Source organism: Dermacentor variabilis, chromosome 3 (genome assembly GCF_050947875.1).
Source record: "Dermacentor variabilis isolate Ectoservices chromosome 3, ASM5094787v1, whole genome shotgun sequence".
NCBI classification, from domain to species: Eukaryota; Metazoa; Arthropoda; class Arachnida; order Ixodida; family Ixodidae; genus Dermacentor; species Dermacentor variabilis.
In genome coordinates this window covers 17,374,469-17,511,662 of record NC_134570.1, presented here as the reverse complement: position 1 = coordinate 17,511,662, position 137,194 = coordinate 17,374,469, and the positions used below count along the sequence as shown (strand labels likewise).

At 46.3% G+C, this 137,194-nt stretch overlaps 1 protein-coding gene and 1 long non-coding RNA gene across 2 annotated transcripts in view; both read right to left on the bottom strand.

The window, feature by feature from the left end:
- Positions 1-2,360, bottom strand: part of LOC142573909 (uncharacterized) — a 3,454-nt gene extending 1,094 nt beyond the window's left edge. The window contains exons 1-3 of the long non-coding RNA XR_012826367.1: positions 738-2,360; positions 464-655; positions 1-386 (exon numbers count right to left, since the gene is read on the bottom strand). The exon at positions 1-386 is cut by the window's left edge and continues 1,094 nt beyond it. This is a non-coding gene — a long non-coding RNA (uncharacterized LOC142573909). The remainder of the gene's footprint in view (positions 387-463; positions 656-737) is intronic.
- A 16,422-nt stretch (positions 2,361-18,782) lies between these two features.
- Positions 18,783-93,046, bottom strand: LOC142575204 (scoloptoxin SSD14-like). The gene is made up of 11 exons (XM_075684340.1): positions 92,671-93,046; positions 61,478-61,699; positions 56,572-56,694; positions 45,691-45,788; positions 40,941-41,133; positions 38,455-38,621; positions 37,183-37,454; positions 36,207-36,361; positions 32,756-32,984; positions 29,270-29,383; positions 18,783-27,500 (listed from the first exon to the last, which is right to left on the bottom strand). Exons 1-11 carry the CDS (start codon positions 92,841-92,843, stop codon positions 27,372-27,374), a joined length of 1,875 nt encoding a protein of 624 aa, XP_075540455.1. The 5' UTR covers positions 92,844-93,046; the 3' UTR covers positions 18,783-27,371.
- Between the last annotated feature and the right edge of the window lie 44,148 nt (positions 93,047-137,194).

The following is a 137,194-nucleotide window of genomic DNA, read 5'->3' as shown; positions in this document are numbered from 1 at the left end:
ACGTCTTCTTCGTTTTCGCCCAATCTCAGCCACCCATTAGACGGAGTACGTTACTTCCCCAGTCGTCGTTGTCTTCTGCATAGAATACACGCGTCAATATCGTCTTTGTCGAACGGCCATGATACAGCTACCGGGCGGAAAGAACTCCCACAGGAATGTCGTGATCGGTGTTCGCGTCACGACTCCGTAGTTGTGCAGCGTCATCGAGGCAGCACGGAGCCGGCGGAGGGACTTTTCCTGCAGCTTAGAGTCAGCGGGCGTAGCAATGTGACGAACTGTCTCGTGAGCAAGGCTTGCCGCAATATGGTGAGCACTGGACGCCATGGCCTACTGCGCAGGCGGAACAAATCTTGAGGGGCGGCATATGTCAAGACAAGGGTTGCAGACTGAAACGACAAAAAAAGCATGTTAATCAGCCGTCAGCACACCGTCGCAGCACGGGCCAGAACTCGGATTTACTTACGCGCAGTCGACGTACTGCAGGGTGGGTCGTGCAGGTTTCTCCATTGGCCAGGAAACCATGGTAGCTGCGTGGCTGGAGGACAAGTTCACAGACGGTCAGCCGAGGGACAACAGGCGATGAACGTCATCCGTCTGGTACACGGCAGGGCGCGGGAAAATCCGTCGCACGTGACGGATGGCAAAAGCTGAGGAACTGAAACGACAAGGAGGCGTCGTGTTAAGCACTTGGCAGCACAACGCCACTGCACGGGCCAGAAGAACTCGGATTTACTTACGCGCAGTCGACGTACTGCAGGGCGGGTCGTGCACGCTTCTTTATTGGCCAGGGAACCTGTAGCTGTGTGCTTGGTGCACAGACGGTCAGCCGCGGGACGACAGGCGATGAACGTCATCTGTCTGGGGCACGGCAGGGCGCAGGCGCGTTGCTGGAGTGCTCTGGAAGCGGAGGCCTAGGGTGCGCACCTGAATATAAAAGGGCAGCTTTTCAAATTGGGAATACAACCAGAAAGTAGTTACTCACCATGACAAGTGTCATCGCACGAACCGTGGGAGATGAACACGTGAAACATGGTCCGCTGGTCGAACGACGAAAACACAATGTGGCACAAGGAATGGAAAGAAAGAAAGTGGCCGCGTATGTACTTCGGCCACAACGCGCCGCGTTGTGCAAGGCAACGTCCGTGTTTCAGCGTAGCTAGATGAACTGGAAGTAATACGCCACTGGTTAGCCTGACACTAATTCCGGATGCCACCGACTTCCGCGATGCCACATTTCGCGCCCTTTCGCGTGCGTGGACGCGAAATTGCGGCCGGGAAGCGATAGCACTCGGAATGGGTCGATGGCCGTGTTGCAAATGAGAGAAGACCCCTGCCAGCTGTGGCCTGCGCAGTGTCAGCTACCTGCCTAGTGTTAGCTGAGCCTGAAGCTAGAATCGCCTCACCCTGTCCTCTCCGCTTCCGTCACGGCAACGACCCGATGTGGCTGCGGCCACATCGGGTCACGAATTTGTGCCTCCCGATTACTCCGCCATTCGAAAAGACAGACAGACACGTGGTGGTGGCGTGACACTGCTAATAAAGAAATCCCTCCCATATGAACCGTTGCCAAATTTGAGGGATGCTGAGGCCGTGTTCTGCAGAGTTACCTGCAACAACACTGCCATAATTGTAGGCTGCGTTTACCGAAGTCCTGACTCGGACGAAAGCTTCATAAAGAACATACATGAGTTTCTGCAGTGCCACGCTCACAGCCTAAGAATTATCATCATGGGGGACTTTAACCTTCCAGAAATTAACTGGAAGAAAATGCAATACTCATCACGTACTTCAGAAGCACTAATTGATTTGATGCTCAACTTCAACCTACAACAAGTAGTTGATCAACCAACACGCTCACATGGTACTGCAAGTAATATACTCGATCTAATACTACTCTCTGATCACTTCTTTGTAAACAAAATACACACTAGTATTGTTGAAGGTTTATCCGACCACGATATACCAATATGTCACCTACCTCTGTCGTTTAGCGTACAAAAAAGGTCTTTAGAAAGCACCGTTATCGTCTTTGCGAAGTCGGACGACGCCAATGTTTTGACGTACATGGCACATGAATTCACGGATTTTGCGGAAATGGCTTGTAATCCTTCGGCAGACACGAATTCCCTCGGGACTAAGTTTAAGACAGTAATACATGACTGCATTGAACAATTTATACCGTTAAAAACAAGAAAATCGCGCAAATACAACCCATGGGTAACGCGTGAGGTAATTAATGCCAAACGAAAAGTGAAAAGGTTACGTCGGTCTTTGAAGAAGACTAGAAATCAATCACTTCAGACATCAAAATTGATTACCGCCAAGGCAGAACTTAAAGTCAAACTAAGCCACTCCAGAAAATAATATTTTAATACTACCCTGCTTAACTTCGTAAAAAGTAATCCACACAGATTTTGGAATCACTTCCGTGCACGCAAAGTAATCACGCCAGAACGACCCCACAATGAAAAAGTTTCTCAAGCTAATGCATACAAGTACTTCCAATCGGTATTTACTGCAGATAACGGATTTGTCCCCCCAATAATTCCTACAGGTTTCACCATCGACTCACTAAACATAACTGACTCAGGAATCTTTAACTTCCTACTCGGATTAGACACGAAAAAATCTAGTGGCCCTGACGACGTCCCGAACGAATTCTTAAAGCGATACGCAGAATGGTGCAGCAGATATCTTGGCATTATCTATCGCATATCACTTTCAACCGGACGTATGCGAGATGACTGGAAAAAAGCAAAAGATAATACCAATCCATAAATCAGGTGACACAAACTCTCCTTCCAACTACACACCGATATCACTAACTAGTACATCGTGCAAGATACTAGAGAATATAATTTTAAAACACCTAACAACATATTTTGAAGAGAATGGCATACTAACAGCCAATCAGCATGGATTTCATCACGGGATGTCAACAGTAACACAATTTAATGAAGTTATACATGACCTAGCACAGACTATTGACAACCGCGGTCAAACAGATATAATATTTCTAGGTTTTAGCAAAGCATTCGACTGTGTGTGTCACAACAAGCTAATTGCAAAATTGGAGTCAATTATTGGAAACGGAAGCATTACAGCCTGGACTAGGGATTTTTTATCACAACGTTCACAGTTCGTTTTCCATGATGAAGCATCATCTGATACAGTTCCTGTCACATCTGGCGTTCCCCAGGGCTCGGTCTGGGGCCCTTACTATTTTTAATTTACATCAATGACATCGTCAATAACATAGCATGCAGCATAAAGCTTCTTGCAGATGATTGCATTATATATAAAGAAATAAGAAGTTATGAAGATCACCTTACTTTGAACAGATGCCTTAACGATATAAATGCCTGGTGTGAACAATGACAGATGTCTATAAACATCAAGAAATCAGTGACAATGGTAGTAACAACAAAGAAGATTAAGTCAGGATTCACCTACCTTCTCAATGGTACACCCCTAACTAATGTTCAGCAACACAAGTATCTGGGACTGACTCTAGCATCAGACTTGAAGTGGAACAAGCACATTGCCAACATCACTTCAGCAGCCACCCGTAAGCTTTTCTTCCTTAAAAGGTCCCTGAAATCTGCTCCCAGTCATATCAAACTGCTATGCTATAAAACCTTTGTTCGGCCAGTACTAGAATACGCCAACACGGTTTGGTTTCCTCACACAAAGACAAACATAGCCGAAGTAGAAAAAGTTCAAAGGAAAGCAATACGGTTTATTCACAACAAGTACAAAACCACTGACTCGCCCACAGAACTCCTGGCTTCATCCGGAATGGACACACTGGGAAACAGAGCACAGCAAGCTCGGCTAAAATTCATACACAACCTGTTGCACAACCGCTTTAACATAAATTCTTCAAAATACGTTACTTTCTCTACGTCCCGTATTTCACGCCACAAGCATAATAAAATGTTAGTTGAGTACCCTTGTAAAACTGACACATTTAGATACTCTTTTTTCCCTACTGCTGTTAGGAAGTGGAACCACCTCGACTCCGCAATAGCTGATATAGACTCGCCTTCAATTTTTAGTAACATGATAGAAAAGAATAAGGAATAACTGCTAGAAATATTTTAGTCTTATGCAAATTTGTTTTTTACATTGCTTAGATCTATCTTTATGTTATGTTATGTTAGATTGTATTAAGTTATGCACTGCTAGGTTGTAAATGGTTGTCTTGCATTTATATTTCACGAGATTGTATTTAATGACAATTCATTGTATTTATAACATCTGTTTTATTGTTATAGCTGAGTTCACTAATTATATGCATGAAACGATGTCTTTTTTTTTGCATTTTGTATTTTTCCAGACTGTACTGTGTAGCTACATGTAGCGTATCTAGTTTATTGTACTTTGTATTCACATGTTCTAAGAATAATGTTGTATCAACGCTTACATTGTAACAATATGCCCACCTGCTATGGTCTCGATAAAGAGATTGGCAGTATTGAAAATAAATAAATAAATAAATAAATAAATAAATAAATAAATAAATAAATAAATAAAGGAGGACAAAAGAAGCATATACAGTGCTAAAATGTGGGCACATCCTGTGCTACAGGGCTTAGCGGAGAGACGAGAACTAGGAGTCGGATTTCTGATTAATAAGGATATAGCTGGTAACATACAGAAATACTATAGCATTAACGAGAGGGTGGCAGGTCTTGTTGTGAAACTTAATAAGAGGTACAAATTGAAGGTTGTACAGGTCTACGCCCCTACATCCAGTCATGATGACTAGGAAGTCGAAAGCTTCTATGAAGACGTGGAATCGGTGATGGGTAAAGTAAAAAGAAAATACACTATACTGATGGGCGACTTCATTACCAGGGTAGGCAAGAAGCAGGCTGGAGACAAGTCAGTGGGGCAATATGGCATAGGCTCTAGAAATAGCAGGGGAGAGTTATTAGTAGAGTTTGCAGAACAGAATAATATGCGGATAGCGAATACCTTCATGCGTAAGCGGGATAGCCGAAAGTAGACGTGGAGGAGCCCGAATGGCGAGACTAGAAATGAAATAGACCTTATGCTCTGCGCTAACCCTGGCATCATAAAAGATGTGGACGTGCTCGGCAATGTGCGCTGCAGTGACCAAAGGATGGTAAGAACTCGAATTCGCCTAGACTTGAGGAGGGAACGGAATAAATTGGTATATAAGAAGCCGATCAATGAGTTAGCGGTAAGAGGGAAAATATCGGAATTCCAGATCAAGCTACAGAGAACAGCTATTCGGCTTTAACTGAGGAAGAGGACCTTAATGTTGAAACAATGAACGACAATCTTATGGGCATCATTAAGAAGTGTGCAATAGAAGTCGGTGGTAATTCCGTTAAACGGGATATCGGAAGAGACAGAAGATCTGATCAAGAAACGCCAATGAATGAAAGCCTCTAAGCCTACAGCTAGAATAGAACTGGCAGAACTTTCCAAGTTAATCAACAAGCGTAAGACAGCTGACATAAGGAAGTATAGTATGGATAGAATTGAACATGCTCTCAGGAACGGAGGAAGCCTAAAAGGAGTGAAGAAGAAACTAGGAATAGGCAAGGATCAGATGTATGCGTTGAGAGACAAAGCCGTCAATATCATTACTAATATGGTTGAGATAGTTCAAGTGGCTGAGGTATTCTATAGAAATTTATACAGTACCAGTGGCACCCACGACGATAATGGAAGAGAGAATAGTATAGAGGAATTTGAAATCCCACATGTAACGCCGGAAGATGTAAAGAAAGCCTTGGGAGCTATGCAAAGGGGGAATGCAGCTGGGGAAGATCAGGTAACAGCGGATTTGTTGAAGAATGGTGGGCAGATTTTTTCTAGAAAAACAGGCCACCCTGTATGCGCAACGCCTCATGACCTCGAGCGTACCGGAATCTTGGAAGAACGCTAACATAATCCAAATCCATAGGAAAGGGGACGCCAAAGACTTTAAAAATTATAGACCGATCAGCTTACTGTCCATTGCCTACAAAGTATTTATTAATTTAATCGCAAATAAAATCAGGAAAACCTAAGTCTTCTGTCAACCAAAGGACCAGGCAGGATTTCGTAAAGGCTACTCAACAATAGACCATATTCACACTATCAATCAGGTGATAGAGAAATGTGCAGAATATAGCCAACCCTTATATATAGCTTTCATTGATTACGAGAAAGCGTTCGGTTCTGTCGAAACCTCAGCAGTCACGGAGGCATTACGGAATCGGGGGGTAGACGAGCCGTATGTAAAAATACTGTAAGATATCTGCAGCAGCTCCACATTCACCGTAGTCCTCCACAAAGAAAGCACCAAAATCCCAATAAAGAAAGGCGTCAGGCTGGGAGATACGATCTCTCCAATGCTATTCACAGCGTGTTTAAAGGAGGTATTCAGAGACCTGGATTGGAAAGAATTGGGGATAAGAGTTAATGGAGAATACCTTAGTAACTTGCGATTCGCTGGTGATATTGCCTTGCTTAGTAACTCAGAGGACACATAGCAATGCATGCTCACTGACCTGGAGAGGCAAAGCAGAAGGGTGGGTCTAAAAATAATCTGCAGAAAACTAATGTAATGTTTAACTGTCTCGGAAGAGAACAGCAGTATACTACAGGTAGCGAGGCACTGGAAGTGGTAAGGGAATACATCTACTTAGGGCAGGTAGTGACTGGGGATCCGGATCATGAGAGTCAAATAATCAGAAGAATAAGAACGGGCTGGGGTGCGTTTGGCAGGCATTCTCAGACCATGAACAGCAGGTTGCCATTATCCCTCAAGAGAAAAGTGTATAACAGCTGTGTCTTACCAGTACTCACGTACGGGGCAGAAACCTGGAGGCTTACGAAAAGGGTTCTACTTAAATTGAGGAAGACGCAACGAGCTATGGAAAGAAGAATGGTGGCTGTAACGTCAAGGGATAAGGAAAGAGCAGATTGGGTGAGCGAACAAACGCGAGTTTATGACATCTTAGTTGAAGTCAAGAAAAATGAAATGGGCATGGGCAGGACATGTAATGAGGAGGGAAGATAACCGATGGCCATTAAGGGTTACGGAGTGGATACCAAGGGAAGGGAGGCGTCGCAAGGGGTGAGATTAAGAAGTTTGCAGGGACAACATGGCCACAATTAGTACATAACCGGGGTAGTTGGAGAAGTATGGGAGAGGCCCTTGCCCTGCAGTGGGCGTAACCAGGCTGATGGTATGATATACACACACACTGTATATATATATATATATATATATATATATATATATATATATATATATATATATATATATATATATATATATATATATATATACATACATACACTCACTTCCGAACGTCCGTCTGTAATTTTAAGTCTTTTTTAACAAGTGTACATTTTTGCTTTTTGTCAACGCAACCGTTGAGCAAAATATGGCGAGTCGTCAGAGGCATTCGTAAAGAGCCGCAGAGCCGCAACATCTTCATCCTTTTATCGCCCTCTCACTACATGAGCGCACATCCTTGAAAGAGGTGGCAGAGCAGTACTGTGGGCTCCTTTCCAATACAACCTTCTCGGCAAATTGCAATCACCAGCCTAGTCCACCTCGATCGACTCTTCCTGACTTAGAATTACCATTTACAATTGAAGTACTCACAGCAGCAATCGGCGACGCAAATAAGTGATAATCACCTGGCCATGACAGTGTGAGTTATGAAGCACTTGCAAATCTATGCCACTCATCTCGCCTACGCCTCATGGAGTACTAAAACGCCTCATGGATAACTTTAGAGGTTCCCACGGAATGGAAGCTTGCCAAAGTTAATCCTATACTGAAGCCAGCCAGGGAAGCAGCCGACAAATTACGCCTCCTTCAGACTTATATCTCTGCTTAGCTGCGTAGGGAAGCTATTCAAAAAATGATTCACAAACGACTAAATTGGTTCCTTGAAACCACAAAAGTTTACCCGGATGAAATGAATGGCTTCCGGCAAAATAGGTCCGCAATTGATAATGTCATTGCCTTGGTCTCATGAATTGAAGAGGAATTGGTCTGTGCAAATACACCTACTGCATTATTTTTGGACATTAGGGCAGCGTATGATTCGGTCTATCATGAAGCAATACTTGACGCTTTGAAAACCCTTGATCTTGGAGGACGGCTTTATGCATGGATTGAAGACTATCTTCAAGGACGCCAACTTTTCATGTGTGCCCCGGATCGCGCCACGGCGCTTTATGCCGTCTAGAAGGGAGTGCCACAAGGAGTTATGTTAAGCCCGGTATTATTTAATTTAGTCCTCATTCATCTGAGAAGAAACCTGCCCCGTGGCGTCAAAATCACACTGTATGCGGACGACATCTGCATTTGGAGAGCGGCGCGTTCCCGCAGTACCACCCAACAACGTCTCCAGAGAGCGCTGGCAAATATATCGGCCTACCTAAATACAATAAATACCAAATAAAGTTCATCATACCATACCATACCTAAATACAAGGGGTCTGAAATTGTCCCTCGACAAAAGCGTTGCTATGGCTTTCACGCGGAGGTGTATGGAAAAATACCCACTAGTGTTGGGAGGTCGTTCCATTCCATACGTCAAGACGCAAATGTTTCTTGGAGTGATTATCGATAGGAACTTCACATGGTCACCTCAAGTGAAAAAACTGAGTGAGAAGATTTCCTCGGCGTCGCACGTATTCGATTTTTAGCCGGATCACAGTGGGGCAGCAACTGTCGATCAATGGTGCTCCTCCATAAGGCCTACTCGACGGAACACTACGGTATTACCTCCCGATCCTGCACAAAATGTCTCCCACGAGAAAGAGAGAACTTGAGGCAGCAATGAACAACTGCACAATGCGTTGGCGGGCTAGTTGGTGCGAATCCATGAATATTTTTGTCTGTTGTTTGTGTCTGTTGTTTTGCGCTAAACAAAATATTCAAGGAACAACTGCCTTCGCGTATGTCTAGGCCTTCCGAAGGGGTCGTCTCACTCAGGAACTGTAGCAGAAGCTGGATGCCTGCCTCTTGAAGTGCTATCTTCACAGCAGGCACTTCGATTTCAGCTCCGACACGCCATTTATACGAAGACCCACTATTTAAAGGATATTTCTAGAACCCGTGCTACATCTATATTGTTACGGGGAGTGACGTATGAAGAACACAGTAGCAATACTGTGAAAGACGAAACTAACTTTTATTGGGCGAGCCTGTGCCCACAAAAACAGGCTACACAACGGCGAACACAGTCGGCAAACGTCAAAATCTGATCAGCGGGTCGAGCGCGTCGGCTTTTATAGATCAGTCGTCGAATGTTACAATGTAACCGCTGGGACCCGCGTGCCTTCCACAAAGTTCTACACCATTCGCGTCGCGCATACATGCAATCAGATTACACAAGGTTCGGCGACAACACACAGCGGATAGAAGCATCGATAACATTCTAGAAGCTTCCGATACATGTAGACGCGTCCTGCGCTGAGCGATAACATTTCTTAGACGTTAAAAGTGCTCACCCGTAAAAGATAAACGAGTTCACGTGTCAATATAGCTTTGGACAGGCCGTCAGAAGCATGTCTATTTTGATTCTTGCTCAGGCGTCGCAAATTATGCCACGAAACATTTCACCATGGACACTGTCGCCACTAGAAATCGTGCCATATATCCCTGGAATCAGTGCTAAAAAGAAAATGTCTCATGCAGCGACTTATATGGAAGCTTTGGAATATATGTACAAAGACTACGCAGCCGCAACGCACAATTTCACAGATGGCTGTACAACTTCACATTGCTCATCGTGCGGACTTTTTGTTCCCTCTACAGGGCAACGATTCTCGTTTCGTCTTGAGCGAGTGTCATCATCTACTTCAGCGAAGCTATACGGCATTAAGGAGGCCCTTGCGTATGAACTTCGACAGCAGCCGCCAACGACATCGATGATTTTCACGGATTCAAAAGCAGCCCTACAAAGTATGTGGAACAGGCATAAGCGTTGTAATAATCAACCTGCAGCATTTGACATTGCTTATCTTCACCGCAAGGCTAAGATTGCTGGGCATTGCATCAAGTTCCGGTGGATGCCTAGCCATGCCGGTATTTTGGGAAATGAAAAAGCGGATGAAGCTGCCCGAAATGGACTCCAATACTGCAATTTCTAAAAGAATATTTTTTTTTTACAAAAGCCGACGCTTCGATCATGGCGAAAAAATATACCTATCAAGAAAAAGACCGCATCTGGAATCTGCCGTTTCACCAAGATAACTTCCTGCTGTACATTGACCCAAAAATGAGACCAAAAAATCTACGACCACTTCTTCGACACTTAGATACATTGTACCATCGTCTTCGACTGAACGTGGAATACACGAACAATTATCTGTACCGCATAGGGTTTACTACTAACCTCTACTGTGATAACTGTGGCAACTTAGAGGCAATGGAGCACATATTACTAGAATGCCCCGCGTACCGCGACGAGATAATTTTTTGAGCAACAAATGGACATGATTTGCCACTATCCTTTAACATTACTCAGCATCCTAGGTCCAACGCCTGGCCCTTCAAAACAGCGGCTGGGTTTTGGATTTATTGTTCAAATACCTGTCAGAAATTGGTCTAATAGGAAAGCTTTAAAGATTCTACATTTCATATAGAAAAGCCTAAGCTTACCCGCCATGTCACCTGTAACTATCAGTATCAGGTCCACTTGCACATTTCATATTTATTTTTATTCTCTATTTCTCCCGCTTTCTTCTGAAATCTTTTAATCCCATTCCCCATCTCTATACAGAGTAGCATACCAGCGGTTGTATGCGCGCCGGCAAAATTCGCTGTTTTTCTAATAAAGAGTCTCTCTCTCACATACACACACCTTATATATATATATATATATATATATATATATATATATATATATATATATATATATATATATATATATATATATATATGTTATATGCATGTTACGAATATAACTCGATCTGCTGTCAAAAAAGATAAACGCATGCATCGCAGGGCTTTATTCATCGTTACTGTGAACTATTATTGTTACTGTACTGAGAAAGGACGCAATGGCCGCTGCGTACGTATTCCGGGAGCTCCAATGGGCCGTGCGAGAATTCCGGAGCAAAAGAGTCCCGTAACCGCACTTGCAGAAGTCCAGGCCGTAAGCGGTGCAGTCGCGACTTAAAGCTTCGAAGCACGCCATACAGCAGAAGCCAGCGCCGGAACCCGTGGCTGTTTCGGGGTCGGTGATGTGGTCGACAATCGCTGCCAGAGCATGTACTGTACGATGCAGAGGTTCAGCTGACACGGTCGGCTGCGACGTGAAACGCAAAATGAAGGGCGGGTCTCTCGGCGGTCGCTTCTTAAAGCAAAATTTAAGCACAATTCTCAACTGTGAGCGCATGCGCTGCTGTGACCAGGCGTCTTTCCTTCGTGCGCCGCACGTCATCGCTCGTCGCCGCCGCAACAGCCGTTATCGCCGAGATCAACAAGTCGGTGCAGCCGCTCGTCTGCAAGAAAAAAAAAGCACGAGGAAACTGAAGTTTGAAAATGATCGTTGCCATAATCTGGCCTTCCATTCTCCGCCGGCTTCGGAATGTTCCAGTAGTGTCTACTTAATTCAACTGCGGCTGCGTGCCGCACTCAGGATTACGGTACCGCCCGCAGCCGCACTGTCTGTCGGTGGACTGCACGAATTGCATTCCATGGGCGCATATACTACGTAACTTGTCGGAACCCCTTTCGAGTTTCATTATCGATTTCATTTTGTATTCGCGACGTCTCGTTACGGACTGCTAGCGACGATGGTTCGCCGTTCATTTAATGTGACCCCGCGTTGCAGATGTTTCGATTTAATATCATGCGCGCTTATATTGTGACACCGACTTCGTGGATATGCTAGCAGCGCCCTATACCGCGGTCTATGGTTAAAAAAAGATCTCAGTGCCCTTCCACTCTGTGAAGAAGGATGACCAGCGAAAGCTGTGCATGTGGGCCCCTTATGGCGAACTGCATCTCCGCCGCGGGTCGGCCCGGCATTGCACTATCTTCGGGATCGGCCTACGTAAAGCTCGAACCACCCCCCCCCCCCCCAGCAACAGCATCGAGTAGTCACAGAGCGAGGGCGATGAGCCCTCCGAAGGTTAGCACAGGAACTCAACAGGAATACGATTCAGGATGTGGCAATGGAATTGAAGGGGTTTCCTTCCTAAGAGGGCTCCCTTGCAACTATATATTCGCTCACACGCAGAGAAGCCACATGTTATACAAGGAACACTAACCTCTAACGTCACGCTGTCCGGCTACAGGCCCATAACGAAGTACGAGAAAGGATGGGGGGTTGGCGTGCTGATTAGCACTAAGCTGATTCACATCACTCACGACATCAAGATGACCGCAAGTAAAGCCGAATACATAATGACAGAAATTATCCCCAGCCCAGCGAACCGCGAAAGTATATTCATCCTAAATGTCTACAGCAGGCCCAAAGACCTAAGACAACACTTCAAAGCCCTAATCACCAAGGCCACGCAACTAGCGCGCGACCCCCTTTAATCATAGCTGCTCAGTTCAACGACCCGTACCATACCTGGGGCTACCCATATAAAACTCACAAGGGGGATGACCCCTGGCACGAGGCTATGAACCTAAACTTGATGCTAGTCACGGACCCGGCAATGCCCACCAGATGCGGGATATCGTCGAGCCGTGACAAGACACCGGATCCCACCTTTGTGAGGAGCATCGCAGCTGTCAAGTGGACGAACCTCGGGGTAGACTTTGGTAGCGTCCATTATGTTTTGGCCACGCAACTCCAGGTCGCGCAGAAGAGATAACGCATGTTCCAGTACACAGACTGGGACATGTTTGGCAAGATTAGGGAAGAGCGAACGGGGAGTTCGCTCTTCCCAAGCCCAGCCTCGAACAAGCCCAGTCTCGAACAATGGGTGGAAAAGGTTGGATACGGCATCAAAGCTACCACCAAAGAGGTTTGTACTGACATCCCGGCGTAAAAGATGGACAGTCCTCTGGCTCACCTGTTGGAGGCTAAGCGGTCCCTCCTCGCCAGGTGGAAGGGACAATGCCTCAACCGCAGGCTCACAAAAATGATCTCGGAAATCAACGGAACTATAGAGGAACACTGCAGAGCCCTCTCTAAACAGCAATGGGATGAGGTGTGTAGCTCGAACGATGGGCAAATGCGCAACGGGGGAACCTGGAATCTCCTAAAACATCTCCTCGAGGAGACGAACACTAAATCCAACCGACGCAACACACTGGCGCGCACCCTACACGCAGCCAAGCGTGAATCTTCTGACGAGGAACTTTTATCCACACTCGTGAAGTATCTATTGGTCGCATCGGGACCTACACCACCTTCACCTGAATACGAAGGCTCCGGGAACCCTGAGCTCGGGATTCGGGATTGAGGAGATCAGGCAGGCGCTCCGCAACCTCAATGGCAGATCGGCTCCTGGTCCGGACAAGATCACAAACAAAGCCTTACGGAAACTGAACGATAAGGCCATGGAATACCTGACGGATATCATTAACCAAGCATGGAGCAGTGGTAAAGTACCAGAAATGTGGAAATCGGCCTACACCATTATTGACCATAATACGCGGGACACGAGAGCTATACGGGGTCTAGACCTGGAAAAGGCTTTTGAAAACATTTTTCACTCCTTCGTTTTAGACATGATCTCGAGCCTTAATCTGGGGAAGCACTTTCATTCATACACGTGATCGTTCCTGTCAGACAGAGAAGGCACCCTTAAGGTCAGGGACCTGACTTAAGACATGATCAAGCTCGGGTCTAGGTGGACGCTACAAGGGGAAGTCATATTTTCTGCCCTCTTTAACCTCGCCATGGCTGGTCTATTCAGGAGACTCTCTGATATCGACGGTATCAGTCACACCATATACGCCGACGATGTCACCACCTGGTGTACGGGAGGTAGCCACGGACAGGTATAGACGGCCCTGCAAGAGGCGATTGATGCGACCGAGAGGTACCGAGAGCCCACAGGCCTCCGGTACTCACCGCACAATTCCGAACTGCTACTACATCGTCCCAAGCGCAGAGGCCCCAAACCAAAGGGATGGAAGCCATTCGCCGAATGCGACATCAAACTGCGCACAAACGACGGAGGACATAGCGAGGCCGGATACAATCCGGATTCTCGCCATGATGATTGAATCGAGTGGCTCTAAAAACCAGACAATGCTGAGACTCACCAAGAAGACGGAAATGCCATCAGACTAATAAGAAGAGTGGCCAACCGGCAGCAGGGCCTCGGAGAAGATAACCTCGTGAGATTGGTACGTGCGTTCGTATTGTGCCATTTGACTTACGTCGCGGCCATGCACAACTGGCAAAGATCGGAGCGGGATAAGCTCAACGCATTAATCAGGAAGGCAATCAAGAGAGCTCTCGGCCTCCCCATATACACCCACACGGAACACTTACTTCAATGCGGCATGTATAATTCGCTAGAGGAAATCGCGGAAGCACAGGATAGGGCCCAGTTCGTGAGGCTATCTACCACACAAACTGGAACTGGAAGGCGCATCCAACAGGAGCTGAGAATTCCCCTCACAATAGTCAAGAAACAGTTCTGCAGTATCCCTCGAGAGCAGCGGGACCGCATCACTTTCGCCCCGATCCCACGAAACGTCCGTCCGGAACACAACGTGGGAAGATGTCGGGCGCGCGCGAAGGCCCTCCTGAAGAATTCTCGTGAACGGGCTTCGGAGAACAGTTTCGTAGACGTAGCGCGATACGCTGACGGACGGGCCTTGGCTACGGTTAGCGTAGACCATGAAGGTCAAGGGACGAACTCAATCTCGATTCGGACGACGTCCTCTGTGATCGCAGAGCAGGCTGCAATAGCGATGGCCTTATTAGACGACAACAATCTACAGTGACTCGATATCAGCCATTCAGGCATTTGGCAAAGGAACCATATCCGAGCTGGCCCCAGGGATACTAAGAAGCAACGAGATCAAGCCACACACAGTCATCTGGTTTCCAACCTACGTAGGATAGATTGAGGGTGCCCCACCCAACCTCAATGAGTTGGCACGCAATGCTGCGCGAAGGATCATAGACAGCGTAGCTACCGGGCAGCGTGATGTTGGGGGCACAGACAATCGGGACTGTTTCCTCGCACAACGAACTTACTAAGCATTTTTACTTGGCTCGGAGGATCTACCCTCTCCTACATTGGAAACTCAATAGACCTCAGGCTCTAACACTAAGGCTTCTACAGACCGGGGCATACCCAAACTCCCTACTTCTTCACAAGATTTACCCTGAAATTCAGACAACAAATGCATGTGCACTATGCAATGACTTAGCGAACTTAGATCACATGCTCTGGCGGTGTCCCGCATTAGGCGGCGATGAAAGCAACACTTCTTCACGCTGGCACGCAGTTCTACGCAGCCCCAACCTCGAATAACAGTTGTGGGCTCTCCAATGGGCCCGCGACGCGGCGGAGAGGCTCGGCCTCTTTGTCTCAACGTGGGAGCGGCCCGCTGCGCACTAACGCGCGCCCTAAAGGACCACAACAAAGTCCATCCATCCATCCGTCCGTCCGTCCGTCCGATCGTCAGTCCGTCAGTGCATCCATCCAGGCACGTACCCAGAGGGGGGGGAGCGCCCCCCCCAAAAAAAAATTTTAAGCGGCATACCCCCCTCCGCCCCTCCCCCTATCCGCCCACGCCAATCTAATCAATCTAATCGGCGGTAAACATTTTGCTGCCTTTTACAGGGAAAACAGTATTGACTAACGTAGTTTTTTTGGTGTCCGTCAATAGAAAAACTATCATGTGGGCTGCTCCTGGTGAAAAGGTCCAAGAGCAATGGCACATACCCCTGAGGACTCGGGAACCTATAGTGCGCCCTTCGGTATCTTGGGAATGGGCGCTTAACGGGGAGCGCTTAACGCCTGCTTCACCTCCTCTGCGGGTGAGCCCGGTATTGCACTAACTTCGGGAGCGGCCCACGTATGGGCGGTGCTTAACGCCTGCTTCACCTCCGCCACAGGTCGGCCCGATGTTGTACTATCTTCAGGCCGACTCGCGGCGGAGGTGAAACACTTTGATTTTCGTTTGAGAGCTTTGGCTGTCGTCAGCTTTCGCTACCATTCCATCTTCATAGAGTGGAATGGTTGTCAATTGTTTCACCCCTTTTGGATGGCGGTAGTTATCGGTGTCTTCTGGGGTGTCGAGGCCAGTTTTCTCATCGATTCGGTGCCCGCGCGATTAACTCAATATAATTTCACTTGTCACCATGTATTGCAGCAGGCAGGGCGTAGTTTATTTCTTTAATTATAATATTTCATTTTATTTATAATGCCCAATACAATTTTTATACCACCATCTATTCAACGATCACGCGCATCGCCGTTGCTTCTTTAGTTCAACCTTCTTTGTTTAGACTGATCCAGGGGCTAGAAAAGGGATTCGGTTCATAATCAGCTGGTCTGTATGCTCGTGGAACGAGAAAAAACGCCACTTGCGTTTAACATTTCCTTTTGCTTCATTATTTCCTCGAGTGACAGCTCGCCGCGACGCTGGCAGATCCTCGGAAACATATACCCGCGATATCGGTTAGATAAGGTGTAGAATAAGATAATGCGAAACAGCGTCCATCATCAGACCCTGCAATAGCCTTTAAACTCATAAGCAATCTGACTGTCACCCGTTACCTCGTGTAGCTTTTCCTTAATTGTACAGCCCTTTTCGCGCAATATTGAAAACTGGAAAGAAGGGTCGCAAGGAGTTGAGAAATTAAGCGACCTACTGAGGGAGAGAGCCAAGGCAACATTCAAACAGGAAGGAAAAGCGAAAATTGTTCGTGAGAATATTTATGGATCAACATCCTTTTATTTAAACATGGAAGTAGAGAAAACTCCGCCGCAAATGAAGAATAATTCCGCGTGTTTTGAACGACGCTTCTACAGTTATCAATCGACTCGCCTGACGTAGCCACTTCTCTGCTGTGCTAATGTGAGCGTTTTTCTAACCTTCCGCGGTGGGCACAGTATGCCTAGAACCGCAGCGTCCTGCGCTCTACGTGGTTGTACAGGACTGGTGACCACCCATCGTTACGCAACTTCCCAAATAACAACACGAGTCGGTTTTGGCACTTGGTAGAGCAGTAAACGAGGGATCCAAAAGAACTGTTATTGTTCTACAAATATATGTTTCTCTATAGTTCTCCCAGAGCTGATTCAAAAAATTGGCAGTGGCTTAGCCCGGCTATGCCAGGATATACGTAGCGAGAGCTAAGGCATAGCATGGTTAGCCTTGGTTAATCTTGATTGCGATTCCAGGTTAGTCTCGTTGTCTAGCTATGTTGCGGCGTTTAGCCAGTCGTTCGTCTATTTCCTGGGCGATTCGTTTCCTCTTCATCTCGTTCCGATGTCGATTCCAGGCCTCCTCCTGCTTATCAGAATTGTCGCCGTCCATACTGCCGCCTCAACTGTGGTTGCGGCGCACGCAAGCTCTCCTTTTCAATCCTCCGACATGTTATAAGGCATGCGACGCAGCAGGCGAAGCGAGCGGATGCGAGCGCAACGACGAGGAAAGCGGTGTGACGTCATACGAAACGGCGGCGGCGGAAAGACGCGGCGCTGCGCAGTGGCGGAACACCTGTGGCTCGGTGCTACTAGTGGCGCATGTGCAGTAGTGACTAGGGAGCGAGAGAGAGAGCAATATCCGCGGCGAGGCGCACGTTGTGACGTCATGTGCCTCATCGGAGCACCGCCACGGCGAAATCGCAAGTTCGTTGCCAGTAAAACTTTCGCTTGAAAACGCTGCTAGAACTTTCGCTTGTTAACTTGTTCTTGGCAAGGTTCTTCCTGCGCATCTTTCATACGCGAGTCCATTTGGTGTGGTTCTTTGTTTGCCAAGTAAAGAAGAGGTGTATCTCACAGGCGTACCTGTGAGATACACGTTATTTCAATTCCCTTTTGCGGGTTTACGCGTCCTTATGGAGAATGGTGGGCATTATTCACATTTGTACTAGTAAAAGTACCCCCTCATTTGCCTAGAAAAGTTACATTGGTTACTCCCCCCCCCCCCCCCCCCGAAAAGTATATCCTGCGTACGTGGCTGCATCCATCCATCCATTCATCCGTCCGTCCAGCAATATTCATCCATCAGTCAACCGCTTCACGAAAGCTTCAATTCACATAGATTTCAAAATGTGTCTTGGATCTGCATGATTTCTTTTTAATATGGCACCAGCTAAAGAAGACTACGAAACAAATACACTCGATGTTCTAGAGCTAAGTTCAGCTTTCGGTTTAGAATCCGATAGCTGCGTTCACGCAACGTTGCGAGTCGGTCACCTGCTCGCGATAGGTGGCCGATGGTGACCAAATTGGCAAGACGCGTTTCGGGTCAAACAGAATTTTTCTTTCCATCTGCGTTGTAGCCTCCTAAGATGTCGAAAGGTCCATTGCATAGTTAGTGTCGACAAGGGGCACTGCTATGATTGGGATTGGTCTGACCAATGTTCACCTGATGCGTTCACCTATATGTGCTTATTTGGTCCCATGCCCCCCTTACTCAATGCCCCATGTAGGGGACTTGATTGTAAGGTATTTTACATATATGAAACCAAAATAGCATTGAGCGATCCGATGCCTGGCTCGACCAATTAATGATGATAATGGCATGGTGCTTTTTCCTCCTTTCTCAATCGTGCTCCACATGGATCGTAATTGACAGCCCGCTACTAGAGGGGCGTGAGACTGTGGATTAAACAAACAAAAAGCAAGAGTGGTCATATAACCATTTATTAATAACTTTGCGCAAATAAACAAGAATATGCAATACTTAGATAGTAAACTGAAAATCTGGTTACATATATGTTCCTAGCTGGCACAGTACACGTTCACATATAATTATCAGCAAATTCGGCAAACTAATACTCTCAGTACGTATTATACATTATTCCATTTTGATTTCATAAAAAGAGCACTTATATTCTAATCTATAGTTATTTAAGTGTACTTTAGGCTTAATTAATATCATGCACATGCTTCTACCAATCTAGGGCCATGATTTAATTTTTTTCTTATACTTTTTTGTTCGTTGGCTTGCACGGATCTCTCAGTCCACAATGTTCTAGATATGCTCTAGCAGGCGTTCTTAGGCGATAGCTGCCTTAGTTATTGTAATGTCCTTAAGTAGAGTAGTGTCACTGCTCCCAGGCGTACTTCAGTGTTTGCCTAAATGACATTCAGTGCGCTCTGGCATTAGGACGCTTTACCTTAGTGCAATGCGTAATTCACTGCTTCGTCGCGCTGATGCGCCGACTTCAGTAGCCATCCGCGCATGCGCCGTAGCGCTTGCTGGCATTTCGGAGCAACTCACATCATTGCAACGTTTCGTACATTACGCTACTCTAAATACAGCTCATGTATGTTAGATTAACTTTGTAAAAACAACACCCCTCCCACCCTCATGACGCCAGATGTACCAACAAATGTCATATTGATTACAACGCCGTTATACTAATGGTATGAAAGCGTGTACTACTGCGTCCGCCACTTTCAGACGGTAGCACCGATTTTGTTCTACCTTTCCTTCCCGAATGTGCTTTGACACAAACATGTGCGACACAGGCTCGTAACAACAGGAAAGCCGTTGTCAGCGTGGAACATGGTGCGCACAGTTCTTGTACGATATCTACTCGCAAATAAAGACGGCCTTTACCTCTAACAACGCCTCCCTCGAAGTGCCCAGCTTGCAACTTCTAAAGTAACTCCATATGTGCCTATTTGGATGGGCTAAACAGCGGGTAAGACGAGGACAAGTGAAAGAACGACAACACAAGCGCCGACTAACAACGTTGTCTTCATTGCAACAAGGCAACAAATCAGCGCTTGTGTTGTCGTTCTTTCACTTGTCGTCGTCTTACGCGTTGTTTAACCCGTTCAAATATGCAACACCAACTAGCCCGACGTCGATCCCTCATCCATATGTGCACTCACGTCACATATATTTCAGTATTGCGTTTGCAGCTTTGATTGGTTGGTTAATCGTACGTGTTATGGCGCAACCCTCTACGGGGGATTGGTCATGTATCGGACGGTTGTAGAAAGAAAATGAAATAATTTTCTAAAATAAAGAGAAAATATCAAATGGCGTGTTGTCTGATCCCGACTTTTCTTCCTCCTAATATTATTAGCAGCAGTATTGTAGCATTTGGGAAATTACTCTTTTTATCTCCCTGTCAGTTAAACAGAAGTACCATGATGATTTGTTGCGCATGTGAACATCGAGTCCAAGTCACCGCGTTGCAAGGTGGGAAATAACGCACGGTAATTTCACAACAATAAGATGGGACAAGAAAATTAGCGCTGTCATTGCGTGAATTGACCTTGTCGTCGCTCCATCCTGCAGCACAACGCCTACTTTATTAAGGAGAGGTGGAAATGTAGGTTGAAGTTAAGAAGTAAAGAGGACAGAAAGAACAATATGACATGTTTCAAAGACTAAAGTAAAGCAACGAAAATGAATGGAGTGTGTCAGTAGGAACAAAATGCCAAATCTCGTTCAGTGCACTCGTCGCTAGTGCCTTTGTATAGCTATTATATGTACTACAGACGCATTGTTATTATCTGTGAGCGGCAGGGGTCGCTTTTCTAGGACAGTGCGACGACTCATAATGCGCAACTTTAGGCTATTTAGTGCTTAGAATAAAAAAAAGTAAAACAGCGCACGCACGGCACTCATGTCTCCTGCTGACGCCTGTTTCCGCGTGGGGACGGTTCACGTGAACTAAGAAAACCGGAAACCGGGAAACCAGCAATCGACCACTGTTTGATGACAGAAGAAATTCATGATAAGTTGAGAGAAATGATCATTGACGAGGAAGGGTATAGCAGCATAGGGAGTGGCCATAAACGCATCATTTTGAAAATGGGATATGCGCTTGGGAAAGAGAGCAAGGAGCGCAAAATGGCCAGTCCAAATTTGAACACTGAACAAATAAGAAATATAGTCACAAGAGTTGAGGAAGAACTTGGCAAATGGCCAAGCAAAAAGTGGAAATATAGTGAGCTTCTAAGTGTAATAACGACAGAAATACGGAAAGAGAAGCAACGTGTTCTTTGGAAAGGAAAAAAGAAACCGAAAAGGTGGTGGAACAGGGAGATACGAGAAGCGATCGCCGAACGACAGAAACCATATCGAGAGCGCAGGCAGGCAAAAAAAAAAAATCGCAGTTACCACAGGATGAAGTAGCCAGAAAATGGGAAATATACCGGGAGAAAAAATATATGGTTTAAATAGTGGTGCAAGCAAAGGTAAAAGGGGAAAGTGAACGTTGTTTGTTTGAAATGCGTGAGAAAGAGAAGGCCGCACCTAGAATATTTTGGAACCACATAAAATTATTAGGTAGGAAGTATCGAACAATACAACATATCCTAGACGAAGACGGAAACAAACTGGAAGGGAACGCGGCATTAAATTACACCAGAAAAATAACAGTCAAAACTTTCCAAGGCAATGACGGGGTTGTATTGAGGAAAAAAAAATAGCATGAAAGAGAATCAGATGGAAAAGGAGCTGGTGCTGACAAGTTTCAACTGGAAGAAAGCCGAAGAGAAAATTCCGAAGCGCACAGCCACAGGACTAGATGAGGTTCCCGTTAGGCTGATTAATGAACTAGGTCTAAAAAGTAAGGAAGCTTTGTTGAAAGCAGTATAAAAGGTCCAAAAGATAGAGGAACACCAGAAAGTTGGCACCAAAATGGAATGAATTTAATTTATAAAGGTAAGAGGGAGAAAGATAGAATTCACTCGTATAGACCGTTGACCATTACATCGGTAATATACAGGTTAGCAATGCAGAAAGTTAAGTTAAAGCTGCATGAGCAGAGAATAAGGGCATTTTGGGAGAACTTCAGAATGGATTCAGAATAGGTAGGCGTTTAGATGATAACTTACTTGTCCTTACTCAGTGTATTCAAATATCAGGAGTAGAAAGGAGACCGTTATATGTGGCTTTTTTAGTCATTACAGGAGCTTTTTGTGGAATATTCGGGAAAGGGAAGGCTTAGGCGACGATTGTCTACAGCTTTTGAGAGAGGTTTACCTTGAAAGTAGCATTTGTGTTGAATGGAAAGGGATGAGGAGTGAGGAGAAAGTTGATATCAACAAGTGACTGAGGCAGGGGTTCCCTTTATCCCCACTGCTGTTTATGATATACATGGTGAGGATGGAAAGGGTGCTAGAAGGAGGTAATAGCGGGTTTAATCTCTCATACAAACAGCCGGGTATAGTAGCAGAGCAGCAGCTTCCAGATTTGTTTTTTGCGGACGACATTGTGTTGCTAGCTAACAAGCAAAGTGATATGCAACGTCTGACTTACTGTGGACAGTAAGGCGATGAGTTAGGTCTGAAATTTAGCGTTGTAAAATCAGGTGTTATGGTATTCAATGAAAACAGTAAACAGACAGGGTCAATTTAGGGCGAGGAAATACCCCACGTGAAAGAATATAAATACCTTGGTATATGGATAAGCGAAGGCAACATATATATGGAAACACAGGAAAATACAATACCAATAATTGGGAAGAGAAATGTGGCCACAATGAAACACAGAGCGCTATGGGAATACAATAGGTACGAGGTGCTCTGGTGTATGTGGGACGGTGTAATGGTTCCCGGACTTACATTTGGAAATGCGGTTGTTTGCTTGAAATAAAGGGTACAATCAGGACTCGATGGCAACCAAAGGTCAGTGGGTCGCCTCGCATTGGGCGCTCACAGGAAGACTACAAATAAAGCCGTGCAGGGTCATATGGGCTGGACAAGTTTTCAAGTGGGTGAAGCTCATAGTAAAATTAATTATGAAGAATGACTGAGGAATATGGAAGAAAGTAAATGGTCTGGGAGAGTGTTCAGGTATTTGTAGCGGAATATCATTGATTTACAGTGGAGGAAAAGAACTAGGAAGCTTACCAGCAAGTATTAGGCCTGTATGGTGAGCAACATAGCAACAAAGAACATCAAGCGGTAAGTCAGAGAGGCTGAGATAATTTCATGGGTGCCGGCAATGGAAAAAAAAAGAAATCCTGCCGTGAGTAACTACTTAAGAGGGAAAAACGAGATCAGTAGAGAAACAATTTATGATAACTCAAAGGGAAGCCCATTACTTTTCGAAGTGAGATCAGGATGCCTTAGAACACGCACTTATAAAGCGAGATGTAATAAGGAAGAAGCATGTGCTTGGCTGCGGTAAAGCTAGGGAAACGATTGAGCATGTTTTATTAGAATGTTAAGACATCTGCCCAGCGGTCGATTTAGGAATCATTGGCCTCTTTGAAGCCTTTGGGTACAGCGAGAGCAGGGGAAAGTAAACATGCCCGCAATAAAGATTAGTAAGCGGCGATTGGAAGATTGGTGGAAGTAGGGAAATGACAAACAACGGAGGCTTACAGAAACAAAGTTCACAATAGGGTTTCAGAAACTTTGGTTACGGGAATTCATCGCAGATTTTCTTCTTTATTTCTTTTTAACATAGGTAGGACATTAGGCAATAAAATAACAAGAGCTTGGTGGTGCAACCCACCCCCCGTTCCGAAGGGGACGCTCCATAGCATCCATCCATCTATCCATCCAAAACAAAGGCAAAGGAACTTGGCTATGGGTGTGCGAATCTTCGAAATTTCGAATACGAATTGAACAATAATTACTCTTCGATACGCATTCGATTGGACAGTTAACTATTCGAAGTTGTCGAATACTAGTTTCTTTTTTAATCCAGGGAGAACGGTGGGAAGTTCGCAGGAAGAGAAACCGATGCTTGGGGAAACTGTTCCAAATTATTATTCTGCAGGAATGCCGTTATTGTCGCGCGAAGGCTCCACTTGCTAATCAAATGCCTGAGGCAGATGATTTTAATTCCATAATTTCAAGTCGTTCAATAAGAATGCCTAATATTTGGCAGCATAATATGCCGATTTGTTGTTTCAATTTAGGCAAAACGATTCATTGTGTGGTGCACTGTCATCATGTTTGCATCCCTTTACGGCAACGTGCAGTGATTCTGCATGCAACCCACTATGCCTGCATCGGGTGACATGCCGTTTCCTTACTTCATTACTATCTTCATTACTGTTTCATGGAGCGTCAGGTAACTGAAAAAAATTACTTATCCATTGAAAACTCATCAGTTCACCGGGCTCCTAGTTGCGTATGCATTACATGCGTCAATCAAATAGTGCAAAAAGCTTTTTTTTATCGAACGGGCTCCACGCAAGCTTTATATTTCACTGGATTTAGAAATGAGGAAGTATTCGATATTCGTATTTAACTCGATTTCAGAGTTTCACTATTTGAACACCCCTATGAATATGACACTTCTTTGTTCTTGTCCTTGGCCAATCCCCCAGAGTAGGTATGTGCCACTGCCTCACAACGTTATTCCGCTGTAGTACCATCGTTCGTGGGAAAATGCTGTCATGTCATAGTGGCCACGCGATTGTGTTATCGCAAGAGCATGCATAAGGATGTTCAGTAACGTGCCAGTGTCGATTTTTAGGCGGGACAATTTTTAATTTGAAACACCAGCTAGGCGTGAAGGACTGGCCGTGTCGGATATGCGAACTTCACTAAATGAGAGGTTTCCGTCGAGACGCCAAAGTGGAAACAGCAAAGGCTACCGACAGCTTCAAGTCGGGAGCACTGGCCCATATAATCAAACTCGGAAGTGGCGTCAAGCACCTGCGACATGCACAGATGCGAGCAGCGAATACACGACGGACGTGTGCTTATTGCACGCCTCGTTTTCGTGGCAGCAATTTCGTGTCGGAAGGAAAGGCAAACAGTCAGCGACAGCACTCCGTCGGGGACGGAGCCAGTCGAAACAGTTCGCCCGTTGTGAAATGCAGTGCTCCACGCGCGTCTCCATTAGCATAAGTTCCCGTTTTTTGAAACGATAAAAAGAAATGTCGCCTAAACGACACTTACATTTAATCAGAGACATATCGGATGTTTTCTCTTTTTAACTTTCGTCCAAGCACCGTATAGTTTATCCATCGAACTTTCACTCACTGCTTACCGCACGACTAGGCTTTTCCGAAACGAAACTAGTGGTGCTCAAATGACCACATCGGCGAACGGATAAGGTATGCGACGTCAAATGGCCGTGTGAAGTGAGAGGTATAGTAACAGAGATTTCTCCCTATAGTGTGCCTACGTATACAGCAGGTCGACACGATAGCGCCATCATTGTATTTTGCAAAAGTAAGAAATTCGTATCACATATTTAAGGCGTGTGTTATTGCTGGGTGCAGCAGCAAATTATCAACGCCTACAGCGTTAATAAATGCGCAGTTACAACATGAGCTGGACAGCAAATGATGATTATATATGATAAGTACATGAATATATCAACACACCAATACTTCTTTACATTGCGTTCAGTGAACAAATTCACAAAGGAAGGACAATGTTGCATGGAAATGACAGTATATGCTACAATAAGACGGCCCAAGTTCACAAAGTACTCATAAGCATTTTTAACTGGTAATTTCAGCTTCGCTGCGCTTCCCCGTGGTAGGCTAAAGCTTGACTATCATACAGAGCCTGCATTTCAACTCTGTCGCAAAACATGAAAAAACACTAACGACGCCCAAAAACTTATTCACTGTGCACTCGCGCTATAGCCTGGAGCGCATAGCTTGGCCCTGCTCGTTACGTGCAACAGGGTGTAAGCACCTCCGACGCGTCAAGGCGCAGTACAGCCGTCATGCCCTCCTCCCTGTCCTCTTCCAAACGCCAAAGAAGTATGATATTGAAAGGCGGCCCAATTAACACCACGTGACCATGGTTGCTATTGTGGACGCTGGGTCAGTTTCCGTCTTGTTATCCAATTTCGCCATGTTTGTGCGTTGAGCAAAACAGGCAGGGCGTAGCCACATGGTGAACTTATCAGAGCCGAACAGATGGCGATTTACACAGCGTCTTGAATGGCACCCCGAGGTACGAATCACCGCTCGCGGCGTCCCAATTTCACCAAGGCGCAAGTGCCGGGTTGTTGCCTCTCTTCGGTCTTGGAATAGCTTGGTCGAAAGCTAACTACCACTCGAAAAAATGGAACATGCGTTGTCTGAAGCTGTTGCCCCCGGATCAACGAAACCTCTGCCGACAAATAAAATTAGTCCACTAGCGATGAGCATATCGCCAACCAACCAAGCTAATTCGAGAGCGGTTCGGCATTCCCGTTGTCGGCTTGTCTGCAGCACCGCGTGCGCTGCCACCGGCACAAGTCGTCACACATGCTGATCTTTCTAACTGGTGTTCGTGCATACGAAGAATACCAGCCTATAAGGAAGAGGCTTACGCTTTGCGATGAGAATACCGACGTTTTGTGCTGAGGTTTACCTCCAACAGCGGAACACTAACTTAAACGCACGCCCGACACAAGCTTTGTACCAACACGGTGACAGAAATTTGCGCAGGGTTGTGCATCGCTCAAGACACTCTCATGCTAACGTTGGGTTACAAAGGGGCTCTTCAATAGCCGCTCGCTGTGTACAGAGACGATCTAAAACAAGAGTGATATCGGGCCTGACTTATGGTTTTGCCCGTAATTTTCTATGACTGGGTAAACGTTACTTTCTTGATAATATCACTATCTCCCAACCCCTCCCCCAGAAAGAAAACTCTTACTGAAACAGTTTTTCTTTTCTTCTCAGGTATAAATTACCCCCAAAAGCGCATACTTAACGGCGCAATCATAAAGGCGTGGCGTCTGCAGGCCGTGCGCATTTGCTCATTCAACTCTGTTAGCTTGAGAAAGTTAAAAAGAGATTGGCTATACGCTCACCGATTTCCTTACGCGATAATGGCGACTGCGTATGTATCATGCAATGAACAAGGAAAGTGAGAAATCAACGGCATAAGCGATGAGTGGTGCATTCAGTGCGCCTTAAGTCCGAACGCTGAATGTACTATAGAGCTTGGCACCTTGCCTCCTTACTCCTTTCATCGTTCATTGTGTTACGCAGCGCCGTTTCTTACAGAAGTGAATAGGAACTAACGTGCTAATTGCAGATTTTTTTGGTAGTCATAGCAGCGCCGCCAAGCAGTCATTGTGTGAAAGGATACTTGCAGTCATAAAATGTATGCACAACCGCTAGGCGACATCGCAAAACCAAGAAAGGTATACAACGAATGCGAAGCATACAGAGAGAGAAAAAAAGAAACATGCCGAACACATTGAGCAGGAGGCTCGGATTCCTAGCACAGCGCGCGAGTCAATGAAGCCTCAATCCGAAAGCTATAGGCACTTCCAAACACTGCCTGCTGCAGCGCCAGCTTTCTCTCGAGCGAGCATCCGTGAAACTACGCGTTCAGAAGACTATTCTGTAGTCCTGATTGAGCAAATAAGTGCCATTGTCTCGCTGCACGCCCCTGATCGACGAGTTGGTGCGCAGCGTCTCCAGCTGGTAGCCCATGGTGTGCAGCTTCTGGAGGATCACCTGAAATTGACGAATGACAAATGGAAACCGAACGTCTAGCATTGCGGGACGCCATATAACACAGAGAAAACCAACACACGTGCTAGCGAACACGATTCATGTTTCAATCAAGGATGCAACCAAATTAACGCTAGAAATCGCTCCAGGAAGTGCGCGCCTTTCATGCTGCAGGAGAAATAGCCAATTTAACGCTTGAGCTGATGAGCGCGTATTACTGTCAAGCCAACGTGCAACAAGTTGCACTAAGCCACACTGGTGTATTTTGCTGAAAACGGCTTGTCATGCGCGTTTCTTAGGAGGGATACAAAATAGATATGATAAATTTGTTTAGATTGGTATATTATTGTTTCGCGACTCTATCTTTGTTCATTCAATTGAAAACGGTTAATCAGTACAAAGACATTGATTTCAGAAATGACGTTGGGAGCTTAATAATATTTGGGGTTTTACGTGCCAAAACCACTTTCTGATTATGAGGCACGCCGTAGTGGAGGACTCCGGAAATTTTGACCACCTGGGGTTCTTTAACGTGCACCTAAATCTAAGCACACGGGTGTTTTCGCATTTCGCCCCCATCGAAATGCGGCCGCCGTGGCCGGGATTCGATCCCGCGACCTCGTGCTCAGCAGCCCAACACCATAGCCACTGAGCAACCACGGCGGGTGTTGGGAGCTTCAAATAATGTTTTATTTTGCATTTCGGATGTCTAGGCTCACCAATAGTTCTCGACACTTGCTAGAATTATTATTTGTTTTTTTTTCTTCTCAGAATGTCGATGCAGTTCTTATTTATTGATAAACAATAACTAGACCCGAGTAGACTTAGTCAAAATCTGTGACGCCACTGAGAGCTGGTGCGGAAAATTCATGATGGCGCTGTGACTTTTTTTTTTCCGGTTCAAAACCGGATCGTAAAAATAACGGTTCAGTCTGGTTAGACCGGTTCATGTTCGTTTGGTGCCTAAGATTACTACAAATCTAAGCATAATTGCAGAAAGAGAGCATAAATTTGTCTTTTACAACAACACTACGCCACTCCTTAACTTAAAGGGAAGACTGAATGAAAAAAAAATAGTTATGCATGTTTTTTATTGTCGCAAGCAATTATCAAAAATCCCGCTGTGGAAACACTTAAGTACCTATTCAGATTTTGTTCTAGTGTGATCAAAGCGATCGCCTAGCGCTCCTTCATTTCAGCGATGGTATAGGTTTCCCACCACGGAGTAACTCCTTGACGTTCACCAAATTCAAACGCTCGCGAGGATATTGCTAACGTGCCTGCCTCCCGACGATCCATGTTGAAAACCGCAACAATGGCACTCTACATTCTAATATGACAAGTCTGCCTGCATTTACAAATGCTAGATCATAGTTGAGCTACAAGTACAGGCAATGCATGGATGAAAAGCCCCAGTGCTCCAGCGAAAGTGGTGAACCTGAACCGAAAACAGTTATATTTTCGTTTTCGCTTTTGTTCCGGAGTGAAAAAAAAAACGAAAAAAAAACATCAACGTTCCGGTTTATTTCCGGTTCGCGCAAAAATAAGTGTTTTCTTTTTGTTCGGTTTTCGATTCAGTTCCAGTTGGATACCCTGAATAATACGTCTCAGCATTTTTCTTTAGTGTCTTCTTCAGATCCTATACATGCGTCTAGCTACTAAGGGATTCAAGCCCAGGGACGGTTGCTTCATCACACATTGCCTTTTCTGAGCAGAGCGCTGAGCGCAGTCAGAAGTATGCAGCGCCGTGCGAATGTGGGGCTGACACGTACCCCTGGGAATTGGTACTCGGCGTACAGAACGTCCGGCACGAGAGGGTGGTGAAGCCTAGGGGCGTCGATTGCCTGCTTTAGGGTCACGTTGGTGTGCAGCGCCCGCCACAGGAACTGCACGCAGAGAATGAATGAATGAATCCTGCTTTTTCAACACAATTAATGTGCAGAATTTGATAATCCAGTAGTGTTAGCTAAGCAGAAAATTAATGCTTGCTATTGGGCACAACATTCTCAATTAGATCTTGCGAGGTTCAGTGTGCAATTGCATCATGTCGCCAAAAGTCTGCTGCTGGGCCTCAAGGCATTACGTACAATACGCTAAGAAACCTCGGGCCGACAGATACAAATGCGCTCTTAGACATCTATAATAATCTATGGATGGAAGAAACTGTACCTGATTCTTGGAAATTGGCTCGAATCATTTCAATTTTAAAACCGGATAAGACATCCTTATAGCTTGAACCCTTCCGCCCAGTTAGTTTGACAAGTTGTTTATGAAAAGTAATGGAGAAAATGAATGAAATGACGCGCGACTTCAATGGTGGTGTAATGAAATGGATGTGTTGTCGAACTACTTAGCAGGTTTCAGAAAACAGAGCTGCACAATTGATGCAATTCTGGATATAGTAACCTGTGCGAAACACGAACGTACATGTGGAAACTTGACGATAGCATATTCCTAGACATCAAGAGGGCATTTGACACTGTTAGTCACGTTCATGTTCTGCTAAGTATGACAGAAATCGGAATGTCAAGCAGGTAGTTGCGATGGATTTCTGAATTTATATCAGGTCGCAAAATATTTGTTCAGACGGGTGAGGGAAAGAGTGCTAAAGATGTCAAACAGGGAGTACCACAGGGAAGCGTACTGAGCCCTTTCCTTTTTAACTGCGTCATGGCTGATTTAACAAGACTGCCATCACTGATTAGATTCTCACTGTATGCAGATGATGTGTGCATTTGGACATCTGGGCCTAATATTCAATTACTTCAAATGCCATTGCAAGACGGCGTAAATGACATTAACCAATTTTTGATATATATATATATATATATATATATATATATATATATATATATATATATATATAGATAGATAGATAGATAGATAGATAGAGAAAGAGAGAGAGGAATGGTTCTATCACATGCAAAGGCAGCTGTATTGCCCTTCACTCGGAGGCAGTTATAGAGTTTCACTCTTAATCTAGAAGGACAGCTTCTAATGTTTGCCACACACCATCGATTTCTTGGTATAATACTTAATAGGCAGCTATCCCCATAAAAACTCGATAAGAAGGTTAATGCGATAGTGACTACTTCGCAGACTTGCAGGAACATCATGGGGCGGTTCAGTATCGTCCATTCTGACTGTTTCCAATGCATTAACACGACAAAAAAATTCTGCATTCCGCGCCCATCTTACACGGACTTTCCCACACGTCAGAAGAGCGACTTCAAAGACTTTTAGCTAGAGGACTACGCATATGTCCAGGAGTACCACGAGCGATTTCTAGCTGTCTTGTAATAGCTGAGGCTCGCCAATCACCGTTTCCGGTTATGAGAACTACAGAAACATGCAGACATTATTTTCGTCTTCAAACACAGTATAAAAGCCACCCATCGGTTCTAGACATAATGAAACGAGATAGAAGTTACGTTCATAAAGAAATTCGAGAAAATCTTCATATATTGCCAAGAAATGAATTTGGAACACCGACGTCGAATATTTTCCATGGCTGCTTACATTTCCAAAAATCGAATTGTCAGTAGAGAGGATAGTCAGAATAAGAGACATGTACATTCAAGCTGCTCAACAGCTTGCACTTTACCAGACATATATGTGGTGTTCAGGATACAGACACGTCTACTTGTATACAGATGGCTCCAGTGCAGCAACCTCTTCAACTTCAGCTTTCGTTCTACCACACCTCAATTACCTCTATAAACAAGAATCATTTAAGTTATCTCGTGCGACTTCGTCCACAACTGTTGAACTATTCGCAATCCTATGTGCAACAAAATTTCATCACTCTGCAGCACAAAAGGAAAAACAATCAGCGATATACAAAACACTTAAAGACCTTACAAAGGCAAGTCAAGCGAAGCATGAAATAGCATTCTAATGGATAGAAGGACATTGCAACATTCCTGGCAACACAGCAGCCGATGAAGCAGCACGACAAGCATGCCTCAAAAATGATGTGGTTCAGCTCCCAATATCAAAGAATGAATTACGCTGCATTATAAGGGCAACGTCTTTCAAAAGTGTACAAATACTAGGTTTGACCAGAATTTTAAGAGCTCTGATTTGTATCATATCGGCCCGTTTATCGAATTCAAATTTCCATTGTCATTAGACAGAAATATGGAAGCCTTTATTCATCAATTAGGGCTAGGCACTGCCTACACAAAACATTTCTTACATTCAATTGGCCGTGTGGGAACCACCGAATGTGCGAATGTGATTGTGGATTTGTAGATGAAGCTGCACATCACCTCCTTCTAGATTGCCCACATCACGACACACCAAGATGCTGATTTAAATCAACCCTAATTACATCAGATCGCAGACCTTTCAGTTTAAAGAAAATTTTGGGTCCTTGGCCGACAACGGCGCTGCGGAAGAGCGATTTGAAAGCATGAACTGATGACAGCGGCATTGTTGGCCGTTATTAACGTTTTTAATGTTCCTTTTATTTCAATGTTGTTGTATATAAGTATGTGTTTGTGTATTATGTTATGCTGACTGTACTGTTCTGACTATGTGATAATGCATTTACAGAATGCATGCACCGCCCACTGACTGGAGACTGCATTGTCAGGTGACAGCATTATTTGCACTCACACGATGTATGCACGACCCGCGGACTAGAGACTGTATCATTAGGTCACAGTAACATATGTATTTTTGAGACATTCTTCTAAAGTAGTGTGTAGCTATTTAATTGTATATTGCATGTACCCTGTATTTTGTACGTCATAGTGTTACTGTGAAAATGTCGCTTGACAAGTTCTGGTACTCGCATGAGAAGGTTGTTTGACATGTAACCTTCAAGCTTGTATGTTGTGGGTTAGACCCATTCAAGAGCTAAGTAGTAGCCGGCGCCTCAATTGTGCGTAAACATCTCCTTATATCATACCAATAAAAAACATGAATCCGCGATTATCCAAGTGACCAGGAAAAGGCATTTGGCCGTTGTCTGGCACACTGCTATGATGCTTTTAACAGTCAATGATGAATGACTGACAACATGACGTACACTGCGAAAAGCGATATAAGAACACAATGAAGAAGGCAGTAGTACTACCGGAGCAGGGCTCACAGGCTGCAGACATTCAAATAGCAAGTCACACTTTTAAAGTCAAATTATGTATAGGATGTCGTTATCTGTGCTATTACTACTACTGATGATGATGATGATTATGATGATGATGACGACGACGACGAATACGTGAAGGACGCGCGTATGATGTTCCACCGACCTGCATGGCGGCCGTGAGAGTCTGGTTGCCCGGCCCGTCAGCGGTGAAGAGCAGTCGGACGTCACCGGCGTCGTCGACAACCAGCGCGGGCGCCGCCGGACTGGGCACTCTCGCCCCTGGCCGGAACAGGGCGCTCTCCTCCTCGCCACCACTGGCCGTCGTGGGGAACTCCCTCAGGGCGCCGTTGAATATCACACCCGTCGAGTTGGACAGGAAGTGCGAGCCGAACCTGTTCGACGGCGGCAGTCGGCCGCCCATAAGCCGGCTCTGTCAGTAAACTACGTGCTGCCGAACAAACAGTAATAACCAGAAGCGCGAAACGAAAGCGACAACAGGGATTAAACGTCTGTGAGAATGCTTGTCTGCTTTAGTCGGTTCATGACTAATGAACTAGAATGGCGATGCGGGCGAGTTGGGCTAACCTCACGTTTGTCTTTCCGCACTTCGGTGCTCTGCGCTGCGGTTATCACACCATGATCATAGCTTGTTCTCGTTCCCTGGTAAAATGGCGCAACCCACTCTGGGGGATCGGCCATGAATCGGGCGGTGAAGGAACTGTTAGCATGTTTTGTTGAATAAATTAGCGTGAAATGAAATAATTATCTTGCAAATGGGATTTAGAGTGGCTACTGTTACAGGTATGAATAATCATTATCTAGATATTTCGTTAATTTTGTGAACATTATAAGTATTGAGAAGTATTCTAACATGCAATTCGTTTTGTCTCACACAGAAAAATGCAGAGGGCTTCACAAACGTTCCTGTAGCTGTAACCCAGTACGGTAGCCCCAAAGGAAAGAGTTAGAGGAAGAGTCAAATTCAAGCCAAGCTTTTGGATGGGTTGTTCTAGAAATCCTTTCCATTGAATAATAAAACCGCGGCATGTCAAAAAGAAGTGCTCCAGAGATTCACTATCATTGCATAAAGGGCACAAATGCGATATAGCCAGACCAGACCTGCGGAGGTAAAAGCTCAATGGGGAGACTCGGTACCGTAGTCTTGTAATCGTTACTTCAATTTTTCTAGAGGAGCACCATTTGTTTGTTGTTCCAAGGAAAACTGAGATGTGGAAAATCAGACTTTGGCAACGGTGATTGCACGCAGTTATTTGTAGTAGTATTTTTTCTTAATCGCGCCACTGTGATGAAAGCAGAGGTAAGTAAAATGGGGATCATACGACTATCGTGGGGTGCCACTGCGAGTGTATCTGCATATCCGTTTAAAGCTAGACCTCTGTGGACTGGCACACACACTAAACGAACGAGACGTAAGTGTCTTTGGAGAAGGGAATAGAAAGTTTCTAATGAATCTGCCAATTTGGGTGTGGATAATGAAGAGCAGACAGAGAGGCTGAATCAATTACGATTACGGCTGATGACAAAGATGACGGCATTTTCCGTAAAGCTAAGATTGTGATTCCGCCTGAAAGATAGACGTGAAGTCAGCTAGCCGAATCAAGAAAGACCAGTTTAGATGCAGTGATACAATGCCAACACCTGTATTTTCTTCACAGAAGGAAGCGTCAGTATCTATAACGTTCTTTGTATCCAGGTGTGCAAGGTGGTCTTCCAGAATACTATTGAGATATTGATAGGAAAGATGTTTAGCATAATTTGGAAAAAATAACATCAAATTGAATTTTAGCATCTGAAACCGAGTGAATTTAGAAAGACCACGTCGCATAGGTGAGCATTTAATGGGTCCAGTAGTTTTTGAGCGATAACAACTTGACGGCAACGTGAGCGATACCACTGATAGTTAAAAAATGAGGCCGCTTCATTAACGAAAACATATTGTGATCTCCTCTGTGGTGATGCATATATCTTTAGAAAAGTTTGTACTGTTAGGATATGAAATTGCATGAGAAGAGAAGGCAGGCGTTCTTCTTGATATAAGATATTGTTAGCGACAAATTTAGGAAGCCCAATACATAATCGTAATGCTTCTCTTTCCAATAGAATCAGAAGTCGTATTTTGCATGCAGGTACGCCAGAAAGCAAAGCGCAGCCAAACTCTATTATCGGACTAACATACACGCAATAGATCATCACGAGAACATGCCGACGCAACCCTGATCGATTGCTGCTGAGTCTACGCAGCATTCCTACTGCGCGTGCTCCCTTTGAAGTAATATGCTCTGTATGTGGACTCCAATTAAGCTTTTCGGTGTACATTACTCCAATTTCTTTAAGTGAATTCACCTAATGCTATGGATTCTTTGTGTTTCTACGCCGTCCGTTTTAAAAGGAATGTGAAAAAATAAAAAGTACCCTTTTTTGAAAACAATCAAATAACCTTATTTATTCCAATGTTCAGCATGGAAATGACTGCCAGAGCAAAAAGCCAGCGGGGAAACTTCAGTCACAGAAGGGAAGAGCTGAGCTGTGCGCAAGCCCCCCAAGTACCTGCAAAATAATTCACATAACAAATTCCCTTAGTGCGTGGGATCTGCACAACTTAAAGAAAAAAATTTTACTTCCCTCACCCCACTGTCGCATCCTCTTATTATCCACCATCAGTGTGGATGGGGAACAGTAAGCCCATACGGGGTGTCAAGGAACGCAGTCATTGTCCCGACGAAGACAAAGCTCCACGTCTAAACTCCAGAGACATCCATTGTTCGACCACTGCTCACCGCTTCAAGTCAACATCTATAGGGTGAAAAGGCAGACGAAACCGGGACACTGCGTCGACCAAAGCAAATTTAAAGGAAAAGAAGACGTTTCGGCTCCCCATGGGAGCCTTGTTCAAAGGTAAATGAAGCAAATGTGTTTGAGCCGTTCGCTTAAATAGGACTAACACATTGCTCGAACACATATGTTCCTTTTACCTATGAATAATGCTGCAGTGTGAGAGCCAAAACGTCTTCTTTTCTTTTACATTTACTTTGGTCGGCGTAGTGACCCGTGTTTTGTCTGCCTTTTCACCCTGTTTCATGCCGACCAGACGAGTTTCCGTCAAAAACTAAACTTCATCGTCATCTTTATTATATATACCTGTGTATCGCTATCGTGTTTGGATTTGTGAGCAGGTGCCTTAAGTTTGCTTTATAGCAGTTCCCTTATGGCAGCTCGCTTCATGGCAGCGCAGGCATTCGCATGTGGAGGTGCTGAGAGAGAGAGTAAACTTTGTAGAAAAGAGCACGCGTCGACACCAAACTGGACATTGTCCAACTAGCGTCTGCGGGACTAAAGAGCTCTTGACTGGTGGAAGTAGCACAGCAACAATGTCCTTGCGTAAGAGGAAGGAATTTGAGGGTCCTTCGCATCGCCTTACCCATGCTAAGAAAGCAGAAATTCGGCTGCGATGTAACACATGAGGGCAGACTAAAAGCGTTGCGCAGAAAATGTTCGCAAGTCGTCGAGCCTTCCCCGAGGGAGGCATCGAGTCTGAGTTTCGGGTCGGCTGTGATCAGTGGACAAGGCACGTAAGCAGCAGTTGCGGCACTTACACTCCGTGAAGTTCACTGGAGACTACGACGATGTCCCCCGCGTTGTCGACCACAGCCACTGCTTCTGGCACGCCAGGGTCGCCGAGTGCATGGCTGACGTCAACGGGCAGAGGTTGTAGCACCTCGCCATCGATTATGCTGCTCGCCACTCCACCCTTCAGAAACGCCCAGCAGCGTAGGACGCAAAAATATTAATCACACCTTCATTTTTCGTGCTGCTGTGTGTGCGTAACAAGTGATAACAAGTATAATAATAATTATTATTAAAAACATAATAATTACGTTTTTCCGAGGGCTAAATTCAATGTCTCAAGTATAAGGATCAAGTACCAGTGACACAGCGACACGACGACATAATACACCCTGACGGAGACAAAGCTGGCTGCTGCGAAGTGCAGGAGGTGCAGAGAAGAGCGCTCTGAGGCTTCAAGTGGTGAGAAATGACGCATTGAGTTTGTCTCCGCCATTAGGAGTTCAAAATTTGGAGGACGCTTAAGCTTCGCCTTTAAGAGTGGAACGCGATAGTATTCAAAGACCCCTGACTGCTTTTAATGCTTCCCGGAAACAGCTTATGCAATCGCAACGTTTGCCGGGAAACGCTGGCGGCGAACGGTATGCACGAAGGCAAGCTTTCTGATAGAAATGTGGCCTCTTGCGTGGGTCAATGTCCTGTTATTGTTTCGCACTTTTAATATTTCAGTCTGAGAGGACCTAACATAAAAAGATATGCGCTGTCGGGGTATTTTTTTTTAATTACATTTGACTGTGAGCTGCCGTTCTCAAAATTCCGAGGTATAACTTTGTCAAGAACGAAAGAGAACGCATGAGCAACTTAGGTGGTAGAAGAGTGGCTGGGTATGCGTGGCTAGGAATTAGGTTGAGTTGGGTTGGGTATCGCAGGCTGCGATAAACCTACGGTACGTGTCCGGCTGGACGAGCGGGCCCAGACTGCGCGCGTGCTGCAATTGACGCATACCTGGGCACCTTCGTAGTAGGCGACCGTGGCGTCCAGCCGGCGGCCCAGGCTCTGCTTGAACACCTCGACGAGCGTGCGGAACTGTGCGGGCAGCTCCTGTGCGCGCATCAGAGGGCCCAGGGTGCGCAGCAGGGATCCGGCCATGGCCAAGGCGGGCCCTCCGCTGGGCGCGGCCGAAGTGAGCAGCCACGAGCCGCTGCCGCACGACACGTTCGCGGCGCCGTACTCGTGAGCCTCGTACGAAGCCAGGTCGTCGGCGGTCAGCAAGCCTCCTGCGACCCCGCACAATTGTTACAGAGTGTTACAGCCGTTTTGGAAGCATGCTAGACATGGACATTGACTTTGGTTCTACGAGTAAATCAAAGTTCTGCAACAGCGAAACTCTCACTGGGACAGGAGGGTCGGTGTACCAGAACAGACGCAAAAATGAAAGACGGCTATACTGATACCATAGCTTTTGTTGAGCTAGTTGGTCAGGCATACTAGTATAAGTATTAAGGCGCGAAGGAACGGAGACGAAGAGACACACAAAAACAGGGCGAGCGCCAACTACGGTTTCTGTTGTGCCACTGGTGACGTCAGTGCGCATGTTGCTGTCTTCCTGAAAGAATAAAATATGTTGAGGATTGTCCTGCTTATGTGTGCCTTCGTCTACATTCTTTTCACGCCTTAAGACATACCGGTACTGACACTGCCTTTAAATTCGCACACCTTCTCGTTGTGACTTGATGGATTTTGGCAGCGTCCACTCATGTCTAGTTAATTCTATAGAAAGATAAAGAACGATTATAAAATGCATTCTAATGGAACCAAAAACTAAAACGAGCAAGTTTCGAGAACTTTTCCTGCTCCAGAATGGCCCGAATACAGTAAAATACTTTGAGGTCTTGGACCCCGCGGTAACGCTACATACCTTCTGCCTGGGCGAGGTCTCTATTTTGATAGTTTGCAAGTAGCGTCACCACACCGCAGCACTGTAGCACGATCTGGCGCAGTCCATTGTGCTCTCTATGCATCACATCGCAGAGTACTGCGGTCCTATTTGTTCCGTTTAAACGAAGTGCAAATAAGTATAACGAACCACTTGGTCTGCTTGTCACTTGAACTTTGTTCAGAAAGACGCGTTCTTAATTTTACTGTTTGCTGCGAGCTACGCCGGCAGCAGTTTAATAAATGCGCAAGGACGTAAGGAAATAAATGCGTTGTTTCCGGCAGCCTATATTTGACAGCTAACCACGTTTGCCGATAGACACATCCAAATGGAGACGGCACCTGCGGCTGCGATGTCCCGCAGCACAAGCTTGGAGATGACGCCTGCGTAGAACTCCTTGGCACCCAGTTTGGCCACGCGGCGCAGCGTCTCGGACAGCGAAGGTCGCTTCAGAGTCTCTCCTTCACGCAGCAGCTCGTCCTTACTTCCTGCGCGCACGAACTCCACCCTGGACACATTGCATTGATGACATTGCAGCCTCTTAATTTGGGCTAAATATGACCAAATGAATGATTAGGTAAACTAGAGTCAATGCGCACTTTCGTTACACAAGCGTGGCGAATAACAACAGCTATTGTTAAATTGTGAAATAAACAATACAAGTATTGCCCATATAACTAGATTGCGACGACTTTCTAGGAGATCACGACTTTCCCGAGAGCCCTTACTACGATTACCCAAGTCTGAAAATTTCTCGTTGGAAGGCCATGGAGTACGCCTATGCGATCGGTGATCCAATTCTACAACGCGCTTTTCCTGGTTTCGTACGCTACAGTCTGCCTGTGCTGGGTGAGACCTGCAGGACAAACATTCGCGCCCTCAAACTGAAAACCTGCCTACCCAGGCCTTCCCAGGTGTGCATCCAAGGCGGCAACTGTGGCTGCGACGCACGAGCACCCAATCTCAACGTATATTGCCTAATATCTCACTCAATTTACTGTGGATAAGCCACGTTGAGTGCTCAGTGGTATTACCATGCACCGTCCACCGTGCAGCTATATCGCCGAACATCATGCCTGCAACAAGACAACCATTACTTTTGTGCTACCTACATCCACTTCAAGCCTTCATCTCCCCCTTTTTCCCTTCATTAAATCTTCTTCTCTCTCTCTTCAATGCGCACCATTCTGGCATCAAAAAAGGATTGTCACTTTTAGTCCTCCAGCAGGCCACGCTGCTATTACTGCATGAAAAGCGCAGTGGACGACTTCATGTTCAATATAATACATATAAATATATTTATTAACTCTCTCAAGGTTACATCAGCAGCAAAGGAGAGAGGACGCAAGGCAAATAGCTGCGTTGTTGGAGCTTGAGAGCCATTCTGCGCCCTCTGCCGCGGTGTATAGCCCAGCAGCTGATCACAACAGTGGAAGAGCGCACTCACAAACACAAAATAAATACAGCCACAAAATATCTACATCTGACATTTGCATGAAGGTACGCCTCTACTATCACTGGACGTTATTTGACAGAAACCACTCCACATATTCTATGCACAGGAAACTAATTTACAATCAACCGAGATACAATGCAAGTAAAATGACACACAGTGTTGCTGTTAAGGGACGCCGGATTTGGGTAGGAGTTCGTGCATACAGCAAAAAATAAACGAACAAGTAGAAAGAGACACACCTTGCGGTGGCGCTAATATAATATAATAGTATCAAGATTGGTAATGGTGCAATTGCAAAAGTGGTAACAGGGAAATCTTTTGGAGAGCGGTTTTTTGTATAATTAATTTTTCCTTAAGCGGAAACAGTGCTCGTATATGTAAAAAAATAGAACATTTAATCTGTTTTCTATTTTCTTTGCTAAAGTATGCGAAGAGCCAGCTCTCTGCCGGTGTCACTTCAGCTTGGCACAGGATGCCTTGGACCGTGCTATGCATAATGTTCGCGTGTGCTCGAAGGTACGACTTAGGCCCCTTAATGAGCGGGCTCGAGTCCAGCCCGGGCGCGCCGAAAGACGCTTCAGGCGGCCTAGCTCAGACGGCTCCAGAGGCAGGTTGACGGATATATATTCGAAGCGTTTGGTACAAAAAAACGGGTGATAGGCATGCAAGCAGCCCGTCGCTTGATCTTAGCAAGAAACAGTGTTCCTATGTGGATAATAACCTGCGCATCGATCTGTTCCAATAGCTTCTGTGTTAAAGCGGGAGGAGGGGCAACAGAAACTAAGGTTGCTTCTCTGTTTCAGATTCTGTTTCGAGGTTCTGTACATGTTTTATCATTGAATCAGTTGAAGTTTGTCATGTAGGCTTCTTGTCCTCTTTCAGCGTCTTTTTAGCGCTAGTTAACAATGTCTCAATTCGGGATTATGCACCAAGTAGCCTAGCTTACTTTTCTAATTCTTTATAAGGGATTCTGGCTTCTGGTCAGAAAAGAAAAAGGCTCCTGACTTCAAAAGGATACTAATTTCTTTGGCTGCCTTTGATACGTCTTAATGATATACAAGCGTTTATTACACATTTTATTCTTAAATATTGGTACCAGTGATAGACAAATACACTTGAATTTATACACGCTTACTTTAAGATTGTATTTAACCTTCTGTTGTCTGCTGTGATCCGCAAATGTGTAAACTCGACTCAGTTAGGCCTTTAGCCGCGCCTCCGTGACTGTTGTATACATACCTGTAGCATGCGCTTCAAAATGCTTAATGAACGTTTTTTTTTTTTTTCACGCAGAGAGTCACTCTATACTTGCTCAGCCTTTCTATAGCTGTATCGGCCGAGGATCGTCAACGTGCTGCGGTCGTGCCCCACCTCAGGTCTGGGTGGTTCCAGAGGTCCCCGCTCTTTCCGGACAGGACGCGTCCCAGGGACTCGGTGACGTTGAAGCCCTGCTCGCAGAGGTCGGCCACCGGGTCCAGCTTGTAGTGCCAGGCAAGCCGCCCGAACCTCTTGTTGGCCAGCTCTAGTCCTGCCAGGGCTCCTGGCACTCCCAGCGTCTCCGCCTCTGCTCGCGACAAATACTGTCCCACTTATTTCTATCGCTTTTCTGCCTCGCAAGCGAGATTCGATATATCCGTCTCCAGATTGTTCCACGAAATTTACTGAAAAAGCTGAAACACGCTGTGCTTAGTCCAATTACATGTACATATAAGCGCTTAACTATGATACAGAATCGTAATTTTCAAGAGTCCCAAACGATTAAAATCAAGCTTTATCAAAATCAGTTATGTTAGAGAATCTCGCAACGTTAAGAACTAAACTGCAGAGGCCATAATCTAACCGTGGCTTTACACGTATACTCCAGACTGAAAACGACGTTGCGAAGGGCTCCTCAGACCCAGAGATAACATTACCTATCATTTTTGCACGATGCACGTAGTATATGGAGGACACCGTGCTGGTTCACGCAACTTGACTTCATCAGCGATGCGCTGCACGAAGCGTGAAACGCGTTGAAACGTAGCGGCAGCTGCTGTTGCAGCGTATATACCGCACCATCTGTCGTCCCACTTAGCCACCGTGCTTATACCGCGTGTTTCGCCGAGTACATTAAGTAATCTTTAAAAATCACATGTGCCGGATAGTACAATTCTAATCCTTGAGGTGTATTGCTCCAACAAGTGGACATTATCTTCACGAAAAATCGAGATGCATAATCGGCTAATTCATAAAAATTCGCTAATCAAGTTTTTATCTAACTACCTTACGGCACATACTGCAATTCACAAATTGTAGCCAAGGAGATCGCAAGGTGGTTTCAAGTGTAACCAATTCTCGGGATGAGGCCAGTTTGGAGATATTATATTCAGAACTTTGCGAAGTACATTTGCGGTCCGTTTACTTTCGTGCTTCAACGCATAAAGAGGGGTATTGTTTAAAAAATAGGTGACACGGCAGCGCATTCTTGCTGCAAGTTTCATGTATGTCTCATATTGTCAAAATGATGTCATTCACAGAATAATTTTCAAGTGGATATTTCTTTCAGGCTCACAAACTACAATTTGTGAATTGCAATACGTGCCGTGAGGTAACTAGTTGAAAATTTTAGTGACATATTCTTAAACAGTCTATTACATGCTGTTCGATTTCTCGTTCGAGTAATGCCCGCCTCTTCGAGCAGATCCGCTGAAGGACTAAAACTGTGCCATTTCCCACAGGCGATTTTCAAAAATTACGTAAAGCGTTCGCAGAAACACCTGGTATACGTTGCTGAGGAAGAGCGCTTGCGGTAGCGCCAGCGACAGGAGCAACGCACGCCAAGTGGAGCGCTCTTCCCCGTAGCTGTTGAACGAGCGCAGTTGAGGCTGGAGGGCCTTGATGCGCGCTCTCTTTCCCCGCGCCTTAGTGTCGGGTGTCATCACGTGATCTGCTGACGTTACGAGACGCGGCACAGTGAAATGGTAAAGGAAGCGGCAGCAAGGAACCGTTCGCATGCGAAAGGCGGCTGCGTGACGTCATACTGCCTCTAGTTCATCTAACGCCCCTCGTGTTAGCGAGAGAGAGAGAAAAACTTTTATTGACAAGCGATTTACGTGCAGTGGTCGGAGACCCTTTAGTCCAAGGCCCCGCTGGCCTCGGCCACCCGCTTGACCTGTCTTATGAAGGACTGTTGTCCCGCCAGGTCTGAGCTGGTTAGCTGTACCTCCCATTGCTCCATTGTGTGGTGTGTTTTATCAAACGGGTGTGATTCACAATCCCAAGTAATGTGTTGTAGTGTTGGTATGCATCCGCACCACGGGCAGTCGGGCCTGTAGCGAGTGGGGAACATGGCATTCTGTAATTTAAGGTGGGGGAATACCCCTGTCTGAATTTTGCGCCAGCTGGCGGCTTCCTCTCCACTCAGTTGTGGGTGAAAAGGAGGGTATTTTTTTCTAGTTGCACGCTGATGAGCGAGAATCTCCCGGGCATTCGTTGGATTGGGGTCATTACAGTGGCTACCTGGGACCATCCCAGTCGAGTCGGCCCGGTTAATAATACCTCGGGCTAGCGAATCGGCCAGTTCGTTCCCCTCAAGGCCTGTATGACCTGGACACCATAGGATGCGGTGATGATGGGCGAATTTGGTCGGTATTATTGAGTGACATGTTTCGGTCACGTGGCCCCTGAGAAAAAGGCGACATGCTCCTTGTGAGTCTGTTATTATGGTGACGCTCTTTTGCATGCGTTCCGCGTGAGCGAGGGCCATTGCCACGGCGAAAGTTTCGGCAGCCGCCGGAGTACCTGCCTGACGGATGCCGTAAATTGTTGCTGTGCTTTCGTGTCGACGATTACCATTGCGTACCTCCTGATGTTCTTTTGGGCATCACTGTATGTTCGAATACGCGGCTGCGTCCTTGTATATTGTGTTGTACGTGGGATTATTTTCATACATTGTTCTAATATGTTCTGCGCGTGCTTTTCGCCTTGCTTTATTGTATTCAGGGTGCATGCATATTTACTGCGACTCATACTGTTCATAAAACTAGCCTAATATTCTAACACCTCGCTATCACTGTCGGTGCTTCCCCATTCGGGCGAAGCTGCGAGTCTTGAGCCCGTGCCCGGCGCCCCGTAAAAAAAGGGGGCATCGCACGCGCCGGCGGCCGTGGAGGCAGCCGGCGCTGCTCCAGAAATAAGAAATACCCGCTATCTATTCAGTTATAGGATGCAGGCTTCGACGAAGCCGTGCACGGCGTGGCGCGCGTGATAGAGGTGCAGCGCTCCATGGCACCGAGGACACGTGTCCCTGTCAATCCCTGGTTCCTCGGAGCATCGTAAGTTCCACAGTGGCGTCAAATGCGCGGCGCTGCAACGTTTCAGGTGAAAGACGTTGAACGCTTGATGTTTTTATTGCGACAGCAATTATGTGGAGACTACAGCTGCATTTTACCGTAGGCGTCGCCGTCGCCGTGAAAAGAAATTATGGGGTTTTACGTGCCAAAACCACTTTCTGATTATGAGGCACGCCGTAGTGGAGGACTCCGGAAATTTTGACCACCTGGCTTTCTTTAACGTGCACCTAAGTCTAAGTACACGGGTGTTTTCGCATTTCGCCCCCATCGAAATGCCGCCGCCGTGAGGTTCTGTATCAGGGAAAGTGCGTGAGGGAAAGCCGGCGAACGCGGTTCAACCTCGCGTGCGCAAGCGAGGAACGCGGCCCGGACGCGAGCCCTCTCCTGTGGCGCTCGAGGCAGGGAGGTGAGGCGAGGAACGAGGGGCGTTCTTTCTCCGGTGGCTGCTACCATTGCTGCTACGGTGCCTGGATGTCCGCTTGTCCTCCGCACAGACTGCAGGCTAGTGGAGGCAACCGCGGCGTCTGAACGGCGTTGGCCACGCGAATCGCGGACGCCGCAGTAGACGCCTTGGGCGGACGCCGTACGGACGCGTTGCCAGCGCTCGTGTGTCTTGAAAGCAATCTGCGACGTGGCCAAAGTTGTGCGCCCGCGCGGGCCTCATCTTCAAAGTGATCTGCGATGTTTGCAGAGCGCGCATAGTGCCGGTAACTTCGTATGCACTGTGCTTTCCACGTTTCGTACGCGTTGAAGCGACAGATGCACGGCGGTCAGTTGGCTCACGGCTGCTGCCGCGATTCCTAGCTTCAGCGTTTTCACAGACAGTCTCCGCTGCGCTGTCATCGAGCGATATGTATTCATATTTACCTGTGCACGCGTGACAACGTGCTGGTTAATTTAGTTAAAACACGTTGACGAGCTAGTTGGGTTGAATACATGATAGAACGTGTATGCGCGACTGAACAAGGACGTAAAGAAACAGACACACAATGACAGCGCTGTCTCCATGTGTATGTTTCTTTCTACGTCCTCGTTGAGTTACACTTACATATTCTATCATTGTTAATTATGCTATTAAGCGAATATTTAGGAGTTTATACGGCCGCTAAATCTACTATCATTACTTCGTACAGCTATTTACTAATTTGCTATCGCAATCGGAGCTACGCCTTCCCGGCGGAACTGCGAATTTTTGTCAAGTGCTGGTGCATGCCCTCATCGCTTCATCTACAATGCAACTTTAGTAACAACACGGTGCTTTTTCCTTAAACTGAACCAAGAGTGTTCCCGAGGACTTCAGACAAGCAGCCTGTAGAGTAAATTTTCTCATGCAGAATTTTATTCCATTAAGCATTTCCATCAGTAAGATAATGAGTGCACAAACAACGAATACCTGCAGCTTTTTTTTCTTGTTTTGTTTTGATTCTTTGCTCTTTAATTTGTTTCTTCGTATCTTTGTCACATCGACGTCCTGATATTTCGTATCCCGTACGCAAATTTATGCAGTTCGTGTTTTGCCACTAAGTCGTTTCCTTTTTTGTGCCTGCCGCTGCGCTTACAGCTCCCCGTTATAGGCCGTGCGCAATGCATAGAAACTGAAGTCGCCATTCATCGGCTCCAGACTGTAATTGTGTGCGTCAACGCTGCTCGTTAAGCGGCGTTGTGAGCTCACCGCAAGAGCACGCGCGCAGCACATGTCCATTGCGCATTTTGGCCAGATCGAGTCAGCTCTGGCATGCGCTTGCGGCAGTTGGTACGTGGGACAAAGCACAGAAAGTGAAAGCCACAACCTTTCCAACCGCTGCTTTGCTTCTTCTGGAACTCTTCCGCAGAGAAGTTCTTGGGGGAGGAAGACAGCGCGTCGATCACGTGAGCCTGCCTGGTGGTCCTACAGGGAGAACAAAGTTCATTCGCTTTTCGGCAGATGGTTGCGAACCTCAAAAAAAAATAAACAAGTAATCCAAGAGGATGTCATAGGCAGATTAAGTATGTCTTATGAGCCTGCACACAACGAAATTCACTGGTTAGATAAACTAGAACTGACGTGCACACCGCACAATTATTATTTGATTGGTTGATTGATTGATTCATGTGGTTGGTTTATTCATGAGGTGAGTGCTGCGCGAACCTGTAACGGCCCCTTAAAACGACGCGAGACCACCACCCACCACTGCAGCTGTCAAGGACAATGCTCCAAGGTGAATCGGCCAATCCGGGAGTCAGTGCTCTACCAAGACGAACCGCAGCGCCGTTGCTTAATTACGAGGCATAGTGATGTTTTACGGTGTTGTTGATGAGCACAAACCACTTTCTGATGATTTAGATTGCGTATTGACAGTTTAGGCTTTCTTTCTGTCTCTCTTTTGTAAGGTGTACAGGTCAATCGCAGAGTCAGTGCAGTACCGGTATATGAACAAATAAACTGGATTCAATGCAATCGGTATTACACTTAGACATAGTACTCGTTATAGAACCCCAGATTTAAATTAAGCGCTCTCATTCCTCACACTGATAAATATATGAAGCCAAAAGACAGTGAAGCAAATGAAACCGAAGGAAAATTAATGTAATTATTGGAATTAGAAAAGACGGTCAAAATTTCCAATATGCTTCAAATCACGTTCTTTCTTTTAGCGTTGGGGATCCAACTACCGCTGCAGCAAAGTATCTCTTATTATGCTTTCATTTTTCTTTTACTTATTAAGAATGTGAAGGGAGTATAGTAGTAGTAGGAGGAAATAAAGAGAGAAGGCAGGGACGTTAACCAGAAATGCGTCTGGTTGGCTACCCTACTTTGGAGGATCGGAAAGAGGGAATAGAAATATAAGATAGAGAAAGGGAGGGGGAGGAAAGCCGCGGTGAGCTCGCGCATGCACGCGGAGGGCCTGAGCGACTCAAAGACGCTCACATAGGCATGTCGCCCTCAAGAAAGACAAAAGTGCCTTCATAGCTTTGTGGGCCGACGAACGACGGCCTTCAAGGAGCACCTTCACAGACAGCGGCCGATCATCCAGTCGTCGCAGTGCGATAGATAATGTTTGTCTTTCCAATTGAAATCGATGACAATGACACAATAAATGTTCGATGTTCTCTTCCACGCCGCAGACAATGTGAAGCTTATCGCTAAACTTATAGTCCTCACTGATAAGGAATTCTACATTTGAACTTAAAAAATCTTATTTTCTTTTGCTTTCCTTATAAGTAGTTCAACGGAACTTTATAAAACACGAGGCTGTACAATATGAATAGTATAGTACACATTGAGCAGAGCAGAAATCATACGACAAGTTTGTTGTGTGGTAAATAAATCGACCGAAGGGCGGATGGCACTCGATTAAGTAAAAATGTTGACAACGCGCAAGTCGCTGTGCTTTAACAAGAAGAAAGCAACAAACAGCTAAAAAAGTAGAAAGTTTAAGGCTTCTTGCTATTTTGGCGGATGAGGTTGAATACGACAGCCTTGCATGAATCACACGTTTATTTTTTTTTTATCGATATGATATAAGGAGATGTTCACGCACAATTTAAGGTGCCGGCTACTCCTTAGCTCTTGAATGTGTCTAGCCTATAACAAATAGGGTTCCAGATTACATATCAAATAACATTTTCGTAAAGCGCCAGAATTTTTTCAAGTAACGTTTTCACGTAAGAAATACACGGTACATACAATGTACAAGTTAAAGGACTCCACAGTTCTGTAGAAGAAAGTCTCAAAAATACAAATGATACTGTCACCTAATAATACAGTCTCTAGTCAGCGGGTGGTGCATACATCATGTAAATGCATTGTCACATATAGTCACGACAGAACAGTCAACATAACATTATCCACAAACACATAAATATATACAGAAACATTGAAATGAAAGGAACATTAAAAGCGTTAATAACGGTTTACAATGCTGCTGTATTCGAGAAAAGCTATTAATGTTTTTAAAGCGCTCTTCTGCAAGACTGTTGTTGGCCAAGGACCCGAAAATTTCTTTAAACAGAAAGGTCTGCCATCTAATGTAATTAGGGTCGATTTAAGTTGGCGTCTTCGTGTGTCGTGATGTGGGCAATCTAGAAGGAGGTGATGTATATTTTCATCTACAAATGTACAATCACATTTGGGGTTTCCGCACGGCCAGTTCTATGTAAGAAATGTTTTGTGTAGGCAGTGCCTAGCCTTAATCGATAAATAAGGGTTTCCATATTTCTATCTAATCACAATAGAAATTTGAATTCAATAAACGGATCAATATGATACAAATCCGCGCTCTTAGAATTTTGGTCAAACCACGTATTTCTATACATGTTGAAAGACGTGGCCCTTATAATGCAGAGTAATTCAATATTTGAGGTTGGGAGCGGAACCACGTCATGTTTGTGTTGTGCTTGTCGTGCTGCTTCATCGGCTGCTGCCTTGCCAGGAATGTTGCAATGCCGTGGTATCCACTAGTGGGAATGCTATTTTATGCTTGGGTTGCCTTTGTGAGGTTTTGAAGTGGTTCGTTTATTATACTATCACTTATTGTTTTTCCTTTTGTCCGGCAGAGTGATGTTAGAGCCGCCTGTGAATCGCTGAAGATTACCCATTATTGCGCATCTCTTACTGACGTTACAAATTTTATCGCACATAGGAGGGCTAATAGTTCAGCCGTTGTGGACGAAGCGACACGAGATAACATAAATGATTCTGGTTTATTGAGGAGCGGTGTAATGAATACTGAAGTTGAAGAGGTTGCTGTACTTGAGTCATCTACTGACAATTCAATTTCTGGAAGTGTAAGCATCCATGGAGGATATTCGACGTCTGAGTTCTAAAGCTTATTTTATTGGCAATATATAGAGATTTTCTCGAATTACTTTATAAACATAACTTCTATCTCGTTTCATTATGACTAGAACCAATGGGTGGCTTTTATGCTACGTTTGAAGACGGAAATAATGTCGGTGTGTTTATGTTCATGCTTTCTTAACGAGCGTCTCAGAACACCTGCAGAAGTAAGACAACATTTGCGCACTCGACGCTGTTCGCACTTCGTACAGGATAAAAGATCAGTGACCATGGTCCTAATGACCCATGTTCGCGCAGCCATAACGCGTGAATGGAAATGTTTTTTTTTCAGTGACGATGCGTTAATATGCAAGAATGTCGTTGCTTATCGTCTGTTATCAAAATATCGTTCTTCTTACGTTCTATGACTGAATTCTCGTTTTATATTGTGTATGGCGTGCATCGCTATGTGCACTGAAGGGGCTTCACCGTGTACGTGTGCGTTCCCAACCACGGTTCTCGCCGATGGAAGGTTGACGTATGTGAGTGGACCCAGTTTACGGTTATTATAGTCTTCACGAACCAACTGCTCTGCGGCACATATTTACATATTTATGGAAGTATAAACCGTTGTATTTGAATCTGTGACGTGAAGTTAATATTATTATTAGTAAGCCCCGTGGAATTACAAAAATGCAGCATATCTTGGAATCTCTATATAGCGAAGCTTTGTGTGAGTGCATAAAACGTCGGGACACGAGTTTGTCTTTATTGAATGTCCGCGCAAAGGGACACGTAAGGCTTTATTCAGGCACTGTAAAGATGCTATTGATGCAATGGCGCCGCCGCTGCCGCGGATGGGCGAAGGCCAGCTTTCTCGTTCTTTTTTTTCTTTCCCCCGCACGGCAGGGGCCGCCACTGCCATGCCGCGGATGCGCGGAGGCGAGCGCCATCTGGTGGTCACAGCGGAATACGCGCACGGCGCGCTTACTCCGCTGTGATTGGTTAGCCTATTTGGCAAAAGAACAGCCAGGCCGCAGCAACCACGATCATGAAACCGGGCGAGGTTCGCAAAGAAAAGCTTGGCTTTTGAAAGCTCCCATGACGTGCGTAACGCGAATGTTTGAGCGTTAGCTGCAGTGTGGGCTAGGCGTTTTCGCTCCCTACCTCGAGCTTGCCGTATAGCTCGGCGGTCTGAAGCCCCTCAGTGCTGTCTCAATGACAATTTAATGTAAAAGATTCAGTGTAAAGGCTCGCCGGCTTTTAAGCATATACACTGGCGCAGCTGGGTGCCACGCGGCCACCGACTCACAAAAGGAAAAGCAAGGCGTGGCCGCGCCACGGAACAACTTCTGCAATATACTGCAGCCTCGGTCAGTCGGTTCCGTCGCCCATGATGCGGGGCTTTGGTGATGTGCAAGGTCTCTAGATGAACAAGTTTTAAAATAGCGCCGTTCTTTTATCTAGCCGCCGTTCCCCTCTCATCCTGCAGGACCTGCTTCCGGCATTGCCCGTGCATGATTGGCTTAGTGCGGTCACGCGGCACTTTCACCAGCACATCCAAATATGTTGCAGGTTTTTTTTCACGCAGCGTGATTTACACCTCCATATGAATGAAGGAATATCTACTGCATAGAATACAGTTTCAGAGCGAGTATTGATGATAAGCACGACACTAACAACAACCTACTTTTTATAGCACCCGTGTTGAGAGGCTTGAAACCTTTGGGAACGCTAGATTAGATGACGAGGGGACAGGGAAAGAGAAATACCAGTAATACTAGCTCTTGCAGGGAATCGTGACCGAAATATCCTCTCTCAATAGTGGAAGCGCCTTCTGGCATGACATGAAACTGAGTAACGATCTAAGGAAGTATAATAACTATAATCGCAATCTATCACAAGCGTTACTGCGATACGGCGCGGCTTCCCGGTGGATACTATTAGGCTTTCCGCTCATGTGATCGATCATGAACATCAGGGCCTCGTGTAGAGCCTTCTCATAACGCTGCGGCAGTTATCATTTCACCATGTTTCTACCGAACACGTCGGCCGAAGACGCCGAGCGTAAAGAAGTGCACTCAAGCATGTCAACAAATGAGTTTGAAAAGAAGCGCCGGCGCCGCGCTGTCGCCGCGCCAAGTTGCGCTTATTGCACGAGACTTAGCGTTTCTGTGAGAGCGTTGAGGCTAATTGAGGAAGTTTTACGGGGCAGGAGCTACAAGTCCATAAAGCGCCAAAGCAATTAAAAACTAGTCACCGCAGGCTCCCAGCTCTCGACCTGACAGCTTTCCAGCAGCTTCGCATCTGCTCTGCGCAGTCGACTCTTCTCTCGTCTTCGCTCCTCGCGGCATGGTGCCCTCGTGCTTGCTCAGAGCTTTCAGCGGTGATTTGCAACAAAGCCGTCGTTATTCGTTTTGTTGGGCAATTGGGGACCAGTTGCCTGAGCTCTCCAAGTTGCGCAAGGTGTCTGTCCGACATCAAGCATGCGCTTAAGTGATTTCTTGTTTGCTCGTCTTGACCAAATTTCAGAAGATACAATCTCTCCGTTTGTCTACACATTTTCCCAGCCTTCCGGCGCAACGGGAAATGCTTTTGTGCTCTCTCAGTGTTATCATCTGTTAGAAAAGCTAGGCGTGCACACGCGAACACAAGAATAGGGAAACGGGCAACACAAACACAGGCGTTTTGTTGTCCGTTTCCCTCCCACTCGGTATCCACCCTTTAACATGAAACGCTACCAACTAGCTCAACTTTCTCTCGTTGTAAGTTATCATTTGTGATGGAAGTGCAGGGAAAGCACGGACACTGGCTGAAACTTGTTATTCCATTCCAAGAAGTTATATTTTCATTGAAACTCGCTTATTCGGGAGTAATCTTTTTTTTTGTACCGTGCAACCAGTCTTCGAAAAATGTGGGTAGCGAATGCACTTCCGAGCCACAATATAAGCAAATCAGTACACGCTGCTCTTTCTTCTGCAAGCTAGAAACCACAAGTGGGTATCTGAAATGACGCCGAAACGTCAGAAGCAGTGACTGGAGCGTGATCCACTTAAAACGTGCCATAGGACAATGCGGCAAACAGTTTAAAAATAGCAGGATTACGGTTATCTTTATGAATATGCTCCTAGTGTAGTATAATTATAGAACCTTATAACGTGACACGCTATGCTTTGCGGTTATTAGTAGCGAAGAGACATTCAGATCTTGGAATCAAGGCCCGTATCTAGGGCTTAGCAGCGAAGAGCTTGAACGATTCTTAAATACAGTATAGTGGTCGTTTACAGACATGTACCCTACCCAGAAGTCATTCTTTCGACGGCCCGGTGGTTGACATGAGAAAGCTTGCGGTAATCACTGATTATACATTAATCATCGAGATGATCGCTTTATTGCTAAAATCCACTAGCCATCATAGGTACCCGTTGTGATACTTAATATATTACCATACAATGACTGAAACTGGTCGCTGCTCAAGACATAACCACTTAGGAGGATCGCGGAGACAACAGCACAACTTTTCAAATACCTGCCGCAGCAATCGTGTGACGAAGTTCATTGGCATTCCCTTTGCTGTTTCTCATAAAGCATCCCTTATGCGCTGCACCACAAAACTATATGTTGAACAACCACAAGCATTTCACCGCTTATTTTGGGGACGGCTATCTCGGAAGCGGTCTCTGGATTACTATTTTAGATGGACGCGCTTTGTTTCTCTGACCAGCTTTATATGTATGAAATAGAACATATATTTTAATGAAAACAAATAATTTGAAAGGCTAATACTTAAACAGTTGATAAGTAGCTAGCCCATCAGTTATACAGAATACTTATTGGTATCCTAGAAGTCTCAGAAATATTTCTTGTTATTTGGTGCATCAACCGACATACTGCGTTCCTTTATCGCGCACCCATTATCGAAAAGATTTGAATACGAACTGGCCACCACACTAAATAAGCTAGAAAGGAATGATGTTAATGTTCTACCCGTTCGGTCAATTATTCCTGCCACGTCTCGTATCTGTAATTGTACATTGATCTTGTAACTGTTTTTGTAACTACCCAATGGTATTGCATGATTGGTTTTACAACTGTTAATTTGCTTGCACAATGGAACTATAATGCAAATCGTCGTGTCATTGCTGCTGCAGGGGTGGCTAGAGCTTAGTAAAACCATGCAGGCGCACATTTTTTCTCTGGCCGCCTATTTTCGTAGTAACGTCGTATTGTGTACAGCTTAAAAAAATCGATCGATTGATTGATTGATTGATTGATTGATTGATTGATTGATCGATCTAATTGATGTCCCAAAGATACAGAGTACAGTATACTGTCTACATGTGCTGTTGTTTCTGCTCAGAAGAATTCATTTTACGAGACCTCAAGTGCGAACTGTGTGTTTAATTAGTTCACAGAGAGTACAAAAGAATCAATCTCATATACACTTGATCCACATCTTGAGTACCAGCTAGACCCTCAAGATCCACGAAACATCGACACCCTCTTACACCGTATCTGCTTCGGAAGTGCTTACAAAAAGCACCTGTTATTTGGAATTAAGCGTGAGACTTCTACGTTATTTTCGTGCAGCCACGACGACGAGGATGCATACCACTTACTCCTCGACTGTACCCAGGCACACTGCGCTAGACAGTGCCTCAAACAAGAACTCCGTTTACTTCACTCATTTGAAAATGTTTTACTTGCCAAAATGTTAGGCCCATGGTTATCAAATGTACTGCATCGCAAAGCAATGAAATTGTTTCAACGGTTCTTTAAGGACGCTGTATTTTGTGACTGATGTTGAGTCCAGTGCATCATGTGTGCCTCATTCTTGCACCTGAAAATTGTGTGCCCCAGATATTTCCGGACTTTGTTACAACACGAACTTCTTGATATAGACTCTTACTCTTAGTGCTGCTACATAAATTCTTCGGTTTTATTAAAGCGAAGCTTTCTTTGCCTACTTTCCCCGGTTTCGCATGACTTTCTGGCTGCTTTGTGCAGTGTGCTGTCGGGTCGGTCGCTATCTCAGCGGATATATTTCTGGATATATATGCGAAGGTTATATGATATTAAAAGGGAAATGACTTATACCAACCTTGTCTGCGGGCCAAGCATGCAAATGATAATTATAGTAACTAAACCATAGTAACATAGTAACATAAAACCATTACATACAATGTCGACTCACAGGCATCTCTAAAGCGCACCGATATGTTAATTGAATGATGAATTATATTTAACAGATTCTTTAATTTACTTTATTTCTTTTGATTTAGCCACTAAGTATGTGCTTAAGACCGTTCTTGACCAATTCTCCAGAATGGACATGCCCTAACACGATTCCTACACAAGACCTGAACATTTCATGTCGCCTCAGAGATACAGCTAAAGCACATCGATTTGGGAATAGAGTGGTTAAATATATTCCAATTTTTTACTTTCTTTGATTTAGCCATTTAGACATTTGATTCGGCCATTTGATTAGACGACAACTGACGGATCAAGCTCACCAGTAATACGGATAAACGTCACCGACATTTTCTCCACAAGAAACGAAGGACGGCGGATGTGCAGGCAGACATCCCTTGGTAACAGTTGCCAGCTAGCTCTTTTCCTCTGTTGTCTTTGTGATCTTTGTTTATGCGTACAAATATAATGATAACGATAAAATGCGTTTTCCTCTACAAGTTGCTGTGGTGAAGAGTTCCAGATGAATTGCGATTACCCGTAGTTATTTAAATTCAATAAACGCTTTAAGAAAAATTAAAGTGTCTATGCATCCATATTTATTTGCTCCAGTTTTCTTGATTTTACGATATAGATTGTATTCGTGGCTGCAAATGAAAACTTCAGTCACGTAGTCTTGAGCTGCTCAGGTTTAACAATTCGATTCAAGAACGCAGAACTCACATCACGCTAATTTGTCAGAGTTTCACCGCGTAAAGGCTGCGGGTGCTTTGCATCCATTTCGACATCATGCTCTCTTCAAGTATCGGGCGTATTTGTCACGTATCTTCTTTTTCTGCATATATGCATGCGATCTTGTACAGACGTCCAAAGTATAGAGATTCATTGCGTAACGTCACAAAACTTCTGTCATGAGTCATTGAACAAACGAAACCAGCTGTCATTACAACCGGTGACTGTGGAGTGCTGTTGGACACTGCTTAATATCCAGCCGAACATTTCGTACCGAAGTATGGTCATTTTACCTTAAAATATAACTGTGACGTTTTCGCACAACTTGTACCGATGATGGGGCTTTCTTTACGCACACCTCTTTTATTAACGACCGATGAGGTACGCATAGCGTCACGTAAATGCAATTGCGACCGCTGTACCGATGAGGTGCGCATAGCGTCACGTAAATGCAATTGCGACCGCTGTCCGCAATGCGACCGCTGTCATGTATACGAAAGCCACTAGCGCATATATATTTTGCGTGTGCCCAGAATACACGCAGAAGCGACGTACTTTAGCCTATTTGGCTATCAACGCATTCTTGCATGATCTCTTTTTTTAATCAAACTATACTTACTCGAACTCTGTAAGTATAATGTCGGCTGATAGGTGTTGCTAAACCACACAGATGGATGGATGGATGAAAAAAACTTTATTGACGGTCCTGAGATACGAGATCATTGCTCAGTGGGCTGCTCCCACGTTCGGAAGTGCAGGCCGAGCCTGGCCGCCGCATCGTGGGCTCTCTGAACTGCCCAGATTTGGTCCCCGTAGTCGGGATTTCGCAGTGACATATACCATCTTGACTAGTATGTTTGATCTGTGCCTCGTAACGAGGGTCATCGCCAGAGGATATGTTCTAAGTTGGCTGAATCGCCGCACTGAAGGCAGGTAATGCTACGAGTAGTATACGTGTCTGGATAGATTGAGTGCAAGAAAAATGGGTTGGGGTATATCCCCGTCTGCAAAAGTCTGGGGGTGATTGCGCTTTGGTCAGCTCCTTGTGTGGGAGCGGATAGACCCTCCTACTAAGGTAAAGGTGTTGCGTGACCTCGTTGTACGTGGTGGGAGAATCTCTATTGTAGGGTGTCGTGGGCTGGGGGATTCTCCACACAGATCTCTCGGTGAAATGTGAAATAGCGCATGGTTTACAGCGGCTTCTTTGAATTTGTTGTACTTCCTATATTTCTCGTTCCGAATTCTTGGCCCACTGGGCGCGTACCACTGAATATGAACCAATACTTGGCCAGTCCCCAAAACGGATGTGTGACACTCTGAACCAAGGGGCATAGAAGCCTTACATGCATTTACTTGTGTGTAGTACTTTTCTGTGCATACACCTGCTCACACCATTCTTCCCATGACAAGCGTCAAGCATCGGATAGATATTATTTTTATATTCTATAATGCTCGCACTCCGCCTGTAACGCTGAGCTTGCAGGAATCCGCCCCGTGCCCTTTCTATACGTATACGTGTAACACAGCATACACTTTGTAATACGGCTGTAATACGACCGATGGCGGTCGATCCGAATAAGGCTTGTTCTTGTTCGGGATCCCTGTTTCACTCGCCAATGGTAGTAGCAAGACATATCCGCTCCAAGCTTTCTGCGCCATCTCGTCCCACTGCTTGCACTCTGGTCTGTATGTACTTACAGCCCAATTTTCTCATTTTTTTCCCGCCACTTGCACTAACACAAACATTTCGTAAGGTGGGGCGGCTACATGGTGTGTTCGCCGCCCCCCCCCCCCTTCCCCCTGGCTACACCTATATCACAGATTGACCGAAAATACTAGAAATGTAGCCAACCCTGCTTTCCCGAGTATCAGCTGCGGTGCAAAGAACACGTGCAGTGCTAACAATGGAACCATGTGCAAAATAAATGATTGCGCGACAGGGCTGAAGCCGTTCACTGTTGGTGAATATATGTGCTAGGCGCATTACCTGTTGTAGATGAGCATGACAAGTCCGCCGCCCAAGCTCCACGCCTGCGGCCTCAGCGCCACATTGCACACACTCAGCGCAATGGCGGCATCCATGGCGTTGCCCCCTGTGTCCAGTAGGTCTCTGCGGCCAACATAAGCATAGATACAATGTACTCGTTACAATGCAAGGAAGCACGCTGCACGCTCAATACTGCCAGCCGGCCTCCAACTTGGGATGAGGCCGGGCTTCCACCCCCCCACCCCCCGCTAGATCCGCTAGCACTTTCCATTTAGTTAAAATTAAAGCTGCAATAAAATTAAAACAGATCGGTACATTACCTAAAATTCATTAAAATTTTATGCGGCCGAGAAAGCTTTGATGAGTGGAGAACGTCGCAATATAAGGTTGAACATTCTTTTCACAATTTGCACCGAAGCAGTATACCCAGACAGCGATGACGTCGTTACCTGAGTCGTAGGTTTACTTACTATTACGATTACTAAATGCGATTATCGTTCTTAGGATACTTCACGCACTTTCCGATGTCTCTAAGCGTTTTCCTAACAACTTGGGTGACTGGGTAGTCCCCAGTGGTCTGACGGGTCGAGCATCGGGCTGCTGTGCTGTGCTCGGTTTCGAAACGAGCTGCCGGATCTACTTGGCTCGCTGGGTGTGCCACCGGGTATGTGCCGCTCTTCATGACAAGCAAATATCCTTGAAAGCTTCCCTGGTGCAGGGTGGAATCGAACCCGCGTCATATAATGTGCTACCCACAAGCTTAGGGAATTAGGTCGTAAAAAATAATCTGCTTACATTAACTTCTAATCTACACGGTTTGCTTCGAAGTAGTCACCTTGAGCATGTATTCTTCGATCCCAGCGTTTCTCTTACTATTTCATGCATGCGTGCATGGAAGCGTCCAGGTGCGAATGCATTGAGGAGCTCCTGCGATTCCTACTGGATCTCTTCAACTGTGCTATACCGACGCCCATTCAGCCTCAGTTTAATTTTCGAGAGCAAGAAAATGTCACAGGGTACAAGGTCAGGTGAACTGGGCAGGTGCGGAAGCACTGCGATGTGTTTGGAAGTCAGGAACTATAGAACAACGAGTGATGCGCGAGCGGACGTGTTGTCGTGGTGAAGAAGCTAGTGGTTCTTCTATTTCTCCGCACGTTTGCGTCAAATAATGCTCTCTTTTAAGCGTTTCAAACCTCACAGTAAAACTTGCTATTGATGGTTTGTCCAGGATGTACGAATTCCTTGTGGATAATTCCGTCAAGGTCAAAGAAAACAATCAGCATGGACTTCACATGACCACGATGTATTTTCTTTTTCGGCCGTGGTGAATTGGACGAGTTCAACTTTAAGACTCGTGTTCGGTTTCAGGAGCATCGCCGTAAAGCCATGTTTCATCGCTGGTTATGACATTTACCTGAGGTTGTCTTTGACTTGTTGCAGCAGTTACGTGCAGAGAGAAACACGGTGGAGCTGCTGTTTGTCGCTGAGCAGTCATGGCACAAATTTGGCAGAAATGCATCTCATGTTCAAAATGTCCTAGAAAATTCGTTGAACTGTGCTGTATGACTGTCCTACAATATCACAGACATCCTTTATAATACCGAAACCGACCAAGTTGTCCAGCGCTAGTTATTCTCCCCCTCCCAAAAGAAAAGGCAACGCCCCAGCTCATGCGCGAAGAAGTAGAAGAACAGGGACGATGATGATGGCTATGTACAAATGAAAACGACGAAGTACGTTAATAGTGCTTACACTATATAGTTAGCTTGTGATTTGCAAAGATATCCGCGCGAACTTCTGCTGTCGTTTCCGATGTCGTGGTTATTTCGGGCGCCTACGACGCTCATCGTCATTAACAGACATTTGGCCATCTTTGAAGCGTTTACACCTCATAAACGTCGTCTCTCGTCATGGCATCAACTCCAAAAGCTTCCTGTAATATACGATGGGCTTTCGCCGCAGTATTGTTAAAGTTTATAGAAAACTTGATGCAGGTTATTTGTTCCTTAAAGTCTGTCATATTCGCTTATAAGAAATACGCCGAATCAATAAAACACAGCGTTGCAAAACTACATTCAGCAAAACAACACTTCCTCTCAGCTGCCCGGCTGTCAGCATACTATTACACAAGAAATATTGCTCGCCACACTGTTAGGGTTGGCGTCTGGCACCACGTGCAGAAAAGAATTTCAACCGACCATCTCTCACCCTGCCTCGTCGAAATGAGGCGTGACTGCTCCTGCTACGGTTGGCGTCCCGCACCACGTGCAGAAAGAACTTTCTCTCACCCGACTTTCACACACCTTGCTTCGTCGAAATGAAGCGTGACTTCCTAATTCACCATGACCATTTCGAGTATCTGCCGGTCTGGCGGAAGCCCCGCAGTGTGCACGCCTCTTTTGTGTGCGTGTGTGCGACTTTAGAGGGACCCGTTCCTCGAACGGCCGAAAGAAGAACTTCTATGAACCAGCAACGCGCAAGGGAGACGGACAAGCGTCTACAATTCCAGGAGGTGGGACGGCCTCCTCCTTTCAGCAGGCTTTCAGTGCCGGTCACGTGACGTCGACGGAAGCAAGATCCCTCTCACGATTGTAGAGAGCCTATTTAAGGGGCTCCGAAATGTACTTTTGATCACTTCATGCTCTTCTAATTTTCCTTCACCAACTTTTGAATAAACCGCGCAAGTTTTGCACTACAAATCGTCTCGTCCTTGCTTGGTCGCCATGGTCTACCGGATGCCTGCAGCCCGCCGACAACGCCACGCTACCCAATAAGTAACGTCGGTCGAGCTTCGATAGGCAGGCGCCGCTATAACTCGGCAGCAGTACGATACGCTACCACATCTACGCAACCACATCTAGCATTGGAAAATTTATACCAGTTCTCAGGAGCCAAAGGAATTTCCCGAACTTTTGGGTAGCACTTCGTATATTCAGATAGTCTTGTCTGGATTTCGCACACGCGCCACGCGCGGACTTCGTGGTGGCGGCGCTAGGTGACGCTGCTAGTCCAGATAGAATCGCGAGAAAGCAGCCCGACAGCATGCATGCCACATACATGACACGTCTCTGCCGGCGGCCACGGCATCCACAACCGCATGGGCGATTTCATGTGCACTTCCGAGGGGGGTGGGGCAGGGTGGTGTGAGGTGAGGAGGGCCACGCTTGTCCGTGGCGTCAACTGCTGAGGTCTGTCCGCGGTACCAGCGTGTGTGACGGAGATCACTGGTCCTGCAAGGGGTGATGGCGAGCGGCTACGATTAAGGTTCGATGTGACGCTCCCTTGGGTGCTGTCACCGCTAACACTGGTGGCACGATTTCCCTACAACGAAGGGCCACTCTTGTTGTTGGTGGAACGAAAGCGTGAGAAGTGTCGCGAAAAACAGACGGTGGGGTGATGATATACGATATGTCGCCAGAGTATAGCGCGCGTCGTCTGTATAGAAAAAAAAATCACTGCATAAGCGGAGGTCTGTCTGCGACGACTGCTGTGAATTGCGCCCACGCGTCACCCACGCGCTGTGTGACGCGATCTCCCGATTAGCGAGGCAGCCGCGTCACACTTCGCTCCGTTTGCAATGTGGCACACGAAACGGATTGTCCGCGCCAGCTACGCTACTCACAGTGATCTCTTCCTAATATAAACCGTGTACCTATATAATGATAATACAAAATACTGACACGCGAAATGAAAACACGTATACAGCTGCGTTCAAATTTTGCATTAGAGAGCACAGTAATCTTCGGTGATTTATTAACTACTTCACATATACTTGAAAGGGAAATCTTGTCATCTACCAGAATGTAGCACAAAGCTACAAAGGAACTCCAAACGGGTTTCTCAGAAAGAGCGATTCGCAGTTGAGGAAAAGTTCGTCCTGGTCCGAGACACGAACCCCCACACCAACGCCTTTCCGCGGCGGTCGCTCTACCATCCTAGCTAACCAGGAGGCTAGTATGTCGCAGTCGCGAGGGCGAATTTATCGACAACTCGGAGCACAGGGACACAGAATATGGCGAATCACTTCTGCGGAATTCTGTTAGGTGGGTTAAATATCATAGAAACCCGTATGGGTTTCCTTTGTAGCTTCGTAATACATTCGTATTTCTTCAAAGCGAATATGACAGACTTTAAGGAACAAATAACCTGCATCAAGTTTTCTATCAACTTGAACAATACTGCGGCGGAAGCCCATCGTATATTACAGGAAGCCTTTGGAGTTGATGCCATGACGAGAGACGACGTTTATGAGGTGTGGATGACAATTTTTCCCTGTCATGATACTTCCTCCAGCTTGGGGGATTCCGCAGAAGTGATTTGCCATATGCGCAGGCACTACGAGCTGGCCGGCCCACGACAGCGCATCGCCCGCAGGGCACGACCTGTTCGAACAACCTCTGCAAACCGGGCACGGCCCCGAGGCACGCGCGTGCACTCGGTCCCCAGGCGGCGGACCGTAATTTTCTCTATGTTTTCATCTCGCAAGTACTGCTATTTATGAGTTCGCAACAGTGGTCGATGCAAAAACAACAGTGCCCGGGGCGACTGTACGTGCTGGGTTTCCGCCATAATCTGTCAGTCTAGCAAGACCATTGTAATGTAAGGATTCCTTTCGATCAATTCTATTCTATCGCTCACCTCTCACGGCCGGTGGATCCCGGTGAACACGTGGGAAGAGCACCACGCGGACAACTGAACAACCACGGCAAGTAGAATATAATCGTTACTAATAGCCGGCCCTGAGCGTGCTGGTAGTGAGGTGCGGCGCGTTCCTGCCGCTCCGCTCGAGTGTCAGAGGGAGCGCTGCGCGTGAAGGCCCGCTCGTTCGTGTGACTCGGCTTCCCTGCACAAGCTCCCCGGCGTTTGCCGTACGTGCACGCAGCCAGAGACGAAGCCGTATACGCACCGGGCGAGCTGTCTGCAGGGTGGGTCGTCCCACGCGAGCACCATGGGCGGCGCTTGGACGCGCACCAGCGGCGTGGGTCCCTCGGGGATGGTGGTGTTGTAGAAGGCGAGCCGCAGCTTCTCCGCCTGCGGAAGCATGCGGCTCAGAGCGAAGTACAGCCCGATTGCCGACACCGCCAGGTACACCAGGATGATGATGAGGTCGCTCCACCGGAACACGAACCTGCGTCGCACAGACTTCCTGGACACTGCAGCACTGGCCGAGACTGACGTTCGGTTCAAACTAGAACGCGTAAGAATGAAAAGTGCTCTTCATTTCTACACCTTTTCGCTTCACTATACAAAGGTCTGAAGCTGGGCTAGTCTGCCGCGCACCTTCATAATAAATAAATAATTAAGTATATATATATATATATATATATATATATATATATATACAGATAAAGAAGCAGTGCAAATTACATTACCAGGAAAAGAAATGTTGCCCTGAAGCCAAATAGCCCTATACTTATCACTCTTGTACAGGTACACAGTTCACCTACACTGGGCTCTTTCAGGCTACATTTGCAAATACGTGTCGGTGCTCCCAGATGTACGCATAAGCCTAGGCGTCCCCCTCACCCACGCTTGAAATAAACTGCCAGCTATGTGCAAAAAAAAAAAATACACCATCACTGTTAAAAAAATTATCAACGTATGCGCAAACGAAATAAGTTGAGAGAATTGTTTGCATGAACTGCTACTGAATCTATTCGCGGAAACACCACACAGATCCAACGAAGAACCAGCCACGGCATGCTTGTGGGACTCAATTGTTGAACACCTTATAGCTACATTTTCAAACAGTCCTATTGTGATCTTCTATGCCTTACACCTAAATATTCGCTGCTCCGACATGTCCCTTCTAATCGCCGTCGTATAGCCTCGCTCATCTATACGTACATACTATTTGTCAATGCAGCAAAATATTTAGGAACGAGTTATCTGTGCATATTTATTTATTTATTTATTTCATTTACCTCACAGGCTCCCGAAGGAGTATTGCGTGAGGGGAGGATACAGGGAATTAGCAAAAAAGAAAGGAGTACAAAGAAATTATACATTGTTAGTGAGTAAACATAAAAGAACAAATATCTAACAATATAAATAACGCGATAAATGAAACAAACGACTGTGTGAAGTAACAAAAAGGAGTACCAAGAAATTATACAAATGGTAGCAGGTGAAGGTGAAAGAACAAGTCTCTAATAATGTTAAAGCAATTCAAAACAAACATTCAAACAAAACAAAAAGAAAAACCTATACAACTTCGCCACAAGTATTTACTTAGGTGCGCAGTATGGTTTGGTTGTGACGAATTATGGAAATAATATGCATAAGCGTGCTTTGAAGGATACTGGATCAAGAATGTCAACTATGTCGTTTGGTAGGTTATTCCAATGTTGAATGGCACGTGGTGACGCGGAAGAATTGAAAGCATCGGTTCGGCCAAAGCTACGCTGGAAACTGAGATGATTATGCAAACGCCGAGATGTACGAGATGGATGAGTGAGCGGCAGAGTGGACGGGCGCGTGCTATGGATTAGCTTGTGAAATAGACAAAACTATCCTATGGTTCTTCGTGATTCAAAAGATGAGAGAGATAAAGATGATTTAATGCTAGTCACGCTAGAGTCGCGGTGATAATCTTTGAAAATGAAGCGGGCGGCGTGGGTTTGGAGCGATTCGAGAGTCTCGATTAGGTAAGCTTGGTGAGGTGACCAGATGTGGGCTGCGAAGTCCAGTTGTGGCCTTACGAACGTCTGATAAGCGATTTGTCTGGTGAGGACAGGAGCATCCCGCAGGTTGCGTTTAAGATAACCGAGCGTACGTGAAGCTTTAGCAGTTATTTTTTCGATGTGCGCAGACCATGACAGGTTAGGTGTAAGGAGAATGCCGAGGTACTTGTATGAGTTGATGCGTGTGACGGGGTTCTTATCAAGTGAGTAATCGGAAGCGGAAAATGTCTTTTTGCGGGTGAATGTTATTAGTTTGCATTTATCAGTGTTTAGAGTCATTTGCCAAGAAGAGCACCAGTTAGTAATACGGTCAAGATCTCAGAGCGACGTGATCGGAAGGTGAGCAGATTTCACAATAGGTCACACAATCGTGTGCGAACAAGCGAATGAATGACGTTATTTCGGATGGCAGGTCGTTAATATAGATCAGAAAAAGTAATGGTCCGAGTGCGCTTCCTTGTGGCACACCAGATGTTACATCGCTGATACTGGAAATAAAGTTATCGACGACGGTGCAAAAGCGGATGAGAACCCTGCAAAAGCGGATGAGAATTTTTCTGCTTTTGTGTATTCACTATACTCATTTTTTTAGATGTTGGCGAAAGGCCTACCATTCAGTTCGTAAATCTGCCGTACCACCTAGATTCATCATTGCGCAAAAACGATAGAGTGATCGTTTTCAATAGTTTTCACGCCCGTGTTGCACATTTAACATAAACCACTAGATTGTGGGAGGATAGCGTAATTATTGTATACCTGTATGATTTGAATGTCCAGTCATGTAAAATATGTTGGCAAAATTAAGCCATCAGTTTTTCTTTAGGACAGCGTTGTTACTTTTATAGCGCGCTCAATAACGACATTTCCGCAAACGTCACACGTGCACCGACATTTCGCACAGTATGCTGCTGTTCATGATTTTAGAGGGCAGGCGCACTCATATTATGAATTGACGTTTATCGATATGGTAGAAACGAAACGTATACGATCCGTATACGCTCAGGTGACCAGTGCTATAACAAAAGTGCTGAAATTGATAGGATAAGAAAGCAACTCAGTAAGAAGTTGATGGCCTTGCAACGAGCGATGAAACGAAAAGTGCTAGACGTAACTTTAAGAAACAGCAAGACGACAGCATGCATCTTAGCGGAAGTGGGTGCCGCTGATACTTTTGCTGAGATTAAAAGAATGAAGTGGCAGTCAGACATATGAGGCGCATAGGGCAGATAAATCGCGGTGATCGTTTATTAGGGTAACCGAACGAGGCGCCAAGGAAAGGAAATGCAGGTGATAACATGCAGATTGGACAGTGCAATGAGACGAGGAAATTTGCAGGTGAAGGATGGTGTTGGCTGCCGTGAGACAGGAGTAACTGAAACTCATTCGGACAAGCCTTAGCTCTGGAAGTGGACATAAAAACGTGATGATCGCAATGATGATGACGACCTGCCGCCGTAACTTAAGTGCGGTCGCGATGCAGAGCTCAAAGGGGTTGTTTCGATCCTTGTCACTGCGGCCACTTTCTATAGCGGCTAAAGGCAAGAACGTTCGTGCGCTTAGATTTAGGCGTAAATGAAAAAAAAAAAGAGAGAGTCAGTGGTGAATTACCGGTAAATGCGAGATAAATGTGTCAACATTACGTTCCATATCTTTCGGGTCCATTCTATAGGCCATTTTATTTTTCATGGGCGCCGCCATATTGCATATGCATTGATGCCATCAATGGGCAGTCGGCATGCTGGCTTGGGCGAGCGCTCCGTATTGTATGTTAAGTACGCTCGGCGGTAGTTTCTGCTGGTTGTTTTTGGCATCGCACGATCTATTTAGTATGTCATGGCGACATCTAAACGGGAAATGGTTCTACGAGATGTACTGGTGTGGCGTAAGTCGCCATGGCCGCAGTTTCTGCTGGCGTTCAGGTGGACGGCCGCACCGAGTGCGATGTGTGCGCGCGGATTTGAGCCTACAGTCAGCCTCGGAGATCAGCTGTGTACTTCAGAAAATTCATTTCACTAATGTGACCCTGCTGCAGCACTCTCACTGTAATCCGAAGCTGGGGTTTTGCTGAGATGAGCGGTTCCGGAACATAGTTTCGCGAGCCAAGATTCACGCAGCTCCTTGTCCAGCGGCTACGTGTGATTAAGGCTGACACCGGGCTCCGTTGCGTACGTCCGACACTGCGGCACCGAGCAGTAGCCTATAGCATGCTGCACACTTCCAAAGGTAGCCACTACCGTACCTATTATAGTACTTTCAAATGTTGTCAAGCAGACATCCAAGGCGGTAAAGCCTCACCCATTAATCAGAACCGCAGCGCAACTCAGACTTTAAACTTTCGTTTTCAGCTCGCTTCGGCGCGCTTGCGAAGCAGCCTACGCGGCCTCTGTGTCCACGTGGTCCCTCATCCCACGTCACGCCGACGGTGGCGCCAGCTTTTCCAGTGGTGGAGCTCACCGCCAATAGCAACCGTGTCCGTGTAAAGGCCGTAATATACGTGCACGTACGTATCGTCTAATGTGTGTTCGTCTATAGAGTGACGTCAGTGTCGCCTAGCGACCTTATCGGCAGTTGTTCTTCAGCAGTTCCATGGGGGGAACGCATATCGTGCGCACGGCAGAGGAGCAACGTGTCCTACAACGACGACGGGAGCGATCGTGCCTTCGTCGATGAGCCTTGCCGGTCGTGTTTGCCGGCCGACGAAGACCCGCAGCATGGCCGTCAAGAACGGCGGCGTCAGAAGAACCGGCAACGTCAGCGCCGGCGGCGGGGCGCCGCTAAATCAGTCGTAGATATAGACCATTTTTTCGTAGGCGCCGCCATATTGTGAACGCAGTGGCGCCGCCTATGAGCAGCGCCATACTGGCTTGGGTGAAAGCGGTGTTTTGCATGGCAGGTATACGCTCGGCGGTAGGTTCTGGCGTTTGTTTTCGCGGTCGTGCGGTCTGTTTAGAATGACGTGCGTTTTCTACTTGGTAAACGGTTCTCTGAGACGTGCTGAAGTGGTTTAAGGCGTCATGGCCGGAATTTCTACTGGCGTTGAGGTGGACGGAACACGCAGCGCGACGTGCGCGCGCATATTTGAGCATACAATCAGCCTCGGAGATAAATTGTGTATTTCGGAATGTTCCAATCACTAATGTGACCTTATTGCAGTATTATCCTCTATTCCTAAGGTGCGGTTTAGGAGTCATGAAACATACGCGACGATCGTAACAGCGTGGGTACCGTTCTGCTACAATAGGAGTTGTGCTGTTATACTTTGACAAGTGTTCAAATTGTTCGCTGCAGGTTACATTGCGTGACTACTTGGTTCGATGCATGAGGTTTCCGCCCCTGAATAAAATAGTTTTGGCAAGTAATAGTAGCATACCTTACAGTCTGAATTAAACTTGTCCAGCAAAGGGACTATTTACGAACTGCGCGAGCGTCCGAAGCAGTGGTAGGTGCTGGATTACATATATCTTTGTTCTATATACCGCATGGTCCCAGCATACGGCATCACCGGTTACATATTTATAAACGTTGTGCGGCGTGACTATGCGAGGTCCTACTGCGGCGTTAGCCCGTTTTATCTTGCTTTTTCGAGAAAGTGGATGACAACCGAAATTTTTTTTTCGGTTGTGTTCGTTCCGTTCTCTACGACGCACTCACACGTATTACAGAAATTTTGTCCTCAAAAGTAGGCATCGCATTCTTTTTATGCTATCCTTCTCATATATTATGGCTGTATGCAGGCCAAAAAGGCAATGCCGAAGCGCACAGCTTACATATGTATTGTGCTGGTCCACCAACCTGCAGTGATCGCTGTGTTGAGCAGCGCCATCGGCCTCATGCAGGAAGGCTAGCGTAGACATATGGTAATTCGAAGCCTGCTAGACTTGAAATGCGCGAGAACGATGCCGGTGCATCACAAATATTTGATAGCACCGGCCGCTTAGGTGTTTCGTGGTTGCCTAGCTAGGTTGGCCGTGCACGAGCATGCGCTCTTATGCTTTATGTTTTACTCCCTACGCCAAGCGATCAGATAGTGAGCAAATTTACCATTTCATGCTGCTAATACAGAGACACAGGTTTTCTTTGTTGAATTAAAACCGATATGAGAAAAATAGTTCACAACACATACACACACCGCGACTGATAATGTGCGTACACCGCGGCTGATAAAGCGCGTCACATTTTTGCGCCCCCAAGAGATATTTCCGCCTACTGTAGTTACCGATCCACCGAAAGGCTTCCCTGACGACCTTATATGAACGGACATGGCGTAAAATTTCACAAAGTACCATCTGAAACATCTCGAAATCGTTCCACAGCACGCGACAGCAATACTTTCAAGCAGCGACGCGGCGGATCGCCCAAGCCAGAGAGGAGGAAATGCTCTCCGCGCGCCCTATCCTCCTCGCCCGATGAAACTGTCTATATCCCCAGCACGATTCGCAGCGTGCCCGTGACGAGCGGGCACACGAACGGAACCGGGAACGTGAGCGCCGGCTGTCTCTTTGTCTTGATGCGCTAACTGCGCGCGCACACACACGCACATATATATGTAATTTCGTCAGTTTAGAAGAACACATAAATGCTTCGCTGGTCGTCCTTCTTCAACGAGTGAAAGGGCCGATGAATTTTTTGATGATGAATGAATTAGTCGGAGCTTGTTCAGTTTTGAAGATATTGTTACCAGTAGTATTTAATCGACAGTAGCTGGCTGATACTCGTCAAGCTACACAGCACGAAAACATAGGCTTCCGCCAAGCTCGAGCGTTCAGTCATGCCGTTATAGTTGTCGTCAATATCGCTCAACTGTGACAACATCTACGAACGCTTCCTGATAAACACAACTTGAAAGATTGTACATAAATATCAACGACGACAATAAATATCTTACCGTGGCGTACTTTGCGTTCGATGAATTCTGGGAAGCCCGAGTAAGTGGAATGCATTTGATACAATGGCTGGCTTTTCTGATGCACAATGACGCTCTCTCTACACCAGCTAGAAAGATTACTTTTGTACCTCGTGAAAATGTGAAAATAGTCGCGATTCGGGCGAGTTTATATTGGTTCATTTTATGATATATACGTCGACACGAGCTGGACAAATCGGATAAGCATAACAGGACGCGTGCGCAGCGTCCTCTCATTTTTCTTCGTCTTGTCCCTCATTCCATACACCTTTTCTGAAAGAAAGAAAATAGACACCGTCCTGCATTTTGAATACAAAGCACAGAAGAAAAGTTGTGCCAGAGAGGTGACTGGTGGTGCTCAGCGCACTTCGTAAGGCGATGTTCGCATTTCACAGCAATTTTATAACATCGCTCTATGCGGCAATTCAGACTATTTGATGCTAGCTTGATCCGGAATTCTTAAGACACGAGGTCTTCCGGAGGCAATAGCCTTTCATGTCTCGCCCATCATTTGTCTCCCATGAAAGGCAGACAGCGTCGCTCGAACAGCTGCGAAAGACACTGGCAAGCAGCTGTGCTGTAGACGGAGCCACAGCATCACAATAGGCCGGTGCTGTTTGGACAGCAGACTGTAAAGAAGGTCATACAGAATGACGTCTGAGATTCTTGACCTAAGCTCCAGTTGATCCACTCATCTTGTCGGGTCTATTGCCGCATTGTCGAGTAATCTTAGATGACGCATAACTCCTGGTACCTATACACCGCGGAACATCTGATAGTGTATAGAGGAACCACCGCACAAAATTTTACGCTTGAAATTCGAATGGTAGCGTCACGAAAATCTCGCAAAAATAGTCGCTTTTCATACCGTGACTGAAAAAAAAAAAACGTCGCCATTACCGCTCACCGGAAGTCACGCATGAGCTATACCACGTGGCTTCTCGCATGACCTCAGGCAGCACTCGCGGCTGCCCCCAACTCGTCGAAAAATCTCAGCGGCCGAAACTTACGTCATAGCCGGTAATCACGGGTGCATGAGTCGTCTGCTTCGGTGCTGTTAAGAGACTTCTAAAAAGAAAATTACGCATTTACGAGCCCTGTGCACCTTTGCCAAGGACGCTTCAGCGATATATATTTCTCATTTGTAACCAATTTACAAATGTAAAATTTATTTGCAGTTGGCCTTTAATATTGCAGCAGTTCGTTGCGGCCATTTCATGATGTTTGAATAATTGCCATATATATTACGTGATATTTAAAACGAAAGCTCAGTACATTGGTTTGTGTGGCCTCAAAACAGCGGTAATGAAACGAATATTTTGAACATTTGGTCATGAAGTTTCAACTGATCCTGGAAAAACGCAATATATATATATATATATATATATATATATATATATATATATATATATATATATATATATATATATATGTTCAGTGATGTTGCTGTAACGTGATCCGCGGATAAAGAAAACTACGAACACATTAAACACTGTACCCCGTTGCCACTTGTTGTCTTCTACTAATTTTAAATGAAGTATTTCAATACTTTCTCGCACATGGGTTCTTGAAACCCTGTGGCGAATTAAAGTAAACTGACAGCATCTAAAATTATATTCCACTCGACATTATTGAAACAGAAAGATCAAAACAGCGCGCATCCAAGGCATGTGTCGTAGTTTGAGCATAGCAGTCGCAGCTGAATTTCAGGCAACCTGACACAATCCTCTGACTATTTGCTGTTGTTGTCGCTTAAAAATCGTGAGACCCATAAATCCAAACTGAAGCAGGCGTTAAGCACTCCCCATACGTGGGCCGATTCCGAAGATAGTGCAATGCGGGCCGATCCGCGGCGGAGGTGAAGCAGGCGCTAAGCACTCCTCATACGTGGGCCGATCCCGTAGATAGTACAATGCCGAAGATAGTGCAATGCCGATCCGACCCGCGGCGGAGGTGAAGCAGGCGTTAAGCTCTCTTCATACGTGGGTCGATCCCGTAGATAGTGCAATGACGATCCGACCCGCGGCGGAGGTGAAGCAGGCGTTAAGCACTCTCCACACGTAGGCCGATTCCGAAGATAGTGCAATGCGGGCCGACCCGCGGCGGAGGTGAAGCAGGTGCTAAGCACTCCTCATACGTGGGCCGATCCCGTAGATAGTACAATGCCGAAGATAGTGCAATGCCGATTCGACCCGCGGCGGAGGTGAAGCAGGCGTTAAGCACTCCTCATACGTGGGCCGACCCCGCAGATAGTGCAATGACGATCCGACCCGCGGCGGAGGTGAAGCAGGCGCTAAGCACTCCTCATACGTGGGCCGATCTCGTAAATAGTACAATGCCGAAGATAGTGCAATGCCGATCCGACCCGCGGCGGAGGTGAAGCAGGCGTTAAGCACTCCTCATACGTGGGTCGATCCCGTAGATAGTAGAATGCCGGGCCTACCCGCGGCGGAGATCAAGCAGGCGTTGAGCACTCTCCATACGTGGCCCGATTCCGAGGATATTGCAATGCCGGGCCGACCCGCGGCCGAGGTCAAGCAGGCGTTAAGCACTCTCCATACGTGGCCCGATTCCGAAGATAGTGAGATGCCGGGCCGACCCGCGGTGGAGGTGCAGTTCGCCATTAAGGGGCCCACATATACTGCTTCGATGGTCATCCTTCTTTTTTTTAATTATGGGGTTTTATGTGCCAAAACCACTTTCTGATTATGAGGCACGCCGTAGTGGAGGACTCCGGAAATTTCGACCGCCTGGGGTTCTTTAACGTGCACCTAAATCTAAGTACACGGGTGTTCTTCGCATTTCGCCCCCATCGAAATGCGGCCGCCGTGGCCGGGATGCGATCCCGCGACCTCGTGCTCAGCAGCCTAACACCATAGCCAATGGGCAACCACGACGGGTGGTCATCCTTGTTCCCAGAGTGGAAGGGCACTGAGTTTTGTTACTCCTTGCATAATTTTCTTCGTCGGTCTCCTCTCGGCATGTTTTCGAGACTATCGACACGAAGTGTTTCTTTTGTGTTAGTTGTGGTTGGGAGTTGCCTTCATGAAAAGTTATTCAGCACTAATTGGAAAAGCTGACAGTCCAGCATGTGATGCCTACGGATGTGAGAACTATGACCACCTATTCCACCAATGTCCTCAGTTAGAAGCACATAGACAATCTATGTCCTACGCGTTGAGTAGACTTGATGATCGTCCACTGACTGAGCAGATAATACTGGAACACCATTCCCACCGATCACTAACCCAGAAGGTACTTTTGTAGCAGCGAAGGTACTTTTGTGCTTTTCTGAGAAAGATTGGCCTGTGCGAGTACATTTGACTGCGTGGCACTGACATGTAACACCGCCATTCCTTTTCTCTATCTCTGTCTCCTTTCTTTCTCTATCCTCTTTTTTTCCTTCCCGCAGTAGCCAACCAGACTCATGATTGGTTAACGTTTTTTGCCTTCTTTTTATCCCCCACTCACTCACACACTGCTCACAGATTAACGCCACATGGTATCGCTGCCTTTGTCTTAGCTTTTGTCTTATCTCAAGCAACGACCAGCGATATCAACAGGCGCTCGCTATTCGCTATTGTTGGCGAAATAGCTGCACACATGAAGTACATCACAGAAACTCTACATAGCTTGTATATATGCTCGTGCTTCGGTGTTAATCATTTAGGAAAGTAGAGCGCGATCACTATACAGGAAGCTCATTGCCTGCATATCCAAGGTATCGAACTGTAGTATTTGGATGGTGAAGGCTGCAACTGGAAATATTGTATAACAAGGGAAGGGGACGCTTCAATTCCATGCCATCGTTCCGGGCAGGATGCTTCTCGTAAAGTCACGTTCTCTAAACGAAACGTTGCCAGCGTAGTGAGGCGTTCCCATCCTTTGTTCTCCCAGATTTCCTGGTTCTGGGACTGTGGCGCGAAAGCTACTGCCGGATAGGGTGCCCTTTTGGATTCACAGCCCTGGTGAAATTGTCGAAGCCGACGGACTAACAACAAAAGTTGTTGAGGGCCAAATTAAAGCAAAGCCTTAAGATAACGAAGCTTTACTGCAGGAACGAAGCCGATTTACCTATTGTAAGGAAGATGACGAACGTGCGCACAGAGTCAGCAGCATCGGCAGCATCAAGCGCGCAGCAGAGGCTCGAGCTCGAAAACTGCTCGGTGCATCCTAGGACCGGCGGTCGCCACGAACCCCAATAAATCTCCTTTATAAGTGGTGGAGGTGCGGGATAACGTTCCATTCTACCATCCTGGAACTCCGTCCTCGGATGCTACCCTCCGCCATGCCAGACGCCGACCAGCAGACTCTTCCATCGCCACGCACCCCTTGCGCTGGCACCGTTCGCCAGCGGGAGCCTCCTATCTTCAGCGGAACCGACGACAACGACATTGAAGAGTGGGTGTCGTCCTGCGAACGGGTGAGCGTTCACAACAAATGGAATGACTCTGACAAACTGGCTTACGTATCATTCTACCTCGCGGTCGTGGCCAGTCTCTGGTTCAGAAATCATGAGAAGGATATCCGAACGTGGTCGGCGTTCAAGACGTCGATTATGGAAGTATTTGACTGACCCGCCGTCAGGAAACTACGAGCCGAGCAGCGTTTGCGTACACGCGCACAGGACACGCGTGAGACATTCACCAGCTATATGGAAGACGTGCTAGATTTGTGCAGGCGAGTGAACGCTGCCATGACGGAAGCGGAAAAGATCAAGCACGTCATGAAGGGAATCGATGACGACGCGTTCCAGATGCTTCTGGCCAAGAACCCGCGCACTGTTGGCGACGTCATCAGCTTGTGCCAGAGCTATGATGATGACGGCAGTAGAAGGCACTTCGTCGAGGATGGTGACAATTCGTGTTGAATCGACCAACTCGACGTAACCAAGGCATTCGCGGCGGAGTTCTGACAAGGCGACATCCCACACCAAATGCGGCGTCACTCTGCAGCCTGACCACCGGCCAAGAACAAGCCTCCCTGATAATCCAAATCAAGGACTTCGTCCGCGAAGAAGTCGCACGACAGCTATCTCTGGTGTCCGTCACTCAGGAGTCTGCCAGCACTTTACCATCTCATCTCTGTAAGGTGATCCATGAAGAGGTCGCGGAAGCGCTGCCGGCTGTTCACCAGCAGGATGTCGTGACTTCACCAGTCACGTATGCTGCAGTTGCTGCAATGGCCCCTCGTACTGTGCCCATGCGTTGCTTCCAGCAGCCTGTGCACCGCCCTCCCACTCCCAACCCCTGGACCACCGCTGCCATCGCTAACCCGTGGCGTACGCCGGACAATCGCCCTATCTGCTTCGCATGTAGGTGTCCCGGTCATGTCGCAAGGTTCTGCCGCCGCCGATCGCAGGCGTTCGATGACGATCGCCGAGCGCCCTATGTGCCGCCTGATTCAAATGCGCCTTACGGACCCTTCGACCCATCACCAGCTCGCTCCCAGACTGATCGCCGTCTTCGCTTCGAACGCTTCCGATCACCCTCTCAACGGCGCCGATCGCTTTCCCCTATGCGTCGACGGCCCGTCTCTAAGGAAGAGGGAAACTAGACGACGCAGTTCCTGAGGCAAGAACTGCGCAAGTGTCGACATGCCGAAGTCCTCCTCCTTTACCTGCCAATGTCATTGATGTGTTTTGAGGTTGAACTTTTCCACCTTGGTGACCTGGCCTCCGTCGATGCTTATCCTGCCGCTAAAATTCTCGTGAAAGAAGACACCTGTATTCCCCCGTGCTCTTCAGCATTCGTACCAGTCTTCTGTAGTACCATATCCGACGGGACGGTCTTCTTCATGCCCTCTTATCATTTTGTTATCAGAAAAGCGCTTCCTTTGCCCTTTGCAGCTCTTGACCTTGCCGCCGGTGTCAGCACGATGCCCATTTACAATCATCTTTCGTCGCCGCTATCACTACTCCGCCGCGAATGCCTTGGTTACGTCGAGTTGGTCGATTCAACACGAATTGTCACCATCCTCGACGAAGTGCCTTCTACTGCCGTCCATGAACTGAATACCCTCTCCGTACCCGACTCAACATGGACTGGTGTGTTCAGCCCATTCATCGCCGAAGATCTGACGCACTCCCAGCGATCTCAACTTCTCGCAGCCCTTCAGCACTTCCGCCGTTCTTTCGACGTTGCGCAAACATCTCTTGGCCGTTCATCGACGGTCGAGCATTACATCGACGCTGGCTCTCACTCACCGCTGCGACAAAGACCATATCGCGTGTCCGCTACGGAACGTCGCGTCATTGCAGACCAGGTCGATGACATGCTCCGTCGAGGCGTCATTCAACCTTCCCAAAGCCCATGGGCCTCTCCCATGGTCCTCGTCACAAAAAAAGACGGTTCCATCCGCTTCTGTGTTGATTTTCGACGGTTGAACAAGATCACGCTGAAGGACGTCTACCCATTACGATGCATCGATGATGCTCTGGACTGTCTGCAGGGAGCCGAGTTCTTTTCTTCGCTGGATTTGCGGTCAAGCTATTGGCAGGTTCCGATGGCAGAGGCCGATCGCCCAAAAACTGCCCTTGTTACACAAGACGGCTTGTATGAATTCACCGTCATGCCTTTCGGACTTTGCAGCGCACCTGCTACGTTCGAAAGAATGATGGATAATGTTATGCGTGGCCTCAAATGGAAAATCTGTCTTTGCTATCTCGACGACATTGTGGTGTTCGCCCCTGATTTCGCAACGCACCTGCTTCGCCTCCAGCACGTACTCACTTGCTTGACCAACGCCGGGTTGCAATTTAACCTGAAGAAGTGTCGATTTGCTGTTCGTCAGCTCACAATTTTAGGCCATGTCGTGTCAAAGGAGGACATTCGCCCGGATCCCGAGAAACTACGTGCTGTTACTGCGTTCCCAAAACCTACCACTATGAAAGAGCTACGCAGTTTTATCGGCCTCTGCTATTACTTCCGGCGATTCGTTCGAAATTTTGCGTCAATTATATCGCCTCTCACGCAGCTCCTTAGCAGCGCTAGAGATCTCATATCATGGTCTCCAGCGTGTGACGACGCCTTCAAAACCTTGCGCCGTCTTCTCACGACGCCATCCATTCTTCGCCATTTTGACCCTCAAGCGCCAACCGAAATCCATACCGATGCAAGCGGTGTAGGCCTTGGCGCTGTGTTGGCACAGCGTCAACCTGGCCACACAGAATACGTCGTCGCATACGCGAGTAGCACGTTAACCAAGGCGGAGACGAATTACAGCGTTACATAAAAGGAGTGTTCGTCCATTGTGTGGGCGCTTGGCAAGTTTCACCCATATTTATACGGCCGATCGTTTGACGTAGTGACCGACCACCACGCACTATGTTGGCTGTCGACGCTCAAAGATCCATCGGGCTGCCTTGCCCGCTGGGCATTGCAAATCCAAGAATATGACATCCGCGTGGTTTACCATTCCGGGCGAAAGCACTCCGATGCTGACGCGCTATCCCGATCGCCGCTTCCCCCGAAGGCCAGTGACGACTCCGCCTGCGAGTGTACATTATCCTCTCTGGACGTTGACACTATCGCTGCTGCACAGCGTAATGATCCCTGGACTGCATCTCTGCTAGACCTTCCCTCGGATGCGTCGAAAGTTCCGGCGTCACGTACGCTTCGGCGCCAAGTTCTTCATATTGCGATTCGTGACCAGCTACTATATCGACGCAACTATGCCCCAGAGGGACGCACCTGGTTACTCGTCATTCCGAGAATCTTGCGATCAGAGCTCTGCTCCTCGTTCCATGTCGACCCTCAGTGTAGCCACGCGGGAGTCTTCAAGACCTACGAAATACTTCGACACCGCTATTTCTACACAATTTCGTTCGGAAGTTCGTCCGCTCTTGTCATGAGTGCCAACGTCGCAAAGCGCCACCGCCCAACTCCGCCGGTAAACTCCAGCCTTTACAATGCCCATCCCGACCCTTTGATCGCGTGGGCATAGATCTCTACGGGCCACTTCCGTTGACTCCTACCGGCAACAGGTGGATAATCGTTGCGGTAGACCACTTAACCCGTTATGCGGAGACTGCTGCTCTACCAAATGCTACAGCGCAGGAGATCGCCAATTTCATACTTCGTCGTTTTCTCCTTCGTCACGGAGGTCCACGTGAACTCTTAAGCGACTGAAGCCGCGCCTTCTTATCTGAAGTCATCGAACGACTGCTTGCTGAATGCGCCATTGTTCATCGTAAATGCACTGCTTATCACCCATAGACTAACGGTACCACGGAACGCTTTAATCGAACTCTTGGTGACATGCTCGCCATGTATGTCTCACCTGATCACTCTAATTGGGACCTAGTTCTTCCGTTTGTCACTTACGCCTACAACACCGCGACTCAGGCCACTACCGGATTCTCACCCTTTTACCTTCTTTACGGCCGTCATCCTTCGCACACAACTGACACCATTCTGCCCTACTGGCCGGACCCATTTGAATGCCGGCCGATCTCGGAAGCCGCCAGACACGCCGAGGAATGTCGCCAGCTGGCCCGCCGATTCACCTCGGACGACCAGAACCGTCAAAAAGCTGTTCACGATGCCCAGAACTCGACTCCCACTTTTCTCCCGGGCGCTCTCGTTTGGTTGTTAGTGCCACACCGCACGCCTGGGCTCGCTTCAAAACTCCTTCCGAAGTACGACGGGCCATACCGCGTTCTCGAGAGAACATCACCCGTCAATTACCTGGTTGAGCCGCTAACACCGCCGTCCGACATGCGACGTCGTAACCGCGAAGTCGTTCACGTTCAGCGTCTCAAGCCGTATCACCATTCTACTGCCCTTCCAGAAAAATAAGTCGCCAGGATGGCTCATTTATTTCCGCGGGGCCATTGTAAGAAAGATGACGAACGTGCACACAGAGTCAGCAGCATCGGCAGCATCAAGCGCGCAGCAGAGGCTCGAGCTCGAAAACTGCTCGGTGCATCCTAGGACCGGCGGTCGCTACGAACCCCAATAAATCTCCTTTATACTATTTGTATACTTGTGAAATGCAGAAACGCTCTCATTAGGCTACTGCTGAATCGATCTTATTTATACGTGTTGAATTTAGTAGAAAACGATGAATCCTACTAAATGTAGAAAGCCTAATTGCGAAATATGCGGACTCATCAATTTTTTACAAGAATTTCCGGAAAGTGGCCAATTAAAAAAAATTAAATACGAAGTTCACAAATAGCAATTCTGCAAGAAAAAACGTCAATCAGCGCCTGTTAAAGCATACGAAGCAGAGAACTACATATGAGTTTACAGAATACTTGACATTGTTACGATGTTTACAAGAGTTTTGCAAAAGTCTTATTGACAATTTAGTGGTGTATTTCAAAGCAACGTACAATACTCTTTGTCTGCCTTGGATGTCTGACTATACTCGCCGACAACTTTCCGTGGCTATGAAGAGAAAGCTACGGAGACAAAGCGCGCACAAGTGAGAACGCCTACGGAAATAGTCCCGTGTTCTAATCCACGTTAGGTTAAGCTGGGGAAGAGAAAATATAGACATCTTATTAACAGCAATTAAATAAGACAAAACACGCCACTGAATATAAAGGTTTACTTATTTTGCGGCTTTTCCCTTCCGCTTCTCAGCAAAACGCGAAACCGTCGCCAGTGGGAGCTGCGTCGATTCAGCATCTGCTCCGAGCATTAAAAAACAGTGTCATAAGCTGGCGGACTACTTGGCGCGGTAACACGTGTGCAGACACTCCGGCCCCATAGCTTTCCCTGCATAGCCACCGAAAGTTGTCCGCGAGTATAGGTGCATATTCTGCCGACGCAAACGGATGATGATGATGACACCCGAGGCAATAGCGCATTTTAGAGAATGGTGACACGGCTACTGTTGCTGAGTTACAGAAATGTAACTTGATGCTTCAGTTATTTTCTTCTTTAATTCTGCTATTTTCTACTACATTTCGTTAAAAAAAGTTGGTGTCCTAAATGGAAATTCGGGTCCCTGCAGTCCGATAGATATTATTATCTTTTTTTAATGCATCAAACTTTATCATATTCGGTGCCGTGCATGCCGAGAGAAGCGGCTTCTTCGTTGCCAGGCAGTTAAATAGGAGCTCATGAGGCACAGTTTCTTCGAAATGCCATCAAAAACAGCACTATTGGTGGCCTTTACACAACGGCAATGATGGCGATACCGACATCGATGACGAACGACTCACTTTTATTCCTGTTTACAGAATGGAATATCTGGATTGACGTAAAGGGACAAAAAGAAATAAATGATTTACGTGTTAACTTTGATTTAAGGCGAAAGCCTTAAGTGGTTCATGGGTTGAAAAATCGGATGTCCGGCGTTATCGAAAAGTTGATCACCGGGCGTTATGGCACCAAAATTCAATGACACCTAAATTAATGGGAGTCGAACCTACGACCACTACTAGAAGTCGAACCCACGACCTTTGGTCAGAGTGAAACCATCGGCCTCTGGTTTTAGTTAGTTAAATTGGGTTTAATGGCGCAAAAGCGACTAAGGTTATGCTGCGCCCGACACAGGGTGATAACACTTCGTTAGTAAATGCAGCATACCCTGCACTTATTAAAGCTTACTTAAAAAAATACGTTTCGTCTAAAAAGCCGGTCAGACCAGTCAGAAATATAAATGCACCATCTATTTCCTAGCATCAACATCAGGTGCAATTGGGTGTGTTACTTGTACAATACACGGAAGTACATTTGTCTATGCGTTTCGAGATGTGGACATGTGATTAGAATGTGTATTACTGTTAACGGTTCATGGCATTTGTCAAATGTTGGTTGTTCCTCCTCTCTCAATAAGTAGTGATGTGTGATTCGTGTGTGGCCTATCCAAAGTCGACAAAGAATTACTTTGATGAAGCGTTCCTGATGGTAGCATGATGGCACTCCCCAAGGACAGGTTTAATGAGTTGAAGTTTATTATCTTTCGACTGCCATTCACGTTGCCAGTTAGACAGCAGTGCCTTGCAAGCAGCTTGAATCTCATTCCTAACAGGTATGTTAACTTTTGAAACATTTATATTTCTTGCCGTTGCTGCACATTCATCTCTTTTTTCATTTCTGGGGATCCCAGCGTGGCTTGGGACGCAGCAGAAACGAACGGCCTGGTCTTTATTTAGGTTTGTTAGCATATGTAGGATGTCGCCTATGATGGGTTCGTACTGTAATTGTCTATTCGGGCCCTTAAGTGCACTTAAAGAATCTGTATAAATTATAGATTTTTTTTGTGTCTGGCGGTTATAATCATTTGTACTGCCATCGCTTTCACTTAGCAGTGAAAACTGATACAAATTGTGGTAGTCTTACTGTGTGTTCCCGTGTACCTTCATCTACGCTGCTTCCGACATAAATGGGCATCTTCGAGCCATCGGTGTAAAATTCTGTGTAAGTGTCGTAAGTGCCTTCCACGGTTCAAAATTCCTGTAGTATGTCTTCCCGAAGCGTATCTTGTTTTTTCATATGTGTCAATGAAAAATCTAGAAATTTCGTGAAATTGTTCCAATGAGCTATTTTAGTTGGCCTTTGCATGACAGAAAGTGCTTCAGCAGGGACGTTCTGGTCACGGCATGTTTCTTCAAATCTAAGCATGAGTGGTCTTGTAGTATTTGGCTTGTTTGTGTAGTGTAGTCGTTTGTCGCAGTGCGTGATAACGTCATGACAAATATGTTCTCGTGATGAGCGAACTTTCATAAGGTATGTCAACATGAGTTACGCTCTTCTGTGATCTAAGGACGGCTCGTTACTCTTGGAATACAAACTGCGTATGGGCAAAGGTCCTATAGGCACCAGTTGCTAAGCGTAGTCCTTTATAATGCACGGGATCTAACCGCTGAAGGTACGATTATCTGGCTGAACCATATGATGTGCAGTCATAGTCCAGCATACTACGTGCCAAAGAACGATAAATATGTAGGAGGCATTTACGGTCAGAACCCCAGTGCTTCCACGACAAGACTTTTAGGATATTGAGTGCCTTATTTGTTTGAACCTTTAGGTTATTGACGTGTTAAAGAAAATTTAACTTTTTATTGAATATGACCCCTAAAAACGTGTGTTCTTGTTTAACTGGCAGTACCATTTCATTTAGTTTCAGGAAGGGTTCCGGTTGTAAGCCCCTCTTCTTAGAGAACATCACGGCAACAGTTTTTACCAAAGAAAAACGGAAGCTATTAGCCAATTGTGTCAATTTCTTTGGAGTAATTTGGATCTGCCGTTCGCATGTTGTTATGTTAGATGCGTGGAAAGCAATTTGGAGATCATCAACATAAATACATGAAGGTAGATGGTATGGCCTTGCTAACAGAGTTCATTTTAACCACACACAGTGTTGTACTTAAAATACAGCCCTGAGGTACACCGTTTTCTTGGGTGAATACACGTGACAGCACTCTGCCAAGAGGCACCTGGAATATTCGATCGGATATAAAGTCAGAGAGGCACCTCAGCATTTTGCCCCCAAATCCCGAAGTCTGCCAAATCTCTCAAAATGCCGAATCTCCATGTGGTTTCATATGTCTTATCCAAGTCGAAAAAGATAGCTAGGCAGAGTTGTTTGTGTAAAAAGGCATCGCGTATTTCATGTTCTAATCAGACCAGGCGATACGTTGTAGAACAACCCTTTTTGTAACCACATTTACGTATGTTTAAGAAATTTCCCGTTTCGAGGGTAAAAGTCTGGTGTTCACAACAGATTCGTACCACTTTGCCAAACAACTAGCGATGGGGCGGTAGCTGCTGGGTGATGTTGGGGGTTTTCCAGATTTTAGAAAAGCTATAATTAGGGCATTTTTCCATGTTCTTGGAATTTCACCAGTTTCCCAAACATTGTTAAATAATTTTAGTAATGCTTTTAATGAGGTTTCTGGCAGATGGCCAAGCATGATAGAGTGGATGCAGTCCATACCAACTACAGTGTTCTTTCCAGCCGAAAGTACATTCTTTAATTCTGGGAGTGTGAGGGGAGCATTGCACGGTAGATCGGGTGCACCTGTTGTTGGTAATCTTTGTTTTTCAACAGTTTTCACCCAATCATGTTCCTCAGTATACCTCAATAAAGTTCTTGTCAATTGTAAGCAAAGTTTTTGTATGTTAATGTGTCCATGTAGTTGGCTGAACGTGATACTGTGTATAAGTGTTCACCCAGAATGTTTGCTTGTTCTTCGAGTGTTGTTTGTGTACCAGGATATGAGAGTAAAGGAATTGTGTAGGGTGAGTAATCCCCTCTGAATTCCTTTAATTGTTCCCGCAAGCATTTGTAGGTGAATGAACTATTATTGAGGAGACGTATTTCTGCCAAGAGTCTTTTTCGGTTTGTCTACGAATGTATCGTGGATGGACTTTTTTTCTGTTTGAAGTCAAGAAAGTTGTTGCAAATGGGGTATCTGCCAAGATTGCCCCAGGCCTTATTCTGTTCTTTTATTTTGCTACGGTACATTCCTCTGTCCACAATGGGTTTAGTTTCTTTCGATGTTTTCCAGTAGATTGGGGTATAGCTCTTTCAGCTGCCCTGATTATACAATTAGTAAATGCTTGATTAATCTCATCGACACCTAGATGGGTTGAAAAACGTTCTTCAAGTATGGCTGTTTCTGTGAAAAGTGGCTAGTCTGCCAGTTTGATTTTCCCACGACGCGGCCTACAGGTGATGATGGGTAAAGTTGATGCCATTTTGATTATGGCAAGTAAGTGGTCACTGCTCTATGGATTGTCCAACACTTCCCCGTTAAAATCAATGAAAAGAGAAGCTGAACAGAGAGCTAAATCAAGACAGCTCAAGTTACGTGATGTAGGTGAAAAATAAGTAGGTGCTCCTGAATTTAAAAGACAGATGTAGTTAGACAAAATAAAATCTACTATGAGTTGTCCTCTTTCGCCTGTTTTCTCGCTTCCCTAAAGAGTACAATGGGCGTTAAAATCACCTACCAGCGTAAAAGGGTCCGGTAGCTGTTCAATCAGTTTTTCAAGTTCTTTCACATTTACACTTTCGTTAGGTGGTAAGTACAAAGAACATACTGCTATAGTTTTAAACGAGAGAATAGTTACGGCAACCGCTTCGAAACGAGTGTTCAGTTTAACTTTTCGGGTGGCCGTGCCACCTTTCACGACAACGGCAACTCCTCCAGACAGTCGTTTGGTGTTTTCCTAATCTTTTCGAAAGACGGAAAAACCTCTTAAAAATTCTGGTCTTGGGTGCCTAGATTTGTTTCATGCAAACAAAAGGCAACTGGGGAGAAGCTATTTATGATGTATTTTATGTCGCCTAAGTTATGGAGTAGACCTCTGCAGTTCCACTGTACAATAAAAGCCATGATGGAACAGAACCGAGAATCTTTAAATAGACATTGATCCTTAAATACAGGTTATAGGTGACATATATTTAAAACCGACTATGGATAAAAACGGTAACCGTTAGGTTACGTGTCGCTCTTTGGAGTGGTTGCTGGGAGTTTATCCCTCTTTGCGCGCTCGAGAGAGCGCTGGTACTTCGGTGTCACCCGTGTTTTGGTATCGACGTCCATTGCTCTGTCAGAAGCGCTCTGAGTTTAGGTAGGTGCGATAAACGTTTCCTGGCTTCATAGAATGATATCTTTTCCTTTACTGTGATTGTCATGATTTCCTTTTCCTTTTTCCAAACGGAACACGACCATGAGTAGGCAGGGTGATCATCTTTGTAGTTTGTGCAATGTGAGGGAGGATTACATTTTTTGGGAGTCATGATCGTTACTGCTGCACTTTGCTCGTGTTGCTTTGCCTCTGCACGAAGGAGAAGCATGGTCAAACCTTTGACACTTAAAAGATCGTCTCGGATTGGGAACATACTGCCTGACATTGACCTTGACATATCCAGCCTCAAGGGAACTGGGCAATGCGTTGGTGGCAAATGTAAGAATGACATGCTTTGTAGGAATTTCTTGATCGTTTCGTCGAAGGACGATTCTTTGGACTTTTATTACTCCTTGCTCCTGGAAACCCTCAAGGGGTCACTCATCACTCAAATTTATGAAGTCTTCCTCGGAGATCACGCCCCTGCTCGTGTTTAACGAGCATTGGGGTGAAATTGTCACTGCTATATTACCTAGACTAGTGACATCCGAAAGCTTCTCAACTTGCTATTTCTCTTTCAGTTGTAGGAGTAGATCTCCAATAGACATCTTTGAAGCCTTGTAGGCTGGTCCAAGTTTTTGCACGAGGCTCTTTGCCACAAAAAATTGGTAAAGCTTCCTTGCAGAAGTGATTCCTACGCTATGATGACGTGGTATTTCACGTAATTTGGGGCACTGCTTCGGAAAGTAAATTGAAACGTGCGCCTTCTTTTCTGAGGGCGATGTAGTAAGGGGGGAAAAGAATCTGCCCTAGAGTTTCTTGGATATTCGGTGGCTATGCCAGCCACAAACCACAGAGCCGAACAAGGGGACGCTACGAGGCCCGAAGGAAACGCAGACGCCAGCTGTACATGGCTACTATAACCTAATATAATAGACCCAAGGTTGGATAAACTACACCAGCAGGTTAACCCTTGCTGCCTCGAGAATTGGAAGTAAAACGGAGTGGAGAGAAGATAGGATAGATGGAAAGCGAGAGAGAAAGACAAAGGTTGGAGGACGAGAGAGAGAGAGACAGGAAAAGACAACTACCGATTTCTCCCGGGTGGGTCAGTCAGGGGGTGCCGTCTACGTGAAGCCGAGGCCAAAGGGTTTGTTGCCGCCACCGAGAGGCCTTACAGGTCCACGCCTCCGACATTGGCTCAACTCCCAGTATACCCTCTTCCCCGGACACGGCTAAACCGCGCACGGTGAGACGCGGGTGGGTCCAACCCTCGTGTGCTCGGGTACGTGGTGTCGCAACGCACCAAAACGCCTGTTGACGCAGACGCCCCTGCGGTTTTAAATTACCTCTGGTTTTACCTCTGGACCTCTGGTTTTAAATTAAAGCAAAGTTACTTAAGGTACAGTTAATTAAGATAGAGTTAATTAAGGCACTGGAACCCACGACCTTTAGTCAGAGTCGAACCCTCGACCTCCGTTTTTATATAAAACAAAGTTAACTAAGGCACAGTTTTATTAGGATAGAGTTCATTAATGTGCTCGAACCCACGACCTTTGGTAGCAATCAAACCCTCGACTTCTGGTGGGAGTCGAACCCAGGCCCTTTGCTGTTAATTAGGGCGAAATAAATGAAGGCACAGATAACTCAAATATATTTAATTAAGGCACTCGAACACAGTTGATTACGGTAGGATTAGTTAAGGCACTCGAACTCATGACCTTTGGTGGGAAAAAACAATCAACAGGAAGTAACAATGCATTCGAATGAGAATGTCAAGTAATTTAATGAATGTCTCGTGAGCGCCCGGGCTTTCGCCTTCATACTATTTAGCGTAGGCTAGATAGGATGAAGGCGAAAGCCTGCGTGACAATCAACTTTTTTTATTTTTCTCATTCTTATTTTTTGACATGGAGCCCGAAGATGCTACCAAGTGCCACACACACTTGGAAGTCTCTTGAATTACTTTCTGACTTCGTTAATGTGTTCGGTGTGGGTTCTTCGTAATGTTATTTAGTCCCACCGTCTGTTACTTTTCGTTGGTTAGTTCCTTACTTTATTTTACAGCGAAGCTGTATTTGGCTAGCGCATTTCCGTCGTCCGCGCACAGCCCGCGAACTAGCTCGTTGGCGCCCTTCGGCGCAAGTGTGCGAACGCGCCCGTCGTCGTCGTCTCCTTCCATAGTGGCTCCGTTGCCGCTCATTGCTTGGGGGCGTATGAGACAAAGCATCCATGGGTGGAAAGTTTTGATTGTTCCGGAGGGGGCTGGGGCCTGACCAGCTTTCCGAACCCCATGTATATATATATATATATATATATATATATATATATATATATATATATATATATATATATATATATATATATATATATATATATATATATATATATATATATTTCTTGGAGTTGAAGAAACTTCGTGTGACTCGGGTTGTGAAATTGAACTGTCTCCTACTATAAGGTCTTGTAAATTCTCATATAAGGCCGTCACATCAGTGAACAACTCGAGTCTGCTCCCACCAACAAGAATCTGGCGCCTCTCGGTGGACTAATCTTCCTTCGTGTAAATGTCGTATACTTCGCTATCACTAATACTGCTTCGCCTTTCCGGCGGAACTGCAGCTTCTCTCTGTCTTTCTTTTTTCTGAGTCCGAGCATAATCGCTCCTGTGCATGACTGCTGTTGATTATGATTTCGAGTGAATCCGGCTTGGCCTCATTTCGGTTACTGAGGGAATTATACAGGATGCTCCAACTATCATGCACCAAGACCTAAAAAGAAAGAGCAGTTGCGATCCTCGAAGAAAACCTAGTGCATATTGACGCGACAGCGTTAAGGAGCTCTTGTCGCAGAAAAGCCGGTGTCGTCGGCGTCAGCCATGAGCGAAAAATCCGGGAAGGCAATTCATAAATAAAGACAGCTTGCAAAGTAGGCTGGGTGGGAATCGAACCAGGGTCTCCTGAGTGTGATACGGATACGCTACCACTCAGCCATGAGCTCGTTGGTTCAAAGCGCGACAAAAACGCCTCTAGTTAATGCGGTGTTGCCTTAGAAACGTGCCGTAGAAAGTTATACTGCGGTGTATATTGGTAATTATGAGCACGTAAATTACAGAAGTCGCAGTTAAACGAGTAGCGAAGTACGTTTCCGCTACATTTCTTCTGCGCTTGGCGCACATGCAGAGCCATCTTGCAGCAAACACAGAAGACCCCCTCCTCACAATGTACGGCGCTGCCCCGACAGCCGGCGCGCCACTCGCCCGCTTCTCCCCTTCGTCTCGTTTGAGCGCATTGGGGCCGTGCGGGGACTGGTGCGAGGATGCTCCAAAGTTGTGCTGTGGACTTAGAAGTGCTGTATATGAAAACTATGTCTTTGTGTGACTCAAGAGCATGCCGAGCGAATGAGTGGGCGGTGCGAACGGGGTGCGATGACGCTATCGCGTTCCACTCTTATGAAGGCGCAGCTCAAGCGTCCTCCAATATTTTTTTCCCAGTACAGTGGAGTATCCACCAGTAATTCTTTTGTTCCTGAAATTTAATTCGACAATTGCAATGAATTATCTAATTCGATAAGTACTGTCCTAATTATCAAAGTGTCAATGAGGTATTTGTAGGCACTTCCAGGCACACCCAAATTACATCTCACTGCTGTGTTTTCAGCAACGTACTAATTGCGTGCAATTTTCACCGAATGGCAAACAAACCTCACGACATATGAAAAAAAACCACAAAAAAGGACTGCGCTCCTATTCGCATCATAAAGAGCGCCCTCAAATTAGCTGAGTGAAAGCAACTTCAGTGCCTGTCTCAAACCCGAAGAGACAGCGCATCACCTTGATAATGGTACGGAAGGAGCACCAACAGCAGGTTTCGCGGCTTTGCAGCTATTACTTCCTCTCTACGTCACACTTATTATCTGTCACTATCCGTTACTTACTATCACATTGATAACAAAAGCCCCTTGATAACGCGGCCGAAGCGCCGCTCTGACCAGGCACGAAACGCGAAAAGCAATGTAATAGGCATAGCATGTTTCAAAATCCCGGCTTTGCTCGCAAGTATGGACAGCTGGGCTAGTTGGTTATGATTAGCATTATGAAACATCGTTCCAGCGCACAATTGAACAAGGACGAGAAAAGAAAACCGGCGTTCGTGTTGTCTTTCTTTTCTCGTCCTTGTTCAATTGTGCGCTGGAATGGTGTTTGCTCGCAACGCATCGACAGAGTGCGCACGCAGCTATATTTCGCGCCAGAAACTTGCTTCGGCCCAAAACAAAATTAAAGCGATGGTTTTGTTTTTCATGAGAGTGTATACGTGCTCCAGAAACAGATTCATGGCATAAAATAAAAGCGAAATAAACAGACAGGGAAGCAACCCACGTGTTGAGGAAAGGCAAAACCGATGCGTGCAAGAAAATAAATAACCACTTCTAAATGAGCCGAATTGGCCATCGGGACGCCTGCATAAATAAACATTAAATTTCAATGTGCCCTTATTATCTATGAATTCGTAAGCGCCGTTGAACACCAGCTGCTGCCTAGAGGACGTGTTCGAATAGGTCTCCTTCTGCAGCTGCGCAGTACTGAGTCCGCTTTATCAGATCTTCAGTGGCTTTCTCGATTACCGACGCTCGAATTCTACGGCAGACGTCCGTTATCCTTGTCATGAGCTAATCTGACGTCCGTCTCGATCATGTAAGCACGGTTTTTCACATAATACCAAAGAAAAAAATCGAGTGAAGAGAGGTCAAGTAACCTAGCGGGCCAACTTACAGGCCCGTGCCTTTCATTCTATGGCGCATGAAAAGTCGCATCCAGTCAGTTTCGTGCTCGGCTGCTGCTGTGTGCTCGTGCTCCATCTTGCTGATACGACAGAAGTGGAAGACGTGACTTCGCTGAGAAACTCATCCACCACTCCTTCAAGGATTTCGTCCACGTATGGCTTTCCAGTCAGTGAGTGATCGAAGAAGATGGGACTGATTATATCACCGGCGTAAATTCCGCACCCCACATTGGACGACCACTGGTACCGGTGGCGATTGTGCTTTACACAGTATGCATTGTAGTCACTACAATAGTGTGCATTATAAAATTTGGCTGGGCATTCCTATGTAAATTGACTTCATCTGTGCCCATGATGTTGCTCAAAATGTCCGGTGACTCATCGGCTTTTGTGAAGACCCAGTTCGAGAAATCTAAACGATTCTACAGGTCCCTATCTTCCAAGCATTGGTGCTGGTTGTGGTGGCACGGGTGAAAGGCCGTCGTTTAGAATCCTCCAAACTGGTGGCTTGGAAACAGGTACCTGGGCGGCCACGTCCCGCACGCTAGCATGACGGTTTGACTACAGTTTCTCTCCGGCTCCGAAATGGGTAGGCCACGCTTCATACGTACTCCTGAGGATCAGGGAGCTTTCGATCAGCAAGGTCGTGAGCAGAACCGGGAGCGAGCTCGTCTACACCGTCCCGATGCTGCAGCCCGCGCACAAGAACTGGCTCGTGCAGCCGAGCGCAAGCAGCAGCGTGCCGAGGATCCGGCAGCTGCCGTCTTTTAACGCACCGTCTGGATTAACCCAGTGATAAAGGCAGGGGCCGCACGTTTCCGCTTCGGTGGTTAACCATCTGTACGGAGTGCTTGCTTTGGCGGTGACATTTTTATTTATTTCCTTCATTCAGTTCTGGCTAACTCAGAAGGAGCCTGCTCAATTAAGGGCGCTGCTTTATGATGCGGGTCGGAGCCATATTTAGCAAGGTTTATTTATCAGTAGGAAAAATTTTGTGCGCAATTAGTACGTTGCTGAAAATACCGCAGTTAGGTGTCCCTTGGTTGTGCCTCATTGACACTTTGATAATTATGATAGTACGTCTCGAGTTAGATAATCAATTACAATTGCCTTATCAAATATTAGTGACGAAAAAATTACTGGCGGCTACCCCACTGTACCGGAAACAATATGCACGAGGTTTTCTTCGAGTAACGCATTGCTATATTTTTTTTTTAAATCTTGGTGCGTGATAGTTAATTGGGACATCCTGTATATATTTATGACCTCTGCGTGCAAGTGACGATGTTTCCATCACTAATAAATGCTGCAAATAATTAGAAGTGTATTTTTTAATTATTCGTTAGCTCTGATTACTGGAGAGAGAAGCGATACTGAGACACATATCATTCGGGTGCATTTTCCACGCTGTTGATAAAAGATTGTCGAAGGGGTCACTAAAATCTGTAGGTTTTTTTCAGGGACAAAAAAGAACGCAAAGAATTTTGAAACGAGGTGAACATACAGCAACATAGTCATTCTCTAGGCATAAGCTATCCATACCTTTAGCAATAATTGTTAATTGGCTATCTCCTTCTGTTTAAGAATATAATAAACTTTGTCCTGTGTATATATTTGAATATGTTGTGTATGTGCACGGTGTTTACAGTGGAAACTTAAAACAATGTTGAAGTGAAAAAATACGGATGAGGCAGCCGCCGCTACTTCTAATGCGCTTGTTCTCCTTTCTTTAAGGATTGTAGAAATAAAGCAAAGTATGAATTAAAATGCGTGCATGTCCGCGCCAACAATGATGCAGCAAGCTATTAGCCACAATAAAATTTTAAGCGGAAAGGTCGAGGCAATTAAAAAGAAGCCTCAAATGACGTGGGCGACAAAACGCTGGCAGTGACACGTTAAGTGTGTGTGTGTGTGCGGGAGGGTAGGCTTCGGCATCGCCGGTAGGCGCCGGCCGAAGCCTGCAGGCCCAACCGCCGAATGTGGAGGCAGCGTTGCATCTGAGATGGCTTTTAGATATAACGTTCCCTTACAATTTTTTTAAATTCACTGTTTTTAGTCAACGTTTAAGCCGTCGGTGATGAGGCAGTTGCTGTGTTAAAGGCGCCTCGCTTTTCCGGCTCGTTGAGTCGTCTTGAAGGACACCGCTGGGGATTTTTGGTCACCGCTGAGATCTCCGCTTGGGACTGATGAGGCCAAAATTGCTTCTACAAGTGATGTCACGAAAGAAATTTCCTACGCTTTGTGCGCACTTTAACACTGCTACGAAGAAGGCGCCACGAACAATACATAGCCCACCAGCAAACATTGGAGCGATATGATGCAGTGCCATCTACGACATTTGAGCGATTTTTTTCTCCTGTTCATTTGCCGTGCTGACATACGGAGCAGTTGGCGATTGTGAATCGTATGATACACTAGGTAAAAACCGTGTCGTAGTGTCGTTGCGACGTCTTGCTGGCAATGACCAATCGATGGTGATACCCATACATTTGACGTTGTTTTCCACCAACTGCCGTATCCCATTGTGGGCATGTGTCATGTTTGAAGTCCGTCATCATCATTGTCATCTGCACCACTTTTCTGCCGCCGACGTTGCTTTTACGAACATGACGACGAAGAATTACACGCCAACACATCGCCATCTTCTCAAGAACAACTTCCGTGCGATGCACACAATGTCATCCTCGCCCGCTGCAGTATTGCTTGTTCTGGCCTCCGATATACGTGCACAGACACTGCCATTCTGACATTCTGTGTGGCGCGCAATACGTTTCACTATTTTCCCGTCACTGCTGTTGCGATTTAGCGCAGTGGCGAGTGCACCCGACTCCTAAATGCAAACCTCGTCAGAGACATGGGCTCGAAACCCAGTCGTGGCGGTGGCTGCGGGCAACGCCTTCTTTTTTTTCTCTGCCCAATAGCGATGCTGAATGTATGTTGACGACGCTGCCTAACGACGACAAAATAACGTAGATTATGATGAGGTAGTCGACAGAGTGGATCAGGCGTGATTTTTGCAGCGCGAAGTACTCGGGTGCGGAAAGAAAAGAAAAAAAAATAAGAATGATGTGTTAGCGAAAGAAGGACAAACATGAGCGTTGGATCCTGGTCGGTGCACCTCAAATACTGCAGGAGCGCGGTAATTGCTTTCAGCGCCATCGAAGTGGTTGTTGCAGTAGTAACAACTTTATTTATCTTTTAAAATGAAAAAGGGCAGCGGGGTAGAGAGGGGGAGGGGCCTAATCGAGCTAGTCCTCCGCCACCATCTCAGCCTACCCCAGGATGACCACCTTACGTTGACCCGTCGCGGTGGCTTGGCGGCTGTGGTGCTGCGCTGCTAAGACGAGGTCGCAGGATCAAAGCCCGGCAGCGGCGGCCGCGCATCGGTGGGGGCGAAATGCAATAAACGCCCGTGTCCCGTGCATTGGGGACACGTCAAAGGTCGCCTGGGCGTCGAAATTAATCCGGAGTCCCCCACTACGGCGTGTCTCAAGATCAAACCGTGTTTTTGGCACCTAAAACCCCAGCATTCGTTCTCCTGAAATTCGGGCCTGGAGCTGCGCAAGGTAGACCCCCACTTCTCCTCTCTAAAAGATCTGGCCACAGTCCAAAAATGTTCGTCTCAGAAAATGTTCTAAGTGCAGCCGGTTTAACACTGTCTGGAGAGAAAGGCAGTGGTCGCTATATTGAGAAGTGGTGTACAACGAGCGCTAGGATTCCTGACATCCATGACTGGAGCACGCTGATATGTCGGCCATCATAACCACTGCCTTTCCTCTCTTTGTTATCTCTCTATCTAAAGAATATGCGATTGTGAACGTCACTTGAAAAAAGACGGAAGAAGTAGGGTTGTATGGCTACAAATAATAGCACGAGAGAAACACAACAAAGAGAAAGCGAAACTTCAGGGCCAAATTTTGTTTCAGTATATAAGTCCCAGGTTACTGTAACATTTAAGCGAGCGCACCCGCACATGTACTGATGTACGTGGCATATAAGTGGAGTCAGGCAAAGCCTAACGCCTTTCTAGAACCGGTGCTGCAGAGGAAACGAAATGGTGAAACGAAGGAAATATACGCGAAAAGCTTCGTTCTTATTCTGGAGAAATATCCGCCATACTTATGTGTAAACCACCAAAGAAGCTATGTAATTATTTAAAAACGCTATAGACCAAGGGTAATAAACCTAACCCTCCTAAGGTGCGAGGGTATACCTGCATACACATTGGATTAGGTGGCGGGCAGCATGGCGAACAATGCGGACGACGGGACAAGAGATGTGCGCACAGCGCAGGTGCGCTGCATGTCGGTATCACGCCCGCTGTCCCATGGTATGCGCCGTTCGCCGTGCTGGACGTAAACCAACTAATTCAGCTTCTAACTCTCACGTATGTAGGCAAGCTTGTTTGCAAAAGACTATGCAACATATTATGCCGTACATGTTTAAATATATGCTGTTCGGTTTTAGCTTTATACGAGTGGGAAGAGTTGACCTCTTGTGACGCAGCTCGGTTACTTTATTTCCGTTCGTTCTGCAGTAAGAAAGAAAAGAAAAGCAATAAATGCCACAACGTGCCAAACACGCCTTTATTTTAGGTTAGGCGTGTTTGAAACTTTCCCAACAATGTATGACACTGACCATCTAAGGGAGAAATATTGTAAATATAATTCTTTTTACAAAGCACGCGGCTAGTTAATCCGTCCATTCAAAACGGAGACCTTAATAAATGCTTTAGTGGTTCTTCTTTTTTTTTTTTTTTAGCTGGTGGTAACAGAAATGAGGCTTGTGCGAATTGGCCGCAGTGAAAATCCTCCATGAAGTACAGTTAGAGACAGTGTGCAGATTTAACAAGAACTTTGGACGCTGTTTCGTTGAGCGGTTAACAGGAACAAATACCGACTGTACCACTTGGTAAGCCACGCGATGACCATTCTGCAGACGCCCATACAGACACATTAACCGCAGCATGGGCGAACATTTGGCGAAATTTGATAATAATCACATTAACCCCTTGAAAACAGCAGTATCTTTATACAGAACTAATACGGTCCTGCAAGTCGTCCCGCGAAGGCGCTTCCACTATAGAATGAAAAAAAAAAGAAATGCCCCTGTGAGATGACGTCAGTACACCTGGAGAGCCGTTACGTTGCGACTCACATCACTAGAGAGCAGTGGAATAGCATTACGGCAGAGCTGACCTTATGCGCGGCTTCTTATCCTTGTCGTTGTCCTCGTCTGCAGAGTCTGAGTCGCTGTCATCGTCCCAGACGCTCTTGAAGGCCCCCTTGCGCCGGTTCACCAGCGTGGACTCGACTGTTCCGTACGATACGCCCGTGGTGGCCGCGTCCTTGAGCTCCATGTTGTCGGACATGGTGTCTCGTCGGTGCCTTTTTTAATTTTTTTCGTTTGTCGACTGACCCACTCACACGCGCGAGCAGAAGACACAAGAACTGTACCGGAGTTGCTCGAAATTACAGGTTAATTCAAACCTCGATTCAGGAGAAATCAGATGGGCAAGGAAGCTGCGCAGGGACAACGACGGCGACTGAGGCGCATTGGCTCGCGTTTTCGGGGAACGGAAAAGTGGAAAGAGATTTATTTCCTCTCTCTTCCCTCTTAAAAGGTCGCTACGAGAGCACGTCGAAAGCCATGCCGCAGAGGCGGCGACGCAGCTGCGCGCTCGGCCCAAAGAGCGCAGCGGATGACGCCTGGCTGTGACGTGCGCGTCACATCCTGCCAGCTGTTCTGTGGCCAGGCCGAGCACACGCGCCACTCGTCCACATCAGGCGCCGACTGGGGACATCACACTGCTGTGCCGATCACGGCGCGCTTGCGACCTCCGCCAGTGCCTGAGCGCGCTTTGCGCGCAGCGAGCGTGCCGAGAGACTCAAGCACCCGTGGAGGGTCGAAAGGAGAACGGACCGCGAGTGCTACACAGAAACGAAGAGTATAGTCGACAATATTCTAGCAGAAATCGTTAATTTTAGAGCTGGGTTGCGGCAGGATATGCGAGATGAGCGGGACGGATGACCGGACAAGTGAAGGGATCTTTGGAGACTTTTGCGCGCACAATGACATGACGTCGAACGGAGAAGGGACACAACGTGCGCAAACAGTATGCTCAGGAAATTATCGGGCATGATGGGAGGAACAGCGGCATACTTTTTATGGTGCTTTGCGAGCCCTTCCAGGCTTTGCTGACCGTGACGGCTGCCGTTGCCGCCTTGACCAATCGTGCGCGTGATAGCCCCCTACGCGTAAAAGGTTAAGCACGCGCTGGTTCCCATTAGGCCAAGGACGCAGGAATGAAATTGGCGAATAATAGTCAACCTCACTGTCTCCCATGTCGCACATACACCTATTCTGCACCATTCTTCCCTCGACAAACATCACACATCATCTGCGTCCTCGTGACGTCACTACGCCATCATCTGACAGTGTGCATTCGCAGTCAGCATTTCCGCATAGTTCGTCAACGCCGTAAAGACATAAACATAAACATTGCGTGACATTCAAATTTCAACCAGTGCAGTGCATAAGCGTACATTGCATGAGATTACGCTTTGCATGGAATGAAAATAACGACAATTATACGCATCGCATTTAGTTCTATAGCATCTAATTAACCGGTTCACAACACAAAAGAAGGTCCCAGGTGTCCTTAGCTATCGCCTAAGAGACGCGAAGGCGGAAGCCTTGTAAACCCTACTGTATTCCACCTTGATGCAACTCAATCCTCCTTAATCCACCCCAATGCATCTTGATCCCCCTAATCCATCTTAATATTCCTCCATCCACCTTAGTCGACTTTAAGGACCTTAATCCACTATAGTTTACCTTAATTTACCTTACTCTTCCGTCATCCACATTAATCTATTCTAATTATAACCGCACCGCGAGTATGAACGTAATGAAAACTAACCTAGCACTTATTCCACTAGCTAACTGCCGCATAATCGCCCGTCTTTCACTATTTTATAAAATTCACAGCGAAGCTGTTAAGGGCTACTTTCCCTACTATTCTGTCCGCGTGTAGAAAAAAAAAAATGCCGAAGAAAGTGCAATGCCGGGCCGACCCACGTCGGAGGTGCAGTTCGCCATTGAGGAACCCACATACACAGCTGCGCTGGTCATCCTTCTTTACAGAGTGGAATGGCACTTAGTTTTCAAGCGAAGCTTGTACTTCCTCAGTCGTGTCGGCGTCGTTGTTGCCGTACGAAAAAGTCAAGCCGCGCGAAAATAAAAAAAATTGCTTGTCGGGCTGCGGATTAATCCAACACCGACCTCCTGGTTGCGAGACCACCACGCTAACCGCTTAAACCACTGTCGGGTTTATTTTTTCTTTATTGCAGACTTTGACATTTAAAGTCACGGGTTGCAGGCATAACACTTGTTGCCCACACTTTGGCTACAGCTGAGTTAAAAGTTTTTCAACGAGACCCAAATCATCAAGTACAGATGTCCACTCTGGTGGATCGGAGAGCGCACGATACACCTCTCTCAGACATATTGCACTTTCAATTAAGTGTTCGCGAACAGGATGAACAACTGCGTTTGCATGCACAAATCCCGTTCTCGTTTTGCACAAAGCGTGGGGACTCAGGACTATAATTAGATCGTACGGCCGGTATATCGTATCATTTATTTACTGGCAAGAATCGTATATATACGATTCTTGCCCATATGGTATACCATATAGGTCAAGGGGTAACTGCATCTTTATTGTGCACTAGAGTATATCCGAGTTAAACATCGGGTCCCAAGGTGGATTAAGGTGGATTTAGGTTGATGAAGCTGTATTGGAATGGATTCAGGTGTATTAAGGAGCATTATGGTGTACTAGGGTGGATTAAAGTGAATGAAGGAGGAATAGGGTGAATTAAGGAGCATTAAATTGCATCAAGGAGGATTAGGGTGGATTAAAGCCGATGAAGGTGAATTAGGGTGGATTATGGTGCATTAAGAAGGATTATCGTGGATTAGGGTAGAAATAAGTGAATGAAGGAGGATTAGGAGTTATTAAGGAGGGTTAAGGAGCATTAAGGAGGGTTACGGTGCATTAAGGCCGATGAAGGAGGATAGAGGTGGATTATGGTGAATTAAGAAGGATTACGGTGCATTAAGGAGGATTAAGACCGATTAAGGTGGATGGAGAATTAGTGTGGATTAAGGTTATAGTAGGCTTTACAACCTTAACCCTCGTTCATCTACCTTAATCCCCTCTAATCCTCATTAATCCTCACCTTAATCCTCCTTAATACACCACATTTCACCTGAATCAGTCCTAATCGGTCTTAACACTCCTTCATCAACCCCAATTCACCTCAATTCATCCTAATACACCTTAATTATCCTTCATCCACATTAATCCTCCTTCATCTACCTGAATCCTTATTCATGCACCTTAGTCCTGCTTAATACGCCCTAATCCACCTTAATACACCTCAATCCACCTCCATCAACCCTGATTCATCCTAATCGGTCTTAATCATCCTTTGTAAGGTGCATTAAGAAGGATTACGGTGGATTAAGGTCGAGTAAGGAGGATGAAGGTGGAACGCTAATTCACCGTATTCTACCTTAATCGACATCAATCCTCCTCCACCCACCTTTATCCACCATAATCCGTTTTAACCTCCTTCATCCGCCTTAATTCTCTTTGATACGCCTTAATCCTTATCCATGCACCTTAATCCTCCTTAATACAGTCTAATCACCTTAATCCTTCCTAATCCACCTTAATTCAATCACTAATGAATAATTCACTTGGCTAATCATTCTCTTATACAGGAGTGGACCTGCTTTGGGCCGCTTCTGGTCATTCTTGGGTCACGTGATATTTCCTGTTCACAACGTGACCTTGAATAAAGAACTAAAGGCTTCCGCCTTAAAACTTAAAAAAAGAAACGCAATGTGGACTAGCTAGCGCTCATCGCCTGCAATACCACGGGTATAGGAATACCCGTGGTATTGCAGGCACGGGTATACAATACACGGGTATACTTGCCACAAATCTTTTTTTCATGGCTTGCATTAATTGTATCTGACTGACGCACCAGATCGACGTAAGCTAGACATGATAGCTCCTATACAAGCCGCTGTTTCAATTTTCAGTAAAAGAGGCAACGGATCCTAACAATCGCGAAAAGTGCGATCAAGAGGCTGTATCTTCGCACATATTTGTCCACAGCGGAAAGCAGAATCTATAGTGCTGCGTTTACGACTGAATAATAACAGTTGGCGACGTGCGAGATGATGAAGCCACCGCAGACTATTAAGCATACTGAGGAAAACCGCATTTTTATGCAACGTACAAATTGTCGCAACAAAAACGCTGGTGAACAGGCCGGAAGAATGAAAAAAAAATGAAGCATTACGGGTTGCTTTGCTACGAGCAATAAGAAAGACGTCTCACCTCGCAAACAAAGCTGATCGGAACAAAGTTCTTTCGGCCAATGTTGTGCAGCCACTGCTTCCTGCGCAAGCCGTCACGCTTTCCCTGTGGTATCATAAAAACGGCATAACCATCTCCAGGCTTTTTTGCTGTAGTCATATGCGCAACAACACGGCATAGCGCTACCCCATAAGAGCAGGAAACAACATACAACGTTCGCTACGCCGTACTAAAGCGCCGAGGCAAACGAAGTGGGGAGAAAAATGGCGTGAACGAAAAAGAAAAACATAAGCAAAACGCGAGATCCGCGTGTTTCCAAGGGTAACGGCAGGGAGACCAATCGTCGTGCAGAAAAACATCGGCAAAACTGGCTGCCGCGGGGGGAGGGAGGACGCGCAAGGGGCGAGGAGGTCGTGCAGCGGTGGCAGAGTTCAACGTCTGGCGGTACTTTCAAATTATCAAGGGATTTTATCTGGGCCCCATTTCTCCGCTCCGCCGTACTTGCAACTATGTAGCCGGCGGGCGTCGCAAGCATCTCGATGTCTCTGAGGCTTGAGAAAGAGCTCTGCATCGTTGTACCGTACACCAGACAGGTCTTCAATCACACTGAATAGTTACCGTCACTTAAAACTGACTTTTCGCGCGGATTTACGCACGACTTCAGACGCATAGTTTATTCCTTGTTTATTTGATTGTTTTATTTCTTTATTTTGCGGGATACAGATTGGTTCTGAGAACTATGCGGTGACTAATGCGTCTTTGTCAAATGAGTCATGTTTGAAACGAATACCTTTTTGATGTGTTCACGATCAATAAGTACATCTGTTTCTTTTTCATTATTACAAAATTAATAATAATCAATAAAAATTTATCACCATGAACGATTATGCAGAAAGAGTATTTACTGTCTTCCCAAAAGTACTGTTGTCGTGTTAAGCAACATATGTATGGATATGTTCTGATCACAAGAAAACAATTATGTCTTATTTGCTGCACTACTACGTATCAATGAGAATGTGTCAGTATGCAAAAGAAAAAGAATCGAAAAGCGCAGGATAATACTAAATAAAAAACTAAGGAAGCTATCAAGACTGGTTCGAACTAGCGCTTCGCAACAAAAGGCGTAGGAGATTTCGCGTTCGTGTACTTTCCTTCGCTCAATTGTGCCGTCGTGGTGCATTTATTTAATTGTACTCTGCAACCTTGAAAAAGTATTCAGTGTCTAGCATAGCGTAATTGTATTCACAAGTAATAGCTCAGTACACGTCCCAGACTTTCAACATCGGATACGTGGCACACACGTCCAAGACCTCGTGGACATACGTCATGACTCCCCTTGCATCATTACATAGCCTCATTGCCCCCCCCCCTGTAGCATAGCGAGCAGGTGTAAAAAGAATAATTAACCTGGCAAGCCTACTGCTGATACAAACTTTTATTGTAGTGATTGTGATTGATTGATTCATTGATTGATTCATTGATTGATTCATTGACTGACTGACTGAGAGGCCAGGTGCGGACTACTCGGCAGTGCCACTAGATGGCGCAGCGTGGCCAGAAAGAAGCGCGAGAGAGGAGCCCGGTTGACGCAAGACGCGTTTCTCAGCGTTCGCACGCACCGGTGCGCCATGCATTTCGGAGGCCACGCGCAGGCTTGGCGGCAGCGACGCTAGATAGCGCCGAGTGTTAGGGACGCGTAGAGTTACTGTATCTTTGGTAGCATTTAGAGTAACTCTAGGGATGCGTAGTGTTCCTGTATATGCTCCAGCAGGGAGCAGAGTTGCGCATAACTTTTCTGTCGCCGCTCGCATCGCTATTCGCCGAGCGCTATCATGTGATGCAAATGACGTCAAATGTTCAACTGCGCTGCTGCTAAGTCAACTTTACGGGCTGTTGCCATTTTGACTTGTTGCCATTTGTGACTCAGAAAACAAAGCTTTGTGCACAGTGCTCACAATGAGGGTGAACATTCAAGAAACTCATATGGCTACATCCATTCAGGTGCGTTTATTGAGGTTGCCATTTCTGCAATACTGACTGTTTTACAGATTGCCGCAAGATGCGAGATAGCTCACCTGCCAAGACAGAGTTTGTTCAGTACAAAAACATGAGAATGCTACGAAGCATTGTTTTCTACTAGATTCCCATTTCAATTTTTTAACGAGTTTACGAATCTCATACTAGGGTATCAAATGGTGTGAGAATAATTTTGGATAGTCTATCTCGGATTCAGCTCAGTGGCTGTGGTGTTGGGCTGTTGAGCACGAGGTCGCGGGATCGAATCCCGGTCATGGCGGCCGCATTTCGATGGGAGCGAAATGCGAAAACACCCGTGTACTTAGATTTAGGTGCACGTTAAAGAACCCCAGGTGGTCGAAATTTCCGGAGTCCTCTACTACGGCGTGCCGCATAATCACAAAGTGGTTTTGGCACGTAAAACCCCATAGTTTAATTTAATTAATTAAATTACCCTGAGTAGTGTGAAGAGATAAAGGGAAAGATATTGTCATATTACAGTATGCAATGTGTGAATAATTACTTTGTAAGTTTGCCATCTTATGTCATTAGTTCAATAAAAATAACCTGTTGTTATGCTTAATAACTTGTTGCCTTTCCAGTGGCTTTGAATTTTGCCCCCCCCCCCCCCCAAGGCTCCAAGAACCAGCAGTCATCCCCTGATGCCACCAGCCATTGCTCATCCATTCTCCTGTGCGAAATAAATTTGATCTAGAAGCTCGTGAATCTTGAATCTTTTTCCACATGCTGATTTGCTGCTACGGAGCAGCTGTTAAGTTAGCAGTATGAATAGTAAAAATGAGCTTTGCATAAAATGTGCGCATGTGAACATTTGAAATGCGTTTAAACGTACGTGTTTGCACCGCATATATCGAAAACGTGCAGCTGATGTGAGCGACGGTTAGTGATGAATGACGGTCAGGGTTAACGGTCACTGACATAACTGCAGGCATGATAGTTCTCTTGGCGACGATCATTATTCGTCTAGTTTCGGCAGCCAAAACGTGGTTCCATAATTGTCCTCCACACGTGTGGCGAGCGTAGCCTGCAAGAAAAAGTAGCATCTTGCTGAGCGCTTGCGAACAATTGCCGCATGCAGCTCGCGACCAGAAGACAAAAAGTAAATGGAACAGAGCGTGGCATTTGCCTCCTGCGTGCGCGAGGAGTGGCTTCACTGCAGAGCTGGAATATAAAGCGCAACTCCGCTCCCTGCGGGATCATACGCGGGGACACTATAGGCATGCGCGAAAGAGGAGTCCCGCTGCAGTCCCTCATGCATAACTCGTTTCGACTTTTTCAGTGCATCGCGTGATTATATTGTTACGTGTAGAAAGATACAGACGGAAGAGGCTATTTACAAGCTACTTACACTGGACTGGAGCCAGAGCACCAGGCCGACATTTTCTCGCGCCAAGGGCACCGACCCGCTTCGTCGTCGTTCTCGCGGCGGCTCGTCTCTCGGGTATCTACCGATAATATCGTAATACTACCCCCCGGCGGCAAAAGCGCCGTCACGGTGCTTTTAAATATCCAAGGCACGTGGAGAGTTGTAGGGCTTGAGTCGGGTGACGTGGACAATGTCACTGGTTGTCACACTGGAGGACGTAGTGGGCGTGGCTAGAACAATTTCACAGGCGACATCGGTCACTTGGCGGAGCACGCGATATGGGCCGGTATTACAGGAAAGCAGTTTGTCACAAAGGCCAACTTTGCGCGATGGTGACCAAAGCAACACAAAGGTGCCGGGCGCAAAATGGACATCACGGTGACGGAGGTCGTAGCGTCGCTTCTGTTTGTCTTGAGAGACTTGTAGACGAACGCGCGCAAGTTGACGAGCATGGTCAGCACGGGCGATTGCATCACGGACATAAGCGCTAGTTGAAGCTGTGGTGGACGGAAGCACGGTGTCTAGTAGTGGCGTCGGTTCGCGGCCATACAAGAGGTAAAACGGGGAAAAGCCGGCAGTTTCGAGACGGGAAGAGTTGTATGCAAAGGTTATGTAGGGTAGAGCCAGGTGCCAGTCACGGTGGTCGTCTGAAACGTATTTGGATAGCATGTCTGTAAGGGTGCGGTTCAAACGCTCAGTGAGGCCATTCGTTTGAGGGTGGTAGGAGGTAGTAAATTTATGCTGAATGGAGCAGGCCCGCATGGTGTCGTCAATGACTTTCACCAAAAACGTAACGCCACGGTCTGTTAGCAATTGACGCGGAGCACCATGCATCAAAATGATATCATGTAGAAGGAAGTCCGCAACGTCAGTTGCGCAACTGGTCGGAAGAGCGCGGGTTGCGGCGTAGCGGGTCGCGTAGTCAGCCGCGAGTGCAACCCACTTGTTTGCTGATGTAGATTCCGGAAGTGGGCCGAGAAGGTCTAAGCCAACACGATGGAAGGGCTCGGCAGGGATGTCGAGCGGCTGCAGGTAACCAGCGGGGGGCTGGGAAGGCTTCTTGCGTCGTTGGCAAAGTTCACAAGCGGCTACGTAACGTCGTACGGAACGGGCACGGCCCGGCCAGAAAAAACGGCAACGTACACGGTCATAGGTTCGAGATACGCCGAGGTGTCCTGCCATTGGTGCGTCGTGGAGCTCTTCTAGAACGGTTGAGCGGAGGTGTTTAGGTACGACAAGTAGGAACTCAGAGCCGTCTGGATGAAGGTTACGACGGTACAGAGTACCGTCGCGGAGGACGGAGAGGCGTAGAGTGTCGTCGGCCGGAGAGTGTTCAAAACGGTCGATGAGTCCTCTGATGTTGGCGTCACGACGTTGCTCGTCGGCGAAATGAAGCAGCTGCGACACAGAGAATACACAAGCAGCACTGGTAATACGGAGGAGTCAGGATCGTCAACAGGGTAACGCGACAAGCTGTCAGCGTCCTGGTGCAGGCGGCCAGACTTGTAGACCACAGAATACGAAAATTCTTGTAGTCTCAAAGCCCATCGACCAAGCCGGCCTGTAGGATCTTTTAGGGATGAGATCCAGCAGAGAGCATGATGATCAGTGACTACGGAAAAAGGGCGACCGTAGAGGTAACGACGGAACTTCGCAACCGCCCAGACTGCAGCAAGGCATTCTCGTTCCGTAATGGAATAGTTGCGCTCCGATGGTGTGAGGAGGCGGCTTGCATAAGCAATAACGCGATCCTGGCCACGCTGACGCTGGGCTAAGACGGCACCTACGCCATGACCGCTGGCATCTGTACGCAATTCTGTAGGGGCATCAGGGTCGAAGCGGGCGAGAATGGGTGGTGAGGAGAGAAGAGTGACGAGACGAGAGAAGGCGGCGGATTCTGCAGTACCCCACGAAAATTGTACGCCTTTCTTCAAAATATTAGTGAGGGGTCTAGCAATTGCCTCAAAATCTTGAACAAAACGACGAAAGTGCGAGCATAGCCCGACAAAACTTCGAACGTCTGCGGCTGTCTTCGTAACCGGAAAGTCTCGGACAGCGCGAGTTTTGTCGGGATCAGGCTGTACTTCGGAAGCATCAACGAGGTGGCCCAGAACAGTAATTTGGCGGTGGCCGAAACGACATTTCGACGAGTTAAGTTGCAGCTTCGCCTTTCGAAATACATCAAGTATAGCTGTTAGACGCTCAAGGTGAGTGTCGAACGTGGGCGAGAAGACGATGACGTCGTCGAGGTAGCAGAGACATGTCGACCATTTGAAACCACGGAGCAAGGAGTCCATCATACGCTCAAAGGTGGCAGGGGCGTTGCATAATCCAAACGGCATTACTTTAAATTGGTATAGGCCATCAAGTGTGATGAACGCGGTTTTTTATTTTATTTTATTTATTTTATTTTTATTTTCAATACCCTAATGGCCCCGAGAGACATTACATAGGGGGGGATACAATTCACACGTGATATTGTAATAAAAATGTCTGAAGGCAACAATCAAGCACTAATTTCGGTAGAAGAAACACTTTGTAAAAGAAAAGATGAAAAAAGAAAAAAAACCGAAAAGTAATTGGGGTGAGAGTACATGGTACAATTCATATTTGCTGTACATGTCACTTTTCAACAAGGCACAAGTGGCAGGTGGGTGCGGGTAAATGGACATTTAGGAGTTATATATAACACAGGCCAGTCAAGAAGTGACAGCTGAACATTTTATACAATTAAAGATGTGCGCAGGGTTGACTGGAAGGCAGACGGGTCAGTGATTGTTACAATATCTTGAGGTAGGGCGTTCCATTCATTCACTGGTAACACCAAAGGAGAATTTTGGAATTTTTTGGTCCTAGCAAATATGGGAGACACTTTGCATACATGGTCATTGCGGGTGGACAGACAATGGGCGGGTAAGATGGGAGCAGATGAAAAAGATGAACCACAATAGTAAAGGGAGTGAAAAAAGACATACGGAAATATTTCCGTCATGTGTCAAGATCCGGAAGATTAAGGGTCTGCTTTAATGCCTACACACTTTGATATGGAGAGTAGGAGCGCAAAATAAAGCGGGCAGCCTTATTTTGAATTGATTCGATGCAATCAGAAAGGTTAGCTGTGTGAGGGTTCCAAATAATTGAAGCGTAATCCACGGTTGTTCTGATAAGGGAGATGTATTCACAAAGTCTTGTGTCACTGTTTGCAAGGTACAGACGGCGTTTTAAAAAGCCCAGTTTTTTTATTGCCTTGTTAGTAATATGCTCAACATGTATGGCCCAGCTTAAATCAGATGTAAGAATAACGCCCATATATTTAAAGGAAGAGGTTCGTTCGAGTATGCAATTGCGTAGAGTGTATACGTTAAAAGGAAAGGTTAGTTTGGAAGAAAATGTCATGACCTTAGTTTTATCTGCATTAATTTCCATCTTCCATACGTGACACCATTCAGCTAATGTGGTTAAATCTTTTTGTAATATGGCAACGTCATCAGGGGTGGTTATTTGTCTATGAATTACACAATCATCGGCAAACAGCCGTATTGTTGAAGTTATAATCGTAGCTATGTCATTATTATATATTAGGAATAATAATGGGCCTAACACTGACCCTTGAGGCACCCCTGACCTAACGCGGCAGAAAGTAGATTGGTTGTTATTAATAGTTACCGATCGAGAGCGACCAGATAAAAACTCGTTAATCCACTGGGTAGTTTTCTCATCTAACTTAAGGCTGTTTTTTTCATGATTAGCCGTTTATGGGGAACACGATCGAAGGCTTTCGAGAAGTCAATAAATATTGCGTCAGTATAAAGCAAATTGTGCAAAGAGTCATGTAGGTCAGTGGTTAGTTCGAACAACTGTGCTTGGCAAGACCGTTTGTATCTGAAGCCATGCTGATTTTTTGAATAACAGAGTATTTGCATTAAGATGACTCATAATGTGGGAGTAAACTATATGCTCAAGGAGTTTGCAACAAACGGATGTCAGTGAAATCGGGCGGTAATTGCTCGGACATGAGGGCTCACCCGATTTGAATATAGGCATGATATGGCCAGACTTCCAATCATCTGGAACACAGCCGGTATCCAGTGATTGTTGGAAAATTAAACACAGTAGAAATGACGATACGTGGGAAGTTAGTTTTAGTAGTTTAGAGCTGATGCCATCCGGTCCAGGTCTGGAGCTAAGCGGGAGCCTGTCAATAGCCCGTGACACACCTGCTGCAGTAACGGTGATGGGCTCGCTTGGAAGAGTTATCGTAGAAAGAGAGACGGTGCAAAACTGGTCGAGTGGCGGTTCGTCGGTAAAAGCTTGACTGAAAGTGTTGCTCAAGAGGTCACCACATGTTTCATTGGGCACCATGCAGCCATCTGCGTCCTATCGTCAACATCTGTCCATCTGTCCATATCGTCAACAGCAATCTGCCAGTATCCAGAACGAAGATCGATAGAAGAGAAATAGCTGGAACCGTGGAGGCAGTCAAGGGCGTCGTCTATACGTGGGAGCGGGTAGACGTCCTTCTTAGTAATGTTGTTCAGATGACGGTAGTCTACACAGAAGCGGCACGTGCCATCCTTCTTCTTGACCAACACAACAGGTGACGCCCAGGGACTCGAAGAAGGCTCAATGACGTTTTTGTCTAGCATTTTGTTGACTTCGCTTTGAATTACTTGGCGTTCCGACGCAGAAACTCGATACGGTCGTCGGTGAATAGGAGTAGCATCGCCAGTAAGAATCCGATGCTTGACCGCGAGCGTCTGGCCTAAAGGGCGATCGTCGAAGTCGAAAATATCTCTGTAAGACGATAATACTTGGTAAAGGTCTTCAGCCTGCGCAGAAGACAGGTCCGTCGCAACCATTTTCTGTATCTTGGGATCGGCGGCCGAGGCTGGCACGATGGGCCTGCTAAGCTCGCAAGAAGCATCGGTTGATAACGCTGCCACGTGATCGTCGCCGAGACAATCAACGTTGGCAAGGCAAATACCTTGCGGTAGAATTTGCTTTGCCAATCCAAAGTTAAAGATAGGTATGCGAGTACGGTTCGCAGTAATAGTAAGTATACTGTGAGGCACGGTAATGTCATACTGTAGGGAAATGTCGGGCAGAGGAGTAACGAGGTACTCGCCATCAGGGACTGGTGGGGAAGACAAGAGTTTAATATATGCTATTGATTTTGGCGGCAGGCGAATAAAGCCGGTGGGGCGTAGGCGGCACTGGGGTGCGTCAGAAGGTTCTGCGAGAATCGGCAACTCAAGGCGAAGGGTACTTGCAGAGCAGTCAATAAGAGCAGAATGCGCGGAGAGAAAGTCGAGGCTGAGGATTAGGTCGTGGGGGCAATGAGCAATCACGGTGAAGCGGACAGGGATGTGGCGGCCGGCAATGCTGACTCGTGCCGTACACATGCCGATAATAGGCACAGTACCGCCATCCGCAACGCGGACGACGCGTGCCGACGCTGGGGTGAGGAGATTTTTGAGTCGTCGTCGGAAGGCAGCACTCATAATAGAAAGATGTGCGCCTGTATCGATGAGTGCAGTGACAGGATAGCCGTCAACGTCAACGTCAAGAAGGTTTTGGTTCATTGGTAACGTGAGCAGAGGATTTGAGGTCAGAGTCGACAACGCAACTTCACCTCCAGAAGCTGCAGTGCCTAGTTTTCCGGCTGGGTCCGGGAGGCGATAGGCGGCGAAGAGAAGCGGCGGGGTTGGGGCGAACGAGACTGACGGCGTCGAGGTGAGGGCGAGCGGCTGTAGCGAAGGTTCGGAGCAGGGGCATCAGCAACAGTGGGTTTATGGCGGGTGGCATAGGGAACAGAAGGTCCAAAAGTGCGGGAATAAGTGGCGGCGTATGTCCGAGGAGGTGGTGGCCATCGGTTGCGGCAGTGACGAGCGACGTGGCCGATGCGACAGCAGTGGAAACAGATCGGCCTGTCATCAGGGGTACGCCATTCGGACGGGTTGCGGCGAGATATGGCAGAAAAGGACTGTCGGGGACGAGGAGGGCCGGTAGAGAACTGGGGAACGTTTGGTTGAGACGTTGTACACACTGTTAGATACGGGACCGTTTCCTGAGCCTACTTCGAGTTCACCAGACTACATTGAATCGCACCACAGCTAATGAAGGAGCGCAGAAGCACGGATACCACATTCCTGAGGCGCGGCACGTGCAAACAAATTGGCGGCCCCCAGTTCGTGTGCCGCAGGTGGAGCTATTCACTGCTTGACTCTTCCCGAAAGTGAAGCGAGAGCCTGGCACTGTTGCGGGTAAGGTGGGTCCCGAAGCTAGACGGTTGTAATGCGCCGTGAAAACCTGGCAACATCGCCCCATCCATCTATTGTGACGGCGCATTGCAAGTCAGCAAGGCAAGACCGCACGGAGAAGTAAGCCCTCGCCGATTGGCCGAAGATGGCGTCACCTGAGCGGGCTCTCCCATTGGCCGAACGTGACGTGTCTTCGAGACACCGAAGGGCTTAAAAAGACACAGACCGGGAGCAGCAGGAGAGCATTCCGAGAGCATTCCTTGATTCTTCTCTTTCGAGCTTCTTGCCGCGGGCCGCAGCGTCCGAGTTGCTGCCGGCCCGTAATGACTTCTATGAATGTTAATTTCTTGGCGGCTCAATGTAAATTATGTAAATAAACTTCCCAAGTTTTTCATCCCGACGTCCTCCTCAACTCTTACAACTGGTTGCCAGCGGTGGGATCGCCTCCAAATGCAACAACTGGTGGCAGCGCTACGGATCAATCTTCGTCGAGAGAAATCCTGAGGAATCAGGAACGGCGAAAAAGAGCCTTCGTCAAAAGGAGTCCCGAGGAGTTCCGAGGAACTTGGAACAGCGAAGAAAAAAGAGCCTTCGTCCAAAGGAATCGCGAGGAACCACGAAGAGCGAAGAAGAGAGAGCCTTCGTCGAAAGAGGTCCTAAGAAACTTGGAACAGCGAAGAAGAGAGAGAGCCTTCGTCCAAAGTAGTCCTGAGGAACTGGGAGTAGCGAAGAAGAGCGAGCCTTCGACCCAGGGAGTTCTGATGAACCGGGAACAGCGGACCAATGAACCAGATGGCAGGGTGCAGCAATCGTAAGTGAGCGCATGGTTTTTTTTCTTTTTGATTCGCCAGACTTCAAATGTTGTGTGTTCATTTTGATAGTTCTAGGAATCGGGAATTTGTTGCATTGTGTGTTTGTACAAATTAATTAAGGAAAACCGTTCTAACCACCAGTCGGGGCAGCTGCCATTGATCTTAGAAGGTTGACGAGGTTAGACTTGTTGGTGTGCGACGATTTGGGAGTTGAGGCGGACGAACAGATGAAAACGCCAGCTATCATAAAGGCGATTCAAGATAGTGGCAATGATGATGAAAGCATTAAGATTGCTTGGGAGGTGATACAAAAACCACGAGAGCGTGAGCGTCGTGAACGTAGGCGTGAGCGCCAGGAACTTAAGATTAGTGTGAGCGTCAAGAACGAGAGCGTGAGCAAAAGTACGAGAGAGAGAAGGCAGCATTGATAAAAGAGCTGCAATTTTTTGAGCAGTTAAAGGCACAGAGACAACGGCTGTCTGAGAATTCTGTGGGTAGTACAGAGCAAAAGAATGAGGAAGTATCTGGCGGGTTTTCACAAAAGCCGACGAGAAAAGTGGTGTCTTTGAGATTAGCGGCCCATTCATACGCGAACGGAAAGGGCTAGCTGCTAACGATGCCTTAGTGGCAACAGAGGCCGTTAAAGGCCAGAGTGAGAGCGACGAGGTGCTGTGCCAACAGAGGACTGTAGAGACAGCTAGGCCAGCTGCGAACAAATTGGCACCGTTACCGCGCGTGTGCGTCGCATCTCATGATATCGAGGTCGTTAGCGAGGTACAGGGTACTCTTGACCCGACAGACACGAGCACCCATGTCGAGTAACATCTGCGTGCCGAAGTGCCAGCTGGACGATGCAGTTGAGGGTAGTTCTCAGGATTGCGAGCTACGTAGCTCAAGAGAAGACAACCGCATTGTTCAGGGCTCGGTGCAGCTCTCCGCCAGTCCAGGTAGCCTAGATAGGGATGATTCAGTTATTAATCATTCGGACTGTGCGCGTGAGACAGCGATCGATACCGACGGGCTGTGTGCCGATGCACAGCGTGAGCTGGGCAATGCAGTAGAGGGCAGTTCGCAAGAGTGCGAGTTGCATAACTCGAGTAAAGCCTGCTGCATTGTTCCAGAGTCGGTTGAGCTGTCCGCCAGTCGAGGCAAAGTGAGAGTAGATTTAAATGTAAATCCCTCAGACTGTTCGGGTAAGAGACCGATCCGGGCCGACGAAATGTGTAACGGCCAGCACGAGGCGCCAGATGACGGCACAAAAGGGAATTCCAAGAAAAAGCGCCGCAGAAAGAAGCGCGCTAAAGATCGGAATGCGGTGGCTAATGTAGTTAAGCCAAAAACGGCGACGGGCGTGAAGAAAAGAAAGGTGCGGTCGTCGGTGACGATGTTGACGCACCCAACACGTTCGAGCCACCGGTCAAAGAGAGATCGAGAAGCATGTTCTGCACGGACGCGGACAAAGGGCACGGGGCAGTTAAATTCCTCGTCGTTCCGTCGTTCTTTTCGATGCTCAGCGTGTAGTACAAAGAAGCGCAAGGTGGCAAGACGAGACCAGGTGGGAAGTAGCGACGCGGTTAATCGAATTCGTGATGAAAGCGGGGCGCCAGGACGCAAATTGGCAGGGGACTGTAACGTCTTGGGGGAGCTGATAGTGAGTCAGCCCTTTTGTTGCTCCTCGGTAGCCAGAGTAGCTTTCGGACCGCGACCACGTCGGGTACGGCTCAAAGTATGAGTCAGACGTAAGCATTTGGAACGGGAAGCCAAGAGAGCTTCCGTGGAAGTAAAGCACGTTGTTTTGTTTTATTTTTGAGCACTCGGATAATTTTCGCGATTTAAGTTTCTTTCAATATGTAAGGTATGAGCTCTGTTTATGTTTTGTTTGAGAAGCTCGAGATTTGAAAGACGCGTTTCTTTGTAAACATGTAGTATCGCGAGGTGTTCATTAATAAGTAGATAGGCTCTTTTTTGTGTGTGTGTGAGTAACCGGTGAGAGGCCTATCGTAGCGCGCGTGTGTATTAGTTAACCTTCTTTCTTTATAAGCGTTTTTTTTATTTTCTATGGTTAACCGCGTAGGTTTTCAGTAAGTGCATCATTTGCACTGAGAAGCGTTCTTAGTTCCATTAGCGCGTGTCCTGTGTGGACGGAAGGAAGCAGATTTATGACTGTGTTGCTCGTGTGTGTTGAGGGCAGCCGTATTCTGACTTCTCTAATAAGCATGCGTGGAACGAGTTATTAGGAGACGCATCATTTTAAGGTTTCTGTGGAGTGCGTAAGCCCCGCAAGTTTAATTGCTCGCGTAAGTTACGTGTCCTGTAGGGACTAAAGGAAGAAACGTGAGTAAGCGCAATAAAAAGTTTGCCTACGACGCAAGTACGCGTTGTGATTAGTGACCACAAGGCTGGCGCGCTTGTGATTACGTACTTGTGAAGTTGACCAGACTGTTCAGTGGCACCAATACGTGCGATAAGTACGCCACTGGGATAGGTTGGAAACATGCTGTTCGTGTAGTTAGGCCACTTAAGTTATGTTCGGCTGTTTTCACTGTTTGTTTGCAGCGACAACGACCCTTTGTTTTGCTACAACAATAGCACTCTGGTCTTGTCGGCATTCGGGGAGAAATGGATAGCGGTTTGGAAAGGTGGTTGGAACTGCTTTGTCAAAATTGGGGAAATAAAAGATCAGGGTTCATTTTGACTCAGTAATAACCTGGCGAGTCAGGGGTGAAGAGCCTGCGCTTACACGTGGTGCAGCGCTGTGTTGTTTTGTTTGCTTGACGTACGTTCTCCGGGGCCCAGGATCCCGAAGTTCGTCAAACGAGGCTCGACACTAGTACCCTGCAGGTTCTTTCAGCGTTCCTCATGGCCAGCGAATTGAGTTCACCGGCCATTCCGAATTTCCGGGGCGAGGACGAGCTGTTAGATACGGGACCGTTTCCTGAGCCTACTTCAATTTCACCAGACCACGTAGAATCGCACCACAGCTAATTAAGGAGCGCAGAAGCACGGATACCACATTCCTGAGGCGCGGCACGTGCAAACAAGTTGGCGGCCCCCACTTCGTGTGCCGCCGGTAGAGCTATTCACTGCTTGACTCTTCCCGAAAGTGAAGCGAGGGCCTGGCACTGATGCGGGTAAAGTGGGTCCCAAAGCAAGACGGCTGTAATGAAAACCTGGCAGCGTCGCCCCCATCCATCTATTGTGACGGCGCATTGCAATTCAGCAAGGCAAGACCACAGGGAGAAGTAAGCCCTCGCCGATTGGCCGAAGATGGCGTCACCTGAGCGGGCTCTCCCATTGGCCGAACGTGACGTGCCTTCGAGACACCGAAGGGCTTAAAAAGACACAGACTGAGAGCAGCAAGAGAGCATTCCTAGAGCATTCCTTGATTCTTCTCTTTCGAGCTTCTTGCCGCGGGCCACAGCGTCCGAGTTGCTGCCGGCCCGTAATGATTATAAGACTGTTAATTGACTCTCACTCTAAATAATGTAAATAAACCTCCCAAGTTTTTCATCCCGACGTCCTCCTCAACTCTTACAACACCGAGTTCAGACCCATGTTCTCAAATTCCTGTGTGACTACGGCCTGAATCATCGCAATCGTGATTGCTGGCGGATCGGGAGGCGTCGCGGCGAAAGCTGGCGGACAGGCGGCCTCGAGCTCGCGGCGAACAATACGGGTGACGTCGTCATAGTTGGTGGCCTGACGTGGTCGACCCTCACATATCGACGTAGCAGCAGTGTTGGGTAGCCGCGTGATATGGTGTGTGATACGGCGGCTCTTAGCCTGTTCAAGGCGACGGCATTCTTTAATGATGGCGTCGATTGCCGAGACGTTGCCGAAAACAAGTAAATTGAAAGCGTCGTCGGCGATGCCTTTTAGGACATGTGACACTTTATCAGTTTCAAACATAGCGTCGACAGATTTTCGGCATAGAGCCAAGACGTCGAGGATGTATGAAACGTACGGCTCTGTAGATGTCTGAGCACGAGACGCAAGAGCCTTTCTCGCGGCAACCTTGCGGCCAATGGGGTCGTCGAACAGTTCCCTGTGCTTTCCTTTGAAATTGTCCCAACTGGTTATGTCGTCGTCATGCGTCTGGTGCCACACGCGTGGGGTGCCGCCGAGATAAAAGATGACATTGGCAAGCATGATCGTTGGGTCCCACCTGTTATTAGCACTGGCATGTTCATATAGCTTGATCCATTCGTCGACGTCCTGTCCCTCCAGGCCAGAGAACACACCAGGGTCGCGATGTTGGGCAACCGTGACGACGGGAGCAGTCGGACAAGCCGAAGCCGTTGCAGAGGTGGTCTCGTCACCGGGAGGCATGGTGACAAGCTCGATGTACCGACCACTCCGGAGTTCCGTGGTGAGGACGGGGATTGCTCACCTCCACCAGAATGTTACGTGTAGAAAGAAACAGACGGAAGAGGCTATTTACAAGCTACTTACACTGTACTGGAGCCAGAGCGCCAGGCCGACATGTCTTGTCTTGTGTCCCAGACAGTGGCGCGTATCCACTATGGGGGATTGGCCAAGAAGCAGGCGGTTTTTCGTATGCTTAGAAGTAAAGCCAAACTGACCTCTTCTCGGGCCAAGGGCACCGACCCACTTCGTCGTCGTTCTCGCGGCGGCTCGTCTATCAGGTATCTACCGATAATATCGTAATAATATATTGATCCAATGCTAACGCATTACCATCGACAGTCATCGTGAAATGAGTTATGTCACATTTCTTTCTTTGTACAATCGCTCGAAGCACGATGCGCATCGAAAATTAGCTATAAGAACGAAGCGGAGGCAGTGCACCCTGATAAGAATGAGCAATAAATGACGTTTTTCTCAGCAACGTGCAGTTTATGAATGTATTGCGGTGATACGGAGACATCTTTATGCGAGTATGAAAAATAGAGTTAATTAGTGAGAATACCTGTTGTCTTAATAGGACGGGTTCAATTTTCATGCCTTGATAGAAGCGTTGTCAGTTCATTTTTGTTCTGTTTCAAGTAATTACTACTAACTGGTGGTGAGCGAACTATTGCGTATGATAACCGCGCAAAATCACGTTGTATTACATAATTTAAAACTCCAAACTTCTGGGTTGTAGCCAAGAAAGAAGCCAGCAAACTACATTTTGTTCAGTTTTCAGGATTTTTTAACATAAAAGCAGGTGAGGACATTAATGCTTCTGAGCCATGAACAAAGACAGTTTGTGCTAAACGCGGCGACGATATTTCTTACGCAATTGTATGTGGCGCAGAGTCTTGCGTGGACTAAGCGCTGATAAAAAAAGTCCAAACCACGCATATTGCGCCCGGCAACTTATTTGCATAAATTGAAGATCGTTGTACTCTGCTTGGAGGCCCCAACTATACCACGCAAAAAAAAAGCACATTTCCCGTGCCACTTACAACATTTGTTACCGCGCACTGAGAAGGTGACGGTATTTATTAGCGACCGCAGTGTTATTATATGTTATCTTATAGGAGAAACCGTGCTGATGAACTATACTTGGTTTTCCCATTCTCGCTTCTCGAGGATGCCGTCTTTTTTTGTGTTCCGCGTGTCCGGACGTGTGCGTTTTGCGGTTCATGTAGTAATAGTCGCGAGCTTGCTTAATGGCCGAAGTGAGAGCTTTAACAGAAACTGCGATTATGCTGTGCACCCGGAGGTGGCGCCGTAGTTACCAGCGCGTGCCATCCAGTCTATCCCCATTACCACGCATAACTGGCGACTCGTAACGGTGTTCTCAAGGTGCGCCTACCGAAGGGTATTTCGAAGAATCATTTATGCATGAACACACGTTTTATGTGCTTGAACCGTTTCGTGCCGAACCGGTAACCGTTATTTTTTTCGGTACAGGTTCGGTTCATCAGGCACGTTCTATGAATATAGGTTCGGGTTCAGTTCCGGCTAGAATTCTGGTCCGGGTATGGGTTTCGGTTCAGGCTCGGTTCGACATGCAGATATCGCCCCTATCGAAATGCGGTCGCAGCAACTTGGAACCGAACACGCCACCTCATGCACAGCAGTAGAACGCCATAGCCACAGAGCCACCGCCGCGGGATGCGAAGATCAGAGAAGAGCTGGCACTGCACGATGTAGCTCGACTGAATGCGCATGCATGTCTACCTTCCGCAAATGTCGGGTGTTACATCCACATTGCCAGTGTCGCCAGTCCTGCTAACAGGGCGTCAGGCTCTCACTGTCCATTAACCTTGGCAAAATACACGTGCAGGTCACGGGCTGCAAGTCACCATCTCCAGCCATTAGGGCACACTCCCACACATATATACATCTCCGGCCAACGCTAACTATAGCTCTTTGAGGCAGGTGGCACAAGCGTCACATAGCCATCCAGAATAGGTGCGCGGAACGGCACTGGAGCGCGCCCGACAGTTTTTTGTTCACAAAGGCAGAAATAGAACGCGCGATTATATGGCCAACTTTCCGGCTCTTTTTCACGTGCGTCACATCGCATAGCAGCAAGCGTGCCAGTTTCTCCCAACCTTTCCTCGTGGCAGCCAGCGCTTTCGAACGCTATGTTACACTATAGACGGCGCCTTCGAAATAGGTCCACGTTCCCCAGTCCTTTCCTCGTGCTACTTAGCACGCTACGTAGCCAGAGTTCAAAAAGATGTTACGGGGAGTATTCACTCAACAGTAAACGGCTAGCACTTGGCTAGTCAAGGCTGCACAGGACACACAGGTTTTAGGAGCTTTTTCAGCCCGGCAGGCGAGACTCTGACCCAGCCCCACTACAACGTCTTTGTCTTCGCCACTATTCGTGACATCATTCCCGGCCGGTGAAACACCGTTCCAGTGCTGGTCGTGTTCGAAATGGGTTGTCACAGTTGTAACGCTTGAGGCGGGAAACATGTAAGATGTCACTTCGTGGTGTGACCGTCGTTGAAGCGGATGCCATGGGAGTTATCTCACAGGTGACAGGAGTCACCTGGCGCAGCATGCGGTAGGGCCCGACGTACTGCGACATTAACTTTTCACAGCTGCCGACTTGACGAAACGGGAGCCAGAGAAGGACGAGAGAGCCCGGTGGAAAATCGATATCCCGATGTCGACGATCGCAAATGAACTTTTGTGCGCTCTGCGACGACGAGAGCCGAGCGCGGGCTACTGTGCGCGCGACGAGCGCACGCGTGATGGCATCTTGCGCATAGGAAGTCGTGGACGTGGACGCCGGATCAGAAGGGAGCAAGGTGTCAAATGGTAATAAGGTATGGCGGCCAGAGAGACGATAGAGAAGAGTATGTACCTAGCTCCGTGCGCTATACACAGACAATCCTCAAACGAGGAAATAGAAGAACGCAAGAGACTGGACCGCAAATGCACAGAAAACTATTTATATAACCGCCCATTCAACAATGCTGAGCTTAGGCAGCATTGAACGCCTGCAAACGCTCTGCGCCGGGAACAGACAGGATCATGTGTGACATGACCAAGAACATGCATGCACACTGGCCCACAAATTACATTGCTCACACTTTTTAATAATATTTGAACAGTCGGACATCTTCCGGTGGCATGGAAAGAAGCTATCGTTGTCGCAGTCTTGAAACCGACGGTACCTTGTTACCCATCCTTGGTAACAAGCTACCATCCGATAGCGCTTACAAGCTGCCTGTGTAAACTTTTCGAAAGGTTGATAAATCGCCGTCTTTTGAATTTTCTAGAATCAAAGAACATGCTTGATTCAAAAATAACGTACAGCGCGAAGGACAAGGACTGCGAAGACGACATACACAGCGCTGACTTCCAACAACATTTAATTGCGTTGCCACATCGTGTGAATATATACAAGAAAGGGCATGCGCAGAAAATGAAAGGCAGTCACATGGGGTGTTCTAACAGCAAGTAACTGAAGTAGAGCATGGTCGCTTGATTCCTACTAATGTGGCTTTCGAGAAGGCGGATCCACAACCGATGCATCTTGTGCGCATTGAGGCAAACATTTGCGATGCATTTGCCCATAAACAGTATTTCCTGGCAATTTTTCTAGATATAGAAAAGGCCTATGACACCACATGGCGCTACGGCATTATCAGAGACAGATTGGAAATTGGTATCCGTGGCAACATGCTTATCATAATAGAAAGCTATCTCTCACACCGTATTTTCCGTGTTAGAATTGGTAATGCTCTGTCTAAGTCATTAATACAGGAAACTTATCTTAAACATCTTATCTTAAACTTATCTTAAACTTAAACAGGCGTACTTATCTATACCCTGCAACAGAACTGCTTGTTGGCCTAGTTGGTGCTTGCTAAAAGACATGTTTTTTGCCGCAATTGAACACTGACAAAAGGAAGACACATAAAGACAACACGACCCGTCAAACTGGGTCGACTCTGTTCGAAAACCACACGCGAGGAGACCGGTTCGCAAGGCTGTGGCAAGAAGCATAGCACGTCCTACGGGAGATGCGCTACAGGCGTGGTGTACGAAATTCCCCTTGAGTGCGGCAAGTCCTATATAGGACAGACTGGACGCTGCACAAATGAACGAGTCAGGGAACACGAGCTAAACCTAATGAAAGATGGCGTGGCACATTTGCCTGTGCACTGCAAGGCCTGCATGTGCAAACCACGGTTTTCTGAGATTAGGATTCTTGGCAGAAGTACATTTCAAACAGCACGTGAGCTGATGGAAGCCTACTATGTAAAAAAGAAAGGAACAAATTGCATTAGTGATACATCTATCGTGCTCCATAAATCAGAAACTAGATTGTTTGACCGCTGGGTAACGTAGATCTGTGTACAGCCAGCGCATGCGTGTATGTATATATATATTCTTGGGTCACAGCCCAATATAAATCAGTTGGAAGTGCCGCCCGTGTTGTCCTTATGTGTCTTCCTTTTGTGAGTGTTAAATTACGGCAAACAACATGTCTTTCATCTATACCCCTTTTACTGTTAAAATGAACTCTTTACGTTCGTGTATTCTGCAAAGTATGTTTTATTCAGCATATGCTGATGATGTACAGATTATATTTAAATCGTGTAACATGGCAGTCTGCGAGCGACACGTCCAGTTTAGGCTGAACAAGGTCTCAGCATGGGCAAATCAGATCGGCTTCAAGCTGAATCCTCGGAAAAGCTCCTGTGTCCTCTTTACAAGCAAGAGGGGGCTAGTCCCAGAGCCTAGTATCCAGCTCAATGCTGAGCGCTTAGCTTTCAACACGCTGCACAAATTTCTTGGTGTCATGCTTGACTTTAAACTGTCATTCATTCCATATCTAAAGTATCTGAAAGCGAAATGTTTGAAAACACTGAACATTATTAAAATTCTGGCTCACACCACATGGGGCAGTGACAGGGGCTGTTTAATAAACCTGTACAGGAGCCTTATAGGGTCACGTCTGTGCTATGGTTCCGTGATGTATCAAACTACCGCTCCAAGTGAATTAAAGATTTTGGGTCCCGTTCACCATTTAAGTATTCGCCTGGCCACAGGTGCCTTCACAACAAGTCCTATATAGTGTTTATACGTAGAATACAATGAGTGGTCACTCCACCTGCAAAGAAGATTTATAAGCTTCACATACTTCCTCAAAGTGCAATCTAATCCTGAACACCCCTGTTATAAAACCATTAATGTTTTAACGTCCGCCACACTATTTGAAAACCGACCTTCAATGAGGAAGCCTTTCTCACTACACGTGAGGAAGCTGAGCGATGAAATAAACGTCCCACTCCAACAGGGCTCCAACTGATGGCTCCAACAAGGCTGTTGCCACCGTGGCTGTCGTAACTGATAGAATGCGACACGTCCTTTGTCGAAGTTACAAAGCATGCTCCAGAGATGTACATCCGCATGCACTTTCTGCAAATCCAGTCGAAGTATTCCTCTCCAGACTTTTATAGTGACGCATCCAAGTCACCTAATGGCGTATCCTACGCGGTAGTCGGGCCATCCTTTTCGGAATGCAATATTCTGCACGCAGAAACGAGCATCTTTACGGCAGAAGCCTGTGCACTACTCTCGGCTGTAAAACACATAAAGGCATCAAAACTACAAGAAGCTGCCATATTTACACACTCTAAGCGTAGTAGGACCTTTTAGTGTCTTTACGGAAACATAATCCAGTAGTCAATGACCTTTACTCATGTCTGTGTACAATGTATGCATCTCAACGACATATCCTAGTATGTTGGTTGTCAGGACACATAGGCGTAGTGGTCAATATACTTGCAGACGAACTTGCTACATCCATAACGAGAGCCTGTAACACCACCATAGCTATCCCTCAAACAGACTTGAAGCCTTTCTTGCGCAGACGCTGGGAAACTTTTGGCATTCCATTTGGGGCAGTGAAACTTCTAATAAGCTTCATTTAATTAAGCCGCACGTACGAAAGTGACCTTCGGTAACAAAAGTGCAACAAACGGATGTCACGTTCTGTCGACTGAGAATAGGAGACGTATAGGCTACTCATTCTTACCTGCTGACTGTGGTAGGTGCGGTGAGAGGCTGACCGTTCTCCATGTCTTGGTGGAGTATCGGGAAGCAGAAGCTGAACGAAAAAAACGCTTTCCTGTAGCATACCGATGCCACATTTTCCTTCATCCGGTAATGTTTCTTGTAGCAGAACCAATTTTTTATCATAAATCAGTTTTGAATTTTTTTACAAGATGTCGATTTACAGCGCGTTATAAGCCCACAATATTCGTAGCACATCCTCTGACGAGAGCTTGATGCTGTGATAGTAGCGACCTGTATGGCACATGCGTCTAGGCCCTTGTGCTTAAGGGCATTGGTGAGGCAGCAGAGCTACTTGTATACCAACATATTTTAGTAAATCACTTCTTAATAGTCATCGTTTCTTCGTAGCATATGTCACGTACCATTGTCTAGTTTTATTAAGAGTATATTTACGCACTTTCCAACGAATATTATTTAGGCTTCTATACAGCCGTGTTTCATTCACGTCTCGATGATCATATTCATTTACGGATGGCAGTCTTTATCATAGCCAAGGCGCTCTTTGGCCACTTCTGGCCCTTGCGCCAATAAACTCCAATCATAAGCATCATCGTCATTAACGCAGAGGAGTCGAATTATGGACGATGTTTGCGGGCACCGAAGTGTTCCTATGCATATTGCATATGCACCTCGTGCACATGAAGCATAACTTTCCGGGCAAAATGTACAGGACAGAAACGCATGTGGACCTTCTCATGCATTTTTGTCTGATTAATGTGGACAGCGTCGGCACAAACTGGAATAAATACTATCATAAACTCAAGTGTCAGATTACTGATCTGCCCTTTCTGCTTTTGGCCTCGAAAGCACGGTCACCGCCTTCACACGTGAGGAAGTTGTGAATGGCCGAACAACTCATTCTTGCTAAGACCATATCGCTGTACGGGCGCCTATAATCACGATCTGCATGCGTGCGTGATCACGCAGTGCTTAGCAGAGCGCTACTTCACTGTCTGTCGTTTTAGTTTGAGGCACCTTATAGCACACCACGCGGTTGGAAAGTAAATAACTCAAATAAACGAACGCACGTTACCTTTGTTAATCAAGGCAAATTGGAAGAGATGATTGGCAAGTTCGATTGGTCTTCCCTGATTGCTTCCGGGGCACCAGTGTGAATTTGTGAACAATTTTCTTAACAAATACGCAGTTTCCAAGAAGCCTGTACAGGAATTGTTATAACTAAACACAGAAGAAATCACAACTGGCTGACAGTGGAAATCATGAATGAGATCACGTACCGAGATTTGCAGTTGAAACGGTTTAAGCGAACTCCACCAAGGTTGAGGATTGGGCGAGTTGGTATTGCATTCTAAAACTAATACAGCGCAACATACAAAGGAAGAAACAAGCCGAGCCGGCCAGATAAAGGAACAGCTAGAGCGCTGACTCCCAACTGGTTTATTGGCAAGTTGCACGAAATATATACCTTCAAGAAAGTATCACGACATGTCGTCACAACACTTCACAAAACGTCACACCGATAGAAGGCTACACCATCATGAGTCACAGAACGCTCAATTCTGTCATGCAAGGTTAACCTGATCAAGAAATCTTGCTTCCTGTGGAGATAGGCACAACGATGGCGCGCTAACGCACGTGCTGCCAGCCTTTGCTATGAGATCAGCGTCAATGATCTCCCGCGTAAGTTGTCATCGGTGCATTTTTAGCACTTCACACCGATAAAAATTCGGTTTATATCCACAGTCGCGACAGTGAATTACTAAGTGTCCCTGTATAGACCGGTGCACACTGTAATCATGTTCTTTTAGCATTTCATTAAGGCAGCGACCAGTTTGGCCTATATATCTCTTCCCACATGATAGTGGAATTGAATAAACAACTCCAACAACGCAAGACCGAAAACGCTTCTTGTGCATGGTCGAAAAGACAGTACTGCGCGGATGGAACGCATTTACGACAGTACAGAGCCTGCGTAGCGTAACCGGCGCAGAAAATACTACTTCCACGTTACCCTTGCGGCCAATCTTTTTTAATCTGTGAGAAACGTTATGCAAATATGGTATAACTACTGACCTCTTTAGATCATTATTTCTTTGCTGGGCTTCCGTGTCACTGTCCTTCTTTAGCTGCTTTAATAGCTTTTCAGCTACGGCCGACAGAGAAACTGAACTTGATTACTGTTCATGACCCTATTTTAATAGCAGGGAAGAAGTTTGGGCATGTTGGTAGTTCAATCGTAAACTGGGATACATAGCGTAAGAACGACACAAGGACGAAGCAGGAACACGGGACGAGCGCTAACTTTCAACAATTGATTTATTGCAGCTGGTTGCAGGAGTTGAGTATATATATGCTTATCAGCTGCAATAAACCAATGTTTGAAAGCAAGCGCTCGCCCCGTGTTCCTGCTTCGTCCTTGCGTCTTTCTTACGCTATGTATTCCAGTTTACCTATTTTAATAAGGAACTCGGACGCTTTGACAAACTTCCTCAAAGAGAATAGCAAGGGTTTACAAGCTTGTTCAGGAGACATAAAGATTTATATTATTCTTTACCGCACGACGAGTTGTTGCAGTGTGTTGTGGACGCCATTGATTCCTTTAATGCAATAGCTTTCCAGAATCGCGCTGGTGTTCATAAAAGCAGCCTCACTGAACTTTTATTGTTTTATCTAAAATCGACATACTTATCTTTTAATGACCGGACCTACATTCAAAACAGTGGTGTGTGCATTGGCTCATACCTGGCCCCTGTCCTGATGACATCTACGTTGATCATCATGACCAGCTGCTATTGAGCATGCTAGATAAACTAATTGTCGTCAAAGTATGCCGTTTTGTAGAAGATTTTTTTGTCTTTGTCGATTGCGACAACGCTGCTTTCCTGCCCATATCAGACGAAATGGTGAAAACTTTTAACAGTGGCTTTCTTCCGCTTGTGTTCATCCATGAGATGCCCACTGACAACAGCTTACGATTTTTAGATTTTAATTTACTTCTTTCACGTGACCATGTATGCTCAATGTACGAACCAAGAAGCGGGAAACCTCTTTTATCATTTGACTCAGCCCGTTCTAAGGTGGTTAAGCGAAGCATCACTAATCTTTGTCTTACTAATGCCCTCAGAAAATCCTGTCATCATACCATGCAGCGCAGTTTTGCAGGCCAAGTTGATCGACTTTTGTGTGCCGGGTACCCGGCCACACTAGTGCTGGTAATAGCTGAAAAGCTATTAAAGAAGTTACAGAAGGACAGTGACACGGAAGCCCAACAAAGAAATAAGGATCTACGGAAATAAGGCCGGTAGTCATACCATATTTGCATAACATCTCACACAGATTAAAAAGATAGGCCGCAATGGTAACGTGGAAGTAGTGTTTTCTGTGCCGGTTACGCTACGCAGGCTCTGTACTGTCGTAAATGCGTTCCGTCCGGGCAGTACTATCTGTTCGACCATGCACAAGAAGCGTTTTCGGTGTTGCGTTGTTGGAGTTGTTTATTCAATTCCACTAACATGCGGGAAGAGATATATAGGCCAAACTGGTCGCTGCCTTAATGAAATGCTAAAAGAACATGATTACAATGTGCGCCGGGCAATACAGGGACACTTAGAATTTCACTGTCGCGACTGTGGATGTAAACCGAATTTTTATCAGTGGAAGTTCTAAAAAAGCACCGATCACAACTTACGCGGGAGATCATTGAAGCTGATCTCATAGCAAGGGCTGGCAGCACGTGCGTTAGCGCGCCATCTTTGTGCCTATCTCCACAGGAAGCAGGATTTCTTGATCAGCTTAACCTTGCATGACAGAATTGTGCTTTCTGTGACTCATGATGGTGTAGCCTTCTATCGGTGTGACGTTTTGTGAAGTGTTGTGACGACATGTCGTGATACTTTCTTGTATGTATATATTTGGGGCAAGTTGCCAATAAACCAGTTGGAAGTCAGCGCTCTAGCTGTTCCTTTATCTGGCCGGCTCGGCTTGTTTCTTCCTTTGTATGTTGCGCTGTACCAGTTTTAGAATTTTATTAAGTGAACTCCAAGCAGTGCTGAGCTTCGCTCTAGCTACAAAATCGCAATAAAGTTGTCGCCCTTATCCGTTGCGCAAAACTACGCTACTTTCAACGTCAGTTTGAATTATCTGTTCGAAAGCGGGCGAAGACGGGGCTACGATAAACTACCTACACGGCAATGACACTGCCAATTAAAAGCTAGGCGACGCTTTTCCGGGTGATCTTGCGCAGACAGCCACACTCTTCAACCGACATTTCGCACGCGTTTCGGCAGCAACTCAACGGTGTCAGCTGGCCGCTATGGAAAAGAAAGAATCATACACTGGACATAGTCTCCATATGGTTGACTCCAGCTAGAAGTGATGGCTGGCGTAAGGTCCGAGCCGAAGCTGCCGGAGAGAAGCATCCTCCACCCGAGAGAGATTGCGGAGCGTACGAAGCAGTCACTCGGTGGGATGAGCCCCGCGTGTCCCAGAATAGATTTTGGGGCAATGAGAAGACAGTGGGATTAGAGGCAAAGGAAAGAGGAGTTACAGCTGACGAGATAGATTGAGCATAGCGGTACACAAGGTCATTGTTGTGTCCGTCAGTCATGACCGCGTGCCTGCACCCCATTCACTGGGTGCAGGTAATGTTCACACGTGAAACCTTGTGAAGGTTCTGAATCTGTTCACAAATACGCAGTGTTTTTGCTAATTGTTTGAGCTGCCTACCTACGCTGAAGCTATATATATGAGCTTCGTTGACGCTAGGTAAGTTGACGAAGGCTTCCATTGCATAGTGTATAGCCCGCAGCTCAAATATTAACAGATCTGAAAATTCTGTTGCATAGCTCCGGGTAGCTGGGGTATCAGAGTGTGTCGGACTTGGGGAAAGCTATTTGTCCTCCTCTTTGTTTACCTCCTTCACTACAGGGCCGAAAGTAATCGATGAATTCGATCGACAGTTTTTCGACACGTTGGTAAATATTGCCGTCGAAAATCTTCCAGAAGTAACACCATGCACCATATGAAATGATTACCGAACTTTACATATTGGGCAGATTTGACAATTTTCGGCCCATTGAGAAGTCCGGGAAGTGCGGTCGACACTAGCTTCCAGTGCTCCTATAGCACTTCGTCCAAGAAACAAACGCAAAATTTGCGTGGACTCAGTAACATAAATTTTGTATGACAGTTTCAGTGAAAACCGGTTATTGCATTTGTGCCACTTTTCTTTTTCATCCGCCGTGGCTTGTTTATCGATCAGCGTTTCGACAGCGTATGTACAACTTATTACGAGCAATCCTTCACGTCATATGGAGATTTTACTCATATACAAGAGCATACAGTATATTTCAGACTGACCTTTGGCGGTAGTTTTACTGGCAATCTAATTTCTTCCTTCTCGAACACTGTGCAAATTCCCTTATTTATTACTGTACTATGCTGTGCAACATTGTACATAATTGTGCAGTATACCGCACAAGTACTGCACAAAGCATGCGAAGGATCCAGTGCCTTTTCTAGGTGCACGGCTAGACCAGCTTGCACACAAAGGGCTGACTGAAGTCAATAATAAAGTACCAAGGCGCTAGTGCAAGCTTCTCAACCTGACAAGCATTCCTTCGAGAGCCTAAACAAGGCCGTAAAGAAGCGCACGGGTGCATGCCACAATGAGTAAAAACAAATGCGATCTTTCCCGTCGCGGGGATTCCTCAGTAGGATGTACTCGGATGTGGACCCTAGTTGTCCCGACTGCACTGAAACCTTTTGCTCTGGCGATGTCCCGCGTTGCCTAACGACTTCCTCTCCAGCGAAGCCGAATGGGAGGAGGCCATCAGAAGCACGGTACTCCGAAAGCAAGCCCAGGCTATCCAGAGGGCCCAGGAAAGAGCGGAGCGTCACGGCGTTCTGTCCTTTACGTGGGCGCGGCCAGCGGCTACAATGGCCTCCCGTTAGGAGGTCCTGGTAGCTCCTCAGGATTAAATAAAGTTCGTTGTCTGTCTGTCTGTCTGTCTGTCTGTCTGCCCCAGCACAATAAGCGCTTACCCGTTTTGACATTTGCGAAGCCACGGTTTTGCCGAATAGCATGGGCATCACTATGAGTAATATTCCCGCCCCGATATCTGCATAATATTTTACTTGCGTGGCTTAACTTACAAAAGTCGGTAACTATAGATCATACCAATGCGCGTATTTTGTATAACTCAGATTTTTCTTGCTCTTAGTACTTATACTAATAACAGCAAAATTTTCCTTTCATTAGTGCTTCTTGAGTTGCTTCTCTGAAGTTTCACAGCAGACTTCTTAAAACTCTAGGAGCAATTATTTCTGCTTGCGTCCATCCAAACGACATTGATCAGGGTGCAATTTAATGCATCACGGTGTACGTTGCGACTAATAGGCCTTCAAATAAACGGTAAAAAATAACAGAACCAGAAATTAGGAAATTTACAGCGGTAAGGAAAGAGTTAACCTCCATGTCGGTGTAGATCACACAGCGTCCTGTAGGTTCATGCGGTCACTTTAAATGTTGGAATCGGTTGAACCCGTCGGCGGAGCTTTAATGGCTATAATACACTCAACATGCGAAATATGTCGAAAGTTGAGGTAATGAATGTCTAAATGGCCGGAGGTGACTTTGGAATAAGTTGAATGATACACCTTTAGTTTTTCATTTGCACTGTATTTCAGACTTTCAAACTACATCAAAAAGACAGTCAGAATAGCAGCTGTACAGAAAACTGCGCGAGCGCCTGGACGCAGGAAAAAAGTTACCAAACGTTTGCAGTTTGCTAAACCGACTACTACAAAAAATTCAAAAGTGATTTTTGTTCAAGTACTCTACAGGCCCATAAGGGCATTACAAAGGGGTGTTAAAGTAAATCAAGGATGGATACAGTACATGCGTTCAACCAGATAATGCATGTTAAAAATACCAACTAGAACACAACCAGAAAAAAAACGTAAAAGCATTAAACTGACACACCCTAAACCTTGAAGACACCCACAGCCATTAAAATGGGCGTTATAAACAATGAAAGTTACTTAGAATGCGTAATTCAAATGGAAAATGATTGTTAGAATAGGTACATATAGCAGCAAAAACTGCATGTAACAAGAAAAGAACACAACCAGAAAAAATTCAGGCAGTAAAAGGAACTCGGCGCTCCTAAAACATAGCCATCAAAATGTTTTCAAAGTATGGTCAGGAAAAAAAAGTAAAAACAACAAAGAGAGCACAAGAACACACCGACGTCTTGAACTAATGAGCAAGAAAATCCTACATGTGTACGTTAAAATATTGTTTTACTTTTGCTGGGGAATCATCATGACTTAGAGTGGTACAATTTTATTTGATAATTTATTCTATAGTGATATATCGCGAGAAAGAAGGGCGAATCATTCAAGAGGTGAGTGCGCGCACAAACGGGCTGCACTTTAAAGGGATGATCAAGGCGCGGGAAGATATGACGGGCGGGCCTGATGGGACATGCGCTGAACGACGACCTGCAGCGATAACGCTTTGATACGGGGATTTACTGACGGTAAGCGCAGGGTAATAACCAGCACAGTCGCAAGAGAGCAACGGTCTAGGCTCCAGCTGCTCGTGATCTGCGCTCGCGCCCTACATCGCTGATGGCGCCCCTCTACTGTTTCTCCCTGCTCTTCTTCATTGCACTCGTGAAAATAGGAAAGAAGTCCTATCAGTCTTCTATTTTCTAGAGAGGGCAGGTTTAGAGGTAATATTAGTGATGCTAGACGTCCATGAGTAATTTTTCGTAATGAAACGGGCTGCTTTGTTTTGGACCGACTCGAGCTTGCTCAGAGGTACAACTGATGCGGGCTTCAAATCAAAGACGAGTACTCCATTTTTTAACGAACTAGTGTCGCAAAGGCTAATGATTAAGTAGGCTTGTTTGCCGAGTAAAGGTTACGCCATGTTGTAGCCAACGGTTTTGCACACGCTGCTAGTAATCGCATCGATGTGTTCATTGCACGAAACGTTTGAAGATAAATGAATTCTCAAATACTTCATTGTGCGTACATGTGCAATAATAATGTCCTTCATGTTGTTCATCGAGTAACGGGTAAGGTTCGGGTTAGTATCTTTAGTGAAAGCTATAGCCTTAGTTTTTGAAAAAAATGTATATCCATTTGCCACTGTTTACACCAGTCGGTAACTTTCACGATGTCAGATTGCAAAGCGTCAGTTTCGGAAGGTTTATTTATTCGTCTATAAATTACGCAATCATCTGCAAATAGTCTAACTGTAGATGTAATATTATTGTTGATGTCTTTGATGTATAGCAGGAATAAAATTGGTCGCAATACAGAGACCTGCAGCGCGCCGGATTTTACTAGTGATCGCGGAGAGGAAAATTGATTAACAGTTACAAATTGGTACCGATTAGTTAAAGAGTTACTAATCCAATTAGCAGTCCTACAATTTATAGTAACCTAACCAAGTTTCATTAATAAACGGTTATGAGCTACCTCGTCGAAAGCCTTGAGCTACCCTGTCGAAAGCCTGATTAATGAAGAGAATATTGTGCTCTGTTAGGCATTTCATATTTGCTTATGATATAACATATTATAATAGTTTGCATGGAATACTAGTCAGTGAAATGGCTCTGTAGTTAGAGACAGATGATGGGTCACCGGACTTAAAAAGGGGAATTATTTTAGCTATTTTCCATCCGTCAGCTACCCATCCTGAATCAATAGATTTTTGGAAAAGAGAAGCGAAAATGCGGGATTTCACTGGTTTAGTCATTTTTGGTAGTTTTGGACAGATTTTGTCTGGACCGGGAGCCGAGCTGTTAAGAAAGACGATGCATCACGATTGCTTGTGTAAAGCAATCGAAACGTCGTGTATTCGGCACATTTGTCTTGCGGCAAGGCGTATCTCGGGCAGACTTGCCGTTAATGAGACGGTTTCGACGCACTTGTTTGACAAGACGGGTCTAAATGGGCATATTCTTTAATTTCAATTAAGAAACAATGGTGGGCCACGTGCTTTTACCTTCTTCGCATTTATAAATGGAACGTTATTCTTAAATTGGTTTTTTCTCGGTAGCGCCCGCAGCAACTTTCCTCGTAGTTGTGTTGCATTTCGCTCTGATCGCACAAGCTCCACGTGTTTTCGATAAACGCTGTGGCCGTCACAGCTCAGAATGCGCTACGAACGTGCTCTGTGGAAAACGAGGTCATCGCTTGACGAACGGTTTAAACAGCCAGGTGTCACACAAAGGAAGTTGACCTAACAACAACGTTTTACAGGTCGTGCTGCCGTGGGAAACGCCTGTGGCATGTGGGCCCGACAGATAGAGCTTCGCTTCAACGTAAGACTGCATTTGTGCACGTCTAAATCTTCCGCCATCTTCAGGATTTCCGAAAATTGTTGCTAACGTTGTGGATCGCACCTTCTCATGCACCTCCTCTGTCACATGCTCCATGAAACACGATGGTGAAGGCCAGCTGGCATGAATTTCGCACCAAAAATACTAATAGCCTTGACAACCGAAAGCAGTGTCTGGTTGTAAATGAGTGTACCTGCGACTACCTAAACGTTTTTTCGGGTGTCCTGCAGGGCTCAGTCCTAGCACATCTCCTATTCTTAGTGTACATTAACGATATTCAATCCTGCATTAATCAATCTGCTTAAATGCTCATATTCGCCGATGGCTACGTAATGTACGCAATAATAATTACGAGAGGACTAAGTCAAATTCAACGAATTCTCCTTAATTTCTGTGCAAAATTGGTCCAAAGAATGGGGCATAAAGTTAAATGACCGCGAGTATCCCGTTCGCACACAAGAAAAATCCGCTTCAGTTCACGTGCACCGCAGACAACGTCTCGCTGAGAAGAGCTAACGAAATCTTATATCTCGGGGTCACACTTACAAGAAACTTGAACTGGAAACCTAATATATGTATCACCCGCGGAATGGGAAAAGACTTTATTTTAAGTGACTTCGAAACACGTCCCCTGATGTGAAATTAGATCGATACGGAACTCTCATGAGGCCTGCATTAGAGTATGCAGATATAATCTGGACCCTGTACCAGTAGCATTTAACGAAAAAGATTGAGCGCATATAAAACATGGCATTGAGATTTACATACAATATTCGCGTCAGTCTGGTATTACAAGCCTTCGTATTAGAGCCAATATACAGTCACTAACGCAGAATGATTTCAATACTGAATTTTTTTTATTTGCTTTATCACCGCCGCTGTTAGATACCATAGGCTCCTGACATTCAAGCGCCTTTTAAAGACTCGTCCAGAACGTACCATGAGAAATCAATACACCAGCATCGGGCTCATGTAAAGCTCACACGTACGTACTACTTCGTTTCCCAATGGAGAATAATACCTGCCGATGCCGTGGGCGCTGCCTGTGTTGATGCATTTGTTAACAATGTAGCGTTTCTGAAGTAATTTCCTGAGACATATCTGTACAGCGACTGGTGTCATCCGTCATTTAATCTCTTGCTTGCTTGCTTGCTTGCTTGCTTGCTTGCTTGCTTGCTTGCTTGCCTGCTTGCCTCGCAGAGTGGCTCACACTCTTGCTCCCACTAGAATCCTCTTCTTTCTGATCGCTCTTCCTCGTCTTCTCTGACTACTTAGGAGCAGACCGTCTCACTTCCCACTTCCCCTGACTTCATTGTTCACACCTCCGGGTGTAATATCTTAAGACATCGCTGATGGAGGCGTACTTAGTTTGCCCGGAGGCTCCCAAGTACCCTATGGGCTTCAGGTACCACGCTGCGAGGCAGTCCTGACTACTTGAAAGGGTCCATGGAACTTGTCATTGGAAGTCCCAATTCCTTTCCGTACTAAATATGCCACGCTGTATGTCCGGCATATCGCTGCTGCATCTTCTGTCGAAGTTTTTCTTCATTTGATTTTTATATGCCTCTTTTTTCGCACTTTTCTTGCACTCAGAAAGCTTTAGGTTATCAAGATGTCCCAGTTCACAAACCGCTGGAAGTATGGGCACAGTCCCTGAAGCAGCAAAAAGAGGGCTACATCCAAGTTCACTCGTGTAAGAACGGTTGTGATGTCTCAAAGCGGCTTCGAGGCAGCACTTCCAACCACCTGGAAAGTTCAGGTTCATTTTTATCTACTGTATCGTGCCTCGTACAGCACATTCAACAAGGTCATTAGCAGCCGGGTGATATGGTGAACAAAACTTAATTGTCATTCCTTTATCTTCCGCCCACTTTGCAAGCTTTTTGCTCCGAAAAACATGTCCATTATTGCGCACTAAGGTCTTTGTGTCTTCAAAACACCCAGCCTTCGGAAGAGCGATGACACTCTTGGCGTCTTCCTTTCCTGTCCGGACCATAACCATCCTTGTACATTCACCAATAGCCAGCAAGAAAGCTTATGTTTGCTTGATGGCTTCGCCTTTCTTTCTGAGCTCCGCGAAATCCAAACGGACAACTGTCAAACGGTACGATTGAATGTTCTGTGAGAAAGAGAGAGAGAGAAAGCAAGGACAGGAAAGGCAGGCAGGTCAACCAGAAGAGCATCCGGTTTGCTATCCTACCCTGGGGGTGGGGGAGAGGAGAATAGAAAAAGGGAAAAGGGAGAGAGTGAGCACTGAGGGCGTGTGGGCGGGACACTATGCACAGGGACACTATAAACGGTCTCTTAAGCCGGTGCACTTCAAGTATTGCACTAATGCACGATTCGCTTTTCGTGACAGCGACGGGTGTGGCCACGGTCCGAGTATCTTTGACTCGGTGAACGGTCTTAAGTCCAGTCGGTGTAAAGTTTCCCGCAGAGAAAGGCGTTGTGCATCGTAGCGGGGGCAGGTACACAATAGGTGCTCGATGGCCTCCTGGCACCCACAGTAATCGCACATCGGGCTCTCGGCCATTCCCAAACGATAGGAGTATGAGTTCGTGAACGCTACTCCCAGCCACAAGCGGTACAGCAAAATTGCTTCGCCGCAGGAAAGGCTAGATGGCAGTTGTAGCCGTAGCGTGGGGTCCAGTTTATATAATCGGCAATTGAAGGCACTTGAACTTCAGAGATCTTGCGACTTTTTGCGTGCATGTAGGCGAAGTTCCCTGGCAGCGTCCGACCTCGCCAAAGGTATTGAACGCGTCTGGGTATCTTCGTGGGCAGACCGGGCAGCCTTGTCAGCTAGGTTGTTGCCGACGATGCCACAATGAGCAGGAATCCATTGAAAGATAATGGTGTGCCCTCTTTCCAGAGCATGGTGGTGCACTTCCCTGATGTGAGATATCATCTGCTCGTAAGTTCTGTGACGTAATGCATACTTTATGCTGTGAAGGGCCGCCTTAGAGTCACAAAACACGACCCATTTCTCTGTTGGCTCTTCGGTGACGTACATCATAGCGGCATGGAGAGCTGCAAGTTCTGCCGATGTAGATGTAGTCGTGTGCGACAATTTGAGTTTAACTGTAACTTTCTTGGCTGGAACGACGAATGCGGCAGTTGAGCTGGTACGTGAGGTCGAACCATCGGTATATATATGTATGCGGTCATGATAAGCCTGGTGCAGTAATAGGAGCGTAAGTTGCTTCAGAGCCGGCGATGGATGATTGGACTTTCTTGTAATTCCAGGAATAGCAAAATTCACTTGAGGCTGTCGTAGGCACCACAGAGGAGATGAGGGCTTCGTCGCCGGTGTAAAATATGACGGTATGCACTCTTGATGAGCGTTAATCACTCTTGAAAAGGTCACTTGAGTCTCTCGGCTGGTAGGGAGGCCAAATGATGGTCGGGGATTCTTAACAGATGGCGAATGTGCGCTCTGAGAGAGTCGACAGCTACGTGTGTCTGGATCCTATGGTCCCCAGCGATGGCATTGTTGCTGCTGTTGACGTGCACCGAGGCAGCCCTAAACACGTGCGTAGGGCTTGACCTTGTATGCTCTCCAAAGTGCGAAAGTTCGTCTTGCATGCATTTGACAACTTTGGTAGACGGTAACGTAGGAGTCCGAGAAACAGTACCCTGTAGAGCTGCATCATAGAACGGACTGGTGTACCCCAGTTTTTCCCGCAGAGAAATTGAAAGACCTGTGTAATGTAATATAATTTTCTGTGGTTACCATTATGCCTGTGGGCTGCGTGAACTTTACTTTAATCGTCTAGCACAGATGGCCCGTTCGGATGTAGGTTCTGGTATCATCTTTCATGCCTGGCCACGTAAATCTCTTGGGTAGTTTAATGTACGTGCGCCAGAAACCATCTTGTCCACCTGATTCTGGGGTTTTATCCTAGAGGTGCAGTATCTTGGGAACCACTGTATCTGGAACATGATATTCGCCATGGATAAACTTCATTTCTTCGGTACCTTTCCAGAGCTTCATGTGTATAATTTCTTGAGGGTAGTCAAATGTGTTCGGTACCGGTAACCTGGACAGTACATTAGCGCTGGTGAGTAAAAGACCAGGGCAATGGGAAATGACAAACTCAAACTCTTGTAAATAATTTACCCGTCTAGCGATGCGTTCTCTTGGTTGTGTCATGCCAAGAAGGTGAGTCAGTGCCTGATGATCTGTGAAAAGGGTGAATTTCGCAATTGCTAGGCAAGCTCAAAAATACTGCACAGCTTTCAAGACAGCCAGTCCTTCTTTTTCTGTTGTAGATTAGTTGATTTTTTTAAAAAAATTATTTGAAATACTGCAAGCCAATGATTTAGCTCAAGCAGGAGGTTTTTCATGTACAATACAAAATTACATAATCAAACAACGCAAGGGATGAACAAAGGAAGCAAATACATATTACAAACGAAAATAAACGTGTCATGAAATTTGTTTAACAGATGTGGTCATTAAAAGAGAAAAACAAAAAACACATGTAGTAGGAATACTTAATTCACCAGAAGTGTAAAATAACTAGTAAGGGTAGGAATTCAAAACATGGCACTGCATGTCACTAACGAAGTCATCAATTGTAAATATGCTTGGTGGCAAAGAAATTCCAGCAAGATTTCAGGTGGTTTACGTGTATAGTTGTAGTAACCGGCGACATAATGCTTTTGATGGTTCGGCTCCAACGATTTCGCACAGAATGATGCCAATCGCATAATATGGCGCATTTGTATTGAGCACAAACGGCAAGAAGTCTGGTATCCGTAAGATAGAGTCCGATTATATTATTTTCGCAAGTTCACAGTACGTACATTCACACTCATCCCACTGATTCAATATATCTTTCTGCATCAAGCGTGGGAGACACCTTGTCTTAATGGCGTAGTCCTTGATAAAGGACCTACAGTGTTCGGCTAGACATAGGGAAACACGCTGTGAGTGTACATCGTAAGGCTTCACCAACTTTGAAATTCTTTCAACCGATTCCAGCTTTGTACTTTTCGTGGACCCATCAATATCTCTTCCGAGGAACACTATGCCTTTTCTTGGAAGAAGGCACCTTTCTTAATGTTCACTTTGAGATGTGCGAGACTGAGAGCCTGCAAAACTTGCGATGTGTGTTTCTAATGTTCCTCCTTTGTTTTTGAATAAACAATGATATAACCAACGTAAACGTTCCAGAACGTGCCCAGGTATAGCTCCAGGGTTTCATTTATGATCTTCTGGAACTATGCTGGGGAGTTCTTCCACTTGAAAGGTAGTAATGAACGTAGTGCACTTCTTCGTTTCCTGAGTCAATAGGATTTGCCAGAAGCCTTTGCAAAGGTCTAATCTTGAAAAGCAACAACAGCCACCGGTCTGGTGCATTAAGTTATCAATCCTTGGCATTGGGTGAGGTATCAGCTTAGTTTTTAAGAGGAAGGTTTAGCTCGGGCCCAACTGCGACGCGGCCTATTCAAATACACGTGAAACGCAAAAACGCTTTTCTGAGATAACCCGCGGACCAATTTTAATGAAATTTGTTGCATTTGAGAGAGAAAGTTAAATTCTAGTGACTTCTGGAAGCGGAATTTAGATTTAGGGTCGGAATTTTGTTGAAAACATTTTCAATAATGCAAAAGTTCTAAAAAGATAGAAGCATGAACTTTACAAATAAATAGCTCTCCGGTCAAGAGCAGGTATCACTATTCTGTAAACGGCATCCATCAGATCATTCAGAGCGAACAAATTCGATATGCCAATTTATATATTACGTGAACTTATGTTGTGCACAAGGGTCCTGCAAAAGCTATATTTACACATTACTAAATTCTTTGAGGTTCATGTGTACCATATAGATTTTGTCCGCCTTAGATGTACCATGAGCAGCAGTTCACAGAATTGTAATATCGTTTTTCATTGTTGAGTTACGGAGTTGTAAACTTGATAGTTTCGTTTTCTGAAAATTAGAAATCTTATCAATTTTTAGTAAAAAATTCACAACCTAAATAAAAGATTCGAAACCAACAGTCACTACATTCTCAGTTTTTCTTCCAAATGCAACAAACCTCGTCAAGTTTGGTGCAGTGGTTGCCGAGAAAAACGAATTCCTATGTGACACATGTTTAGATAGGAGCATTCGAGCTAAAGCTTCCTCTTATGAGCTCGGTAATCTGTGCAAGGACGGAATGTTCCGTCTCCTTTGGGAGCAATAGTTATAGGCAATGCAAATGGTCGCACCAACGGTTGAATGATGCCAGCTTCCACGATTGCTTGTAGCTCTGCTTTCAAGCATGTCTTCTTTTCTCGCGACATATTATGCAGAGTTCTTAAAACAACTGCTTTGTCTGCGAGATCGAAAGGAACCGCATGAGATTTAATTGCTGCAAGGTAGTTGCAGAAAAGCTCTGGGTATTCCGTTTTTATGTCATCCTCATAGCAAAGTTGTTTTAGGCGTCCAGGTGGCTTTAGCTCGTTTTTTCTTGCTAAGTTTTCTTCAATCAGGACCTTGTCGTCCCAGTAGGTGTTCATCTTTAACTGCTTCACATCAGGGCGGGACAACAGAAAGTCATGTTACATCCGGCAACGAATGTAACTTCTGAGTTGTGTTAACACTGTGACCTTGAAATTCAAGAACTACACATGCTCACTCATTACGTGAGCTCACAGTTCCATCGTATCCCTGGACCCGCAGGGTCCAGCCACTATGCAGGCGGTTGACGTCCACCAGGCTCTTATTCATTACAGGCACAGAGGCTCCGCAATCGACGGGGGCTTTCGTTTCAATGTCATCGACCGTGACAAGGACACGAAGCAAGTAAGTGGACACTATATAAATACGGTCTCATTCAAGCCGATCATTTGGGGCTTGTCATCGACACTGACTTTTGTTTTTCTTGACTTACCTTTACTTTTACTTCTTCTTATATTACTTACTTATACTTACTTATATTTACTTTTTCTTTTAGTTTAAATTAAATTGCGGGGTTTGACGTGCCCAAACCACGATCTGATTATGAGGCACTCCGTAGAGAAGGACTCCCGAATAATTTTGACCACCTGAGGTTCTTTAACGTGGAATGGATAACAAAAACAATAAAGACGGATATGAGGCAACAACAACAACAACGACAACAACAAGGAAGACATGGAGGACCGCAATGGCAGCTGATTATTGTAAATAAAGTGTTGAAGGCTTTTACCGTGTGTGGGAACGTTATAGTTGGCGCAGTCGATGGAAGCAACCAGATGTGGGTGACGTTCTACCTCGCAATGCGGGACGAGCGCCCCCTCGTCACGGGCTGTGCATTGGAAGGCGAGAACTTCGCTGCGGCGCGGAAGAACTCGCTACACCAGGCCCACTCAAAACCATCACCAACAAAGACAAGGCACCGATTAGCGGGGTCATCGAAAGAGGTACCATGAAAATCGATGTGGAACTGGCAGAACGTAAATCTTTGAGGAAACAAATCGCAGAACTGTGTGAAGCTCAAGTCGATACATATCAGAACGCACTGCCGAATCTGCATATTAAATGCGATAGAGCAATTAACGCAAGCGCAAAAGCGCATCGTCGTGGTGAGCGAGCGATATACAAGGTTGCCAGCGGAGTTCGTCAAGGTTATCGGCGCTCTTTAATTGTGAATCGCCTTTGGCGATAGCACAGTTCTAGTCCTTGAGCTCATTGCTCGAAGAGGCGGAAATTACTTGCACGAGAAATTTAATGCTCAAAGCTTTACTAAAAGTTTTAAATAATTAATTTACAACAATTATTGAAAATTACGAATTGTAGCCAGGGAAATATCATGGCATATGAAATTAAAACGAATTCTGAGGGTGACACCAGTTTCGACATACGTTCCGGCAAGTTTGTGGTAAAAATGCTCTGTTCCACTTTTCTCACAATACCGTGTTACACACTCAAGCACAAAAATGAATGGAGTACCAATGTAATTTGTTGCACAATTTACGAATGAATATCTCGAAACTTAACTGTCATTTCCAGAATTCGCCCATCTTAGAATGTCGCCAGCTACAATTGTAGTGTATGAACGCAACTAAAGGAAACGCATAGCTTGATACCGATGGCTGTATTCCGCCATTTTATTCTAACCAAACTGTTTGTTTGTTCGTTTACCTTTATGAGTTTGCCTCATACCCACTATGAGGGATTGGCCAAGAATCGGGTGACATAATAAAAAAAATTGAACGAATCTAAAAATAACTACTGAAAATTTTGAATGGCTGTAAGAATGAAGGGAAAACACGAGGAAGGCAGGAGATGGAAATTCAAGACTATGAGCAAAACGAGAACAAGGTAAAAGCCGATGTCAACGCTTCAACAAGTAGACTTGTCTTTTGCAAGGCTAAATATGCTTTCTTAGGCAAAGTAGAAAGAATGAAGTCAGATAAAAGTTAAGCAAAAAAATTGCCTCATGCTCACCACAGTATAGAGCGCAAGAAGGAGGGTGCAAGAGCAGATCGAAGCAGATAATGGTTTAATGTAGGTATTCGACAACTAAACTGTGTAAATAGGACTTCAATTTTTCTATTACGGCCGAAGTTTCTGCTCCAAGGAAATAGTAAGTGTCGATAATCAGTTAAATTTGTTAATGATAGGTTCAAAGAGTATTGCAAGACTGCACATCTCTTGAACCTAGCAGCACAATTATGAAAGCTGATACAGGAAGGATCGGAATGATTGAACCACTAAGGGCCGCTCCCGCCATGTTGTCTGCTAATTCATTAATAATTAGTTCTTTGTGACTAGGCACCTATTCCAATCTAATTAGTGTTAAGTGAGACAGTATTAGACAACGAAATGTATGTGATATGTGTGAGTCACTATTTGCAGTGAGAGCTAAACATAAGGAATCCGTTACTAGTACAACTTCCGAGATTGAGGAGTTCACTTTTCGTAAAGCCAATATAACTGCCAGAAACTCAGCTAAAGATACCGGCATGTAGTCATGAAGTCTTAAAGAGAACGACCAGTCTAAAACGGAAGAGGAAATTCCAATTCCCGGTTTTCTTCTGATTGCAATGCGTCTGCCATTATGACAGCGTTTATATTTAGCTCCAATAAATGATTTTGTAACAGCCCATTTAATATATTGTAAGAAAGGTGTTTCGCATTATTTGGATATATGTCGTCAATTAATCTGGAGATTCTCTCTCTCGCTGCCAATAGGAGGGACATCACATAAACGTAGATCTAGGGGACCAAGATCCAATTGCCTGTACGAAGACGACCTGAGGAGTGTGGAACCATGGCCAGGAAGATTGAAAAAATATTACAGGCTGAGATATAAAAACGATTTGTAATTTCATAGGGGATTCATACATCTTTAAGAACGTTTGGAAAGTTACTAGCCGAAATCTACAGAAAAGAGATGGTAAGCGTGCTTCTAGGTAGGGTGCATTGTTGGCTACGAACTTTGGTAAACCAGGGCACTTGTGTAAAGCTGCCCGTTCCAGAAAACGAGGGGATGTAATTTATGTGCCGGCGCTCGTGAATATAGAACGCATTGAAATTCCAAAATTGACCGTACGTACATTTTCTAAATCATCACAAGATTGTATCTCCGCATCTCCGATCGACTGTTGCCAAGCCTTAGCATTCCAACAGTGCACACTCCTTTTAGATGCGAAGCATTTCTTAGCGAACATTTGCTACTTTGACAGCATCCATCCATCCACACACACGCATCCATTTATCCATACGCACACACACACACACACGGCCGGCCCGCCCGCCCGCCCGCCCGCCCGCCCGCCCGCCCGCCCGCCCGCCCGCCCGCCCGCCCGCCCGCCCGCCCGCCCGCCCGCCCGCCCGCCAGCCAGCCAGCCAGCCAGCCAGCCAGCCAGCCAGCCAGCCAGCCAGCCAGCCAGCCAGCCAGCCAGCCAGCCAGCCAGCCAGCCAGCCAGCCAGCCAGCCAGCCAGCCAGCCAGCCAGCCAGCCAGCCAGCCAGCCAGCCAGCCAGCCAGCCAGCCAGCCAGCCAGCCAGCCAGCCAGCCAGCCAGCCAGCCAGCCAGCCAGCCAGCCAGCCAGCCAGCCAG

Excerpts from the sequence above, each read along its gene's own strand:
- LOC142575204 (XM_075684340.1), bottom strand. The coding sequence starts at position 92,843 with ATGTCCGACAACATGGAGCTCAAGGACGCGGCCACCACGGGCGTATCG. Across the intron at positions 41,134-45,690 it reads GCAAAGCAGCGGTTGGAAAG|AGGCGGAGACGCTGGGAGTG; the intron begins GTTGTGGCTTTC and ends TGTCGCGAGCAG. Across the intron at positions 27,501-29,269 it reads CCGAGTACCAATTCCCAGGG|GTGATCCTCCAGAAGCTGCA; the intron begins GTACGTGTCAGC and ends CGTCAATTTCAG.